Consider the following 144,179-nt stretch of genomic DNA (forward strand, 5'->3'; position numbering starts at 1 on the left):
CCATGATCCACAGGCTAGTTAGCGTGCCCATGGAAAATTAGATTTTGAGGATGAACTACATACCATTAAACAAATTTCCTTAAGTAATGGATATGCAACATCAATGGCAGATAAAATATTATATAAAAAACAACTTAAAGTAGCTAGATCAACAATATACATACCCTAACGTTAAAGATTCAAATCGTTATTACAAGTCCATTGCTTATCACGGCATTATTTCAGACAAAATTTATCAAGAAATTAAACATAGCGTTAACGTAGCATTCAAAGCTAATAATAATCTAGGATTAAACTTAAAAAATAGTAAAGATAAAATCAACAAACTGGAGAAAAGCGGAGTTTATAAAATAACATGTGGCACATGTAGTCTATGCTACATTGGTCAATCTGGCAGGTCAATAAAAACTCGTTTCGAAGAGCACCTCCGGTCTTTCAGGAACGGTAAAACAGATTCTCAGTTTGCTAAACATTTGATATCAAATTCGCATAGCATCAGTAATAATATGGCGCCGGAATGCTTGCATATATGTAATAAAGTTCTAAAATTGAATTTACTCGAACAGTTGGAAATTAATCGCGAATTATCCAAAAGTAATCACATAATTAATGAAAATTTGGTAATGCATTCGTCGCCACTATTAAATATAATTTAAACTCACGAATAATACAATTATAGTAATAATATTTTAATTGATTAATAATGTCAATCTCGAACACTGTAATTTTGATAAATTTTGATATCCCATTAAAAAACCCACTTAGGGTTTTCAAAGTATTAATAATATTACAATTTTTTAATAATAAGTGTACAAATTCATAATATTGCTGGAACGAGTAAGAGAATGTATTCTGTATCTATCTATACACGTGTAGTATTTAAGCAAGGGTAAGCAGCATATCTGAATAGTCTTGATAATGGTGTTACAACCAAAATAGCTATCGACAAACCTTTTTAAACCTGTAGAATTTAATATTAATTATATTTTCATTTCTTGTAAGTATATTAATTTTATTATTTATTTAAGCTCCTGTAATTTTACTATTTCTGCAAATTATTATCTTTCTAATATTAGCAGCGCCATCTTTAGATAGTAGGCTTTTTTAAAATGACAGTTTGCCAAACAGTGAATCGAATCTAGGCTGCAATGGTTTAAGTTCAACATTAAAAACTTAGATGTCGCATGCAATATTCTGACACCTGCACTATTTTTTTACCTCAAAATTTATTTTGAAGACTATGCCAAAAATGACATAACCTCAATCACAAATAAAAACATGACAGGACTGTAATAGTTGAGAGGTGCAACGACAATGTCCCGTTCAAGATCTTCATTGCGGCTTTTTCTGCAAATAATTGACCAAATCATGTCTGTCAATGTGTAAATAATTTTAGTGTGCCGTACACTTCGGCTTTGTCACGGATATTGAATCAATATCAATGTACTTTATCAAAATCAGAATTTATCCACAGCTATTATATACCCTAAGCCGTGATTCTAAGATTATGGTTTAAAAGTCACCTCACTCCGAAATGATGTGATTTTAAAGTCCGCACTCAATATTGCACGAGAATACCTATGTAGGTATTCAATATAACTCATGGCCCCCACATCTTGAAGCGGGCCTACAGGCCAGGATCTTTGGCTGCCCCCCCTACCCATCGCTAGGGTTAAAGGCAGTGGAACTTTTTAAAGAATCATTTTCTAAATGTTGTTACTGGTAAAATTACAGTGTATTTTTTGCAAATTTTTTTGTATTGTTGAATAAATCAATTTGAATTATGGAGTTGTCAGATATCGACACACAGTAATCAAATATTACATCACACAGCCTCAGCTTAGTCTGATTAGCTCTGACCCTTTTGATCGTATAGGTCATCTATTTTGAAACTACGCACCTTACACTATCGAGATTTGTTTCTAGTGTTAAGTGTGGTTTTTAGTTGTCAAATGCAATACCTGCCTGAACTGAACTAATTCTTTGGCAAGTAGGTTATTGGGTCGAGCGAGTCTCGTTAATCTATTTTCGTTTAACGTTTGAAGTATTCCCTGTTATTATTGATTAATATCTGCGAACTCTGATTAATACTAAAACCGGAAGTGTTCCTATTTTATAAGTAAACCATCCTATAATAGTCATTTTATTTTTCATCAGTCGTAGCGTTGTGTCTGTGACACTGGTTTTGTACATTTTTTGAAATACATATTGGAATATTTAATAAAAAACTTGATTTGAGGAGTAGGAATCAAAGATAATAAATAAAATAACATACATTTTACGTATCAATTATCTATATATTTTATAATATATCTTTATGTATAACACTGCATTTATGAGATGCACCTCCCTTGAAAAAATTATATGAAAGCATCAAAAACAAATAAACATTTTCATTTTTTCGAGTAATAAGCATAAAAACATTGATATATTGTTCTTAAAAACTATATTTTACATGAAAAAAAAATTGCTAATTATTCTTAAAAAAATACGTATATATCACATTCGATTATCATTATAAAGTTTAATTTATTTCTAAGCAGTAAATTTTATAATATATAAAAAAAATTATAGTAAATGCGCATCATTTTTCAATAACCAAAATTTAGGTATTATTATTAAAAGAAAAAAACCGCAATGTATTGTATATTCATAGTATGAACATACTGTATAATATGTACATACCTCGGTGTTCATAATTTTATTGTAGATGATTTTAAACTGTGTTTAATGTTATTACATTTAGGGCCTGGTCAACAACTTTTTATGTAATCAAGGAAGATAGTGCATTTTATATTGATTAAGAGCATACTTCAGTGAAACGGCAAATAATTTTCAACAGTAGGTGCAACGAAAATTCGCACTCGTCGCCTGGACTCGCCAATCGGAGACCGACAGTCGAGGTATGCGCACGTCGATTTGTTTTGTCATGGCGTCGGATGAATATATTCTCAAATCATGTAAAGATGACTAAAAAACTTTACATATGTACTTGATAAAGAAAACATGGCAATGAATATACTATTATTATTATTAGTAATATAACAATAAACATAACATTAAATGGACGCATGTTGAATTTTTATGACAAATTCAATCATCAATGACAATGACAATCCGCGCATCGCCTAGCCACGATCTTTCCTCAACTGAAGTATAGCCTAAGGGTTTCATAGTTTTATATTTTGTTTTTAGTTTGTCACAATATATTCACTTAACCTCACAATATCTTGAGAAATACCCACTACGACAAGCCCAACAAGCCGAAGAAAGAAATAAACAGTAATAGTTTTAGTTTGATTTGTAATTTGGCTTGTGAAGTTAATTGAGTGGGTCACCTGGAAAACGTTGTAACCAACAAAATGGTCCAATTTGACTTTTCAATGGAAAAATGTTTGGACAGGATGATATATAAAAACTTACTCTAGTATTTTTTTTCATGGCAACAGCCTTGCTGAAGGTTTGACAGTTAGTGGAATAACATTGTAAGATGACGGACTGCGGTGATATTGTAATCAGTCTCAGTGCTTCAAAACTTATAAACAAAGAGAAAAATTGGAAAATATGTATGGAAGAGTGGTGGGATGTGAAAAACAAGATTCTCAAGAATGCCGGAAAAGCATTTATCTACAATGTTTTCCCACAGTGTTGAAATGCAATTTAGGTTTTATTTTTTTAGTTTGAGGTCCAAGATAGTTGAATAAGTTTTTTGTAATATTTTGTATAATTCTTATATGGGGAATATATATTCGCACAATTGAATAGACTGTTTTCACAAAGCGCTGACAACATTTATTAAAAAGATGTTCGTCACATCGGAAATGGATAATATTCACAAATCAAATACAACTGTCAAATGATCGATTTTCACTATGGAAAAAGCAGTCTTCACGTATCAATACTATACTATACTAATCATAAATTAATACGAACACTAAGAAAAATAGGTTTAATGATTTTTAACAATATTTTGGCAAAACATAAGTATGTATTAGGTACCTACTTTCAGATTCAAATAATATTATGTTTAAAAAGTGACGTTCATTAAAATTTAGGTAATTGTGCCGCAGATGTCGTGCTGTCATGAGCTTATATATTTTTTTTTACGAAAACAGTTCATTCCATGTAGATTGTAGACAATTATAATAAATACCATAAATATTTTTCGATCCAATAATTATTAATTTTAAATTTGATATTACTGCGTTTTATTTGTTTTATATTACTGCGTTAAACATTACTACTTATATTGAGACTCAAACATAATTTTTGCGATTGCCTTCTAGTAAATAGTATTGCCGCTACAATTATTACTTTGACATTTGAGATTTTCTACCTTTTCTTTGTGCGATATATTATTTATCAGTGAAAACAACTTTACCAAACCTTTTCCAGATGACCTACTAAATTCATGTTTTGACCAGGCTCAAATTATTTAAGTCACAAAGATCTTTCGAAAAGTTAATATCTTTAAAGAAACTATCATGTTAACATGTCCTATAAATTGTGCTCTGAAGCATAGAATTGTTCATATAAATGATTATTAAATTAATATACCATGTATTCCATAATCCAAATTACGGTCCCTACATGAAATGATGGCTATAATTATTATGGTAAAATTTTACATAAAAACAGTACTGAGATAAAAGGAAGAAGCTCTGGTAAAGTCTTCATCGGACAGTGGATACACAAAAGGTTTTTTTAATTTATCACTACAGCGTAACAATATAATTTATTACATACATTTTAAGTTTCAGCAAAATTATTGTTATTTTATGGAAGCTTGTCTGAGATTGCATAATATGCTTTTCATTTTGGTTTCTGGCTAATTGATATAATGGAGATAGTATTATGTAAGTATATTTAGATCAAATATTTTTTTTTCAACTAACTTACACATTTATTATCAATATAGGCAGACAAAAATCAGTGAATAGTACATACATTAAAGTCACAAACTAAAAAGTGGAGAATAATAATAATTCGTGGGGTTTCTGCCAAAAGTTGGTAAGTATATAATTTAGGTATTTAAAGTTAACAATGGATTATGACAAGTCTATAATATTATATAAATATGTATGCTAGAAAAAAAATCAACCTGCTCCGATATACAGAACATGCACATGAAGCACAAAGAAATTAGTATTATGCCTGATATTAAAGGGCAAAGTCATACTTGCAATTGCTCCAGAACATGATTTCAAGACATATCAACTTTTCCCAGTAACCCCACGACTCGTACGAAGTCTCGAAATAATGTTATGGAGTACCTAATTGCAATTTGAAGTTTTTGACATGCCCTCTAAAATCAGGCATAATGTTAATTTCTTTGTGCTTTATGTGCATGTTCTATATATCAGATGAGCCTAATTTTTTTTTCTAGTATATATATTTTATATATAGACATAAATTATCTGTTGTTAATTGTTGTAAATATTTAAATTATTGACTTACAAACATTTCCTATAATAGATATTCGATTACTTCAATAGCAAAGGAAAAATAATTACATTATTACATTAGTCTGATCGTCTGAAACTTCAAAATACCTTAAAAATATTGGATGGGTTGCCTATGAATCTAGATTCCTGTCATTTAAAAAGATAATAAAGTTCCTACCATATGAATTGTAGAGCATAGTCATATTTGAGTTGTCAACATTGAGTCATAATGGCTTATATTATTAATTATTATGCAAGTACCTATAATATTATAGTCAAGGCAATTTTATAGTACCTATATGCTTGTGAGCATGGTATTTTTTTATGAATATCATAACTTAGAGTATAATTATATTTTTTATGTACAAAAGAAGTGGATATTTTATAAACAAATAGCTGGGTAAAAAATGTACAAAACAGTTGTAAATTTTAAACAATTCTTATTAGTATTAAGCACTTCCCCTACCAATGCATTGCCTCTGCAAACAGAGAATTAGTGAAACGTAATATTAGGATTTACACACATTCTTGGCACAAAAAATGTTAAGACAATTGTGTCGCTAAATTTCAAAACCCGCTATAACACTTTTTTGAAATAATTAAAATATATATATCGTTGGATTCGTTATTAAAATCTCTATATGAAAATTTTATTGCCTCTTTCAAAATCCGGTACGATTAACTGTCATTTATGAAACAAAATCAATGCGTCTATCAATTCCTGCTATAACACTACTAAAACATTCAAAAACCTTTTTAGTTCAAAAAGTTTTTATTGATTTTCTCAACATAATGAAAAAGTGTTATAGCGGGTTTTGAAACTTAGCGACTCAATTAGTAATATTCAACAATAATATTGCTAATTGATTTATACTATTTCCATTTGAGGCACTTTTGTTACCCGGGTTACACCTTTTCGTATCTTCAGGGACAGCGCGCTAGCCAATGGCAAATACACACCAACACAGAATACAAATATGTAGTTGTCATTTTTGTATAAAATAATTAATACAATAAAGTTGTGATTATATTGAGATGCACATCTCTTACTATCACGTGACGTCACAATAAGCTGCCGCTACGGGAAAACAGTGTCATTTTTTTTGGTATTAAAAATGTTATCAGGGTGTACATAATATGCTGATTCCTTTTTTTTTTATTGTAGGTTAAACTTTATTACTAAGTAAACCTTATTATTAAGTAAATGTTTGAAAATATCGTCGGTACATTAGACACTCACTATTATAATAAAAATGGAACTATGTAAAGTGTTGGGAATTTAATAAAATTAAATAAACAGGTAATGAGAAATGTCACTAAATATATATAAAAAAAAAAAAACAATGTTAAGTTATAATTCCATAATCTGTTAACCGAATGCATCAACGCTAAACATACGGATTTACTGAGCAGGTTTATATATGGTTAGGATAGGTCCTTACCATACATAATAATATATATATCGATACCTCCTACGTATAAGGTCGGAACAACAAAATAGTAACTTTTTCAGTACGTAAAGTGACATTAATAATTTTAATGACACCACAACATTAATTTAAATGCAGGAATCGTATTTTTTTAGTTATGCCTATAAAATAAGATAGCATCATTTTATTATCAAGTCAGCCGAAGAGGCAGTTCTAACCTTATACGTAGGAGGTGTCAATATTATAGTTTCCTAATTAAAATCTCAAATTGCACTATTACGGAAGGTTAGCTGGTTGTTAAAGATAGCTACGCTAACTGTTCACTATTTATTTCCAATATTAACTGATAAAATAATTAATGATCACCCGTATTATTATTTAAACAATTCTGCACCTTTTTCACCTAATCTTTGGGCTGCAAAGTGCTCTGAAATTCTAATATTGTAATTGGTTCACCTTTATTTATAAATACCGGATTTATTTCCTGATTTAGTGCCTGACGATACCGAAAGGCAAAACACAGGTTGCAAAAATGACTCAAATGTGATAATACAAAACTTAAATGAATTAGAATTTAAATTCAAATTCTATTAAGTACCATCAGTCAATAGTATTAATTAATAATACTACTGTTTACACAAACTATGATATAAAAGTGTTTTTATTACATATTTATTATATAATATATTTCAATGAAACTTTGGCAATCTAAATGATAGTCAGTAGTGCCCCGTGGGCCACTTATGGCACTTGGAACTATTCTTTTGGTGACCCCAAACATTAACTTCTTTGAAGCATCATAAAATATGTAAACATTTTTTAAATAAGTATAATTTGATAAATGTTAAGTAAAAATCGGTTATTCAGAAACGAAATATCATGTACTGCTTAATAATATGTAGTTTTGCCTCATAGTTACGTAGTATTTATCATTGATCCTAGCCCGAGCCTATCAGTGCCACATTTTGCATCATGAACTTTCTGTTACTTAATAGTCACTTGCTTCAGGGCGTTCATTGAGGGCATCAATAAATATTTATTTCATTATTTATCATTATTATCAAAATGAGTAGTAGACTATAGTCACTTTAAACATTTTACATTGGAAATGTAATTCATCAGGCCTATTCTAACTTAACATCTAAAAAGAGCTAATTGTGATAAATATATCACATTTATCACTTTACATATTCTGGCGGCTAATTATGTAAAAAAGTTAACCGCTTGAACTGTCAAAAGGTGATATCTTTTAACAGCCCCTCTCATGGCCGTGCTAACTTTGAGAACGAGACAGAGTATGTCAATTTTACATATTGAGAATTGAGACGCAAGTCCGACTGTTTTGATACAATCGCAATGACATGAGTAATAAAATTGTAGGTTATGTTGATATGTTTGATGTATCAATACAAATTTATTGTGTTCGGCTCATTCCCGACTAGATGGCGCTGGTTTGGCTTTATCCGCTTGGGTTCAACAGCACGAACATATCCGAATTTGACCGACATGTCTTCTAATCAAAATTTTCACCGTATTCCAATTAAAGATAGCCGCCGATAATCGTTTAGTGTATAGAATACCTTACGTGCTAATTTGGAACATTGAAAATAACGAAAACATGCTAAAGTGATACCCGTTAAGGCGATACATCAGTGAAACGGCAAATAATTTTCAACTATAGGCGCGACGAAATTTTGGACTCGCTGCCATTCGGATAGAGAATGTCGAGCTGAGAACACGTCAATTTGTTTCGTGATGACAACGGGGGTATTAATTCTTAAATCGTGTAAAGATGACTAAAAACGTTACCCATTTACTTTAAAAAGAAAACATGTCAATGAATATATTATTATTGTTACTGATAGAACATTAAATGGACGCATGTTGGATTTATATGACAAATTATATTTCGTTTGGCATGCGCCATTTGCACCCGCGACCCGCAATCCGCGCATTGCCTAGCTATGATCTTTTTAGACCGTGCCTCAACTGAGGTATAGCCTTAACAATATACCTGCATGATTTTAAAATGATGCACACGACTGATCTACATCATACACGTGAAATTTGAACTTAACTGGCAACATGTTTGCATTGGCATGGGGATGCTTTAGTATTTAACTTTTGAAACTTAATAGACAATTAATTATAAAAACTATAAAACATTTATGAGATATTGGTATATAAAAATATGAAAGTATAAAATTTATTAATATATTAAATAAGTATAAATAATGTTCAAAAGTGGTTGTTAATATAACACATAACTTTTGATTTATATTTTTTTGGTATAAATAGCATACTCCTTTGTATGCTGGTAAAAAGGTATAATAATCGTTTAGCAAAAATAAGAAAATATTGAACATCATTTTGTTATTCATAATGCAAACACCACGAAAAGGGGTGAAATGCTTGTCACCTTAATTTTCATTATAAAATGGTGATAATAAGTACAAATAAATCAGTTTTCCACAGTACATACTTGTAATATTAATGAATTTATGGACAAATAAATAAATTACAATTAGACATGAAATCACCGACAAAATATGTATGGCTTCAATTAGTGAATGCCTAAGAGAAAAAAAGCATTTTGAAATGATTACAGAAAACAAAAAATTTAAATCAAAACTGGCCAATTTTTTTTTTTTTTGGAAGACACCCAATTAAATAACTATTTTCTTTAAATGAAAATTTATATATATTAATATAATTATAATATATCGTCAGAGAAGTATATTTTATTCTAGAAAAAACGATTTAGCAATATTTTAATTCTTCAACATTTATCACTCATTTTCGCAGACTGAAATTGATCTAGTTACCGATTTCCTGGCAACCTATAATATAGGCTTAGTTAAACACATTAACATGAACGAGTCCAATACATTTTGTTAGAGGTGTAAAACCAATATTGAATTATATTTAAATTAAGTCTCATAAGATGGCAGGCGATAAGCTTTAGCTTATGCACTATTTCCAATACAGAAAACTATTTGGTCAATATCAAAGTTAACAATATAAAAGACCTCCGTTACTGATCAGTTTTACACACATAGGTATATAATACAAACAATTAATGCCACAACACTTACAAAAAGTTGATACAGCTGCAAGAAAAAAAACTACTACAAATCATTTTATAATCTTATTTTTTTTCCAATGTATAACAGTGCTCCATTGGCAATGATGGAAGCCTTAATTCATTAAAGGGTGACCATCATCATCAAAGCTCTGTACATCGTAATACATAGTTTTCCAAAGTGAAAAATATAAGGAGTAAACAATGAAGTAAATGAACTCACCGGTTTCAATAATATGTTCCATGAATTGTTGTTCTAGCAAAGTGTTCTAGCAAATATAATTGTCATGATTGCTTTGCCAAAAGAAAGTGATATTTTATTTGAGGCGTCTAATTCCAAAAAGCGATAAGTCCACATTTGAGTACCTTGGTATCAAAGTGGGACATACGCCACCTCCCACTAAATTCATGTTTTAATTGATTATGGTGGTGAAAGTGATGCTCTTTTCAAAAAATCCACTAAAAGTATCAAAAACGGTGGTTTTCATAGAGATTTTTGAGTTTAAAGTTGGTATGTTATATGAAAAACGGTCACTTTTCACACATGTTTGTCAGTCTCCTGTAAAATTTTGTAAATGGCTTATGTCCCACTTTGATACCAAGGTACTCATTTAGTCAAATCGAGAAAAAAATACGCACGTATTCTTTATATAATTTTGCACAATATGTATTGATCTATAAATTCCAAAAACACGACATAACCCTACGAAAAAAAATATTTTAAGTATCGATTTATTACAAAAAGCGCCAAGTCCGTGTTTCATATTATTTAAAGCTTGGTTGATTTCGCGCGTGTTTAAGTCAACCAATAAGGGAACGTTCAATATTAAAAAGGGCGTCTCCCATGCTGTAAGCATCTGGTAAACTCATGACAGTGCCTACGTCCAATTTTATTTTGCCTATATTTATTACATTTAAGAGTTTATCGGCTGAAACAAATTGCCATTTGGTTCTAATTTCGACATAGAATACAACGGAAAAAAATAATCTCACGTTAAAACAAATAATTGAAGCTTGAAACATAAAAACGTTGTTTCCCGAAAATATTGAATTGTGGACTTGTCGCTTTCTGTAATTAGACGCCACATTTAAAACTTTACAGGAGAGCAATTTGTAACATAAATTGTATGAATTGGTTTCGTCATATACTTTTCAACTACCCAACTACCAAAAACATATTTATAACTTCATCATGGAATTACTACTGTTGACGTACTTTTAGGATGTCAAAGATGATATATTATTTTATAACTGTGTAAATAGCTCATTTTCATTAAAAACCTTTTGGCATAGCAACCTCGGCATGAATAATATCATTAAATTACAATCCAATGGATTTACTTCTACATCAAATTTAGATAGAATTCTTGACATCGGGTAGATGTTTTTACCTCAATTTTTGGTTTGGCAATGTAGTTAATTGTGTGCTCTCGCTTCTTTTTGGTGGGGGTGGCGGAGGCCTCTTCTTTATTATCGGTGCTCGGCCCTCGGCGCCTTTCTGCACATCAGCAACGTTTTGCAAATCGTCACTATTGTTCCCTACTGATTTGGGAGTTTTATCGCTTTTATTTATATTTTCATACAGGTTATCGGGTGCCGGTAAAATGGTGCCAGAACGACCGTAATGCTCCTGTACCCAGTTTGAAACATTAGCTTCTTTATAGTCTTCTGTTAGAACCGGGAATTCCCTGAAGCCCAGTACTTCATGTGGTGTGGTCGTCGGTTCCAACTTACATTTTTGAGCAACCTGCCATTTCTTCCTCATCACTCTTTGAAGATCTTTCAAGAAATCTTTCGGTGGATTAGATGTTGAGTCCGAAAGTTTTTTAGGCGATGAAAGTTTGGTAGTTTCATTTCTTTTTGGTGGTGGTGGTTTGTTTGGTAAATTAGGTGGAGATTCTGAACTTTCACTATCAACAGATAGTGAAAATGTGAGTTTTTTGTGTTTCTTGTTGGGTGAACAGGGACCACTTTTGGTGTCTGTTAGACTTTGTTTCCTTAACAATATGGGAGATTCATTTTCAAGATGGCTATTGGTTGTATCTGCAAAGCTTACTGATTTAACATAGCTATTCAATGTTCCATCACTATGCTGAGAATTACTTTGGTATAATTTTTTAAGTGTAGGTGGAGCGGGGTCTTGCGTTTTAGACTGCAATTCAGCCAAACAAGATGCATACATTCCAGAATTAATTACATTAGGTAAATTAGTTTGATTTTCCTTTGAGTGAATATTGGGTAGCACACTGCATGTATATATACTATTTTTGTCATCATTTACTCTAGTACCACTTAGACTGTTACTTTGACTATTCTGGCTATTGTTAGAACTAGTAGACGAAAGACTATTAACGGATGATTGCCTGGGAAACATGTTCAATGAGAAATTTTGGCAAGGATTGGTGGAACCGTAAACGATTGGCTGGCTATTTGACGGTGGTTTTCCACAAACTTCCTTATTTCCAAATGGTTTGGTTGTATTTTTAATCGGCTCGTGAGCACCATAAGGTGGTGGAGACACGTATGCAGGTGGTGGAACATATATCTTCTCCTTGGCACCCTTGTTGCAAATTTGCTGTGAAGCCAATGTCGATGTCAACTGGTTTACCTGTAAAAATGTGATAATCATTAAAAAATGATGTACATATTATTATAAGTTATGTATGCGGTTAGAACTGTCACATTTAGAGACCATCCATAGACAAAACCGTATGCGGTTTAAAACCGTGTACCATACTTAACTTTTGATTTATGTTTATGAAAAAATATTTTTACTAAGTTTGTAAGTGTATGGTATAAACGGATATGATAAAATGCTTATAACATACTTAGTGAAAATATATTTCAATGAACATAAGTCATAAGTTAAGTATGGTACACGGTTTTAAACCGCATACGGTTTTGTCTATGGATGGCCTCTTAGACTGAGCAAAAATGTACAAACACAGATTATTTTTGAAGTTATACTTCTTTTGGCGCATTTGGGAAAACAGAGCAGTGATGCCAACCGTACTATAATTATAGTACAATACTATAATTTTGATTTCGCGAAAAATGTAAAATACTATAATTTTACGCCAAATATACCAAAATACTATTATTTTAAAGGATTCAAGACAAAAAATATTCCTGTACTATAGATTTTTCAGAAATACTATAATTTTTACGCCTTTGTACTATAATCAGCTTAGAAAAATATGGCAACACTGAAACAGAGTGTATTTTTGGCGTGGGATGGAAGTTGCGCGCGCCGATGCAACTCAATTTATTATTATGATTATTTAGTAAAATCAGCTATGAAACGAATTAGTAAATATTAGTTATGTATCTATGTACCAATCTACCTAAATGGTTAATACATAATTTAACAGCCATGTGCTAATAGAATATAGAACAATAGATCATAGGGCGATGGCCCGAACCTGTGATAAATTATTATTAAGTAGATATACCTCGGTACCCACCTATTATGTAATTGCGCATAATGTGACACTCTCCCAAAGTAACATCAATCAATACCTACGCATTTAGGTAGGTACATATTAGAGGTGGGAAAACTGGTCGATTTTGAAGTTACTACCAGTATAAAAAAATACTTAGTATCGAAACTTGTTCCAAAATACTAACTAGTATTTGGAATACTATATAAAGCATTTGGCGTGTGTATATAACATAAGTTTCATACTCAACTGGAACTAAAACTAACTCCATATTAGTATTTGAAATATTATCGGCTTCAATAAAATTGCTAAAAATATACTGAGCTGGGTTTTTTGAAATGTCCATTTATTATAAAATTTTAAATTTATGAGTTGTTTTTATTTTCTTTTATTTTATGTTAGGTTATAAAATACAATATTCTTGAATGAATGAATATACAATGATATTTTATTTCTAACATGTTTTAAGCTGTCATCCTAATAAGCCTGTGCCGTCACCATATTCCCTAGGTATATTTGGTCCAATAATTACACAAAATTTATCAACTATTGTTTAAACATTAGCGAGTCGCGGCGTCAGCGGCGATGATGTCATACGTACCAACAGTACCAACTACCTAGCGGACGGCGAGATCTCATAGCATGAATTATAACAAGTATATTGGGCCACACGTACTGAGGTGGCAATGGTGATTTCCAAAGTTCAGTCCAATTCTCGTCTGGCAAATTGTCTCAATTCCTTTTATTAGTGTTAAGAGTCTATGGCCGAATGTCTTCCACTGAGTAACCACCAATCAACGTATTTTGATAGGATCGAAAAGTGTCAAAGGTGGTCCGACGAGTTTGATGAACAAAAGTACCGAAACTGTTTTGGTCTTCCACGAAGCTCTTAATGGGGTAATAATTAGATTCATTTGCGAAAATTCGCGTTCACATTCACTTGAAGAAATGGTAATAGAATTCAATGCATATATCAAACGAGATAGTTTTTCAGGATATGCTTCTTCATATGAGATGATTCAGGAAAATCAACTTGTACTATGTAAGCCCGAACATTGTTACGTCTAATTGCTTTTGAAACATTAAAAATACCGTGAAAAAAGGTGCCGGAACGCCGAAAAACAATCCATTATTATGAGACAATATTTATGGATCAGAATTCTGAGCCTTATGAGAGTAACCTGAATATCTTAAGGTAAGGAACTTTACAGCCATATGTAACAAAGATGGCACGTGATGAAGAAGATACAACAATGATACAAAATACACTTGGATTTTTTTTTTTACAAATAAGCTGTACTATGAATTAATACACTGTTATTTTAGCTTCCCTTTTATATAAGAGCGGAGTTCTTCCATTTACGATATTGGAAATTAGGCACCTGCAGATGGCTGTTTTGTGTGCAGCACGATAATCCATTTATCTGTAGGTTTAGGAGTTTGAAATTTTTTGTGAGCATAGAAAACATACTTTATAACAAAATACCAATGACATTAATATGAACGAAGCATCTAGAAAATAAAATGACACTCACTTTGTGTCGGGTCTGCCGGATGGCGAAATTCATATTTTAATATCGGTATCCTACGCTCAAATGAACATTCTGCTTGCAAGCGGTCTGGCGACACCGCTGGGTCTGCCCATACAAAATTTCTGACTGTCAGGTTTCGACTCCACCGTTATTATTGTGTTACAAAATGCCAATGTGCCTAGTTAAAAATTGTAAAAAAATATACTAAACACTCCAAGAAAGATGGGATATCACTTTTCATGTGTTAGTATTATTTATTATTTATAAAATGCCATTTTAAGATATTGATGAATGTTTATTCACTGCAATTGAATGACAGGAACCATTGGACAGTCAGTCGCCTGTGATTCGCTGGGCTCACTTGCGTCTAATCTCCGAGAAGTCGTAAGTAACCGAGAATCTGTTTCTAACGCAATGAGTCATGACACTAATACGCCATTACAATAAAGGTATATTACTATAAATTCTCGAAGCTTGTATCGCATAATGGAAACGGATACGTCAATGGTCACGTGACATCTACCTATACATCTGTGAATGACTTTCATGCACAATTTCTCGTGCGCGCCGGGTATGAAGTGAGTCGTCCATTTAATATGTCATTGCAAAATACCATAAAAATCTAATTTTTGTTTGGAAGTGCAGTTGGCTGGTTTGCAGATTAGGCATGTGTAGTCGCATCGATAGCATCGATATGTAGATTTTATATTACTTGAAAAACAATGTATCGAGACTAAAAAGAAAAATGTTTATTGAAAAACATAATATTTAAATTTCAAATGGACTAGTCTTTTCTTAATCTTGCTATTTTACATAAACATTAGACAGTAATAAAGGTGAATTACTATAATGAATGAACTATAAAAGTGAATTTCTTACAATTTCTGAAACAGTCCTGGATGGAGGATTTTTGGTTTCGCCATTTCTATCGCTCTGCATAGTCGCTGGGTGATCAGATGGTGAAGTGTACTCATCGGTAATTGGTAACGGGGGAGGTGGTAAACTAATGAGACTCAGCTGGGATCCGCTCAGATTGTATCCTACAATAAAAGATGCAAATTAGACAAAGTACATATATTAATTATTCCGATCTACATGGAGTACGGATTGCAATCCAGGGATAAGTATTTTCGATCCAAAGATTTATGATTCAGTTTTTGCAATATGAATATAAGATTTTTTATTAATAATAAAAATATCCATATAGGTAATCACAGTGTGAGTGTGGTACACGAATTCTTCTCTGCACAAGAAGTAGACGTAATTGATTTGAAAAATATTTTTGGTTACTGTTAGTGACAGTGTATACATCACTTCCTTCGTACCGATTTGTTTCCCTCGGCTCCGGATCTTTCCTGACAACACCCAAACTATAGAACCTTAGTTACAATGTGCTAAATTTTTGCTGACATGTTTTATTATGATTAAGCATTTTAATTAACCTGATCACTGCCAGAGCCGAGTTAACTGGTCAAACCATGTATGTCACGTCAGGTCATGGGCGAGTTAACTCGTGTGTTCATGTAAACGTCATAACATCTGAATAAACTGTTTGTGTATATTTTCTAAATAATATTTATCATTTAAGTGTGAAAATATTAGCGATAAACTCGAGAAATATCTTGATTTGGTAAGTTTTCACAAATATTTATCATTCTATTTCTATTTCGTATTTTCAAGGGATCTATTTTATTCCAAAAATAGCTGGCCTACAAGTGTCCACCTAATAAAAATTGATTGGCAGTGAAAATGTTAACAGAAACGGGAATGGTTTCAATAATAATTATAAAAAAACAATATCTAGGGTGCTAAGGACATTTCACGATAATGAGAAATTGACAAGGTCCCAAAAATGCCTCAGCATAAAATTTAACATTGTGAAATTACAGCCAATTTATAATAGAATATAATATCGTTGTATCGATATTAATTATAGCAATTTGGTTACTAAAATCAATTTACATACCTTCTAATGTTGCATGATCATCAAGGTTAGGCGGAGGTGGCGGCAACGAATCTAAGCTTAGCGTCGACCAATAAAGCGGATCTGAATTTTGATTTTTTAATTCGTCATAACCAGATGTCCCATTGCGTAGCAATGAAATCTGCGGCGGTGGAGGCAGGGGCATATCTTGAATATCGACAGAAGTAGGAGAGAACACCGCACCTTCCATTCTAGCCATGGAGTTCTGCGGGTAAAACATGAAATCTTTTGGTCGAGACTGATCAGTTTCTATGTTTGTGCACATGAGATTATTTTCATTCTGCATATAAATTTCATCTGACTGTTGCGGATAGTTCTGTTGAGAACTTCCTGCTCTGCCTGACTCCACATTGTTTTCCATTAGGGAGTTATCAGAACCTGGTGACTTATCGTACCAGGAATTATTCTCTTTGAAGTACTGCGGATGGGCATTGTTTATTATTGTTTGATGGGTAATATAGCCCAAAAGAATTCCAGTTGATGGTAATGCATCACTGGTGTGTGACTTATAGATATTTGCCGGGCTCGTTGAATAAATGTTATGAGAGTTTTCTGAGTCTATAGACATTGGCTTTCCTCCGTTGGTAGGTGTACTGTTGTAGATAAAATCTCGTAAAGGTGCGGCCATTGTTGGTGTACTGCAACCACTGCTTGAACTCCGTAATGAATTAGCAGATTCTAAAAATAAATGAAAATCATGAATGAGTATTGAAATATGATTAACATTTTCAATGGTTTCCATAGTATACAATAAAATATGATCTTAGAACATGTATGATATAAATTTTCGAAATGCTTATTTATCGGTGAAAAAAATCACTTGGGGGTAAAAAATTACATTAATTTATGTTTTTTTATTTTATAAATAATTAAATATTCATAACACACATACGAGAACTAAATGTACATAATTCCATGTATTTATATTATAAATATACTAACTAATTAATGTGATACCTGAGCATGTTTCAATGAACGTAAAAGTTTTATATATTTTGACTTGATATTTGAAAGAGCAACCCGAAGTTCTTGATCAAGACACTTCAAGCAAGACTAATTATTATTATTTTTAATTATAAATTGAGTTGAAAAATTTTGCTCACCTGGGAGGTGAACTGCGATAGCCTTGTCGGAAATCCGAGTGTATTCTTTATTAACCGAAAATAGCCAATGGAACATTGTCGAATTTTAGGGTCCCGCCGTTTCTCAATTCAACAAATTCCTCTCGAATTTATATGGAAAACGCTTTTCCAGAATTTTCGGCATTGGTTGCAAAAGGGTTTCGAATCCAGCCGTATTGATTATATGTATGAAAGTAACGATGGAATTTCTTTTGCAGCAAAGTTAAATGATTTTGAGACCGATCCAAAATTAATTGCTTGTTTTCAATGGTGGTCTGGTAGGTTCTTTGGTACATTTGTAGAGATCCTTGTCCTAACTCATAATTTATCAGAGCACGTCAATATATTATTTAATATATTACCAGCCATGTTCGCAAATTTGACTATTAAGTGAGTACTTACCTACCTATTGTATAATATACAAAATTATTTGTGTTTTAAGCAATGCACCGCGGCACACCGGTTGCGGAGCACTGCTCTAGTTGTACAACAAAACTCAGCAACCTTATCACAATGACCGGAATTATACAAATTTTGAAAAATGCTCGAATGTATTTGTTGACATATATATATCTGTACCTCAGAGGCAGACGGATGCAACTCCGTTTTTGGGGAAAATGAGTTTTTTTAAGAATCGTCATGCTAAAGGCTTTATCTATTAGTGGCAGAGAGATGAAAGTCCTAGTCCAAGATATGCATAGCATAAAGATGCAAATGCCATACCTACCTTAGAAGCAGAAGGATGCAAATCCAATAATCCACTAAGATAAAATTCTCTCAAACCGTCTGCAATATGTACTAGACGAGAACCAGCCAAGAGAATGAGCTTTAGAGGGGGATACAGCACTATGGACCATATTATCCAAGTCATCAGAGAAATCAGAGCGGTAACAGGAATACAAGCTGCCGCTATCCATGGGTTTTATAGACTATGAGGAAGCATTCGATTCCATAAGGAAATTTTCAATACTCGATGCACTCAGAAATCAAGGAATCCCCGGGCACTATATAAATATTTTCAATAATATATACAGTAGCGCAACAACATTTCCATAAACCATCGCGCATTTCCTATCAGCAAAGGAGTCCGACAAGGTGATACAATCTCACCTAAACTATTTACAGCTACATTTGAAGACTTATTTAGACAACTTGACTGGGATGACACGGGTCCCCATAAATGGAGAATACGTGAGTCATCTACGCTTTGCCGATAACAATAAATAGTAGTTTGCAAGACTCAGAAGGCCTCCAAAGCAGAATGCATAACTCGCTGGAGTAACAAAGTAGGCTTGAAAATAAATGTATCAAGAAGAAAGTCATGTTCAACTGCTTTGCGGGCCAAAAAGAGATTCTCATCAATGGCATTGAGCTCGAACAGGTGAAAAACTACATCTATCTGGCACAATAAGTGTCTATAGATGGATGTATATTTGATGAAATTGTTCGCAAAGTAAAGCTAGGCTGGAGTGCTTTTGGCCGCCTGAATAATTTCTTCGAAAATGACCCCCCACTGTGCCTAAAGTGCAAAGTGTTCAACCAGTGCGTACTTCCCGTAACCACATGCGTGTGAAACATTGACCCTAAGTAAAAGACAGATCCAGAAACTTAGAGTAGCACAACGTGGTATGGAAAGGTGCATGCTGGGCATAATGCAAAAGGACAAAAAAAGGAATGAGTGGATAAGGGAACAGACAAGGATTAATGATGTGATAGAGTTTGCTAAAAACCTCAAATGGGAATGGGCTGGAACATGGCTCGAAGAAAGGACAATCGTTGGACAAATTTAGTCATCCAGTGGTATCCAAGAGGTAAAAAACATCCGCAAGGTAGACCTAGAGGCCGCTGGATCGATGAAATGATAAAGTTCTGCGGAAAATCTTGGCAACGCAACGCACAGGAACGAGAGAAGTGGAATCAGCTTAGAGATTAGCGAGGCTTTCATCCAGCAGTGAATAGATTCAGGCTGGTGATGATGACGATGACATAATGAAAATTTAAAAAAAATGTGTTTTGCTTTGTTATATTTATACCTATACATTTTTTTAACTTATAAATTGTTTTATTTTGGCTAGGTAAATAAGATACAAATTCACATTAAGAAAATATCTTTAGAGGCAGAAGGATGCAAATCCACACTAGGTTTTTTATTTTATTTTTTTTTAGATATAAAATTGTATTATATTTATTCCTTTCTTACATATTCCAGAAGTAGTTTAATTGAATTAGAATAAAAAAAATAATGACCATTATATGTATATTTTCTTAGAAGTTATGAGTATTCCTTTAAAATAAAAAATGTTTTTTGGCTCTCCTGAACAATTGGGTATTTAGCATTTGCATCCGTCTGCCTCTGAGGTACAGATATTTTTTACCCCCTATTTAATATTATATTATTAACCCTATTAACCCCCATCCATATAGGTCTGGTTGGGAAAAGCGGTTGTCTACAAAGCCGTGGGTTCAATTCCAAGTCAGGCAAAAAATGCATGGGTTTTTAATGCGTGTTTGATTCAGTGTAGGAATCCAATAAAACAGTATAATTTTTTATAAGAATTTAGCTGAGTAATAACATGAAATCTAGTTCAGTGAAGGCAAAGTAAATATCCGCCACATTGTCTACTTTCGTTATATGAGACGCCTATTTATAATCGGCAGTAGAAAGTTTTGAGCATAAAAAAAATAAATGCGTAATTTTTACAACCTAATGACGCCCGACTGGTTTTGTGAGTGAGTCTTTTCAGTGTGCCGGAATTGGAGCTGTCGTCGGTATTGCTGGACTGGTTTGATTTTCTCCGTGAATGACGACGGGTTAAAGTTCCTGAAATAAAAAAACAAGAACATTGTCAATATATACATATAGAATTTTCAGATTTAGGGATTTTTAAGAGTTTTCCAAAGCATGAATAAAAAGCAATACATGGTTAAATTAGGCCCAAAAATAATGAAATTAGAAAAATATAAATATCGTCATTGAAACTAGAAAAATGTAACTCCGTTTTAATCGAAAATTGACTTTGAATGCCATCTAGTGGCCATATCTTGCAAATGATGTAATTCCAAAAAAGTTGTAACATTGTTAAATCTATAATAAAAAAAAATTTTGTCTCTCCTGTAAAGTAGGTAGTGTTTTTGGAGTTACACTATTTCTAGTTTCAACGAGGATATGTACGAGGGTGGGTCAATAATTCCTTAGAAAAAAGCATTAAAACAGTTTTTATTTTTGTATTTTTTTTTTATTTCTCAACATAATCTCCTTGGAGCTCAATACACTTGGTTAGACGTTTCTCAATTTTTTTTAAACCGTCAGAAAAATAAGTTTTCGGAAAATCCTCAAAATAAGCATTTGCCCGATCGATGACTTCTTCATTTGAAAAAAAACGTTGTCCACTTAGCCATTTTTTTAAGTTTGGGAAAAGGAAAAAGTCACTGGGGGCTAAATCTGGCGAATACGGTGGGTGGTCGACCAATTCGAACTTCAATTCTTCAATTTTAGACATTGATCGTAAACATGTGTGAACACAGGCATTGTCCTGATGAAAGAGGATTTTTTTCCTGTTTAAATGAGGCCGTTTTTCTTCAATTTCGTTTTTTAGCTGGTCCAATAAAGATGCATAATAATCCCCTGTTATTGTTTTTCCTTTTTCCAAATAGTCAACGAAAATAATTCCACGTGCATCCCAAAATACAGTAGCCATAACCTTACCAGCTGATTTTACGGTTTTCGCCTTCTTTGGACATGGTTCGCCTTTCGCAATCCACTGCTTTGACTGTTCTTTCGTCTCGGGAGTATAGTGGTGTATCCATGTTTCATCTACAGTCACAAAGCGACGAAAAAATTCATCCGGATTGCGTTGCATGAGCGACAACAGGGCTTTAGAGGCCACCACCCTTGCGTTTATTGTCGACTGTGAGCAAACGCGGCACCCATCTTGCAGAAACTTTTTTCATGCCCAATTTGTCATGTAAAATAGAAATGACGCTACCTTTTGAGATCCCTGTAACCTCAATTATCTCACTCAACTTTAATCTTCGGTCACTTAACACCATATCGTGGATTTTATTGATCATTTCTGGTGTAGTCACCTCTACAGGACGTCCTGAGCGTGGTTCATCCTTTGTTGATGTACGACCACGTTTAAATTCATTTAACCAGTTATAAATAGTTGCAAGTGAAGGAGCAGATATGCCGTGAACTAAATCCAACTCATTTTTTATTTCCTTTGCTGTTAACCCTTTTATATTAAAATGTTTAATAACAGCTCTAAACTCAATTTTCTCCATTTTTGTAAACAAGCAAATTTTTTTTTTAAATGTACGAAAATAAAAAACAACAACCCGACCAATCTGATTGAAACTTCGCAGCATACTGAATCGGTAGTGCCGCTGCATGAAAACAAACCGCTTACAGTACTAGTCGCGCCACCTGTCGGCTTTTCTAAGGACTTATTGACCCACCCTCGTATAATAATAGAAATATGTGTCCATCAATATTATTGGTAAAAAGACAATAAAATATTTTCAATTTATATAATTTGATTATTTTTTGTTAACAATTTTGGAGTATTCAGATGGATGGGCATCCGGCATGAACATTTTCCAATTGACTTACAATTTTTTTTATATTAGCGTCTTTTTGATTCATTTATCAATGAGCAGGAACGGCAGAAAAGGCTAATTTAAAGGCAACATTAAAGTCTTGGTAATGAACTGACCCACTCCACACAATACATCTAAAAAATGGTTTAATTAAGCTCACAAATAATGTTCTGTTATTTTTTTGTACTATTTATTTTAACGGCCCACGTGCTCGTCGAAGGTCAAAATTGAGTTTTTATTGTATTTTCAAACCATGATCTTGGACACTCCTTAAACGTTGTAGATGATCTATTTATATAAGTTTGAAGCCTTATTATCCTTTATAGTTATTTTAAACATTTGATGACTGCATGAAGTATTTTTGTTACATAAAATAGTATTCTTTTAAACCTCTCGGTCTAATGTTTTAGAATATAGTCATATTTCGGTACATAACTGTGCAGTGGTGTTAAGATTTTTTACATTTATTAATTTTTAAACGCATTTATAAAACCATTAGCATAATTTATTACGAGATAATTTTTGTAAAATATTCACGATAAAAAATTATATTGATAATGTCTGTGATCCCAAATTTGACAAGAATTAGGCATTTTATTATTCAAAAAATCGGCAAGATTAACACATTTGAAGATGATTCTAAAGATATTTATTATAAGCTATGTCTTTGACCATTCAAGTGTGATAAACATCTTATGAATAATGATTGCTTTATAATAATTATTGACCTAAGAATAAGGTAGTGTTTTTTTGAAATACGCCATTTCTTTTGTCATTCCCCAGTGGTTAAGCTACAACATACGGCCGTAGCCATAAATTGATAAACTATAATTAAAGTAGGGAGTAAAATTATGTTAACGCGCGTGTTTGAACATGTACCTAACCGATTTTTTTTTCATTTTTTTTTAAACGGTACATGTTCAAACACGCGCGTTAACATAATTTAACTCCCTACTTTAATTATAGTTCATCAATTTATGGCTACGGCCGTATGTTGTAGCTTAACTACTGGGGAATGACAAAAGAAATGGCGTATTTCAAAAAAACACTACCTTATTCTTAGGTCAATAATTATTATAAAGCAATCATTATTCATAAGATGTTTATCACACTTGAATGGTCAAAGACATAGCTTATAATAAGTATCTTTAGAATCATCTTCAAATGTGTTAATCTTGCCAATTTTTTGAATAATAAAATGCCTAATTCTTGTCAAATTTGGGATCACAGAGATTATCAATATAATTTTTTATCGTGAATATTTTACAAAAATTATCTCGTAATAAATTATACTAATGGTTTTATAAATGCGTTTAAAAATTAATAAATGTAAAAAATCTTAACACCACTGCACAGTTATGTACCGAAATATGACTATATTCTAAAACATTAGAGCGAGAGGTTTAAAAGAATACTATTTTATGTAACAAAAATACTTCATGCAGTCATCAAATGTTTAAAATAACTATAAAGGATAATAAGGCTTCAAACTTATATAAATAGATCATCTACAACGTTTAAGGAGTGTCCAAGATCATGGTTTGAAAATACAATAAAAACTCAATTTTGACCTTCGACGAGCATGTCCCCCCTTAAGTTATTGTATGTAATTTTCTAATGACCGTATCTTTGAAATTTACGAATGTGGAATGTGTTCACCGTCAAAGCGATCATATTTGTTAAGAAGTTTACCTGTATTTGTATATCCAGAGGTGTTTAAAGAACCATTGGATGAATGATCGCTGCCTGAGTTGATGCTGTTCTGGGATGAGCTCAAAGCCGCCATATCTACCATCTCCTTTAACTGTCTTGTCATCGATGTAAGCGGAATATTGGGCTTCATGGATGGCTTACGTTTAATTGTACCTGGAATTAAATTGGAATGGATTAAAAATTTTGTCATACAATTGACAAAAGCGACAAGCAAGCGTTGAATTTTGTCAGGTGATTAGGTAATACTTGAGGTGATCCATCCCGTTAATAATTGTTCACTGTCTTGACTAAAGTGTGTTTCTTATAAGCACGATTAAAACTTACTGATATCGAAATAGGTAGAGACAATTGTTGAAAGAAGCCACGAACATCATGCTTGGAAGATATATTTTTTCAACGACACAACAAATGGGATGAATCATATTTATACTAAAGCTGCTCAATTTACAATACTTGCATATCAAAGCCGAGTCGCACTTTGAAAATCATCTCGACTGGGATAGTCATAAATTGTGCGCAATGTTGCAACTTCCTTCCGTGCACATTGATAATCCATGCCGGAACAGAGAAGTCACGCGGCTAACCGAAATGAATGAGAAACAAATTACCGCACATGTGCTGATGCGATATTTTGGTATTATACCTGGCATGTTAGGTGAAATTTTTTGCTTGCAACACTAACTGTATTTTTCAAATTAAAATGTCACATTCGAGCTGTGTACGGAGGTACATTTAAATTATATGTGTTTTGTGAATTCCAACAAAATGACATCAACATATTAAAGTTGAGACGAGTTTAGCCAGCTAAAGTGTCAAGTGACGATATAGCTGGAAAAGGTCATCAGAGACTCGAATTTCAAATAACGGGGATTATATATCATATAAAGCAGTGCAACTCCTCGGATACGCTGATGATGTAGTTATAGTTCATAATATTTGTGAATACTCATTACCCCTCAAAACGACACCAGCCAAGAATTTAGTAGGAGAATAACTCTGGTAAACAAATTTTACTAAAATTTACAAGGACACTTAATTTCAGGGAAAATCAAAAAAAAACTATATGTAACTTTCAAGACCCATACTGCCGTCCTAAGCGAAAGAGCAGTATCTCATTTTTTTTGCGTTTTCTGGTTTTTGTTGCCTTAGGTACATTCAGGGGGCTCCCAATCTATTTTCCTAAGCGATATAGCCGCATCTCATTTTTAAATAGGTATTATAAGCTAATTAAATATGGCGTATCTCAAAATCACAATGAAATCCTAAGCGAAATAGCAGTATCTCAATTTCCTAAGCTGTTTAGTAGTATCTCTGAGATACGCACTTTTCGCTTACCATTATGACCGGCAAAGCTCACAATATTTTGCTAGCGGCATTGCCATTATTGTCGGCTTGACGTTTCGGCGTGTATTATTGTGGGTTTGACAAGCGTGTTTTTATCAAAAATATATCAAGAATGTATTCAAGAGCGATGAAAATGATGATTATGTGTCAAAAAATGTACCTATGTGAGGTTATGTCTGATTATTCTGGTTATGTCATGTAGTGATTCCGTTGGGCATGACATGTATCAAGGATGGAAGACACCCTTCACCAAAAGGGCTCCAGTAGACCAGTAGGGAAAAGAAGGCTCGGAAGACCTAGACTGAGTAGGTCCCTAAGACCAAGGAGGTAGGGGAAGCTTGCGGAAAACAGAGAGAAGTGGAGATGGACAAGATCTACATTGGGTTGTAGTATGATGATGTACAGAATTAACTGAAGAATATGTAAATTACCCATTGGAAATTCGGAGTCAAAAGCATTTCCTTCACTTCCTGATGGTCCATCCGACATACACCCACTGGAACTACTCGATGATACACACGAATGCCTGAAAAAAATAAATACTCGATTCAAAGCCTTCTTTTTGGAAAATTTTAAAACAATTCACATAGGTACTTATTATTATGATAAAAACTAATATCTACTAAATTTTTCTTAAAGAATAAAAAATATTATAATAACCAACTCATTAAATATAATGAAGTCAACGTTTTTGGTGAAAAAACCTGAAAATTTATCATGGAATTCAAATATTTTCAATCCCATTTCTGTATCATTCAGGGTATGTAAACCATTATCAGATTATAAAAACAGAATAGAACAGAAGTTCATTGTATGCATATGAGAAGCTTGGTATTAAAGTGGGACAAAAATTTACAGGAGACTCACAAACATGGGTGTAAAGCGTCCGTTGTTCATATAAAATATCAACTTGAAACTCAATAATCTATATGAAACCTACCGTTTTTGATACTTTTGATGGATTTTTGGAAAGGAGCACCACTTGCACTACCATAATCAATCAAAACATGAATTTAGTGGGAGGTGGTGTTTGTCCCACTTTGTTACCAAGCTACTCATATGTTCAAATCATAGAACAGATTAATAAATAGAATTCAGATAGGCTATAACCCCCCAATACACTACATTTTTAAGGAAGGTTGTGAATGTGTGTGTGTCACATTATAGACGTGCAATAGTGTGTGTTGCAACCTTCAAATGCACCAATATTGAATGAGTGTCACTACATAAACCAAGAGCAGTAGTCAGAACGAAGGACAAGCTTAGAATGACGTATTCTTGACACGTGTTTAAGTTTATCCTATATTCTTCCACACTCGAGATTGGTTGCCTGTTACTCCACACCAGTTAGGTATTTCAGTTCCCAACCAACTCCAACATTACTTCTTCATCTTAAATGTGATGAGATGCAACATGGAGCACTCTCTTGGCATCATGTTACCTTGCATATGGCTCCTCTAAGTCATACAATTTTTCAGCAAGAGATAAATGAATTCTTATCATTGTATTTGTTTATTTTGCGACGTTAACTAACTTTGCTACATGAGCTAAAATATAACAAAGTATAGATTTTTAAAAAATTATTTTGTTGACGTGATGGAAAAGGCAAGTTTTTCATGACACTTTACCCTCGACACAGACACAAAACATTCTCAGGAATGAAATTATGATTTATTAATACTAACCTGCCACTGCTTGTATCAGAAGAACCTGTAATACTCTCTTCGTACAAAGGCTGCGCTTGAATTCCATTATCAGGACTGTTGGAGGTTTGCTGTGGAGTTATATTTCCACTGTTTTGCGATATAGAAGCAACCTGTGACAATAAAATATATAATATAAATAAATCAGTTTTTCAAATGAAACTTCTATGCGGCTGTTTTTTACGAGTAACTTGGAAAGGTGCAAGTGAAATGTTTTTTGGTGCATTTGCGGCAGATGCGACAAAAATATATTGGTGTTAAGTGATGTTAAGATGTATATCTGTGAAAAGAACATTTTCACCAAACATTTGCAACTGTTCGGAAATGCATCCACAGAACAAAATATTAGGTTTGCGGATATGTTCACAACAAATTCAAAAATTTCAAGTCAAGTACTGACTTTGGTCAGAATGCTAGCAAATGTTTGTTTGAGTTTACTAACGTTTTCAAACGTTGCAAACATTTTGCGCGGTTGGTGGAACTCGACAACTGTTAACTATAAATCATCCCAATTTTTTTACATTTGACCTTACAATCAACAAACCACAAATCCTATCAGTTGTTCATCAACTGCCTGAGTCCACTGCTAGATGAAGGCCTCTTCAAGCTGATTCCACTTCTCTCGGTCCTGTTGTTATTCAAGTTCTATTGTTAACAAGTCGTGATACTTCAATAAGTGCTTTTCTTTTAATATCAATGCTTTAAAAGGTGATTATTAAGGTGAAATAAATATATCGATGGCTCAGTTCCATAGTGCTACAACTAGGAATTAGTAGTTTTGAGTAATGGCTGATCAAAGTTTTGACTTACCTATACTGACTCGTAGAAAAGTGACAAAAACATCGGCGCTACGAGGACAACCAGTAATTTTTTGAAACCGAAGAGGAGCGATATATAAATATAATGGCTAACATAACGTCGCTATAGGATTGGTTTGTCGAAATCGACCTTACAATGCAAAATGATTTTTTGTATCTAAATGGATTAGAACCATTCTTTTCTTTAAATTGCTTTGTAATGAAAACAGCATTCATATGCTGTAAAACTAACAATTTAAATACCTCCATGTATTTAAATATAGGATAATGATATTTGTTTTTCGTCTCCTGAACATTTGACATTTGGTCTATTTGACCAACCAATCCTACAGCGATGATAACTCAAAACCTGAAATTTTTAACTTATCATACTATGGAACTGAGTCATCGATATATATATTATAATATATTTAGGAGTGGATGAACAAGTGATTATTATCAACCAGCCATGACATTTCAAAAAGTGAATTACTAAGTACACAATGTATAAAAATGGCGTGATCGGATAAAGTTTCAGTGTGGTAAACTATGTACAAACTGAGATGTACATTCTTTAATAAAAAGTAAGAACCGACGTTAGATAATAAGTAATGAATGTTATCGCAAAACCTCACCGAACAAGATCGTGCATGCGCTAGTTGATCTAAGTCTTCTTGCGCGAGATCATCAACAAGACAGCGATAGTTTTCCAGTAATTGACGTCCATGCTAAAAAAAATATATATGTATTAAAAATTGAAATGCACATATTTCATGCTATTAAATTTATTAAAAAATAGTTTTAAAGAGAATTTTCTCAAAATTTTGTTTCTGATAAAATGACAAAGTGCAAATAGTTTTGTTAACAATTATGTAAATTGTAAACCTTCATTCATTATTAAATGTACTGTGACAATTGTCAAAATTTTCAGAATATACAAACTCAATGCAGATAATGTAAAGCAAGCAGTTTAGTCCTCAACGTAGTGAGTTTCTTTACCTATTCAACGATTTTATTTTTATGTATACAAACCTTGGCAATCCTCATAGCAACGATCCATTTTTCTAATGTTTCATGATCCTCGGCACAAAGAAACTTGATGAATTTAACACTTTTGGGCTGTTGTAGTTTCGGATGTTTTATCGCAAAACAAAAATCCGTTGGTGCTTTATATTTTTTCTTCCAATTCAATCCGAGGTATATTTCATTCACATCAAAGTTTGCAAGACACACCAGGTCTTTCGGCGATTTAATTTTCTCTTTGGGATAATAGTGGATTCCTGTTCAAGAAAAATGAAAAAGCAAATGTAGACATTAGCAAACACAAATATTTATTTCTCAATTCAATTTATTTTACTGCGAGGAAAAGCCAACAACACATTTTCGCTAACATATTTTAACAACACTGTAAAATTACCAATCGCATCGGGGGCAATATTTTCACATAAGATTAAACGAATGCTGATTATTTTATCACACAATATATCATCATATTTATAATATATCGTCTCTGTTCTGGCAAAACACACTAACTGGAAGAATACTAGTTTTGAGTAATTTGACTTTGAAGTTGTTAAAATGTTTGAAATGGTCTATCATGTGAGTTTATTAAGTAATCGTAAAAAGGATGACTTTAAAATAAAGACTGTTTATTTATTAAGAAGGTTTCCAGACGGTAAATTTTGAAATAAGGAACATTTTGGTACTTATAACTAACTCAATGACATTTTTTCGAATTAGTGGCTTCTGCCAGAACAGTGACGATATAAAGGTAGGTAGAACACATTAAGTACCTACAATAGTTTATTATATGATGATATTTACAATGAAAATGTCAAAAGCTTCAATATATTATATTTCTAAAATATATAAATAAGGCATATATTTCAGATAAAAAGAGACATTAACGCCAGCGCGATAGCATTAAGATTGAACATTGTGTTACATTTGGATGGGTAAATAAAGCATCGCCTTAATCATTTAAAGATATATTATATACAAAGCAGATGCAAAAGAAAAACTTAATAATAATCGACAGGCTGCAGTAAAAAAGGATAAGAGTTTGCAATCTAGATATAAATGATTGGAACAACATTAAACTCTTCTATGTGGACTGTTTGTGATTCTTAGGTCAGTCTGATTTTTTAACCAACTTAGAGTGTGATCCTGGCAGACTGAAATAAAATTGATATTGTTTATTTGGCAGAGCTAAAGGATACTGGCATGACCAGGAAAGACACAAAAGTCTCTTAGAAAAACCATGTGGTGACACGGAGAGTCCACCCATAGAGCAAATGTGGACTAAGAAAAATACATTTTTTTAATGATCAACATTCCTTCCTGTCGTGAACTTGATACATAGTATAACAATGTTATAAAATTGGTTACCTACATTCAACAGTAACATAACACCAGACAGGAATTTTCTTATTTTTATCTGTCATATGTATTATGATAAGTTCAAATTGTTTGCAACAAAATTATAATTATTACAAACCAGAATTCAATAACAAGAAACAAATGTCTTTATAAATGACAAAACACCATCAACAGCCGATAACTTCCGTCGACTGCATTGATATAATACCAGGCACACAGAATTGCAATACTAAAATGGACACGTTAGCAAAATAGGCAAAATAAATTAATAAAAAATCTGCAATAATCACCAACATCACAATGTGGGGGAGTTCACTTTTAACTACATACCAAATGTATTTTTATGATAACCATATACATGTTAGCAGAATGTGACAATAATGTTGTAAAAACACAAACGCAGATTTGCGATAAAAATTCTTATTGCGATGTAGTAAGATTAATTTTTTAAAAGAATGACATTGACATGGGTAAATCCATATTAACATATAAGTCGATGGAATATAAGTTAGGAGATATTGACAACGATTAACGAAATCCTCTTCTTAGACACTTATGTAATATGCCAATAAATAAAAATACAACCGCTGGTTGACAGAAAAACAAAAAATATATCCTCGTCATTGTAAATTTTCATTTTCAGAGAGAACGCCCAGCAACAAGCCAATAAAATTTGTTTGATTCTCATCACTGACCTCATCTCATTGAATAATCTTTAGAGCTACTAACCGGATGGCCTCATAACGAAGTGGTACCTCTTCCAGCCTTTTTTCGAGTCACTTTTTAGGTACAGGGGTCCCTCCAATGGTGGTACCGGGTTGCCAGACAAATTAGGTACAGTAGGAATAGATCCCACCGATACTTCAGAAACCATTTCTGAGGTTAAGGTCTGACTAAAAAACTCATCCATGATAACAGTGCGTGAGTGTTCGTCATAGTCGGTTTGAAGACCTGAAAATTAAGACATTGGATTAAAATATGTATAAATCAGTACATTAGTATCAAAGTGGGACATACGCCATTTAAAGGAAATTCACGAACAGGGGTGTAAAATGTCTGTTTTTCATATACCTAACATACAAAATAACATAATATATATTTATGCAGGTACTTACTAAATAAAAATATTGTTTGTAAAATAAATAGTGGAAATTGCCCTTAAAATATAAAATATCAAACGAAATTAACATTGGTGTCGCTAAATTTCAAAACACGCAATAACACTTTTTATTTTGAGAAAATCAATAAAAACTTTTTGAACTAAAAAGGTTTTTGAATATTACAGTAGTGTTATAGCGGGGATTGATAGACACATTGATTTTGTTTTATAAATGACAGTCAATCGTAGAGGATTTTGAAAGAGGCGATAAAATTATCATGTAGAGATTTTAATAATGAATCCAACAATATATATATCTTAATTATTTAAAAAAAAGTGTTATAGCTGGTTTTGAAATTTAGTGACACATTTGTTATTTCTTTTGAATAAGAATATGTTAAAATTGTGTTCCTAAATAAAACCACTGTTTTATGGTGGCGATGGTAATAACATTATACTCCACCTCGTCAGCTGAAACCAGAACTATTCTAACTTACATTTGAACTTTTTGAGGAGAGTTTTTTTGAAACAACTTACTGAAATTATTTATCATCTTTGTGGATAAATGGATGCATCATATTATTCTAGGATTATTGATGAAAAAAATGGTGCATACACTTGTCCATATAAATAATAAATAACTGAAGTAGACTGTTTCAAAAAACTCTTCCGCAAAATATTTGAAATGTGAGTTAGAATAGTAATTCTGCATTCAACTTCAGGTCCTGTATGAGGGTTGTTTTAAAAGTACTTCCATGTACATTATGATTTTTATTTTTTTTTTATTTATCCTTCTTATTAGACTGTTTAAATTCTCGTTTGAACTTTACGATGTTATGTTAAAAAAAATCAATTGGAATATAGTTTTGTTTACCTTTTTCGCTTCCGCTTATCAGAAACTTTTCGGGTGTTTGAAAGAGGGAGATTTTGTCCAATCGCTCGGAAAATATTATTTTATTTTTTGACTCCCTTGTCCAAAGCATCAAGTTATCTACTAATAGTTCATGATCTTCGTAAATCCTTTCTGTAAAATAAAAGAAATAATACTTATATTTAATACAGTAATACATAACTAAGTTTTCAATGATTCATTCATTCACTCGTATGATGGCAGAGTATTGATGACAATATAGAAATACAACTACAATCACTAATATAAAATCATATGGCCAGGAAGTTCTCACTAGAGACCCAATCCATGTTTTCATTAGATTGGTAGATGGTAATAAAAAAGATAAATAATTATAATATGTTGGTCTCAACAACATGCTAATAATGTGAGCATACAATCTTATTGTTATGGCATTGTGTCAAAACAATCATCCTATTATGAAAGATCTAAATAATTGATAATCGTTTTCTTACCCATATGTAGATCAGGGAGATATTCTACAATTGCCCATTTAGGCTCCATTCCCAAGTGATTTTTATCAGCCAATAATCTGGCTACATATCCACAAGTCATCTTTTCATCCACCAGAAGACTTTTGGAAGATCCGTCGATAGAAAATGCTTTTATGAAAAGTTTCTTAACTGACGCCTCCTTCATTTTTTCAAGGGCTAATCGTATTTTTTCGGTTTTCAGTTGAGACGCCATGTCCTGAAAACATTTATATTGACATGACGTATATTATCAATATTACAATATTTAATAATTCTTTACCTACAGGTACGTCATTGCTCTGTACAAAATAAATGTTAATATAACATTAAAAAAAATATAATTAATTAGTGTAGGTATGTGGAAATACATAGCGATGCAATCAACGCACAGGACAGAGGGATGGAATCAGCTTGGAAAGAAAACAACTTTTGAGAAGGTCACTATGAAGTGCACTCGCTGCGACCAACCATGGAGGGCAGAGACAGACAGGGTCTGAGGCAAAACTTTAGCTGTGGGAGGCAAATTATTAAAAAAAAACGCAAAGTTTAATGTCCCAAAACGAATTTCAGTGTGAATCGCTGGTTCCAGCTAATTAGCATTCATGAAATAAGCACTAATCCATATTGATAACTACATGTTTTCTCTGTCTTCAGGTTGTTATGTATGGCTCAGAAACCTGGAGTGGAAAGGGTGCTGAATTAATTTGAGCAAAGCGTTTTGTGTGGTATCTTTGGACCCATCAATAGCACACAGTCAGGGCCACTAGGAAACCAGAACTTGTATAGTCCACCAAATTTAGACAGTCTTAGATGACTGGGCTATCTACACAGGACGGACAAGAATAACATGACAACGAAATTGATTCAGGAAGCCGAAAGGCAAATGAAGACCTGGTCGACCTCGTATAAGACAAATGAATAGTGTCCGGTTGGATTTAAGTCTTTCACTGCTAAAGACGCGCCAGGCACTTATACTTTCATTGCTGACTAGTTAATTACTACATTTAATTATCATGTTAATTGCTATACGCCAAGCGGGTCTTTAGCAGTGACCGAGTTGTGGTAATTAACTGGCCAGCAATGAATGTGTTAAGGCTATACTTCAGCTGAGGCATGGTCTAAAAAGATTGTGACTATGCGACGCGCGGATTGTGCAAATGACGTGTGCCGAACGAAATATAATTTGTCATAAAAATTCAACATGCGTGCATTTAATGTTATATAAATTTTTATTTTTTTCGACCATGTCCGATCCTGATAGGATCATATGGGCCTCCACAGAGTGGAGGTTTGTATATTAATAATAATGTTATATTAGTAATAATAATATATTCATTGGTATGTTTTCTTTTTCGAGTACATGTGTAACGTTATAAGAATATATTCCTCCGACGCCATCACAAAACAAATTGACGTGCTCACATCTCGACTGCCGCTCTCCGATTGGCGATGAGTGCGGAATTTCGTCCCATCTATTGTTGAGAATTATTTGCTGTTTCACTTGTGTATGCTCTTAAAGAATTTGAGTATTCAAAACTGGAGGGAAGCGTCTTTGGATAGAGAAAAATACTACACAAGGCCAAGACCCATATACGATTATAGCGTCAAGAAGATATATACAGACAGCTGAAATATGTATCTGACATCAACTATTTAAATTTACATGTCATTTTAAGTTGCAGAAAAATATTTTAAGACTTAAATTATATCATGGACTAATAATTATTTAATTCACTCGCCAAGAGTTTTGGTTTCTGGTGGTAAGTTGTGAAGATCTGATAAAAAAATTGACATTAAACTAAATATTTTTTAATCATTTTTATTAGGTGTAGTTTAGACATTGAGGTGAAAACTAACCAACACCATTTGCAATTTGTATTCTTATTTCAATGAAAACAAATACTTAGGCTATATGATAAGATTGATAACTGATATTATTATGATATTGATAGTCTGGTAAACTCTAACAATGTCACAATCACAAATCTCATATAGCAATATAAAATATCATCAGTTATTTTATTAGATTGCATGAACAATTTCAGGCATATTTGTCTTTTAGTTTACAAAGATTGAAAAATAATAAGGGGACTCTCGCCGTCGATTAAAAGGATTCACAAGTGGTTTACCAATTTTCGTTATGCGCATTCACCAATGACATTGTTAATCGACCACGCACTCAATACAGTAGCTGGCAAGTAAATTCGCGCATAGCGACATTCGCACATGTACAGGTAGATGTCACACAATTTCCATTATGTGATATCACACATCGGGAATTTATAGCAATATCACCGTTATTGTAATGGCGTTAGAACAGTGTTTCTGGTGTCAATGTTCATTTGAGCAAACCCGTTCGAACCGAACCATTCGGCAGACCTGTCAAAATCATCGGGAATTTATAGCAATATCACCTTTATTCAGTGTTGCCATCTTTTTCTATGCTGATTATAGGACAAAGGCATAAAAATTATAGTATTTCAGAAAAATATATAGTACAGGAACATTTTTCGTCTTGAATCCTTTAAAATTATAGTATTTTGGTATATTTGGCGTAAAATTAAAGTATTTTACATTTTTCACGGTATTAAAATTATAGTATTGTACTATAATTATAGTACGGTTGGCATCACTGCCTTTATTGTAATCGCGTTAGAAAAAATTATGCCATTCGGCAGACCCGACAAAAAAGTGAGTGTCATTTTTTTTCTAGATGCTTCATCCATATTAATGTCATTGGCATTCAAGCACAAAAGTGATGCGGAACGTTCAGTACGCTCAATTGAGGTCACCACTCACCACACCAGAAACGATTGAGAAAAACCATGATATTGTAATGGTGATTGGTGAAGCTATAGGCATTTTAATTGAACGGGTTCAAAATATTTTTCATAATCATTTGGATATGAGAAAACTCTCCACGATTGCTAACAATCGACAATAAATGCACTCATGTGACAAATTCAAATGCATATTTTAAGAGTAATCTAAATGAATTTCTGCGTCGATTTATAGCTGTGGACAAAACATGGATCCATCACTATCGAAGATCAGGGAACAATGGAAACAGTGGGTTTCTCCTGGTGAACCGGCACCTAAGAAGGCAAAGGTCGTTAAATTGGCTGAAAAGGTTATGGCGACAGTTTTTTGGGATGTACATGACATAATCCACATCGACAAGGTACGTTGTAAGGGGATAAGATTACTGGTCAACTGGTGGTACTGCTATTTATTGGACAGTTTCAACGACACTTTGATGGGAAAACATTCACATTTTGCGAGGAAATTCCACCAAGACAATAAATGGATGTAAACGAGTGTCGTTTCAATTGCAACATTGGATGAATTATTTCCTCATCCATCATACTTTCCAGATTTAGCCCCTGCGATTATTTCCAGATTCAGAGAAGATTTGGCACTAACGACAAGGTCATTAATAAAAACACGCCTAATTTATTTTGAAGAGTTGGAGAAATCATATTATTTGGAAGTAACCACAAAATTGTAAAAACGCTGGATTAAGTGTATCGTGCTAAAACAGGACAATGTTGAAAAATAAAATGATTTTTTGCTGAAGAAAACAATCCTTGTTTCATTTACTAGACTTATCATACTGCCCTCGTATTATTCGACAAAGTTCAATGTGCACTATTTCTTTCGGATCTCCACAGCCTACCTCCATCCTTCGCCTTTGAGTAATGATGATGATGTTGGTAAATAAATTAAATGTAAAAAGCACAAAACAACCATTAATTAATTACCTTCAAAGGTTGTAAATTCAGTTGGAGACCTTGATTTTTATTGCCAGCACTGGCACCGCTGGAAGCTGATGATTCACTTGATAACAGAGAAACCTGCAAACAATGACATTCCTACATTTTTAATGCATAATAGACAAAAATACTATAAGGCTACCACATGAATATTCTATTCTATACCTACACTTTTTTTATTCAGAGATAATTACAAAAATCTGTCATACCAAGGATTTCAAGTTATACACATTTATATTTTTTATAAAAATCGATGTCGATCGAATCGATGAAAAATCTCTACGACAAAACATAGAAAACTTAATAACCTAAATTTTAATAAAAAATATGACCGTAAAATATATGTAATAATAAGATGGGGTCCTTTGACAAATTCACATTTTATAACATTTTTTGGTACAGTTCGGTTATGAGGAATACAGCGGCAAATACATTTTCAAAATAGCCGATATACTCGATTATTGTTAGATTAACCTAACCAAACCTAACCTAAACTAACCCAAACTAACAAATAATCCAGTATATCGGGTATTTTCAAAATGTGTTTTCCGCTGTATTCCTCATAACCGAACTGTACCCATTGTTTTACAATTATTGTAAGCTTATATTTGACTCAAAATAAAAAATATTTTTCCTTTTAATGCATTACATATTTAATAATTAATACAGTTTAAATTGTAAGTTATCGTAAAAATGTCTCAAATTGAAAGCTTCGTATTTTTCCGCTAGATGCCTCTGGTATGTAAAGGTATCGCCTTAAGGGTGGCACCTAGGGACGTCACTGCGTAGATCGTCTCGGGTTCGAATAGGTTGATCAAATTTTGGGCTCATTTGTTAGTAATGATGGGCCAACCCCCAACATAAGTAAATAACTTCTAAAAGTATGTGACGGCATGAGTAAGTGAGTCAAACTTACGGTATCACTGAACGCAGAGTCATTATCAGGCGAGTCAGTCCGGTGAGGGGCCGGTGGAAGAACTGAAGGTACTCCGTCAGTGCAGCTGATAGTCTGTGCTCGGCCATGATGGATTCCACCGCTATTATTTGTAGTTTGTCTATCTGCTATAAATTAAAAAGAAAAACATTGTTATTTTTCACACATGAGGAAATTATTATTACGTATTATTTATATAGACGAGTGGACAACCGCTGGATAAATGCATTTATACAGTGGTACCCAAGGGACACGAAACGACTACAGGGACGCCCAGAAACCCACTGGATTAACAAAGTCATAAATCGAAGAACTAGGGACCGAGAAGAGTGGAAGGAGGGAAGGGAATCCATCATCCAGCAATGAATTGACCTCGGCTGATAATGATGATGACTATAATTTATTATAGATACCTATATATTATCAATTATCACCCTCCAGTAACGGTGATTGGTACAAGGATGAGTCGCGTCATTTTCCCTCGGTCATTTATTATCACAACGTTTTTCTTAGCTCGTATTCTTATTTGTCCGGTGGTTCTTTGTCCGGTACAAATCTTGCAATCGATTTTTAACTAACTTCCCGACTAGCTAGACATTTGAAACTTTTGGAATATATCAGAACACAATGCCAATGCATAGTTTCCGTTATCAGTCATTATACGTGATTCCACAGGCACCGCAAAATATTTTTTTAACATGGTAACACTAGCGTCAAGTGTCATTCTATCATCTGGCATCTTGTATTTCTGTGGGCTGGCGTATAAAAGTAAAATAATATTCTGCAAGTACATGCCAAACGAATTAACACTATCAATATCCATATTGAGATATATTGTTAAATGAATTTGAGTGTATGGACTGTTTTATAGACATGCGAATTTATTTTGACAGCAGCTGTCAGTGGTAAATGGTAATACGGAAGGGGGCGTGTTCATAACAAAAGTAGTCTATGGTTAAGGATTCCTTAACTCTATACTCAGGATTGTCTATAGTTAAGTCATGCTTTTCGGCGACTTATTCTTAGGATCGAAATCTTAGATTGTGCATGCCGCTCCTAGCAACTAAATTATTAATATATACGTGCGTTACTAAAACTAACTAACTAACTAAAAAGTTCTTTTTATCTTGTAATTATTATCTAGTAAGTCTCCATTCGAAAAGTTATATGAGTCCTATAGTTTTAAAAGTTTTCGTAAAATAATGGGAACTGAAATACCTAACAAAGAAGAGAAGGAGAAGCAGGCAACCAATCTCGGAACCTATTACAATAACAATTAATGTATTTATTATGTGATCTAAAATTCCTTAGTATCTTTTTTATCTTTTATTGTATGAAGTATTAATTCTTTGTGGAAATGTATTGTATTAATTAAAATAAAATACAATAATATGTAGTACCCACAGAACAGATTAATAAATAGAATTCCGATAGACTATTTTCCAATACACTACATTTTGACGCAATGTTTTGAATGTGTCAGTATCCAATGAAAATGGACCACGCATTATGGACGTGCAATAGTGTGTGTTGCAACCTTCAATACACCAATATTAAATGAGCGTCAATGCATATTAAGCCGAGAGCAGTTGTCAGTATTCGACGTATGACGTACTCTTGGCTTGACTTGACCTTCTGCTTTAAACAACACAATTAATATCAAAGTGGAGTAAAAACTTTTGATACTATTCGACGAATATTTAATATTTATTTGGTTATTTGTGTCGCTACATTTCAAAATCAGTCAACTCCACCTTTAGGTATTTTTGACTTTTTTGTGAACTGTCGAAGAACTACTGCTTTCTCACATTTCTGCATTATGAAAATGTGGAATTTATTAATTTTAAATATTCGAAATACTCGAAATAATATAAACATTCACCCTTGTGACTGTGTATTTGAGAAAACAAAAAGCTGTTTTCCTCCTATTTATCTATTATGGACTTGGCTGATTTTGAAATCTAGCGACACATTTTATCATCTATTCATAAAAATTTGTACGAAGCCAAGTGGAAAATAGTTCAATGTGTCACTTACATCGTTGATAGGGTCTTTGGTTGTTATTGGTGCTGTACATGGAAGAAGCCCTCCCAATCTCTTCCTGGTATCTGGTCTCAAGGGCACACAATTCTACGAGTATGGCATCCAAGTCTACGTCTTGTGAGTCTTCAAGATTTGCCATCGAGAAGCGGTACGAGTCGATTCGGGGAGCAGCTATCTCGTTGGAAAGAGGTCTCAGTAGATGCGAAGGCGTGTCTCCTGAACCAGTTACCGTGTCCAGACCCTGAAACAATAAAAAATACGATAACATTTAAAACAAATCAATTACCGATAAAGGAATTCTACACCCCACCCCGTTCTCAAAATGTCACACATTTTGTAACAAATTAATGTTGTCACGTCAATATTTAAATTTATTTATTTTAGCACCTATACCAGGGGTAGCGAACCTATGGCACGCGAGATGATTTTGCATGGCACGCGTTTGAAAAGAAAATTGCAAGATAAAAAGAACTTTTGATATACAACGTTTTTAAATTTTCTGTTGAATTATTATACTCAATATGCTCAAACTTGTACTTGATATGAAGTAAATAAAAACAAACAAATATAGAATACTGAAATGTTATTTTGACATTTCATTTTGATTTCCATAGTAACGCACGTACATTATTAATAATTTAGTTGCTAGGACTACTTCCTTAGCAACCAATAATAGTATTTTACTTTTTACGGATTTTTATGAAATAACTTTCCATACAAAACAGAATTAACTGAAAATGAATTCATTTCTGCTTAAAGATGGCTAAAAGAATTAAAAGAATGCATTGGCATCGTGTTCTGATATATTCTAAAAGTTTCAAATGTCTAGCTAATCGGGAAGTTAGTTAAAATCGATTGCAAGATTTGTACTGGACAAACAACCACCGGACAAACAAGAATACGAGCTAATAAAAACGTTGTAAAATACCTATAATAATAATAAATGACCGCATTGTAAATGTAATTGCATAAGTCGGTCCTTAGGCGTCACATATTTATGATATTATCGTACTAACCTCTAATCTTGATCGATTTACAATGCTGGAGACGATTGTAGCGAGAGAATGCATCATCTGATCGGAGCTGATGTCAATTTGCGCGCAAAGAACCAAAATAATTAAAACATTAACAAATAATGTCATGTCTATCCACAAAAAATGGCTGCACCAAATAAGAAACAAATAGTTGGTGGATCTAATAGTAGTAATTCTGGCAGACAGTTTCAAAATTGATGGACCGAAATGTATGGTATAATTGAAAAAAAGTGACAAAGTTATATATGTCCCACTCCTATGTTCTGTGAGTTGTATCTAGAACATCATCATTTAAAAAAAAAAAACTATTTTTCTCCGTGTAAAACTTCTCGGCACGTCAGACAGTCGAAAAATAATATTTGGGAAATTTTGGCACGCGCACGAAAAAAGGTTCGCTAATCCTGACCTATACATTGAAAATGTCATTAGCTCAACACGATCATAATAGAACGTATGGTTTAATTAACTTTTTCAAGCGTAGATCGTCCCACAGAGAACTTCCGAAGACCCTTGTTGTGGATGGTGTGAACGATTCCTACTTTAAATTATTGTCACTACTTAGGTCGAGCCTTGATCTGAACAATTAATAAATTATTCTTCCTCGACTTGACAATAGTTTTATAGTGAATGTATATTCGTACGATTATCGCATATATTTTCAAATGATTCGGCGTTTAGTCGATGGCAATTCATGATAAATACATTTCTGTACCTCAGAACTAGGGAATCCAATCCCGAGCCAAAATTCTGATCCCGGGATTTCGGGATTACAATTTGACAATCCCGGTATCCCGGGACTGGTCCCGGGATTGGGATTTTTTTCCATTGTTAATATAAAATTTTTATATTTACAAATAACATTGATAAAATCGGTCAAAAATAAATCTAGTATAATTTATACTATTTAAGACATTTATTGTTAATATTGTATACGTTAAATCTTGGAAATACACAAGTTTAATGGAGTAAATAATATTATAATATAAATAATAATGTGAATTTAATATGAGATTGCTATTTCTGATAGTAAAGACATAATGAATAGATCAGCGAGATTTAAAATAGTAAAGCAAATAATCATGACGTACTTATGGCCTTTCCGCTTCATAAATCTAATTAGTCAGCCAAATATGAAACTGCCGTAAAACGTATGATATCATGGTGGAATAATTTTGTTAAAAGTGCGAAGCATTGTTTTTTTACCAATCTTTCTCATTTTTAATAATCTATGTGAAAAAATAAAATGAATCGGCAACCTACACATCAAACTTCATTCAAACTCAGTTTATTTCTAATGTAGTTATTTTGTATTAAAAGTATTTTTTCTGTTATATTTTCCATAAAAATTGATAAAAAAAAACAATCCCGAAATCCCGGGATTATGTTTATCAATCCCGGGATTCATTGGTATCGAAAATAGCTCGGGATCCCGGGATTGGATTCCCTACTCAGAACCAGTGTCCAGTGATTTTGAGATTTTGTACATGAAGCACCACCATAATATAATTCAGAGCCTACTCAACATTTGAATCGATTCATACTTGCAGAAACTTAAATTCTTAAAACCAAAAATCCGAAACTCCATAGACATCAAGTGGCTGAAACGTCTTAATTGTTTACCTGAATACACCGGTTCTCAAGTACACAATTATTCATAAATCATAAATACCTATTCGTCACCTTGTTATTCAAGCATGCTATCTTTATTATGTTATAGGTATTTCACTACGGTCTCATCGTCTACGATCCATATATTATATAAAAGTCAAAATACGTTTGTTTGATATATTTTTCCTACTTGACCCAAACGTCCCAAACGCCCCCAACTGACATAATACATAAAAATACAAAGTTTTTTTATTCAAAATATTACCTTTACTGCCAATTCCAATTTAGAATTTTGCCGAATTTTCACGACAGATAAAATGTTTGGATTCGATATTTTATTTAACAACGTTTTTCTTAGCTCGTATTCTTATTTGTCCGGTAAAAATCTTGCAATCGATTTTTAACTAACTTCCCGACTAGCTAGACATTTGAAACTTTTATAATATATCAGAACATGATGCCAATGCATTTTTTTAATACTTTTAGCCATCTTTAAGTAGAATTGAATTCATTTTCAGTTAATTCTGTTTTGTATGAAAAGTTATTTCGACACCATTATCGGTTGCAAGGGGTCTGGGGTCCTAGCAACTAAATTATTAATATATACGTGCGTTACTATGGAAATCAATGTGATATGTCAAGTACAAATTTTTTTGATCGTTTATGCTAGTCAAGTCAAGTTTATATGATTCAATAGAAAATTTAAAAACGTTGTAAGTACTTTTTATCTTGTAATTATTTTCATTTTGACATGTTGTATACCTATAGAAAAATGTTTCGTAACCTTTTTACATGCGCGGACCACAAAATAATCAAAAAATATTTTGCGGACCATCAACATTGGAATATAATAATAAATATTAATATTTACACTATTTTTGAAACAATTGTCGAAATGTAATACTCGTACAACCCCACTTCAAATGTTGGTTTTCTAGGTAACTATTTTTGAACTGCAGAATTTTTTATGGCCCACCCAAAAATCATCGCGGACCACCGGTTAAGAAACTATGCTGTAGAACAGGGGGGGGCAAACTGCGGCCCGCGGGCCGCATGTGGCCCGCCGGGTATTTTTTTGCGGCCCACCATCATTAATTGTACTTCTGATTACGAATAACTTTTTTATATATATTTTTTTTTAAATATTGACAATAGATTAAAATTTTAAGAATTTGTTGTTTCGTAAATGTATTATCTCAGTAGGTACGTCTTCCTTGCGTCTCGTCTCACACTATGTAACCTCTATTTTCTACGTTGAACATCGTGATACATTTAAATACTTTTAACTTCGCGTTGCAAGGAAAAAAAAATTATGCCCATGGTATGGTAAAAAGTTTGAATGGATTACAATTAAAACTCAAATTATTCCTTCGACAAATATCAAATAACAACGTGGACCACTTTCCAACGTTGAAGTTGCTGAATATACCAGAATATAAATTTGAAGAATACGGTAAAATTATTAAAGCTCTGAATGACGATTTTTCACAAAGATTTGGTGACTTCCGAAAAATTGAGACAAGTTTAGCAATAGTACGCGATCCATTTTCAATAGATATTGATAGTATACCGACAGAGCTACAACTTGAGATTATTGATCTGCAGTGTGACACTGATTTAAGAGAATTGCATCGTCGTGAAGAAATCTCCAAATTTTACAATGTCCTTAATTCAGACAAATTCGACCAACTTAAAGATTATGAAAGAAAAATGTTCATTATTTTTGGATCAATCTATATAATATGTGAACAAACATTTTCGATCATGAACCTCAATAAAAATTCTTTACGATCAAATATCTCCGATGCCCATTTAGAAGTAGTTTTGAGAATATCAACTACAAAATTAACACCTGGATTTAAAAAAAATGTACAACAGTTTCTTTCTTCTCATTAATTTTTTTGTAATGTTTAGTTTTCGTGATAATAAATAGTGTATATCTAAAAATGGTATTTGACTTGCGGCCCGCCGCTCATTTTGAATTTTTGAATTTGGCCCTCCTTCCAAAAAGTTTGCATTGGCATTTATTGCTGCCCAAAACATCAAGTAGCTATGTAGTGCATCACCAAATTTTTCATTGAATACAGCAGTGCTCCGCAACCTTTTCCAACCCACGGTACACCAAAGGTTTTCCCAGAATTCCGCGGCACACCACACATAAAACAATTTATACACCAAAACATGGACCCCGCATCCTGAGGGGGACCCCAGGCCAAGATCTTTAGCGGCCCCCCTACCTATCGCTAAGGTTAAAGACACGTCACTTTGATGCGTGATGGCGACGGGTCAATTAATTCTAAAATCGTGTAAAGATGACTAAAAACGTTACCCATTTACTTTAAAAAGAAAACATGTCAATGAAATATTATTATTGTTACTAATAGAACAATAAACAGAACATAAAATGGACGTATGTTGGATTTATATGACAAATAATATTTCGTTTGACAGGCGTCATTTGCACCCGCGACCCGCAATCCGCGCATCGCCTAGCAACGATCTTTTTAGACCGTGCCTCAACTAATGCATGGCCTTAAGCTAGTCAAGTCAAGTTTATATGATTCAACAGAAAATTTAAAAACGTTCTTTTTTATCTTGTAATTATTTTATAAAAACTTACCTGAAAATTAGATACATTTAATATCATTTGGGTAAGTATACATAAATCCTCGTTTTGGAAATCACATGGCCGTGAAACACAATAGTCTTTTGTAATATTTATATTGATTGATACACGATTTTAATGAAATGTCTAGATCTAAAACTATGAGAACTTCTTATGGAATTGACATCTGAGTAAGCAAAGATCACATACATTTTACGAGCCCGGAGACGGAAGCAGTTTTGATACCAAATATTGTCCTGTCAGTACGCGGCAGTCTAGTTACATGCTCGGGAGAGACGAACAGGGCAGTATTTTACAAGAAATTAAATAGGCAACATAACACCACAACGAAGTCGACAATATTGACTAGGCTGCATATTAAATTTGATATTGTGATATCACTGATATTATATCTACCATAAACGATACGATTTTGTGTACCGAGCAAAACAAAACTAATCGCAATTTCTTATCGCTGGTTTCTATTTCACAATAATATAATACTTACTTTTAACTGCAGAACAGTTTGAAAACATATTTCAAGGAACCGACCTACAATTTTATTTCTTCCAGAACAGACAGTTAACTTAAGGCTGTACCTCAGTTGAGGCACGGTCTAAAAAGATCGTGGCTAGGCGATGCGCGGATCGCGGGTCGCGGGTGCAAATGACGCATGCCAAACGAAATATAATTTGTCATATAAATCCATTTTATGTTCTGTTTATTGTTCTATTAGTAACAATAATAATATCTTCATTGACATGTTTTCTTTTTAAAGTAAACGGGTAACGTTTTTAGTCATCTTTACACGATTTAAGAATTAATACGCCCGTCGCCATCACGAAACAAAGTGACGTGTTCCCAGCTCGACGTTTTCTCTCAGAATGCGAGCCGGCGAGCGAGTGCAAAATTTCGTCGCGCCTATAGTTGAAAATTATTTACCGTTTCACTGATGTATCACCTTAAAAGTTATTGTTATAATATCTTATAGTCTTTTAACAAACTCATTGTGTTGGGATTAGACAAATGTCTGCGATCCGAACTGTTAAAGATTGAAGTATTTCTATATTTGATGATTTTATGATAATTTTGATGAATAACGTAAATATATATATATATTGACATTTCGTTGTTTTAAAGTATAAATTAAATATATATACTCGTAGTGTTCCTAAAGATTGAAAGCACGTTACATTAACGATTAACGTGACAAACTAAAATGCATATTACTATTGAGAATACATATTATTCTTTTTCCACACTCGAGATAGCCTGTTATACCACATCCAGTAGGAGTAGGGTGTCAGATCCCATTAATTGTGTGCTCCCTGGTATGTACATCCACCTAAATTTATCAGTTTGTTTATCCAACCAGTCTTATGCCGTCCTTGTGGTCCTTTAGTGTTTCTTGAGAATGGGGGGGTGGAGGCTGATGGGCGTGGCGGGTTACCTAGATAAGTGAGATAAACACGCATAACAAATTAGCTCTAATAGTAAAAATTCAAGTGGATGTATTAAAAATACAAAAAAACGATAGAAAATACATTGAATACTCTTAATTTTACCTCTAATACCATTTGTAAAACGCTACAGTAGACAGTTACACTGCCTTTAACTTTAGCGATGGGTAGGGGGGCCGATATAAGATGTGAGCCATGCATATGGGTACTACTGTATGACGGCATTTGTCCAGCGGTTGTCCACTTGACGAGCGACATAATATATAGCCCACTACTATTTTCTGTAGATATATTATAGGCGTGGTGCAGTGCGTAAGACGCTGGTCTGTCATCCGAGAGCTCAGGGTTCGATTTCCGGTCAGGACACGATATATATTTATGTGATCTTCTCTAAGCCTGGGTATTTGTGATTGTTTCACTTCTATTACTAATACGTAACAGTCGTTTTCGTCTCGACAGGGTTTTATTGCGGTCAGGCCATAAACTACCCTGCTTCAGAACTTTGGTCAATCTCGATAGTTTTTAAGCGGTTTTGTGGTAGGTACCGAATATGTGTTCAATATGGGCAATGCGTACACATTTTCTTTTAATTAATATTTCTAACAAATCAAAGTACGGACCTGTTCAAGGCAGTAATGCTAAATCGAGACGAGAAAAGGACGGCAGATGACGAAAATTGGTAATCCCTGTTACTCCCATTCGGTATTAATAATATAAGTGAGAGGGGTACAGTTGCGGGGGTGCGAAAGAGACAATATAGTAAAATTAGACTTCCGCTCGTGGACCGAGGCTCGTTCGTACAGAATACCGTGGTTTGTACACGTGCTAGTATTTCGCATCTGTACATATTACTCGTAACATATTCGTGAATCAGGGGTACGCCAATCTAGATTTAGAACTCTGGTCTAGTTCAGGCATTTACTAACATAATTAACTAAAAATAAAAAGGTCTTACTTTTTTCTTTCTTTTAACACTACAACAGACCACGAGCCAGAATAAATTCAACAAAGCCCTAAGTAAAAGTATAGTATCTGTTAACAATGCAACAATCACAGAAATACTCAGGGTCATATTGAGTTAAATAAACAGGTAAGAGTTTAAACTAACTACTGATGACATTATACTACCTACTATTTGTTTTCAAAAACGATATAATGATCCTTCGACTGTGCAGTGAACTTGAGAAAATCACATTGATGCATTACGACTTCTGACCTCACCTGGAATCGAACCCGAAATCCCCGGCATGACTAAAGCGCATTGCCCATTGGACTATGAGGATCACTTATTGTACCACCGCACAACAATAATAAATATAGATGAAAGAGGATGAAAAAATAATTCTACCTAAATAGCAATAAGGATCATTATGCCAAATCTGTATTCATGTTAAGAGCATACTTCAGTGAAACGGCAAAATAATTGTCAACAGTAGGTGCGACGAAATTTCTCACTAGTCGCCAATCGGAGACTGATCGTTGATCGTTGTTTTGTCATGGCGTCGGATGAAAATATTCTTAAATCGTGTAAAGACGACTAAAAAACTTTACGTATGCACTTAAAAATGAAAACAATGAATATACTATTATTATTAGTAATATAACATTAAATGGACGCATGTTGGATTTTTATGACAAATTATATTTCGTTCGACACGCGTCATTTGCACAATCCGCGCATCGCCTAGCCACGATCTTTTTAGACCATACCTCAACTGAAGTATAGCCTTAAGGTTATACCTCAGTTGAGGCACGGTCTAAAAAGATCGTGGCTAGGCGATGCGCGGAATGCGGTCCGCGGGTGCAAATGACGCATGTCAAAACGAAATATAATTTGTCATATAAATCCAACATGTGTCCATTTAATGTTCTGTTTATTGTTCTATCCACAGAACAGATAATAAATAGAATACCGATAGGCTATATTCAATACACCGCATCTTGATGCAGGGTTTTGAATGCGTGAGTGTTCTACGAAAATGAAGCACGCATTATGCACGTGCAATAGTGTGTGTAATACACCAACATTAAATGAGCGTAAATGCATAAACCGAGAGCAGTTTTCAGTATTCGTCGTAAAACGTATTCTTGACACGTGTGTAAGTTTAACCCGGATTCTTCCTTACTCGAGTCGGTTACCTGCTATCGCCTTACCCGTTATGTATTTCAGTTCCCATTATTTCTGAGTTCCCTGGTTCTATCAGTAACAATAATAATATATTCATTGACATGTTTTCTTTTTAAAGTAAATGGGTAACGTTTTTAGTCATCTTTACACGATTTAAGAATTAATACGCACGTCGCCATCACGAAACAAATTGACGTGCTTCCAGCTCGACGTTCTCTCTCCGAATGGCAGCGAGTCCAAAATTTCGTCGCGCCTATAGTTGAAAATTATTTGCCATTTCACTGATGTATCGCCTTAAGTATAATATGATTAATGTCCTATTTATTGATGCCTGGCTACGACTGACCACCAAATGTTTTTTTAATCATGTGGTACCTCCTATGTAGTTAAAATTGACGCGATTTTCGAAAGAATGATTTTTGGAGACGTTAACTGTATCGCTCTTTAATTGAGCAAGCCTATCTTTAAAATTGTATAAACTGTTGTTGAGGTTGTTGATTGGTTATGTAATGAATATTTGATTTCCAGCAGATTAATTCTATGACAATTATTCAAATCGAGAACAGCCCGAGTTAATCCTGGACGGATACATTGGCAAGCCTTACATAGCACGGATGGGTCAATTGCCAGATGGCAAGCTATTTTTACCTTCAGGAAAGGAAGTCTCGAACTCACTGGGCCATTTTATCATCGGAATACTATATTGCCAAACAAGATCTAGGTGTAGTTTTAGTAACGCATTGCCAACCCTGTTATACTCATGTGTGTACGCAGGTGCACATTTCACCCCTACATACATGTTGACTTAACTGGGGGGACGCCGATGTCTGTTTTCTGCAGTGGTTTTAAATTACTTCGCAGTTGAGGTCCACAATTCCACATCGATTGAAGTATTTTTTTTAAAATCCGGTATGTGTCTATCGTGTATAACGTACGTGAGTAAAACTATATTGTCTAAATTTGATCAATTCATCTTCCACTTCTCTTTAACTTTTTAATTCTAGTTTTAACTAGTAAGTAGTTTTGTGCACTTGTACGTCAAATAGATTTTTTTATATACTAATATAACAAAAACTGATACCCAACCAATGCCTGAACAAAAGCGATGCATAAGTGCGAGTGAGAAAGTATTCGGCACCCTTATAATCTCTGCGACACGCGCTAGAGTAAGATAAAAGGTTTACAGATGTGTGAGATGATTTGCTATGGTGTCGCCACCAAATCTTAGTTTGTTGCTTAATCAAGCGTCGATAACCTGCGAGCGCGTGTTCCTAAAATTTGTATTTTTTGTGTTAAACATGTCAGGGGTGAATATTTTTAGTTAATTAAGTGGAAAAGATGGTTCTGTGTGTTGTATTAAAATGTGGTAGCCGTACTGATAAGCAAGAAGATGGTATTACGTTTCATAGGTAAGTTGATACATGTTCGTGATAATTTATTTGTATATTATTATATATTTTAATATCAAGTGACCTAGTGTTTCTTTAAAATAACTTAAATTATGGATATTTTCACCTAATGGTTGCATTTTGACCGCTTAAAAATACTGACCTACTGACGACTGAATAAAATACCACTGACGTTATGTTTAACACAAAAAATAGCAATTTTAGCAACACGGTTATCGAAGCATAGTTAAGCAATAAGGTAAGATTTGGCGGCTACACCGTAGCAAACCATATCCCACATCTGTAAACCTTTTATCTTACTCTAGCGCGTGTCGCAGAGATTATAAGGGTGCCGAATACTTTCTCACTCGCACTTATGCATCGTTCTTGTTCAGACCTTAACAATCTTATCTCTAGTACCCATTCTACGAAGAAAACAGTCTGAAAATATACCTATAAATTTGTGCCCGCATAGTTTTTCAATTGAAACTACTTAAAGATTTTCTTCGGCCGTGGACCGCAAACGGACCCCAAACCAAATTGGCACGTTGCCCATGTAATGTAAAGTTGGAAACAAATTCCATACTGAATAAAATGAAGGTACTTACTTACTGCACTCTTATAACCACTTCTCTACCCAGTTTTCAACGTGACACTTAAAATTTGTAACATTTTAATAATACCTACCATGCATTGCTTCATTTACCTACAATAATAATGATATGACGCGCCAACCAGTCGCTAAGCATGATTTTGAACAATGCAGACGAAAAGATTTTATTAAATTTTATAATAAGAATTTAATCTGGTGTTGTATTTACTTTATTTTGCTTCTATTCAGTAATCGATACAATAATGAAAAGCCAATGGTGCAAAGCCGTAAATTCGAGTAGGTAATTCAAAATAATTATAACACGTCTACCCGTATTTCCAAAAAGTTTTTCTGGTGAAACAAAACGATTATACACTGTTTTATTGATTCTTTCGTGATTATTCTATTCAAAGTGTGTATAATAGACTGCAGTAGCGAAGGGTGGAGGTAGGCTGTTAAGATTCGCCATAAATAGTGCACATTAATTTTTAGCCATTATTAGTTTTTATTGAACTAAGACTGCAATTTCCAGATGGTGTTGCTTGGTTTTAAAAATCATTATTTAAGCCCTGCCTAAACTGAAAAATAATAGTTTTGGTAGGTATATTTTGGGCGAAACGACAAAATTCTGCACACTTTTTTGTTGTTTTCGTTGGATTAAGAATACATATTATACATATTGTTAGTTAATTTTTTAAAATTCACTATTAAGCCCTTCCTAAAGTAAACTATAATAGATAAAAAATATTATTGTATCTATAAAATACTCAAAATTATGTATGATTTAATTGCATAATTTTAGATATTTAGATACCTAGATGAGTATTTTTTGACTTTTGTCTATTATGGTTTGGTTTTCGCAAGGTTTAATTAAATTTAAAAAACTAACCAACACCATAGTATGTAAATATTGTAGTCTTATTTCAATGAAAACAAATACGTATGACAGACAAAGTTTATTGTGCACTATTCATGGCGAATCTTAACAGCCTACCTCCACCCTTCGCTACTGATAGATTGTAGATAATAGTTATTCTAATAAGCATATGAATCTGTTCGTGTGGTTTTTTCTCAATAATCATCCCGGTACGGTGAGCTATTATTCACTTGTTCATCAAGCAAATAAAAGATATTGATGAAAATCTTGAGATAGAGATGGAGCAAAAATAGATAACTCCTGTGGGTACTAATTTTCATAAAAACTATGAACTGAAAAAGTCCTCCTTTATTTTTTGCTTAAAAAAACCTTACATTGAACATAACGCGCTTTAATAATACGATTTAATTTTTAATTGTGTATCGATACTTGACAACTCCAAAATTCAAATGGACATATTAAAATATACAGAAAAACAGTAAATATACACATTAGTTTTATCGCGTACACCATTCGGTACACCTACTGTAGAGCATCACACTGCCTTGTCTTTAGCGATAGGTATGGAGGCCCGCCAAAGATCCTAGCCTGGGGACCCGCTTCAGGATGTAGGGGTCATGATTGTCAGTATTATACTACCCGAAGAGGTTGGACCGTCTTTAATATAAGGCCATATATTTCCGATACAACGTTTCACGGTGAAGTGTGATACGGTGAACTGCATACGTACAAGTAGATAGGTAGTTATTCATAATTCGAGATTGGTTCTTTTGGTTTCTCGAGTATATATATTTTTACATCATACGAGCATCCACGGTATTAATATTGCTCACATTCAGTATTATTAAAAGTAAGAGCTTTTGTGGCACTACATAATAATTATATTTGCTATAGTACATACTACATATCGTCTCTGTTCTGGCAGAACACACTAACTGGAGATTACTAGTTTTGAGTAATTTGACTTTAAAGTTGTTAAAATGTTTGAAATGGTCTATCATGTGAGTTCATCAAGTAATCGTAAAAAGGATGACTTTAAAATAAAGACTGTTTATTTATTAAGAAGGTTTCCAGACGGTAGAGTTTGAAATAACGAACATTTTGGTATAACTAACTCATTATGTCATTTTTTAGAATTAGTGTCTTCTGCCAGAACAATGACGATATACAGTGCATACGCACACCAAATTATAGTATCTAGTTGTAAGAACTATAATAATAATTATTGATGTCAAATCACTGATTCGTGTCTATGCTCATACTCGTGCTAAAATGTATTATCTGTGGTATTCAGGGTTACCTCCTGACTTGACCGAGTTAGTTAGGTTATGACATGACGAAACGTAGGTCCTGACACAATTATTAGAAAACAAAGGTAAATCTGATGAAGAGTAAAATAATTTATACGGATCGGAAAAAACGTCCCGCGCAGTATTTTAAATGAAATTTCGAAAAGGCCGAAGGCGAGTTGAAAAAGTAGTAAAATAGTAGAAGGCGGAAAATAAAAAAATCAGTATTTAGTACTAGATGAAATTTTGGACAGCTTTGACGGTATTTTATTTTTTTAAAAGCTTTAGCTTTTCCCAAAAGCTTTTACCAAAAAGCATATTTGGGAGGTGAGGGGTCTATGAAAAGCTATCGGTAGAGGTAGGTAAGGTGAAATCGCACCCTCGCAACTAAACCGCCACATGTCCAAATTTACGTGTTTTGAGTTAATTACTACGTTTCATCGTCGTTCATAGTATATGTACCGAAAATTTCATATCTTTAAGTCATCAAATTCAAGTCAAAACTTCATTCAATATCTAAACATATTTCAAAAAACACAGTACAAAATGCGAAAGGTAAAAATTTCAAAGCTGATTATCTCTGTTTGACGTTTTTTGGATTGTGGCAGTTTAGTTGCGAGGTGCGAAATTATCTGAAATTTCAATAATTTGTCTCAAAAATCGCTGATGGAACTGAAAAAAGCTGCCAACTTGTCGAAGTCTGGAACGGTTTTAATTTTGACCGGAAAAATTGTACCTAAATATTTTTTGAAAGACAAGCAAAAAAGCTCTCGGTTTTGATTCTTGACAAAAATCTTCTATATTAAAGAAAAATAGGAAATGGAAGAAAATGCTGAGAAAGCTAAAAAAAGCTGACATCTTGGATGCTAGGCTTTTGGGAGTCGTTCTAGTCGCTAGAGAAAAATCAGGAAAAAATCCAATATGTACTAATCAATAATCATATACAATTCTGCTAATGAAGTACGGTCACTGTAATCAAATATTAGCTCTTGTTAGCTATTATAACTGGAAGTTAAAGAGGAGAAATAACCATGTGAGTTTTTCATAATTTCGATACCTAATAATTCTCATTTCTCGACCAATAAATAAAATAACAAAAAGAAAACTGCCGGCGGTAACTGGATTTTCTTAAAATCAACAGTGAAAATAAAATTACAACGAAAGCTTAAAAAAGCTCTCGATTTACATCTCACACAAATTCAAATTTGGACCGGATGAGTTTAAAAAATAAATAAAAGATACTTCTCGAGATTCTCGAGAAAACTATAAATCAATTTTGAACCCTCGGGAAAAAAATATTCTTGAATCCCAAAAAAAAAAAAAATGTCCTAATTATATATAGGTAACTGTAACTTCCTATTATGCATTCAAATAATTTGTACTAAATTTATACAACGTATTCTCAGACAATGAGGATCAAAATTTTAAATAATTTACCGATTTAAAAAAAAATTCTTACCTTTTCCCATTGAAACGGCAATGACAATCACACCAAATTAAGAGAAAAAAATCGTAAACGTTTAAAAAAAAATCTAATTAATCAAAAGCTTCAACTGAAAGCTTCGCATAGTTATCATTTTTTAATATACTTAATACAAATATTATTAAATAAATAGATCAACAAACACACACATTTCACTGTTACCATATATCACTAAACGTTCAATAAATAGTAATAACTAGAACATCCAAAGTAAATAAGTACATATTTTAATAAAATAACAAAAACGCACTAACATTTTTTCATGTTCTTTGATAAATTACTAGGCATGGTAATTTTTTTACAGTAAATTTCAACATTCTTATTTATATGGTATTGTTAACACAAAATGTTGGTCGATTTAGTTAATATAGTTATTTATCATGTTCATGACAAATAAAACTTATGTATTTTGTTGTATAAGAATTTCACTTGACGATTAAACAAATTATTCTATGCGACACGCGAACACTCCCGATGCCTCTCGAATGAAGACTGCGCGTAAACTGTTATTTATTTTATTATTGTTTCATGATTATGTTATATATGAGAATATGAGTTATGTTATGATGAGTCAATCAGCTACATACCGCTTGCGATAATAATTAATTATGGTAGTTGCAGTGTTGCCACGTCCTGCCATAGTAAAAATATGTCAGTAATAAAATTTATTTGGCAGAAAAAAGCTATACTTATTTAAGAAACTAAGGTAAAGTCAGACACCATCAAGAAGATCTTTGCTACATCACGGAAGTTCACGGAACATAAAAATAATGAAAAAAAAAACATTACCTTCTGGCGTCTGAATGTAGTTGTAAAAAGATATAATTCTGGAGTGTGGAGAAATATGGGATAAACTTAAACACTTAAACACAAACTATTGAAAGAATATGTATTCTTTTAATAGTTATGAACGTTTCGTAAATATGCATTAAAAGATTAAAGTTTGCCAAGTAAACGAAGCGCGCATTCAATCTTGGTTTTACCTAATTACGTAAAACAATGCAAATAAAAAACAGTTAAAATGTATGGTTTTTATTTTATTTGTTATCGAGGGGACCTCAAAATCAGTCGGTGCGTTGGGCATCCACCACCTTAAACGCGCCACTGACAACATTTATGTAATTAGCTTACCCTATCGGGTGTGGTATAAAATGGTAGGTACTGATCTCGGGTGTGGAAAAATATGCGTTTAACACGTGTTAAAGAATATCTTATTTTCAATAGTCACGTATGCATTAAATTTTGTTACGTGTACATAACGTCCATTCAATATTTGCGGATAGTCGGTTAGCTTGGTTTTATGGCCACGCTACCACATCCCGTAGAGTTAGTTAGTTCCCATTAATTTTGTGTGCCCTGGGTTAACTCAATGTCTGCCATTCTTGGTAGTATTGACTTGCATGTCCCTGATAACTATCTTAGAAATCAGAAGCATCAGTTGTTTGTTCTCCCGAGGAGCAGAACTAACCATTGGTGATGCCAATTGGGAGGGCAATGACTCTGTTCAACCAAATCGCTTCGGATGTTGATATATTCCACCTACGTGAGATGAGAATAGGTGGACGTTGTTTTATAATTTTTTTTAATTAGTGTCAACTTAACTCATTCGATGTGCTTCCTTGCTTTATAATTTATATTTTTCATATAAATTTTTTTTTAATTTTTGTATGTTTTACTTTAATTTTTATACTGTATTTGTGATACTGCATAATATATTTATTTTTTCATGTTGTAAACGTCTTAAATTTATAATTTAATGCAATGTTCACGGTATGTAAAAAAAATTAAGTTTAAATTGCAAGCTAGGTTATTCAAAAATGGTAGATCTGGAAAAAAACATTAAGTTGGCAACACTGAGTAATGAGTATATAGATACCTACTATACCTACTCGCTGTACGTAGGTACATTCCGAACAACTGTTGACCAAGAGAAAGGATGACAATGTTATTTATCAAAACAATTATTATCTAATAATGAAACAAAACCACCACGTTGGGGTCATGTGCCAATCACTGTAGTTTAATCAGTGTATCCCAAACTGAGCAATTGCCTCCCTACAACACGCAAGTGATGAGTTTGTAATGCTAATAGGGCAGTAAGGGTCACTGGCCTGCTCAAAATTGGCAAAAAATACAAATCGATATCCGGGTTCCATGACAAAACAGAACAGTGACAAAACAGAACAACGATAAATATAACTATGACCTTACAGGAAAAATATAAATTTAATATTGAAATTGACCTATCTCTATTATGCTGATAGATTTTTAATAGCACAGATTTTCAATACGCCATAATGAATCAAATTATATACCTAATTTCTGCATTCCTAATCGCTAGAAAGCCTCAAATAAACGGGACTTTGCCGGCAAGCTTAGGATATCTCATCTTAATCAATATAATATGTTCAAAATGATTGGGTGACTAGGTACAACGAAATAATGACCTAACTTAACCTAACCTAAATAGATTCCACAAAAATTAATGTTTCATTTTTCCCCTGGCTGTTCTGTTTTGTCATTTTCTGTATTGTCAATGTTGTAGTTACTAAATTGTACGTAAAACATTTCACCGTGGCACAGTTCGGCGTGAGCTTTCTATCGGAAAGAGATGACCGTATACTATACGGTCTCCAATTTTATTAGATTCAATATAAACATTAATTCAATTTTCATAGCTGATTTTGGAAAAATTCATAAATTCAAGAATGAAAACCTAACCTTACAAATAATACAGTATATCGGCTATTTTCAAAATTTGATTGCTGCCGGCTTCCTGTAAGTAAAGTGTAAACCGACAAGAACCGTGTTTTATTTAGACATGCATTTTATGGCAGTACTATACGACCCAAAGAGATTGGACAGTCTTTAATATATGGGCATATACCTATTTCAGATACAACATTTCACGGAGATGCGTGCTATGGCGAACTGCATACGTACAAGTTTTCGGCCACGTAAAGTTGTAGGTATGTCATAAAATCTTATTTTACAAAAGAGCAGTTTGAAAAATAAATACCTACCTATTTCTTATCCATTTTTCTGATTGAATAATAATGTTTGTTGTGTATGGCTGAGCCTTAAGTACCTAGATGCTTTTAATATACTAAGTTAAAACCAGATCTCCTCCCTTGTTTCCAAGCGTAATGCATAATACCAGATAATTATTGCAATAGATTTTTTTTCACAAATATTTGGTTGTTTTGTCGCTTTGTGCATCACAACAACAATAGGATTAAAACTCGATTTTTATTAAATGTGTCAGATATGATTTTGTATCTAATGCAGTGTCCATTGAAAAGTCAACGGTACGCTCTTAATGATGATGTCAGCATCTGTCAGATGCGTAGCTCAGATCAAAACACGCTAGCGTCCTTATGGCACATAAAGTCGCCTTCGCATATACATTAAACAATCCAGGATGATCAGCGCTTCGGCCAATTGCTGGAGTATTGCCGACTTCCTGCACCAATTGTCCTCGGACAACGTAATGGGCACAAAAGAAGCAATTTTTAACCCTTGATAACGACGAATAATATCCCAAAACCAACACTTCGTCATTTTAGTTTTTAGATCTCACATATTATGATGTTTACTGTCATTGATAGGATAAACAAAGTTTTCTGTGGTAGCTCCTGATTCTCGTATTGTTGATATTTTTATGGTAACACAGTAAGGAAGTTATAATTTAAATAATATTTATTGAATCGGTAATTAACATAAATAAATAATCTTTGGTACCTACAACCTCTAAGCTTGACTTACGTCATGCGATAATTGACATGTTTAAGAATATTTCTTCTACGGGTCGACATTAAATTTAGTCTTGTGTTTATTTACTGGTATTTTAATTATTTTTCGTCAGAGTGCGATAAAATATAATATAATCAAAACAAAATTTGTATAGTATAGTGGTAGCGAGCCTATGGCACGCGTGTAACGTTTGGCGCGTATGGAAATTCCGCTGGCACGCGATAGAACTAGAGGTCGCTTGGGCTATACTTCAGTTGAGGCATGGTCTAAAAAGATCGTGGCTAGGCGATGCGCGGATTGTGCAAATGACGCGTGCCGAACGAAATATAATTTGTCATAAAAATTCAACTTGCGTCCTTTTAATGTTATGTTTATTATTATAGTCGTAATAATAATAGTATATTCATTGAGATATTTTCTTTTTCAAGTACATGCGGAACGTTTTTTAGTCATCTTTACATGATTTAAGAATATATTCCTCCGACGCCATCACAAAACAAATTGATGTCCTCACACCTCGACTGTCAGTCTCCAATTGGCGACGACCGCAAAAAACGACTCAAATGGAAAAGTACAAAACGTAAATTCAATAGAATTAAAATTAGTTATTTTGTATTCAAGACTTCTATTATAATGCATCGTTCGAAATATTATGTACCTAACCTAACATGAAAAGATTTCCGAAACACACAAATCAAAAAAATATAATATAGATATACCTACCTATGTATTTAGAAAAACATCTCGAGACATCTGAGATTTGAACGCTTGCTATGCGCGAGTGATTCAACTTACGATACATCAGTGAAACGGCAAATAATTTTTAACTATATGCGCGACGAAATTTTGGACTCGCTGGCATTCGGAGAGAGAACGTCGAGCTGGGAACACGTCAATTTGTTTCGTGATGGCGACGGGGGTATTAATTCTTAAATCGTGTAAAGATGACTAAAAACGTTACCCATTAACTTTAAAAAGAAAACATGTCAATAAATATATTATTATTGTTACTAATATAACAATAAAAAGAACATTAAATGGACGCATGTTGGATTTATATGACAAAATATATTTCGTTCGGCATAATCATTTGCACCCGCGACCTGCAATCCGTGCATCGCCTAGCCACGATCTTTTTAGACCGTGCCTCAACTGAGGTATAGCCTTATGTGTGTCATCCTTGCAGATATTTCCCAATATCTCAAAATTAGTTTATAAATGATTAACTTTTTTTGAAGCCGTATCATTAGTACCTTCAAATATCAATAATTTAATATTATATAATAATATAATTACAACAAATCATTAAATTTTATTTTTATTTATCTTTACGTTTATATTATGAAATATACAAAAAATCTGACAATATTGACATTTTAACCTGTGTAGAAACACGATGTCCGTCTTACTATGTAACTTGATCTAGTTGGCGATATTAAATAATTATTGGCAGTAAATAATATACTTATATTACTTAATTTGACTGTAATAAAACTAATTAAAAATCATTCCATAAATAAATCAAGTCACGGGCGGGTGCTTCAATATTTACGGTTATTTTATTCGCTATTTTTATTAGTTTATTATACAGACTTGTTATAGCGATTAATTACGTTTATATAAACTATTTAACAATTTATTCATAATAAATTAATAAAATATAAAATAGTAAAGTTTTGTTGATTATTTACCGCCAACTCTCGTATGTAGATGGGTAATGTTATCCTTAGGCATAAAGCCAATTGACGCAGCGAGTGCGGCGCTCGCGCAAAATTTCTACAAGTGGCGCGTAAATCATCAAAAATACAACGTAATCAAATACGCCAGCGCCCACTGGACTTAACGATGCCTTGCGCCCCGCCTGCCGCATGAGTCACCGTTTTTCGCTTCTCGGCGATACGATTTAATGAAAATACAAAGAAGTCCATTCATTGAACACGGCTACCAAAATTACGCTGCTCGAGGCGTCTTCGATCGACGGGCGAAAAGCAATTATTTAATTACAGAGAAGTCATTGTTCCATGTCCTATATTTCGCTGGTTGAATAATGTCGTCGTAAATATTAATGACAAGCCCCGAAATAATATAATATTTTTATTGCTTTGTTATGAGAGACACTGTAAAAATAATTATTTTGTGCTGCTTGGGCCGCTTATTACATAGGTGAAGGGTAATGCGCGGGAAGAGACGTGTGATTATGGTTATGAATAAACACTGCATTCGCCGACTTCGCCCGCTAGACGCGTTCTATGAGCACTATCGCTTAAGGCTATACTTCTGTTCTGTTTATTGTTCTATTAGTAACAATAATAATATATTCATACACATGTTATCTTTTTAAAGTAAATGGGTAACGTTTTTAGTCATCTTTACACGATTTAGGAATTAATACCCCATCCCATCACGAAACGAATTGACGTGTTCCCAGCTCAACGTTCTCTCTCCGAATGGCAGCGAGTCCAAAATTTCGTCGCGCCTATAGTTGAAAATTATTTGCCGTTTCACTGATGTATCGCCTTAAGGCTATACTTTAGTTGAGGTATGGTCTAAAAATATCGTGACTAGGCGATGCGCGGATTGTGCAAATGACGCGAGCCGAACGAAATATAATTTGTCATAAAAATTCAATATTCGTCCTTTTAATGTTATGTTTATTATTGTAATCGTAATAATAGTATATTCATTGACATGTTTTCTTTTTCAAGTACATGCGGAACGTTCTTTAGTCATCTTTACACGATTTAAGAATATATTTCTCCGACGCCATCACAAAACGAAGTGACTTGCTCACACCTCGACTGTTAGTCTCCGATTGGCAACGACTGCGAAATTTCGTTCCACATACTGTTGAAAATTATTTGCCGTTTCACTTATGTACGCTCTTAAATTATGAGTACAAACTGGACAGAATTTTCAATACCAAGATTAAACAAAAATAAGTGAATTTTTTGAAGACATTTTAAAATAATTTAGTAGGTACCTACCTACTTAATTACCTACCTATTTTTTATTCAACGAAAAAATAGAGAATTTAACATTATTAATTATTGAACAGTATAACACATTTTGATAAACGATTGTACTAGTTAATTTCGTCGTAATTAGTGTTGTATTTTTTTAAACATTTTTTCTGGTACCTAAGTAGATGTTTCTAGGGTGTTTTCAAATTATGTATGTTATAATAATTTATTTATATGAACGAATATTATTTATAATTGCTTAATAAATTCAAGATGTTTACAATATGAAAGGCAAATTAAAAAATAATTACAAGATAAAAAGAACTTTTTATATACCTACCACGTTTTTAAATTTTCGGTTGAATCATATAAACTTGACAATTCTATGTTTTAATAATTTAGGACAAATAAGGCAATTGTCAACAAATCATTTTTTTGCTATTTTGCAACAAACAAAAAAATATAGAATAGCTACTGAAATGTCATATTGATTTCCATAGTAACGCACGTATATATTAATAATTTAGTTGCTAGCAACCAATAATAGTGGATTGGATTACGGATTTCTTCCGAAATAACTGTTCATACAAAACAGAATTAACTGAAAACGAATTCAATTCTACTTAAAGATGGCTAAAAGTATTAAAAGAATGCATTGGCATCGTGTTTTGTTATATTCTAAAAGTTTCAAATGTCTAGCTAGTCGGGAAGATTTGTACTGGATAAACAACCACCGGACAAACAAGAATACGAGCTAAGAAAAATGTGGTGAAATTGGAAAATAGGCACTTATAAACAAAACAAGGGAACAATACTCTTTTAGTAGGTAGCAGTTTCTTGATTGATGATTTAGTAATAAATTCGTGAACGTGTCATTTTTTTGAAATAACCACTTTCCTCATTTAACTAATAATCACCATGTCTTTTAAAAACCTTATTAGAACCCTTATTCGAGATTCCAACATATTCAATTGAAATTGAGCGGAATTCCGGGATTGTATGCCCTGATTCAGTTCCCAATTTACAGACCTACATCCAATGGTAGACGAATCTGACAAAAACAGACAGAAAAGAGAAAAACTGAAAATAAAAAACCGAAACGTTTTGAAATTAACTGTATCGAACTGAAATGCGAGCGAGAAATTAATGTAAGCACTGCAGAATCGATTAACTTATGTATTTAACATTTTTATTTATTGTTAATAACTTGTGTCCCGGATATTGGCCGAAGTATGGCAGGAAATTTCGAATGATTTTGTCATTTTGACATGCCAATTTTAACGCGATAAATAATACTCACATTAAATATTTTGCTAATGCGAAATTGTGTTTAAATCATTATTGATTCGAGATCATGAGACTCATTTTAAAACCGCAGTCCCACGTTGGAGGTTCAATAGTCGTAGGTAATAATAACATATTTACCTACCTGCCAATACGTCGAATTGTTTTTGGTACGGTCAGCACACTCTTCTATACCTCTATGACCAGCACAGCAATACGCTTCGATTTAGAAGTGTAATAATGGTCAGTGAGATTTTATATTATAGTCCGACAATTTAAACGTTAAGAGCGTACTTCATGTGTGCTACGTGCGACGAAATTTCTAACTCGTCGCCTGGACTCTCCAATCGGAGACCGACAGACGAGATGTGCGCGTTTGTTTTGTCATGGCGTCGGATGAAAATATTCTTAAATCGTGTAAAGATGACTAAAAAACTTTACGTATGTACTTACAAAAACAAAACATGTCAATGAATATACTATTATTATTAGTAATATAACAATAAACATAACGTTGGATTTTTATGACAGATTATATTTCGTTCGGCACGCGTCATTTGCACATTGAAGTTATAAGCCCTCCACCAAAACCCGCCCCGTACCACCCTCGGTCTTAATCGAGAGTATCACGGGACCCTTCAATTGGTGATGTGAAGCATCTAAAAATTGGCCTGGGAGTGTCCTGGGAGAAAATGCCCAAGACTTAGGTTGCTACGCTCAGAGTGAGCTCTGACTGAGTTTACTCTAATGCAAAGTGCCGGGGAGAGAAAAAGTACATGGAAATTACTAAAAAGAAAATGAAGTTACGTTGATTATTAAATCCGCGCATCGCCTAGCCACGATCTTTTTAGACCATGCCTCAACTGAAGTATAGCCTTAACTATGTGATGTTCGGTTGTTTTCAGCCAGTACAGGAGCGACTAAGAAAGGAATACCCCGTATTACACGTAGCAAAAGTTACTTTCAATATGAATAATTAATTAACTACTGTAAACAACAACAAGATCTCGGCGATAACAGAAGTCGCTGTAGTCGCGTGTAGAAGATTTCCCGATTCGGGACTGGTGAAAATAATTGAAATTCTCTATATTTTCATGTAGTCTTTTACTTATGACCAAAATCACCAAATATTTTACAATTGTAATAAGTAATTATAGTGGATATGAAATTAAAAATAAATTATAATATTTTTTATGTATGTTCCTATCCCATAATCCCGATTTTTTTTATTTCCATATTTTTTTTAAATCCAGGAGTTTCAAACTTTATAGCCAAGTAATTTGCGATCCCCGACGTATTAGCACAAATGAAACACGTTAAAAATAATCATGAATCAATGAAATTGTTTGTGGAACTCTTAATAAAATTATTCACTTCACTAGTCTCTTAAAACTGATAAAAATACGATATTAAAAAATGCATCAGTCAATATTTTATTTTCAGTTTACTAGTTTTTGGGAGCCCTTTACAAAACAAATTGCGATCCCCCAGGGGTTGTGACTCGTAGACCATGGGCCTCTTACATAACGTAATTTGATGAAAAAAAATATAATGTCTATAATAGGTACCTACTTAAAATAAAATATAACAATTTAAAATGTATTTAATTTTGAAAAACACATATTATAACCAATAGAAAAAAGTCTTTTTGAAAAAAGTAAGCCACCCGGCTGGAATTAAATCAGCATCTCTTGGGTTTACGCCCCGCCCCGTCCGCGCATTATCCTCTATGCTACGAGGCGACATACTAATTGCGACAAATTTAACTATTGGCCTTTTTAATACCTGCTCATCGGCGCTCTTCTAAATCAAGCTTCTTTGGCAATCGGTTTTTGTTTATTAAATCAAAGTAGGTATCTACTACTTCAATTACTAACCGACGTCACGGATTTCTACAATATATTTGTGATGTAACTTACTTGAACTTAATTAATTAAAACTTGAATAATTTTTAATTAACTATTTCTTTTATTCAACGAATAATTCACAAGATTTTTTAGAAGAGCGCTATATATCATTTACATGTATATCAATGTAAAATTTATTAAACAATACGTTTTGCGAATAAAATAACAATTTATGAAACTATTTTATGACATCCTATAGGTTAGTTATTGTACCTCTATCATAAATGTTGACGAAACATTATTATTATAAATCCTACAACGGTTTTGAAATAAAGTTCTTGGTAATTTTACTAATTCCGTGTTGTCGTTGACATCAGCTGTTTAAGCATAAAATAAAACCATATTCGGAATGATGTAAAGATAACTAAGGTTAAAGGTAACTGTATAAATAAACTATATAATTAATTGAATAAGTATATTATACAATATTTAATAAACTGTATTAAGTAATCAGTAATCACATTATTGATTGAATAATAATATCTACATAAGCAAGGTTTTTTTATAGCCTTGCCTTGCTTTTCGTACAAGGTGGTTGTTAGTAATTTTGAACAATCACAAACACCTAGGCTTTAAGAATTTAAGAAAGCTTTATATAAATATATTAAGTCCTCACTAGGTTGAACCCAGAGCTCCCGGATGGAAGGCCAACGCCTTACGCACTACACCACGAGAACCGCATACGTAAGCAAGGTTGTAGATGTAGATGTGCTTAAATACAGTTAATTGATTGAGCCGATGTATAATATGAATATGTTTCGTTAACTAGTAAGTCTAATCAAATCACTCTAAGCACAATCGCACATTGAAAATTGGCTCGACTGGAACATAGTCATAAATCAAAACTGGACGCAACATGCAACTTCATTCTGTGCGCATATGCGAGGCCATGCCGGGACAGTGACTTCACACGGCAAGCCAAAATGAATGACGAAGTGTGACATTTTGGGATTATGAAATGTGTTGTATGCGACACTAGCTGTTTTTTTCAAACCAGATGATTTTCAATGTGCGACTGGGCTATGATTTTTAAACTTAAACATTGACATCATTAGGCCCTTGCTCTGGGTCCGAATACTCGTTGAAAAACTACACATGAATTTTCCATATTTGCAATTCGATTCCGAGACCCAATACTTTATAAAAATGCACTTTACAAATTGTCCATCGCGGGTGCTTAAACGAAGTAATTAAATAACATCAGGGAAACAATAATTTATTCATTTAGTTTTGGAAGAAATAGAATAGGTAGATGTGTGAAAAAAATCAACTCACATTGCTCCTGACTTTCCTCAGTAAACCAGTTCCGAGTGGGATATCTGGACTTTTGAGACTGGTCCTCCTGTTGAGATTAACGCTGTTGTACCTCCTGAAGTAGCTGTCCCGCGACGGAAGTCCAAGATTCTGGACTCCCGTATAACCCAAACTATGAAACCTTTGCGGCCTTACATCGTCACTTGCGTTTTCTCGAATAGTCTTTTGTCTGTACACTAAGTTAATTTCAGGATCCGCTTCGAACGATGTATTCTGCCTCTCGTCGATTTTGTCGCAGACTCTTTCCGTTTGCTTGTTCGCCGGAGTGTCGATACGTCCAGCAGACGAAGATCTGACGGTCAGTCTAAAGCTCCTGTTGATGCTGGCGAAGAATCCCGCCTTTTGCTTGAATTCCACATTGTCAATTCCTCGATCCATTCTTGATCTCTCGTAAGTCTACGAGAACAATTATTTTCGTGATATTATTATCAGTCCCACATTTGTGGCCGCGGTTTCGCGAATCAAGATTGAAAACTCTTTTTTTTTTATCTGCCGCAATTATATCGATATAATGAGCTGAAAATTGAGCGTTTTTTACACTGTTCTGATTCGCGGTTGTTATATTTTCAAACGTCAAATTACTGTAGTTCACCAAATTGCCACACACAACTAGACGTTGTTAAACACATTCACAATACACGTTAATTGCAAATCTAAACAAATATATTCCGTACATTTTGCTATGAGTATCTACGCAGTGTTGCCATCTACTGATATTATGGCCAAAAACAGAAATAAAAATGTTTTTATTATTACCCAATGATTATTTTACAAAAAAACAATTTTTTAATTAACCACTAATTTATTGCTGATACTGTATCTGGTTACATATAAATTGTACGTAAAACATTTCACCGTGGCACAGTTCGCCGTCAGTTTTCTTATCGGAAAGAGATGACCGTATACTACATGGTCTCCAATTTTATTAGATTCAATATGAACATTAATTTAATTTTCATAGCTGATTTTGGCAAAATTTATGAATTCATGAATGAAAACCTAACCTAATTTGACAAATAATCAGTGGCAAAGGCTCCATAGTAGAAGAGTAGTAAGAAAAATAGGTAGAAAGTATTTAAATTTCAATACTTAAATAAAAAAATGTGCAGGAACCAATTGCATATAATATCGTCAGAATAATAATTAATATTTAAAAAAAAAAAAAAATGAGAACCATCTATCGTCAGAATAATGTAGAATAAAGAAATAATAAGTGACAAACCACTATGTTTATATCAATTTTCCGAGCTTATCGTATGAACTGCGTTCCAAGGGCATCGGAGCAGTCTGCTTTTATTCATACAAATCTATAGGCTTATAAGGCAAAGCTTATATATTTAGTGTCGAGGACTGTCGGATTGGCGCTTTATTCAAATAATACTTAATAATGCCATAATTTAAAAAAAATCTATTTGTTCAATCACGTCATATATAAAGATAGAATATTTTTAAAAATAATTAATAATTTTTTCTCGTGATTATTATTTATCATTTATTTTAATTCAGTCATAGAACATTTATAAGTATATTATTTTTTTGTTTAATTGTTTGTCATATTGGGCTGTTGATAATATTTAACGATGATATATTTTTAGGCGTATGTTACGTGTAGGTATAGGAAAATACATAATTTATATTCATTGCTCAATTCTATATCGTCAATAAGCTATTGAAATTTAATCGATTTAGTGTGTACCTATTCATCCGTAGTAATATCGTATTATCGTCTTATTTCCCGTGAGTATACCTGACAAGTGTGCTCTTATTCTTTGATCTTCACAGCCTAACTCTCTCCAAAAGTCACCCTTCGCCACTGCAAATAAACCAGTGTATCGGCTATTTTCAAAATCTGTTTGCTACTGGCTTCCTGTAAAGTGTAAACACTGTAAACCGACAACAACCGTGTTTTATTTAAACATGAATTTTATGTCAGTAGGTACTATAACGACCCAAAGAAGTTGGACGGTTTTTAATTTGGTAATAATGGTCATATATTTCCGAACAAGATTTCACGGTGAAATGTGATACGGCGAACTGCGTACGTACCGTTTCCGGAAACGATTTTAACTAAGAACATAGAGTTCGAAGAACATGGGTAAACTTGAGGGCAACAAAATTTCACATTGTGGAAGTGACAAGATGCTGCTACCTTAAAGAACGGAACACAAAATTGGTTTACCACACCGGGTGTGGTAGTAGTTTTGAAGCAGGGCTCACTTAATAAATTACTTTTGGCCATAAAACCAAGGGGCAAAAAAACGCGTCGACTATCCTCAAATATTGAATACGCGTTATGACTAGATGAATTTTAATGCATATTACGTATAAGACAGATGCAGATATTGAAAAAAACATAGTATACAATATTATTCTTTAACACGTGTTTAAGTTTATCCCATATTTTTTCATATTTGAAATCTGTACCCTGTCCATACCAGGTACCACAAAAATACCTTAACCACTGCTATTAAAAATGATGGTTCTTGTCGGTTTATAGGAAGCCGATATACGTATAACTGGATTATTTGTTAGGTTAGGTTAGGTTAGGTTAGGTTTTCATTCTAGAATAATTCATGTTTACAAAAATCGGCTACGAAAATTAGAGCGCTTCCCGCCTGGCTTCCTGTAAACAGATTTTGTTCCAAAATTATTTTGTAAAATAGTTTATTTAATATTTATTGGAAAATAAAAAAAACATTTCAGTCATCTGACAACATTGTCCACGCATATCCATACTAGTGTAGGTACACATCCGCTCAAACGTGGTTTGTTTTGTTGAATTTTGATAGCGTATCTATGAATACATTTATGGCGAGTAGTAAGTAGCTAACTAATTATTTCAAAAGATTACATTATTGTTTTTAAAGGTCAAAGTCATGACATGATAGTAGCCAACTTCCAGGATGAAATAGGTACTTATGTATATTTTATTATAAAATTGGTCTGGCATCGACTTTTACATAACATAACACACTGTAGGTATTTAATGATAATGCAAAGGTGCACGGTGTGTACATTTATATTATATCCCCAAGTAGAGTATCCTCCACGTCACCTTGCCACTGTACACAGTGACAAGGATTTGTGTGTATACGCAACCGTATAATTGTATTAGTAAAAACCAGGCACTTGATTGCTTTACTAACATTTTAATTCGAAAAAATCTATTCTAAATGGCAAGGTTAGGTGGAGGATACTCTAATTGTCCGGAAGTCAAAGCTGGGATTTAACGAATTGAACGTCTGACTAAAATAATATTCTAGTGACATCCTACATTCTACAATCATAAGCCGGCTCGGATATTAAAACTCGTCTCGTCCGCAACGTGTCGAATACGTCGATGTGACATCATCGTTATTCACAAAACATACGTTGCCAAATGGAGCTCTGCAGATTGGTCGAATGCGACTTTTTAGTTTTTTTTATAAAATCTAGTGCTACTATCAACAAATCGCATGTGAGTCGAAGACGCCAGAACGCATACGCACACCTACAAATTGGTCATTCCTATACCGGCTCGCCGGTAACCCCATCCAAAATATATATGCGTTTCGACAGGTTACGCACGACTGTCGCTAGGTAGATAGATGTACGCGGTCTTCATATGCAACATTGGAGCGACGTTCCTAGAAGGTTTGATTTATGGCAGACGTTATGTTGTTGTTGCTGATGGCTTGTACGTTTATATGTTGCCAGTATTTTACTTATATTTTTTTTAATATGGGTGGCGAGGTTTATATAGCATTTTATATTATTCGTAATCAGCAAATAATAATTAAGTTGGTCAATTTCTTACCGTCTTCCATTTTGAAAAGAGCTGTCAAAATAGTGACCACATGTTGCCATATTTACCGAAATTTCAGTAGATGTAACTACTGATTTCTTTTATATAGGATTAAAGATCACATTTAGATGAAAAATAAAATACTTAAGCAATTAACCAAATTGTCATCAAGTAAAACCGTTTACTTTTATACGCTCTTCACTCTAGTCATATAGTATAGATATATACAATTATTAACAAGTAAGTAGGTGTGGATATAGGATGGGGAAACGTTGCTGGCATTCGATAGTTCAAAGAGTCCGTGATCTCCAACAGATGTAATTACAATATTCCAACTTTTTCAAAGTGATTTTGAAACTCACATTTCAAAAGCACAAACTAGAAACTAGGGGTCAAGACGACCTATAGGTACCATGGATGGATAACCGTTTATTTAAATGTCGGTCATACTGTATATATAATAAAAAACAAAGGTTTATTGAAGATTTACCAAAAAAAATTAAGGTTAGGATGCACTACTACGTTTAATAGTTTAACAAGATATTTGCTGTTGTCCGACTGATGCCAATTTATTTTTTCGTGGTTTATAATTGCAAGCTTTTTTATCTATATACCTTACCTACGCCGATGACGCTTGTCTTATACGACAACTCATTCAAGTGCATTCAAGAGACAATGGACAGGTTGCATGACAACTCATCTCGCGTTGATTTGAAAATCAACGCGAAGAAAACCAACGTTGTGTAATAGCACCAGTCCTGATCCAGATTTCCCACTGATTAGCGACGGACAAAACATCGAGAGCATCGACAGCTTCAAGTACCTGGGGGTACACATTTTGTATAAAAAGCTCGCTATCCGAACGGGAATGGCTGGAGCAACATTCAGCTCGATGCGGAGTGCCTGGGACTCACGATTGTACTCGGTCAAAACCAAATTCCGCCTATTCGACGCTTGCATTCTGATGGTGCTGCTTTACGGTAGCGAATCATGGCACCTTACGAAGGCTCAGAGCAACCGTATACTGAGCTCCGAAAACAGATGTTTGCGACGGATACTGGGTGTGCGGTGGTATGACTTTTAGTGCAACGAGGAGATAAGGGAACGCACCAAGCAGCCTCTCATTACGCTGAGAGTGAAGAGGCGACGTTGTACCTGGCTCAGCCACGTGCTGCGGATGCAAGAAGAGAACCTCAACCTGGCTTGTCTGTATGCATATTGCATTTGGATAGGACACACATAACTTAGTGGTTAGAGCACATGGGCGCGAATCTAGAGACGTGGGGTTGAATTCCGCAGGGTGTCAAATTTTTATTATTATTAGAGGAAAAGGTGGTATCATGGCCCTTCTGCTACTAAATTGGCCCCCCTAAGATTTTCGTATTTCTGATAATGCCATAGCATGACTGCGGTGTATCATGACATATCGTTCTCCTATGTACCACGAGTCTAGGAAATCACGATTACTCAGCGTGAAGCGTACGCGTCGTCAGTGTCGGGCATTCTTGTCACAACGTGTGAAGTGAAAGTTTATCGTCCTGCAAAAAAAAATATTTTCTCAGAACTTTTTTGGATTCAGAGACTTTTGAAGTGATTTTGTTTACATCGAAGGAACGTGAAATCAATATTTTCAAGTAAGTTCGCTCAGTCTTCAATATTTTAAATTATAATTCAAAAAATACCGTGATAGTGTTTGTTGATATATTGCCCCCCCCCCCCCCCACGGTGGTATGTAATTTGGCACCGGGGGCCATATTACAACCATTTTACCTCGAGTAAAAACTATTATTTTTATAATTTTACAGGCATTCCGCGAATGAATCTTTCTGCGAGAAACAAGCATAATCTAAAATTATGGAGCGAGGAGAATGTGATGAGTGCAATAGTTGCAGTGCGGGAGAGATGGGCTACAACAAAAGCGGTGAAGGAGTTTGGAGTACCAAGAACGACATTGCCGAGCTATTTGGTAAGGCATATATTCAATGTGAAACAGCAAGCATAGCTGTTAATGGATTCAAGTTATCTGGTACAGGTATATCCATTCGACAGAAATATATTTAATAATGCTGATTTGATCGTAGCAGAGGATGAAGCTACTGAACCTACAGTATCTGAATCCATCTTAACTCCAAATGTTCTTGATCAGCAAAATTCCGTCAATGACTGCAGAAACCCTTCGCTCTCCACAGTCATCTGAGAGCCCTCTTGTACTGCCTGAAAATATTGTGCCAGTTCCACAGCCTAAAAAGAAGAATTCAAACAGGGGACGTAAGGCATCGTCGGCTGCTTTCATGACCGGGTCGCTGTACAAAGCTGGCTTAGAAGATTCTATGAAAAAAGCTGAACTTAAGCAATCAGTAATGGAAGAAGCTGGGCCTAGCCATGGGAGGGTTAGCCGAGGCCGTGGTGGTGGTGGTCGTGGTTATGCTAGAGGCAGGGGAGCTAACAATATAGCAAAACGACGTCGCATGAGTTCTGACTCAGAAACAACGGAAGAACCAGGGCCTCTGAGCTCTGCCTCGGATATATCCGATATGGAAACTCCTGGTGTCCCTCTTGAAGATGCAGATGCGATATGCATGTTTTGCAGGGAACCTTATTCCATGGACCGACATGGTGAAATTTGGATTCAATGTCTTATTTGTCACTTATAGGCACACAGAGAATGCACATCGTGCGAAAAAAATGAATATGTGTGATTTTTGTTTAAAAACCTAATTAAAAATGAGAAGATTACAAATTGTTTGTGTGATTCTGTAATATTTAATGCTTAGTTACTAGTCTATACTGTCATCGACAAAAATATTTTGTAAATTTCGATGGGGGCCATATTACCCTCACATTTTTCAAAAATAGGAAAACTTAGTTTTTTAGAAATACGTGTTTATTATAATTCAATTGTTTTATTTTTGGTTCCACTTTTTAGCAGACACAAACTTAATATTTTATCTTCACTTTAAGCAAAAATTTAGAGCAGTTAGAATAAAAACTCGTATTTTATGAAGAAAAAACAAACTGGGGGGCCACAATACCACCTCTTCATCTATTTAATTTTCGTCCTAAAATACAATGAAAATATCATATTTGACACGTTTTTGCAACACTGCCGTGTGATAAATAACCTAACTTTTTTAAATAATGAAAATTACGAATAAACCCTGTTTTAAAACTTTTAATTTTTTTAACATTTGTATACTTACATATTATAATACCTACCTATTTTTAACCGGAGCGGAGAACTCAAAAAAGGTCCGCTTCAACCCTCTGGGGTAATGAGGTCCATTGATAAATAAAGTAAATTCTCCAATAATGTCACAATGTTGTAATGTTTTACTAACCATATTAAATAAATATTTTTTATTAAAAAAATGTGATCATCTTTTGACTACAAAGTTCGAACATTTCCTCATAATATCAAAGGTTCGCCACTCCAGCTGATACACTATCGAAAGGAAAATAATGGAACACGGTTAACAATGTACAGTTTGCTAGCCATACCTACTAAGATTGTATTGACCTGGGCGAGCACTTAGGCCCGTTTCAGACGGGACACCGGTGTCGCGCTCGATATAATATAGGAGGCCTTTGTATTCGAATAAACGGGCCTTTGTATTATCCCAAAGCTAATGAGTCAACCCCTAATTTCGCGTAATAAATTAGCACATAAAACTGGCTGCGGTAATAAAAACAAGTGTATCGGCGGCTTGAGAATGTAACGGCCGACGGAAAAGTGTACCGGACACGCGTTGACTCATTAGCTCTGGGGCGTTCATAAACATAATACAAAGTCTTCTTTATTCGAATACAAATGCCTCCTTATTATATACGAGCGCGACACCGGTGTCCCGTCTGAATCGGGCCTAATATTACAAAGGTGATTATGATTATTTATAAGGTCCGTCTAAAGTCGAATTGTTGCAAGTCCATAATAAAATAGGCGACACTATGAAGTCATATTGAGAGTAATTATTACAGTCATTAGAACACGATAACCAAGGATGTTCAGGGTTTATGTTATGTTATCAACGGTGGCCGCGCGGCATAAGCGTTGGACTATAAAGCCGTAGGTCCCAGGTTCGAATCCTGGGTCTGGCAAGTACACATATTGTTTTTCAATTTGTGTGTGTCAGGGTATGGACCTAATAGGTTGAGCAAGTGGCTGACATCCATTTCTCGTAAAAAACAAAATCTGTCAATACAAACCTCCACTCTGTGGAGGCCCATATGATCCTATTAGGATCGGACATGGTCAAAAGAAGAAAGAAAAGAATTACATTGTATTATGTATGACTCATCAAGTCTTAAAACCCGCTCTGGAAATTTTGCAAATCCACTTTGGATATTTTTAAAACCCCCTTTTTGATAGTTTCTTACGCCAATTAGGAAAATATCTACATGTAACTAACTAGCTTGACACAATCCGAATTAATCCGTGTAAATGAATGTCTTTAGAAGTGTTGCCAACTATACTATAATTAATATAGTATTGCATATCGCTCATGAGAAAACAATACCTCGTATGCCACATAACAAAACACGAGATGAAGAAAACTCTCTATAGTCACTATGAATGCATAAAAATTCTTCATTTTTTGTATTACAATAATAATTACACTATTAAGATTAATAATAGAATACGAAAAATATGTGATAAATTTGATGGAATCATAGAGATTATATAAATTTTTTTCATCTCATGTACAAATAGTGTCATGTCCACAGAACAGATAATAAATAGAATACCGATAGGCTATATTCAATACGCCGCATCTTGATGCAGGGTTTTGAATGTGTGAGTGTCCTACGAAAATGAAGCACGCATTATGCACGTGCATAATAATATGTGTAATACACAAACATTAAATGAGCGTAAATGCATAACCCGAGAGCAGTTTTCAGTATTCGACGTAAAACGTATTCTTAACACGTGTGTAAGTTTAACCCGGATTCTTCCTTACTCGAGTCGGTTACCTGCTATCGCCGTACCCGTTATGTATTTCAGTTCCCATTATTTCTGAGTTCCCTGGTCATGTAGCATAAGAGGTATTGTTTTCTCATGAGCGATATGACTCATGAGTCATGACATACATTATTTACGTGTACCTACTGTAGTTTTAATGTATATGTAAAATAAATAGTAAGTTTTCATTTCATTTTAAGGTTTTGAACATAACACACCACGCTGTCTAGACGGGTAGATACAAAACGTCCCCAAGGTAGACCTAGAGGCCACTGGATCGATGTAATGATAAAGTTCTGCGGAAGTACGTGGCAACGCAATGCACAGGCCCGAGAGAAGTGGAATCAGCTTGGAGAAGCTTTCATCCAGCAGTGGATAGATTCAGTCTGATGGAATCAGCTCGGAGAGGCCTTCATCCAGCAGTGGATAGATTCAGGCTGATAATGAAATGATAAGTACTTAAGTAATAATTAATATACCCATTTATCATAAAATGTACTAATTTTGTGCAAACATAAATGAGTCGAATAGTCATAACTCACATTTTGCAATTATGTCATTTTTGAGTTAAATAAACCATGTGATTCTAAAGACATTAATATATATAAAGAAACTATGTAGTTGGGTATCTAAAGTCACTTAAAACATAAACCATATGAAAAGCGTTGACAAGTTGACTGTTGGCGTCATAACTCACATTAATTTTTCAATGAATAATGTGAGTTCTGTCATCACGGCCTTTCTAACCAATCATGGAGCTCTATTTCTCATAGTGTGTTGAGTGTCTGCAACATAAGAGTAATAAAGTAATAAAATTTAATTATTATTAATTATTATTAATTTATTAATAAATTAATTAATTAATAATATTATTAATTTTAAAAAGATAATGTAAATCGACTCATTAACTCATTAATATTCAAGGGAGTTCAATACTTTTCTTCTAATTACTAAAACAGTGCTCTGGTGGTTTTTTGCGATTATTTGAAATAACTTGATTTTTTTAAATTTGTGAGTTATGACACTAAGTAACTCAAATATATACAAATATTGCCCTCCGTTGTAAGCAGGTAGTCAGTAATTATTTTAATATACGATGATACATAATATATTAATACAAAAACTTGCTGGATAAACGAACTCATCGAGTTCGGTGGATGTACGTGGCAGCAAATAACTTGGGGCCGAGAAGAGTGGAGGGAGCTAGTGGAGGCCTTAATCCAATAGTAGATCGACTCCGGGTATTTATGATATTACATATTATATAGATAGATGTTGCTAAGTTAAAACAGCGTGTTGAGTGAAAATGAGTTATTTCTGAGGCTTGATCGGTAGTTTAGAAGTTCATGTTCAACTTCCCAAAAGTGTAAGTAATAATTAATAATATAGTAATAAGTAATAATTTTATAGTAAGTAGTCTAAACCAGTAGTTTTCATGTGCGGCAACCAGCGCTTTACAGAAAAATATTTCAAAATTTTATTTATAAAATTATGAAATTTGTTGAATGTACATGACTTGTCTTAAATTTCTTTCCTTTCTGAGAATAAAGTCAATTGAAAGAATTGGCAACAATTGCTTTATTAATATTGTCGATTTTTCCTACTAATGTATACTGTGAAAGATCATTCAGTGTAATGCACTTCATAAAAAACAAATATCGAAGCCAGTTGACAGATGTAAACTTAGAAGCAGCCATGTGGCTCGCTTTGGAGAATAGGAGTACCTGTTGAGGAATTTCCATTGGCATTATTTTTAAATAATTAGATATGTACTAAATAAAATGTTAAAATATCTTTCATTAAATGGACTTGTCTATAAATAAATTGATCACAACAAAAGTGAAATTTGGTGCGGCCACCAGACGTCTCCATAGAACTGTCAATGTCAATTGTGCGGCCACAGTTAAATTTCACGTGATAACCACTGGTCTAGACAGTGAACAATATTTATGACGAAACCTATTATTTTTTGAGACTTAGGTACGCCTTATTTATTACTGTAGTATAAATAACCTTAAAAAATGTTACATTGTACCAATTTTAGTTGCGCAATGTATCACTTGAAACTTTTTTTATATAAACCAAGAGATAAATTAATACATTTATAAATTAATAACAATTTACAATAAACTGGCGATGTTTCATAATAATTTTATTGGACTTTATCGCGTGATTAAATTTAATCAAAGCATCTAGGTAACTAAATGTGGCGTGGAAAGTTTTATATAGTCCAGTGGTTTCCAAACTTTATGTTACTACACCTCCCTTTAAAAAAAATCTAATCTGTGCGCCTCCCCCCCCCTTTATTTCATTAATAATAATAGACATCTTTTTAAATAGTTAAAAATATACAAATACAAAAAAGGAAATAAGCAAGGTTGTTATAATTTAAATTAATTTGGTTTTCATGCGATGAATGTGCTTGTTAGGACAAAGTGCTCTTTTTCTACTAAACGGGATCGATATTTGGATTTCATTGCAGCTAATGCAGAAAATCTCGTTTCGCATAAATATGATGTTACGAATGTTAGCAGTACCTACTTTACATACAACTTGCATTGCTTTTCTTGACAAAGTATTATATTATTCTTCAATTAGATTCAACCAAAATTATTGATCTAGGGTTTTTGTTTCAATGAATTATAGCATGATAATTCTACCAATTTTCCTTTTCAATCCAAATTCATCATCGTTCATTGACAAATGGAATCTATCATGGTCCAGACACCCCGAAGCGGGCCCCCAGGCCAGGATCTTTGGCGGGCCCACCTACCTATCGCTGAGGTTAAGGGCAGTGTGGTGCTCTAACGTAGTGTTTCCTAAATTATACACGGGAGTAATCATTTAAGTACATATAGCAATCATCATAGGTATCACATCAAATTGCAATTCACAACTACTTATTTAAAATATTTAATAACCCTGAAACAAAGTAGCGCCGCCGGCGACTTTTATTAAACTATTAGATTAAATTTGTGATGTCTGTTATGCCCCAGGCTCTTTATAAACTATGTATTTGCAAACTGCAAACACGTGGCTACATTTGTGTTAAACTTTTCGCGCCTCCCTTCGCAACACTCGCGCCTCCCAGTTTCGAAATCGCTGCGATAGTCTATGCGTAGACTACATTATATCAAAGGTCACCTAATTAATTAATATTTATTATTTTTTTGGATAAATAAATGTAATTTGCATACATACGGTTCGATAAACAAAATAATGATATCACTACTAACTGATGAGAGGAATATAAATCTACGGAAACGTACCGTGCGTACTAAAAGGAAGTTACACAGAGTTGTATAGCTTCGAGACACATTTACGCATAATTAATTCCAACGAATAAGAGCGGAATGCACAATCTAAGATTTCGTTCCTAAGGATAAGTCGCCGAAAAGGATGACTTAACTATAGACAATCCTGAGTATAGAGTTAAGGAATCCTTAACCATCGACTACTTTTGTTATGAACACGCCCCCTTCTGTATTACCATTTACCACTGACAGCTGCTGTCAAAATAAATTCGCATGTCTATAACACAGTCCATACACTCAAATTCATTTGACAATGTATCTCAATATGGATATTGATAGTGTTAATTCGTTTGGCATGTACTTGCAGAATATTATTTTATTTTTATACGCCAGCCCGCAGAAATACAAAATACCAGATGAAGAATGACACTTGATGCTAGTGTTACCATGTTAAAAAAAAACTTGTGGTGCCTGTGGAATCACGTATAATGACTTATAACGGAAACATAAGAGTATTATAATTAAATATTAATATATATTTATAGTTATTGCATTTATAAAATGCAGTTCTCATATTTTTGTCATCGTTTAACGATTATAAAATAATTTACCTAATTTACCTAACGAGAATTTTTAAATATGGTATTATTTTCAATAAAAATGATCTTCACTAAGGACAGTGTTTCTGCATTCCGCTCTATGACAAGACACGATTCTTTCGAAACATATTGTACTTATTTAAATTTTCGTATCGTTATCAAATGTTAAGGATATACTTCAGCTGGGGCACGGTCTACAACGATCGTGACTACGCGACGCGAAGATTGTGCAAATGACGCGTTTCTGCGTGTCAGATCTGCGCGTTTCTGGATGCTGGTGGAGGGCGGTTTAAACGAGATTAGATTATTGAATTGAATTATTGCTTGGGTGACGGCCACACTGTATCAAATTGACACGGTCGTGGTCTACGAATAACTGCTTATGTATAAATCACGAGTCACTGATGACTTGTTAAATAGTTAAGGCTATACTTCAGCTGGGGCACGGTCTTAAACGATCGTGACTACGCGACGCGAAGATTGTGCAAATGACGCGTGCAGAACAAAACATAATTTGTCATAAAAAGTCAACATGCGTCTATTTAATAGTATGTTTATTGTTCTATTACCAATAATAATAATATATTCATTGACATGTTTTCTTTTTCAAGTAAATGGGTAACGTTTTTTAGTTTAGATTTACACGATTTAATAATTAATTCCCCTGTCGCCATCACAAAACAAATTGACGTGTGTGTTTACAGCTCGACTTTCGATCTCCATTTGCTAGCCAGTAAGAAATTTCGTCGCACCTATAGTTGAAAATTATTTGCAGTTTCACTGAGACTGTACATGTACCATTTTAAAAAAATCGGTTAGGTACATGTTCAAACACGCGCGTTAACATCACTTTACTCCCTACTTCAATTATAGTTTGTCAATTCATGGCTACGGCCGTATGTTGTAGCTTAACCACTGGGGAATGCCAAAAGAGATGGCGTATTTCAAAAAAAACACTATCTTCTTCTTAGGTCAATAATTATTATAAAGCAATCATTATTTGTAGGATATTTATCCCACTTGAATGGTCAAAGACATAGCTTATAATCAGTATCTTTAGAATTATCTTCAAATGTGTCAATCTTGCCCATTTTTGAATAATAAAATGCCTAATTCTTGTCAAATTTGGGATCACAGAGAATATCAATATAATTTTTTATCGTAAATATTTCACTATAATAATGTCGATATAAATTATACTGATGGTTTTTAAAGTCGTTTAAAAATTAATAAACGAAAAAAATCTTAACACCACTGCACAGTTATGTACTGAAATATGACTATATTCTAAAACATTAGAGCGATAGGTTTAAAACAGGGAACTCAGAAATAATGGGAACTGAAATACACAACGGGTAAGGCGATAGCAGGTAACCGACTCGAGTAAAGAAGAACCGGGTTAAACTTACACACGTGTTAAGAATACGTTTTACGTCGAATACTAAAAACTGCTCTCGGTTTATGCATTTACGCTCATTTAATGTTGGTGTATTACACACACTATTGCACGTGCATAATGCGTGCTTCATTTTCGTAGGACACTCACACATTCAAAAGCCTGCTTCAACATGCGGCGGGTTGAATTATGCCTATCGGTATTATATTTATTATCTGTTCTGTGGTTTAAAAGAATACTATTTTATGTAATAAAATTACTTTATGCAGTCATCAAATGTTTAAAATAAATATAAAGGATAATAAGGCTTAAAAATTATATAAATAGATTATATCAACGTTTAAGGTATGTCCAGGATCATGCTTTGAAAATAGATAAAAAGCTCCATTTTCACCCACGCTGAGCACGTCCGCCCTTAACGCTACATTCCAGGTGCGATTTGTACAAGCTTGATCTAACTATTGAAAAATGCTAGATTGTGAAAGAAGAACAGGATCAAAAGTCGGGATCGCTGCGATAGTACATATTATATATAGTACATATTATATTGAAGCGATGCAGTTAAACATCTGATAAAAATATAAGTAATAGAATAACGTAATAGAATAAAGTAATATAAAACATATTAAATGTATCACAAAGTATACCTGTTCAATTCAATGGTCTGATAACTGTAAACAAAGACACAAAACACAACTGAATAGGTGATATAAACCTTGTCCAAATCCGAAAATCTACCATTTCAACGCCCTTGTACGATCAATCGCCGACCGGCCTTCTTGGCATATACCTACTACCTAATTTTGTTATCTTGGCTATTAAAGGGATGAATTAAAAAGGTTTAATTAATATAATAGGCAGTGGCAGGTGGTAAGCACTGTTGGCAAGAACAGATGTTTTTAGTACAAGAGTACTTATTGGATATCGAGAGACTATAATAATGCAACAGTGAATAATAGTGGCTGGAAAATTATACCTATGCAGTTGGCTGTATCACAGTTCACAGTAAGAAGTTGTATCGGAAATAGATGGCCCTCTTAAATTCTAATAATCTTAATACCTAATAAACAGTTGATGATTGCATTTAAAAATATTAAATAATTATAGGTATATATTTCGTTTATAAACTTAAGCTATATAAGTATTTAATTAATAAATAGATTCCACAAAAATGAATGTTTTATTTTTCCCCTGGCTGTTCTATTTTGTCACTGTTCTGTTTTGTCCGGTTAACGGAATGGTGTATTCTGTACCAATGATCTTAACATTTTGTGCATTAGGGTATTGGAGTGAGACATTCGGTAATTGTTATTCGTCAGGGCTAGAAATTGACCGGCACGTCGTTCCGGTTCATAAAATCTTTAAAAAATCACTCCGTCTCGTGAAAAAATTATTTAACCGTCTGAGCTAGATAGACAATTTATAACAAAAATCTATAAAATTAGATACCTATGTATGTACCATGTTGATATTTTTGTAAAATTATCAAGCGCTCCGGTTCGTAAAATTTTCTATTTCGAGCGCTTAAATTCGTAGGTAATTTAAAAAATATAAATTTGATAAACATGCAAAATTGAGAAACATCTTCATAAACAAAAAATAAGAAAAACAATTGCACCGAATGGGACTTGAACCCAGGTCCATCATAATCCACACACGAGCTTTAATAACTATTATGTTACGGTTATAATTGTTATCCATAAACAAATTTACTTTATTTGTTTTATAAAATAATGTAATCTGTATGTATGCACAGATGCAAGTGTCTATGAACAGGATGGTTAACTACGGCCATAAAAATGTGTCCAGTCTTAAAAATACATCAAGGATATTGCAATCAATCTAAATAAATCTCTAAACACGTCCATTAGTCAATATTATTCCTTCACAAATGTATCCTGCCATTTGAAACCTACACAACACTATGGCGAATTTACTAGCAAAAATACACATAAGACAGTATGTAGATATGTCATTTTGATTTCCATAGTAACACACGTACCTATAATAAATATATTAATAATTTAGATGCTAGGACCACCCCCTTAGCAACCAATAATAGTGGATTGGATTACGGATTTCTTCCGAAATAACTTTTCGTAGAAAACAGGATTAACTGAAAATGAATTCAATTCTACTTAAAGATGGCTAAAAGTATTAAAAATGCATTGGCATCGTGTTCTGATATATTCTAAAAGTTTCAAATGTCTAGCTAGTCGGGAAGTTAGTTAAAAATCGATTGCAAGATTTGTACTGGATAAACAACCACCGGACAAACAAGAATACGAGCTAAGAAAAACGTGGTAAAAATGGGTCGTAGATTTTAAAAAATTGAGTAATTTACCAATAATTGGTATTCGCCATATTTATGATGATTGTTTTATGAAACATTGTAATAATTAGTAAAGCATATCCATACCCATTTTGGTATATTATGTGTTAAATTACCTCAATTTCACTAACCGAAGGAGCTGAACCATTGCCGACTGAAGACGAAAACTGATAAATTTCACTACTGGTCCTACCTTTCCGCCATCCCGTTCTCTAAGGATGACCTGTCATTGTCTATAGCAGGGGTTCCCAACCCCGCGGAACGATTCGTATGTGCCCGCCACTATTCGACAGAGACAGAATTTTCACGCTAGCCTGACACACGCAGAAAACCCGAAGTGAACGAACGCCACGAACTGAGCCTAGGGAAAATTATGATGAACTAGCTGACTCTCGCTGGCTGGTTGATTTGGGATTTCTCACAGACATCACGGAAAAATTGAATTCTTTAAATTTGGAGTTGCAGAGGAAAGACAAAAACATAGCTGAAATGATAAGCTCTGTAAAGTCATTTAAAGCTAAATTGGATTTGTTGATATCACATCTGCAGATCAATTCTCTCGTGCATTTCCCACATATGAATAAAATGCTAGGTGACAATGAATTAAACGGGTCGTTATTTATTAAGCATCTTCAAGTGTTAAAAAAACAATTTGAAGAGAGATTTTTGCAGTTTACAGATATCGAGCCAATTGTTTCCTTCTGTATCAATCCTTTTACTTGCCAAATAAATGTAATGGAAATGGCCGCATGTATTGCAGATTTTGTTTACTTTGTAAATACATGTCTCTGTGTGCATGCAATTTGAATAATAGTTTTAATATTTTGAAACATTTTTGTTTATTATTTATTAATAAATTATGAATATAAGAAAATAAATTATGGTAAAATGAGTTATGGAAGGAGTTTGTCTATTAAAAATAAGTGGTGCCCGCCACCCTACCGATATTTTAGAATGTGCTCTAGAGTACAAAAAGTTTCGGAACCCCTGGTCTATAGAGTGCTCAAACTGACGCGTCTGTCGTGTTCACTTGTTGGAGTATTCTTAGTTTCAGATTTCTTTCAGATTATTTTAACGTATCTTGGAGACCTTGGAGTTCATCTGATTTAGTGGTTATGTGTTATTAATATTATAAGTGACGATCAACGTACTAAGTAAACTTCTTCTGTGTAAAATAATATCATAATACACTACGACGTTTGTCAATGTGACAGTCGATTATAAACGACAATAACTAATAACCTATTTATACTCTTCAGTCGTTATAGAATACCAAACTCTGCTTGCAAGTTTTTTTTAATCAATAAAATAGTATGACAGTGGACCACTCGTTGCTTGTGCAAAAAGTTATGCTCAGGTTTTATTAATCTAAAGATGGCGGTGGCTGAACAAACAAAAATGAAACAAATTCTTCTTAGAAATACCTACTAAGAATCTGGTCGGTTAACCGTGTAAAATTACCCGGTTTTCAGTTAGTTTAAAAATTCGCGGTTACCCGGTTAACCGGTTTAGATGCTCTACTTACATCCAGAGATTATAACTCAATTTATGGATGTTGGTATTATCTCCATTTGATACTTCCAACAACCAATCCTCCCAATAACTCTCAAATTTTGAACGGAAATGGAGAATCCCTCCTTCCCTTTATATTCGGAAATGGGACAACTGGACGCCAGGACAATTGGACGCCGCACTGTTGTAGACACGTATACAGAACGTAGACGAGGAATTTTCTACAGTTTCTATCTACTACTTAGTAGTTTTAATTCATATTACTCTTAACATAATGTTTTTTTTGCGGAATTACCATGCCTAAGGCTTTATATAAAATGAAAAACTCTTTTTTCGTTGGAACTTAAACATATGCACGATTAAATCATTATTTACGTGTGCATACTTAAATTCTCACCAACTATTATCAACTATTAAAATCATAATAATATAATAATTTAAATAAGTATAAATAATAATATTTTTTTTAAAAGTACCTAACGTCTATTTAATTTCGAATTGCGTGGCGTCCAGTTGTCCCGGCGACAAATCATCCTAGACCCTTATATTCGATGTAAATAAGATAAAAATTACGAATCGATTTTAGTACCCAAACAAGGGCATGTTTCCTAATAGTTTTAAAATTCCTTTGGAACGCGTAGTCTATAGATAACCAAGTGTTTTATCAAAGCTGTAGTAAACACAGTAAAACCCTCGAGTCCTGACATGACAACTCAAAAATTGTGCAAAGAAATTTTCGATCGATTTTCGCTTATTGTAATCGTTTGTTTACGTTTACAGGTACAGGTAGTCTTCGCCGTTGTTAAATTTCGAATATTCGCGTGTTTACACTATGCCAATTTTCTCATAAATGCATGCCCAGTAGGTAGATATATATTATGTGCAACATGCAGTATATAGGTATCTACTTACTTTTGCAACTTAATATGCATCCCATCCCCTGCCTGCATGCGGAATTTAATGCGCCAGCAAAGGCTTCGATTAAACGAGAAAAAAATTAAAACCAGTTTTCGGTTATGTTAAGGTGGAGTGTAATGTTTACTGAAGACATCTGGTATCGAAGTTACGAGGCATAGGATATAATATCGTCTCTGTTCTGGCAGAACACACTAACTGGAGAATACTAGTTTTGAGTAATTTGACTTTGAAGTTGTTAAATGTTTGAAATGGTCTATCATGTGAGTTTATTAAGTAATCGTAAAAAGGATGACTTTAAAATAAAAATTGTTTATTTATTAAGAAGGTTTCCAGACGGTAAAGTTTGAAATAAGGAACATTTTGGTATAACTAACTCAATATGTCATTTTTTCGAATTTGTGTCTTCTGCCAGAACAGTGACGAATAAAGCAATTATTTAATTAGTGAAAACATAGTTTTAGCACATAATATAAATAGCTTTACGAAATAAAGATTATCCATTTTCTAACTAGCGCCAGCTATCTATAATTATTTTACAACGATTGAGTAGAAAGACGTCTTTAATTATAAAGAAACTAAACTATACATTTAATACTCAATAATTACTTATTATTATAGTTTAGTTGACTAGGAATATGCAAAATACTATCGTAAATATACATATTATTTACGTTTGGTTTAATCAGTTTAATGCAAAGATATTGTATGTCCAGTTTTTGTATGTTTTGAGAAAATCGAATTTAATGGTTTTAGATGCGTGAGAAATGGACATAATAAGTATTAAATGATACATTATCTTCTCAAATATCCTATTTGGGCGTACAATATTTTTACAGTATAAAGATACGATGCAGATGAACGTTTTGTGTATATTAACTTAATTTCAATAGAAACTGGACATAATTATAATATCTTTGCACTAAAGCGTTAATTTCATTGAGCTACTTTACGAGCTGTTTGTTGGCGAATTTAAAAGCGGGCGATTCAGCTACTGCGATTGTGATGGTGACACACACAACTTTCCATTCGCTGAGAAGCCACAAGCCAGCGACTATTTTGACAGAACGTAGTTCGTTTTTTTACCGAGAGGTTGCTACTACGCTCTACTGCGCAGACGCAGTGGGCCCACACGCCGGCGTGTAGCGTGTAAAGTTGACCGGCGTTCATATTTTCTCTGTAGACTGTTTACAATCTGCTTGTTAGCTTGTTCAATGATGACACTGGGCGACTTTACAGGCAGATTGTAAATTCGCCCACAAACAGCTCGTAAAGTAGCGAGAGTAAAACGCATTTTAATTTTCGACAATTAATCCTATCGCTTTTTAATAAATTTGAAAAAAAAATAAAGCTATAAATTAAGAATTACAAATTTTCTCATAAACTACATTTCATTGATGAAAAAATATATAGTAGTAAACAAATGGTGTCCAAAAACCAGTATTTTTTAAATCGTAAATTCAAAAAATTTACTTGGAATAAAAAAAACTATTTCTGGGTTGTTGATGCATATAATAGAGTATATTACTATTGATTTTTATTACAACGTTTTTATTAGCTCGTATTCTTGTTTGTCCGGTGGTTGTTTGTCCAGTACAAATCTTGCAATCGATTTTTAACTAACTTCCCGACTAGCTAGACATTTTAAACTTTTAGAATACATCAGAACACGATGCCAATGCATTTTTTTAATACTTTTAGCCATCTTTAAGCAGAATTGAATTCATTTTCAGTTAATTCTGTTTTGTATGGAAAGTTATTTCAGAAAAATCCGTAAAAAGTAAGACTATTATTGATTGCTAAGGGGGTGGTCCTAGCAACTAAATTATTAATATATACGTGCGTTACTATGGAAATCAAAATGACATTTCAGTGTTCTATATTAAATTTGTTTGTTTTTATTTACTTCATATCAAGTAGAAGTTTGAGCATATTGAGCATAATAATTCAACAGAAAATTTCAAAACGTTGTATATAAAAAGTTCTTATTATCTTGTAATTATTTTGTATTTAATTGTATTTACCTAATTATTGCATGTTTTCTAATTGCGTACTCAAATATCTATAGTATCTATTAGACTCTCCCTTAACGATAACACCTTAACTTAACCGGTAACCATCAACGTAAGGTGTAAGTCTGCACGTAACTATTACAGAATTCCATTGTTGAGTTATATAAAAGTAAGAACTAACTAAAACCACGTTCTTAATTAACAATGTATTCCAATCTGAAAAAAAATCCACACGACACGAGCGAACAGCATAATATTATATTGATGACACTATAATGTACTTTGGCACCCAGTAAACCGCCAAAGTACCTACTCTATCAGCGTATTGCGATTCGACAATATAGTAAACTATCCTAACCATGACCCCCACATCATGAAACGGGCCCCCAGGCCAGGATCTTTGTCGGGCCCCCCTACCTATCGATAGGGTTAAAAGCAGTGTGACCGCTCAACAAAAGCTTTTTCTAAATGGTGTTCCAGGTTTAGGTACCTATTTATATCAGTGTATTTCTAGCGATTTTTTTGTATTTTTTAATAAATCCACTTGAGTTGTGAAGTTTTCGAATATCGACATACAATAATCAAAATTTGCATCCAACAATCACATTTTAAAATGTTATTATTGTTAAAGTAAAATAGCGCCGCAAACGACTTTTTACCATTATAGCAAATTTGTGATGTGTGTTTATCTCATTTATAAGGTAGTCACGCCACGCGGGGCCCCCAGACTAGAGTCGTGTCAGCCCCCCTCCTTTGTGGGGGCCATGATCCTAACCATTGAATATTGAAACATGGTGCAGTCTATCCCTCACATAACTTACTGTTCTGGAAGATGTATTTGCGCTATGCCTTTAGACTACCACAGATCATATTATTGAATCTTTGAAACCACCTTGTACGGAAAAGCAAGGGCATAGTTCGTTATAAATTCAAATTTTAAAAATCAATTCACTTTTTCTTTATCCTATTTTGTCCTATCAATTATTATGGCTCTGATCTTGTCGAACCACTAACGCAGATACTTCAGCCAAAAATGCGCTATTAATTGCCCTGGGTACATACTTTCATCCATGGAAACACGACATGATATTATGATGAAATGGGGTAGGTACAATCCTAAAATTTCGCAACTGACAAAACAGAAATCTTGGGGTGTGTTTTTATTTTGATTTTTGACCAAAAAAATATATTTTGGTTAACTAAACTTTTTAACAATTACGTCTATGAAAGTGTTGGAACTAAATGTGAAATTTCACGATTTTTTGTTGATATAAAGATAAACAGCTGTAGATATTCATGTCAGATAAGTACCCACGGTGGCCGCGCGGCATAAGCATTGGACTATCACGCCGTGGGTCCCAGGTTCGTATCCTGTGTCTGGCAAGTACAAATATTGTTTTTCAATTTGTGTGTGAGTCAGGGTATGGACCTAATAGGTTGAGCAAGTGGCTGAAATCCATTTCTCGTAAAAACAAAATCTGTTAATACAAACCTCTACCCTGTGGAGGCCCATATGATCCTATTAGGATCGGACATAGTCGGATAAGGAGACAGTAAATTAGGTGAGAGAAGGGAATTGTCTCTGAGAATTATAAACATACTTACAGATTTATTTAAATTACACTTTGTATTGACAAAAACATACATATTATCTTTTTCTAAAAATAATTCTGAAATCGGGACTCCGAAGTACAAATCTGTCAATTCAATGGTAAAGCTTGTGCGTAGGTTTACCGTTGGGAATATAATAATATATTAGAATATATTATTAAGAAGGGCATCTGTCAATAATCGTGAGCTGGAGTATAAATGAATAGGTAGGTACCTATTGATTTACATACCGGTCGCGCATCTCGGCGGAAGGCGCCAAATTCCAACCCGAGGAACTCGTCCTTGGATTGGATGGGGCACAGAACCACGCTCTGAGATGTGCTGACACATATGGGTAGAATTTATCGATATATTAAATCATTTCATTGCAATGACATAGCACATTCTTCAACTTAGATTCGTCTAATCTAAAAGACGAGTTTGTCAACTTGAAATGTGCGTCAGACAAAACCGGAAATTCATTCAGGAAATAATACAAAGTGTGGAAATAGTGGGTAGGTGTGTACTTAAAACAAAAAAGTAATACAAATACATTTTTCGCAATTAACAAAGAAGAAATTATAATTATTTATGGAAATAATTGAGTGAATTTAAAATTACATTGAAGCGTTTGCGGTTTTTACAGATGTGAGCAACAGTAGTGTGTAGTTCGCTATTAGTGAATCTGCAATGCGAGATGACTTGCAGCTAATTTGAATTTCAATCTGGGTAACCCTTGTTGTTTTTATTTAATAAAACGCATTTTTTTTGTAGTACTTATTCCACTTTTAATCAATAGATTAGGACCGGTTTCGTCCGCCTCAGAGGGACATTTTCAACTAATATTACAACTAATTTAATATTAAAAAATAAAAAAATGGGTAACCTTTTTTCAGCTTCATTTTAATAATAATAACATATTGATGTGCTGTTAACGCGAAAACCTGGAATGGTTTTATTCTTATATATTAATAGTATTAATATGTATATGGTCATCGTCGTCGATCTCAGACTATTGTGATAAAACGTTTAATGTTACGGTTATATGTAAATTGTACGTAAAACATTTCACCGTGAGATTTCTTATCGGAAAGAGATGACCGTATAGGTACCTACTACACGGTCTCCAATTTTGTTAGATTCAATATGAACATCAATTTAATTTTAATGCTGACTTTGGCAAAATTCATGAATTCAAGAATGAAAACCTAACCTAACAAATAATCCAGCATATCAGCTTTTTTCAAAGTTTATTTGTTGCTGGCTTCCTGTAAAGTGTAAACTGACAAGAACTATGTGAATTAGACATGAATTTTATGTCAGTACTATACGACCCAACGAGGTTGGGCGGTCTTTAATATACTGCCATATATTTCCGATGCAGCATTTCATGGTGAAGTCAGTGTGATACGGCGAACTGCATACGTACAAGTTTCCGGACACGGAGTGTTACAGACAAAACTACCTACATATGAATACGGATGACATTCCATCTATTCCTCCTCTCAGTTTTACAAGCCCAGGAAGTTTTCTCTACAAATGCTCTCCTATATTAGGTACCAACCATCGCTCGAAATAGACCAGAACGACCGGAGCGCAGGTCCTGTTTGTGAAATCTCCGAGAATATCGCTCCGTCTCGTATAAAAATTAATATAATAATTCAGTATAAATATATATTTTCGATTTTATATGAAACTTATCGGCATCGTAGTACCCACGTAAAATTGTCCATTTCGAGCGCTGCGCTGTCACAAGTAAAGCAACTAATAAAAAATGATGTTGAATAAAAATTTCTTCTACAGATATGGAACCCAACTGTACCGTAAATGAAGTAAAAGGAGACTATGTAAGACTCATACAAACAATGTTTGATGTATACATACAAAACGGCAAACACGGCGACAAACTATAATATGCGTCAGCGATTATGATAAGGAAACCACAGAAAAGTCCATCTCCTACATTATGCAACATCTTAACCTGGTCTCACGTAGAAATACTCGATCATAAATTCAATCTACCAACAATGGTGCAACTGTCTTCCGCGCCCACATGCAAGACCACACGTGGCCAGCCGAAACTAATGAAAAAACAGCTATTTTACCTGCGCCCCTTGTATGTATATTATATGTAGAGTGAAATGTGTTAAATGCAATAAGCAGATGTTGTTTTCTGCCAAAAATGTTGCACCGACGCTTTGTGTTTTGTGAATGATGATTTGCTGTCAAAATTAGGAAGGTACCCATATCAATAAAAATAAATAATGACATTCTATTCATATCATCACAGAAAACCTATACCTACTTTATTTATGATTTCCTTGCATTTGAATGTATTGGCCACCAGGGGCGCCGGTAAAAAAAGATTATTTGATTCCGCAACATCAGTTGGCTCAATCAAGGTTTAAAGCGCTAGTAAATCTGTACAGAACGGTTTTTGTTGCCTGGTGATAATGATGGTCCAGGATAGGGAATCTAGGCACGGCAATTTGGTGTACAATCTTTGGTCGAAGACGGCATCACACGAAGTCATTCTTATTTTTTTTTAAATATGCTAGTCTTGAAAATCAATATTTTAAATTATGACAGCTATAATTTATTACAATTATACAAATAATGTAAATCATAATACCTACATTGATTAAAATTACAAAGTGGTTGCCAAATGTTGCCACATATCTAATCCAGGTGTCCCGCGATTACAAGACAGTTTGAAAAAAATGGCGGTAAAATAATATCGACGTCACATTGACACCTCGTATCTGAAATTGAACATTTTTGACAGGGGGGGGGGGTTAAAATGTTATTTATAACAAACTAGCAAATGGAATTAAATAAAAACAAAGGTATGTTTGGTGCAAAAATAATTGTTTGTTTTTTAATATACCTACTTATGTTTTGATTTAATTTAATTAAGTACTTGATTTTTTATAATATTTCTCCCCCTTGAGAATTTTTTTAAATGTTAACGAGGTGTCAATGTTAGATCTAATCCATATTATGGTGAAATGAGATTCTTCTAAGTGATTCATAGAAAAATAATATGTTTCTCTATAGGTAGGTACTTTAAATGGGCAATATAATATTATGTATAAATAGGTGGTAGTTCCTTATTTAATGGCAGCTGAAGTTTATTTAGCTAGAAGACGGACGCAGGTGTTGACTTGAGTAAATAATAGTAATGTTAAATGTGTACAAACAGTAACCTATGATTATTCAGTTTATTCTGGTGCAATCAGGGAACACAACAATTATTCTGTTCCGTGTGTGCAGTACTAAAAATACAGATGGAATGCTGAGGACCTTTCAATTGGTCTGTGGTGGCGAACCTATGGCACGCGAATGTTTTATTTTTAAGAGAAAAAATATACGTACCTAAAATAATAATAAACGACAGATCGCATTGTATAAATAATAGCAGGTAAATACTCTTCAAGAACAAGCATTACTTTTAATGTAACTATAATATAATTGCATAGGTTCTTACGGTTTATGCGTCACATAATATAATATATTAGATATATTATATTATATTATCGCAGTAACTTCATCAGGCGGGGAAGAACCCGTGCTGGGAACCTCTGATTTTGATCGATTTACAATGCGACCACTGTAGCGAGAGAATGCCTCTTCTAATCAGAGCAATTAATTATTCTGGTGTCAATTTGTACGTAAAGAACCAAACTAAGTTATACAGTAACAAATAATTTTATTTTTACCCACAAAGATAGCTGTACCAAATAATAAGGAACAAGATTTGGTGGAGCTTTTAGTAGTAAATCTGGCGAACAGTTTCAAAATTGGTGGAACGACTTATATGGCGTAATTTAAAAAAAAAGTAATATGCTATGTTCTGTGAGTGATATCTAGAATATCATCATTTGTAATGGACTTATTAAAAACGATTTTTTCTCAATGAAAGACTGCTCGGCACGTCAGACAGTCGAAAAAGAATATTTGGGAAATTTTGACATGCGCACGTACAAAGGTTCGCCAACCTTGCAATAGGTTATGCCTGCTATGGCTTAGTCAAGTACCTACTCATTCAAGTTCATTAGTAGCTTCGAGCCCAAAAAAGTGCTGCTCTTTTGTGGGTGACGCTGGAATCACGAGAAAACAGCTGAAGATAACAACGCGAGTGTCTATAAATTTGACATTTGCAAATATAATACGAGTATGTCACAGGTTGTCATACTATCTGACTTATCCGCGTAACTTAGAAGGTCTAACATAGCCAGACGGTGGCGCTGGACCAAGAAAAACGTCGCGAATTTGTACTTGCCCTATGACGGAGTGTAATTTAGGATGAAGTAAGTAGGTACATATTCATATAGGTATTCACAAGTTATCCAAACAACTAATAAGTTGAGCAAGTGGCCAACATCCACTTTTCGCGAAATAAATATTTTACGAAACCTCTTCGTGAGGGTTACATGTAAATTGTACGTAAAAAATTTCACCGTGAGCTGTCTTATCGGAAAGATGACCGTATACTATACGGTCTCCAATTATTTTATTAGATTAGTTGATTTTGGCAAAATTCATGAATTATTTTCAAAATTTGTTTGCTGCTGGCTTCCTGTCAACCGACAAGAACTGTTTTTTTAATTATACACGAATTTTATGTCAGTACTATACGACCCAAAGAGGTTGGACGGTTTTTAATATACGGCCATATATTTCCGATACTTACAACATTTCACGATGAAGTGTGATACGGCGAACTGCATACGTTCAAGTTTCCGGACACGCTTCGTGAGGCGTCCCAGATGTAACCATCCCTTTATATCGTTATCTATTACTATTACATAATTATTATCAACGTAGGTACCTAATGTATAATAAAAATTAAGTTATTTACATAATAGCAATAGCATTGACAATCAAACTTGAAAAATAATATTAGTACATAGGTACGTTGTTTTTTTTGAGCTTTCAAATTTAATTTCATAGTAAGCTTAAAATAATATGCATTGCAAAATAAGGGGTGGAATTTGATACTATCTCAGTTCCCTACCATATATGCCAGAATTACATTATTCTCCCTTACTGACATCTCATGCAATATGATAAAAAAAAACTAAGGTACAAGTCGGTTTACTCATTACTGGAACCCAGGCGGGAACAGCGACAATTTTCATAGCCAATTTCGGCAAGATTTCAATAATTTTAACTCAACCTAACCTAACAAATAATCCGGCTATTTTCAAAAATTGCTAGTAATGACGAAACAGACAAGAACCAAAACTAATATTTTTTATGAAGACTAATAAACTATTATAGCATTTAAATCGGACGCATTATAAATAATATTGACTTTATACATTATCAACATCGTTATTCTAACAATTAAAAAAAATATATATCAAAAGGCTATATTACAAAAATGCAATATAAGTATGAAAATTATTCCTTTAATAACTAAGTAGGTACCTAACACACTGCACGCATAACTTGTCTTGGAAACAGTGTAGATGTTATTAACTTTAAATTAATAATTGTGTATATAAATAATTTGAATTTAGAATGCTTACTCGCCATAAACAACAAGATACAATAAACAATGAATCGTACGGTATCAAAATTACCTTGACATAAAAATTAAAGTCCAAAACACGGATGTATTTATAATAGAACTGTCAGAAAAAAATGACACAGTTGTATATAATATAGAAATTAACCAACACTATTTTCACGAATAAGTACCGTTATCAATTATTTAAAGACCACTGTCGACCGAACTGCCCGAAAATGAAATGCACTGAAGCGAAATGCATTGAATACTAGCACTCACTAGCACAACCGCGTGCTTCTAATAAAAATAAACACAATGTGAGTCACTGTTGTGATTTGATTAATTTAAATGATAGGGTGGCGCCCAGGCTGAAAGCAATGAACTTGTGCAACGAAACAAAGAAATACTGCCGAAGCGTGAGTTATTTTTACGGAAAATCTCACAGATGCACCGCGTTCGAGATTTTGATGGATTGTTTATTTGAGCACGGTGCGGTTCCAAAATTCGAGGATAGCTCACGCGGCCGCATCGCTTTCCGCTCCGAGCCGAACTGAACAAACTTCGGAGTTTTGGACTTTCAAACCCGCCGCCCGCGTTATACAAAAAAAAAACTCAGGAGTAGAAAACATTTTACTAATTCGTGACATGAGTACATTACTGAATCCGGACCGGACAGATATGATACCAAGGGTTCCATGATAAAACAGAACATCCAGGGGAAAAATAAAACATTGATTTTTGTGGAAATTTATTACTTAAACACTTATAAAACCTAAGTTTATAAACGAAATAATTACAAGATAAAAAGAACTTTTTATAAATATAAGGTTTTTAAATTTTATGTTGAATCATATAAACTTGACTTGACTAGCTTAAACGATCAAAAAAATTTGTACTTGATAGAAATAATACTGAAATGTCATTTTGACATGTCATATTGATTTCCATAGTAACGCACGTAATATATTAATAATTTATTTGCTAGGACCCCAGCTAGCAACCAATAATAGTGGATTGGATTACGGATTTCTTCCGAAATTACTTTTCATACAAAACAGAATTCATTCAAAATCAATTCAATTCTACCTAAAAGTATTTTAAAAATGCATTGGCATCGTGTTCTGGTATGTTCTAAACGTTTCAAATGTCTAGCGAATCGGGAAATTAGTTAAAAATCGATTGCAAGATTTGTACCGGATAAACAACCACCGGACAAATAAGAATATGACCTAATAATAAAAACATTGTAATATATAAATAAGGAATATTTAAAAAAAATGGATTTTAAGTGAAATCATCAACTGTTTATTAGGTATATAAACATTTTTTTACAAAACCGTTATTTTGGAAATATTGCATTTTTTTTAAATATAGTATATAAATTTTTATGATGTAATCACTGCATGTTGGCCATTCCGTACAAACTTCAATTTATCTGATTTTGATAATCATGCACGACTATTCCCACTCTACAATATACAGCTGATAAAACATGCTGGGTGCTTATGTTCCATCTCCATAAATAAATGACTTCTTTGTTTAATTCTGAGAGCAGATCACCGTTCCCAATTGCCAATATTCTTTCTGGCTCATCAGCTCCGTATCATGCAAAATTTGCATGCATCAAAAAATGCATTATTTTCAAAATTACGGTTTTGTAAAAAATGTTTATAATATACCTCATAAAAAGTTGATTATTTCACTTCAAAATTGAAAATTTTAAAATTATTAAATATTTATATACATATATATAAGCGTAGGGTGTTCAACCAATGTGTGCTACCCGTGCTCACATACGGCTGCGAGACGTGGACCCTCAACACGAGAGATGTCCAAAGGCTAAGAGTCACACAGCGAGGCATGGAGAGGTGCATGTTGGGCATCACGCGAAAGGACCGCAAGAGAAACGAATGGGTTAGGAAGCAGACAAGAGTACGCGATGTAATAGACGTTGCCAAACAGCTGAAATGGAGATGGGCGGGGCACATTGCTCGCCGAAAGGACGGCCGCTGGACAAATGCCGTCATCCAATGGTACCCAAGGGGTACAAAACGGCCAAAGGGTCGCCCTAAAAGCCGCTGGGTTGATGAACTGGTAAAGTTCGGCGGAAATACGTGGCAGCGAACGACACAGGACCGAGAGAGTTGGAGAAAGCTTGGGGAGGCCTTCATCCAGCAGTGGATTGACCTCGGCTGATGATGATGATATACATATATATATATACCTATTTCGTTTATAAACTTAAGTTTTGTTAGTATTTCATTACTAAATAAATTCCACAAAAATGAATGTTTTATTTTTCCCCTGACTGTTCTGGTTTGTGTTCTGTTTTGTCATGTTTTGTTTTGTCTGGTTACCTGGTAATTACATGGTAATATTATAAAACTCGCTACTTTGGAAGATCTATTCAGGCGACTTGACTCGGAGAACAAAGGATTTGCCATTAGAGGCAGACACCTAAACCATGTGCGTTTAGAGCTTTATTATCAAGAAATTTTATCTCTATAAATAATCCCACGATTGAGCGTCGGCCTATAACATCTTTGGTCCCAGGTTCAAATCCTGGGTCTGGCAAGTACACATATTGATTTTTTTAAATTTGTGTAGAGTCAGAGTATGTACCTAATAGGTTGAGCAAGTGGCTAACATACATTTCTCGAAAAAACAAAATATGTTAATACAAACCTTCAATCTGTAGAAGCCCAGGATATGATCTTATTAGAATCGGAAATGGTTAAAAAAAATCGAGAAATTCTTACCAGTGCCTAGTTTTAAAAAAATGGCATTTGATTGAAAAAAACAGCCTACACACTAAACAGGACCAAAATTGTTTATTTCCGGAAGACAGTTTTTTTCTGATAAAACACATTTTTTTACAACATTTGGTTACGTAATACTTCAACTTATTATTTACATCTATTTCGGATTACAAATCGACGTATGTAAGACAAGTTTTCTCGTAGACACAATTTGGGATGGATCGTATTACGAATTAATTAGCTGATAAGAACACAATTAATTATTTGTTTTTGAAATATGTTAAACACGGGACAATACTCACTTAATGGTTTTGAATCAGAGTTATTGTTGTATTAATGTTGACAGCTGTTTCATCAACTAAAACTTTCCGAAGAATGGTTTATAGTACAGAACAGCTGTCAACATAAATAACTCAATTAAAGAAGAATTAACAAAAATAACCCCGTTTCTAAACCATTATAATGAAGTTCTACTACGTAAACATCAAATTATTTAATTAATATTCACTTGACTAAAACATCACAAAAAATGTTTCTTATCTATGAAAAATATGCAACCATAATAGCCGTATCGTGCACTGCAATAGCGATCGAGGAGTGGCGCTTGAGTTGCATATTCGACAACTCGAAGCGGTATTTTGTACTCTGTCCGTACCCCATACGTTTTATCACTACAAAGGAAGGTTCTCTGGGCTCTCAGCAGTCAGCACAGCCTGAGTCTAGATTCTAGAAAAAAAATAGATAAGCTAATAGGTAGAAATTGTGAAAAATTGTAAATTTGTGGTAAAAATTGACAATCTTTCGTTATTCGTTAGATCTGGTTCAACATTTGCGTAGAATCAATTTTTAAATTAATATATCCGCGAAGATATCACTATTTATGCAATATCATAATAATATTTATTCACTACGTCTTCTACTTATATATTTAACAATGCCTATTGGCCCCCTATGATATGGGAGCTGGGAGATGATTTTATGGGGATCTCTCCCTGGGGATTGTGCTCCCTGGGTTAGTATTATGAATCATTATAATCTCTGTTGAAGTGGATGTGAATCGCGAGACGAAAGGGAGTAGGTAGGTATTTAACAAATAGTTAGGCACTGAAACACTTCATATTTTAATTACACAGTTTGTCAATCCTATTATAGTTATAGTGTTTTAAGTAGGTACGTGTATCTACTATGTGTCTGTGTCATGGCCCCCACATCCTGAAGCGGGCCCCCTACCTATCGCTAAGGGTAAATGCAGTGTGACGCGCTGAAGTAACGTTTTCCAAAATGGTGTACGCGATAAAATTAAGTTGTATTTTTAGCGATTTTTAATATGTACTTACATTCATTTGAATTGTGGAGTTGTCGAATTTCGGCACACAATTTAAAATTGCATCGTACAACCAAATATTATTATGACAACGAAGCTAAATAACTTTTTTTAAGTTATGATCCATGTTTATCTCATTTATCTGGTCGACTCGCCACACCGGGCCCTTTCTGTGCCCGGGTCCCCAGGCTAGAACCCTGTCAGCCCCCCCCCTTGTGGGGGCCATGGTCTGTGTACGATATAAAACATAATAATAAATGTAGGTTGACTGTGTAGATCGAAAAAAAATAATGCACACTTCGACAATACTTACTTATTTTCGGTGAAATAAAAATACAAATAATAATTGCAGTTGGTTCCTAATTCGATTAAGCCCTGCCAACCAAATCATAATAGATATAAACTATTCTTCTATCTATAAACTATCTAAAATTATGTACGACTTAATGGTATAATTTAGATATTTTGTAGATAGAATATTATTTTGTATCTTTCTTATATTATGATTTGGTCTGTAATTTGTATTCTTAGTTGAAACGTGTATTCTTAATGAAAACAAATAAGTATGCCTGTGTGCAATATTTATGTCGGATCTACACGGACTACCTCCACCCAGCGCTCGAAATGGAAAAGATTACGAACCGGAGCGCTCGACAAATTTTCTGAAGATATTTACATAGTCATCAAATCGTATGTGTATTTTATGAAAATAAGTGTGTCAGATTTTCTATTATATGGCCTATCTAACTCAGACGCTCAACATATTTTTTCCACGAGACGGAGCGATAATTTTACAAATTTCAGGAGCTGGAGCGGCGCTCCGGTGCGTTCCGTTCCATTTCGAGCCCTGCCTCCACCCTTCTCTTTTTTTTTTTTTTGTGATTTTACCGAGGCTTTGACTGCGACTCGCTGTCATATCGCCTCTTCTCTTCTAGAAGGGGATCCTTCGATCAGGTCCTCACTCCTATTCTGTTAAATGGCTTTATAATTATTTTGTCTAGCTCTTCCGTCTTTCTTTCTTTCTTCTTTAGACGCCAGTGTTTTATGCACCAGAATCGCTCTCCTCCGTATCCATCCCTTCTGTATTTTCGATACATCGTGTAATCATTGACCTCAGCCAAGTCTCTGAGATTAATGCTATTGAAATTTTTGTCTTATTAAGTAGAGTTCTATATCATCCTTTTTTTGCTTCATACTTCTGGCATTCCATTGTAAAATCCTAATTTGTTTTTTATTATCCATTTTGCTCCAGAACCTCCCCTAGAATTTCCTTTAAGTGTCCTTCTTTGAATTGTTTGCATACCCAGTCCACTGCTTTAATTATTAGTTGTTTAATGATCTGCTGCCAGTCTCCCCCTTTCAGCAAGACTTTCATAATTTCTCCCATCGCGTTAACCTCTGTCTTCCCCTTTGAATTTTTCTTATTTTTTGTAGGCTTTACGCTACTACCTGTAGATATTATTGTTGAGCCTGAAGCTTCTACCACCGCTTCTTCTTTCTTTTTGTTTTCCTTAGTTTTTTGAATTGTTTCGCTTTCATCTCTTCCTACGATTTTTTTTTGTTTTAATATGTCAGCATAGCTATTATTTAACATATTTTTTTTTGCTTCCTTGAAAGGTATGTTCATTTTTTTCATTGCTTCTTTGCAATTCTTTTCCTCTTGCCACTTTGGGCATTTTTGGCTGTTTGCCGCGTGGTTACCTTTGCAATTGATGCACGTAATTTCCTCATTTTTTTCGCAGGTTTTGTGGTTTTCACCACACTTAGGGCACGTTTCTACTGTACGTCCGCAATTGTTCGCGATATGCCCATATCGCCAGCATTTGTAGCATTGCATAACCCTGAATACATACGGTTCTACAGCAAAAGAGACTCCATATATGTAAATTGTTCTCGGCAATATTTTCTCCCCAAATTTAATACTGACTGACGAGGTCTTTGTCAGCTCTCCTGTATCACCTTTTCTTGTCAACCTCTTAAGGTTGATTACTTTTGCATCACTTTTGATTTCCATTTGCAGTTCTTGGAGGTCCATATCAATATCGACTTTTCTTATTACTCCATAAGAGCAGGAGTCATTCTCTTTGGTCACAAAACCGAGATCTTTGAGTTCTCCAGCTTGTTTCACTTTATCTGCTTCTTTTTCGTCTTCTACTTGGATGTACGTCTTTAAATTTTTATTGTAAATTTTCTGTACTTTTACTCCTGCCTTATGCAGCATCTGCGCTATTTTCAATTTTAATGGAATTTTACTTCCCGTCGCTATCATGACGATGTTTTGGTTTCCCTTTGGGGTGACCCCAGAGTCTCTTCTGGGTTTTTTTCCAGAGGTCACCGTCTGCCATTCTTCTTCTTTTTCTCCAACCACTTCCTCTTCATCATCGTTTCTTTTCTTCTTCGTTTTTTTGGTTTCATTCACTTCCATCGTGGTGTTTTCCATTTTATTGCTTTTGCCGTTCACGCGGTCTTGGAATTCGCGCAACAGTGTGAACAAAAAACAGTGTGGACAACCCCTCGCTTCACAGCGTTTGACGCACTCCCCGCACAAAGTGCACTATCCGTGCAACAATAAATATTTTTCACTTTTTCTCAAGCACTGGCACTGATTGTCAAAATCACATGGGACCACACATGTTGAGTTTATTGTCAAATTCATTTACAAACAATATTATTTTTGTTGTATCCCGTATTTATAACCGTTCGCGAGTAACCAGGCGAATAGCGTCCCGAATACGCAAGCGAAGTTGTACAACCTCACTCCACCGCTGTTGGCTTCCGACTGACCCTTCTCTTACTATTATATGGTTTGCTTTATGCCAGGTTTAATTAAATTTAAAATACTAACTAACACCATCTGCAATTTATATTATTAGTTCAATGAAAACAACTAAGTATGACTGACAAAGGTTAATGTGCACTATTTATATCGGATGTTAACACTGTTAACAGCCTACCTTTACCATTCGATACTGGAAACACCCCTACCTTCGAACCAGATTGATGTAAATTATGTATTGATTAGTTTTTATAAACCTGAATCTTTATGAATAATATATTACTTAGGTCCGCCTTATGTAATATATCCGTCCCTGTTCATAAATACATGATTTTTTTTTTAATTTAGGTTTCGTCAATTTTTGGAAAAGAGGAATATCCTTATAGTGACGGACATTATCCATTGGAATATTTAATACTTAACAACTGTCCCATTATTCAACAAACTAAAAATGCACTTAACATTCTTATCAATTCGGAAACGTCCCACATCAATATGTTTTTCAAGATTTCTTCAAGGTGTTTTCGTATTAATATGTACCTACCATGACCCCTACATCCTGAAGCGGGCCCCCAGGCTAGGATATTTGGCGGGCCTACCTATGGTTAAAAATAAAGCCAGTGTGACGCTCTGCAGAGGCCTTTTCCAAATGGTATAGTTACGCGGTAAAATTAATGTGTATATTTAGTGTTTATTTGTAGATATATTACATCCATTTGAATTATGGAGTTACGTTAAAGTGCCCACCACCACCCGTCATAAATGCACAACCGTGGATATGCACGGCCGCTTTCTATGACGCTTTAAACGTGTCTGAAAGAAGTGATTTTAAGTGCTCATTCCGTCCCGAGACGGAGCCGCACGGGACTGATGCTGCAACCATGCACCGTAGTGCTTAAAGAAGAAAGTTAAGAATGAAAATGTTTGTTTTTGGACTGGCTCTGCTGTCCGCTGACGTTAAGCGCTTTGTGTACCCGCATACTGAGTGTCACGAATTGAAATGGATGAGTCTACAGAAGAGTCGGGACTATCCCGCTCCCCATACGACGCTGCAAATTTCTCAAATGCCGCAAAGTTGGACTCGGTTGCTACCAGATCTCCATGACCAATTGGGCCCGTGTGAGGACGGACCCTGGCAAACAGCTCCGAAATTCATAAGCTGGCAATCCCAGAGGATGTGTTCAACATCTTGGTGGTCATGACGGTAGGTACAACCCGGCCCATCTACTATCAAGCCAAACTCGTGGAGTCTGGCGGCGAAGTTGCTATGGCCGGTGAGGAACTGGCTAATCCAGTGCGAAGGTTGGAGTCTTCTAGTTTAGTGCCTGCAGAATACGTCTGGAAAAAAACGGTAAGTGTGCCGCCCCTTGGGGGTGGCGGTCCACCTCGCCTGCCATGCCGCAAATGCGGTATTGTACACAATGTCACTTACAGTCTTCCTGTAAGGAACGTCCTCGGATCTCTGCGGCGGTGTCAGATGGACACCGGCGAGTATTGTGCTGATCCCCCTCAAGAGGAGGGTGATCGATCCTCTGACTTGGACGTGCAGATCGAGGGGTAGCACCCCCGCGAGTACGGCAAGCGCGTCAGTAGAAGTTGTGCGGTAGGCTTTGGTAAGCGAGATCAGCGCAAGTCGCTGCCCGCTTAGTAGTGCGCGTCTCACGAGATTTAAGGAGTTTACTCGGGAATGCCAAATGCTGGAGGCGTAACCGGCAATTCCCATGAAAATTGCGCCGTATGCAACCTTAAGGGCTCTAGGCTTAAGTCCCCAATTGCTGCCCGCCATTCGGGCCATTCTCTGTCGAGTATCGATACAAAATTTAAAAAAATGTATCAAACAATCACATAATTTTAAATTTTAACGTTATTGAAGAGATGTAGCGCCGCAGGCATTGATATACTACTGGATGAATCATATTATGCTTCTTAAAATGACGCCCGATTTTCAGCGAGTCGGCCTTTGTTAAAACTTACTGGGTAAGCCCGATCTAGCTTGCATCTTATTCTAACTAATAGTCAGCGCATGACGACTTGCTCTGTCTGCTTTGCGTTGCACCCACCCTTACGTTCACTATTCCAAGAACGCAAATTTAGTTTTACAGCCAGGGCAATACGGGTGAAATTCGGGAATCCATGTTATCGGTCTTAACGCATTATACCTACAAGGAAATATTATAAGACGATATTCATAATATCTTTTGTGGTACCCTTTTAAAATGACACTTGTATGGGAACTGCTCATCTAGTAGTATATCAAGCCTCCGCAGGCAACTTTTTTAACTATTAGAGAGAATTTTTGATGTTTGTTTATATCACTTAACTAGTCGACTCGCCACGCCGGGCCCTTCCTGAGCCCGGGCCCCCAGGCTAGAGACCTGTCAGCCCCCCCTTTGTGGGGGCCATGGTACCTACACTATGTACCAGTGGCAAAGGGTGGAGGTAGGCTGTTAAGTCATAAATAGTGCACATTAAACTTCGTCAGTCATTCGTATTTGTTTTTATTGAACTACGACTACAATAATAATTTACAGATGGCATTGGTTAGTTTTTAAAAATCAATTAAAGTAATCAAACCTTGCCTCAACCAAACCATAATAGTTTTAATATACTTTGGGCGATACGACAGCATTGTGCACACTATTTCATTCGGTGACTGGACAAAACAGAACATGACAAAACAGAACATGGCAAAACAGAACAGCTAGGGGAAAAACAAAACATTAATTTTTGTGGAATCTATTTATTAATTAAATTTTAAACGAAATACATATACTTATTTATAAATATTAAATATTAAATAAAAAAAAATTTAAGTGAAATCATCAAGGTATAATATATACTTTCATTTTTTTTACAATACCGTTATTTTAAAGATAATGCATTTTTTTTATATATAGAGTATATAAAATTTTATAATGTAATCACTGCATGTTGGCCATTTGGCGTAAATGCCTCAATTTATCTGTTTGATTTTGATAATCATGCACTACTATTGCCACTCGATTACTAAGTGTCTCATACTTTTTCTTTATAACTTCAAGGCGACAACAAACAAATAATCCAGTTTATCGGCTATTTTCAAAATGTGTTTTCCGCTGTATTCCGTATAACCGAACAGTACCAATAAATCTTATATAAATTATTGTCCGAGGTGTTTTCACATTATATATTATTATGTACAATAAAAAATATTACATTCTCAAATCTTGTGAATTATTCGTTTAATTAGCAAAAAGTTTATTTAATAATATAATAGGTAGCTATGATGCTTATCCATTGTCAAAAACCATCCGAATTCATAGGCCCGGCGCGACTATTCTCGGCCTATTAAAAAGGCTGGTCACATCACAGCTATTGCATGGGCCGATATTGGTTGCTAACGAGTTATACAATGCCATATAAAATTTGTCCACGTAGATTTCGTTGGCACGTGTCTTTGGACTGGGTTTTGTACGTTCGTTTCTCCTGTCACGATCTTTCCGCTGAGGAAACAATATACTATTGCCCTAATGCTATCCGAATTAATAAAAAAAATAAACAATAATAGATTTAATCAATATAACAATACTACAATTCAACTCAGCGAATCGATCGGTAATGGTAAACCCATGGAATATAAAACCTATGTTCTGGGGGTAAATCATACTATACCGTTCCCCAGTGACCTAATATATAATCTGTTCTAACCATTGATATACTACTAGATGAGGAGTTCCCATACAAGTGTCATTTTAAAAATGTACCACAAAAGAAAAAAGAAGATATTACGAATATCGTCTTTAACATTTCCTTGTAGGTATAATGCGTTAAGACCGTTAACGTGGATTCCCGAATTTCACCCGTATTGCCCTGGCTGTAAAACTATAATATTTGCGTTTTTGGAATGGTGACCCTAAGGGTGTCTGCAACCCAAAGCTTGCAAGCTACCAAAAATTCATGTCTGAGCGGACAGAGCAAGTCGTCATGCGCTGACTATTAGTTAGAGTAAGATGCAAGCTAGATCGGGCTTACCCATAATTATTGCCAGGTCGTTTTCGAGACAAATATTAAGTGAGCTTATATCGAGTTAAGTCCGCTGATATTAAAACAGTATGTTTTAACACTGGCCGAGTCGCTGAAAATCGGGCGTCATTTTAAGAAGCATATGATTTATCCAGTAGTATATCAATGGTTCTAACACCATTACAATAAAGGTGATATTGCTATAAATTCCCGATGCTTTTTGTCGGGTCTGCCGAATGGTTCGGTTCGAACGGGTTCGCTCAAATGAACATTGACACTAGAAACACTGTTCTAACGTCATTGTCATTATAATAAAGGTGATATTGATATAAATTCCCGATGCGTGATATCGCATAATGGAAATTGCGTGATATCTACCTATAGGTACATGTGCGAATGTTGCTATGCGCGAATTTACTTGCTAGCTATATTTATTAATAATGTCATTGCCTACTACTCACAAACAGTGGTGATTTTAAGTGCTTGGAGGCTTTGTGATGCTGACAGATTTGGAGGCAACCTTCTGAAAATTTTGCCTGTGTGATAAACCGACATGAAAATATATATTACAGTGAGTATTGCAATACAATATTAGTTATGTTGTCAGGATTTTTTATGTTAGTTTATAATGTGTCAACATAATTTATAATGTGTCAACAAATATCAACAACCATTTATAATGTGTCGCTCCTAGGCAACGCATGACCTGTCTACCTCTACGTGACTTCACTGCCGTTCATTCTTATTATGTGGTTACCAGGTACAAGCATATCGTGTCCAGTAAATTGTACGAAAACATTATGGCCGAGAACGTTTGTACCCATTATGTTTGCGTTTCCGGAAATTTGTACGTATGCAGTTCGCCGTATCACACATCACCGTGAAATGTGTATCGGAAATATGTGGCCGTATATTAAAGATCGTCCAACCTCTTTTGGTCGTATAGTACTGAGATAAAATTCTTGTCTTATAATATTGAATCTAATAAAATTGGAGGCCGTATAGTATACGGTCATCTCTTTCCGATAAGAAAGCTCACGCCGAAATGTGCTACGGTGAAATGTTTAACGTACAATTTACACGTAACCTTATCGGTTAACGATGGGTTGGCGATGTGAAAAATGGACATTTTTTAAAGGGTACCTATAACAGTTTCTAGCACTTCTTCTATTATGTATAAAAAGCCAATTTGCAATACGTTTTAGGCAAATTAAAATATTATATTCAAAATTGACCTACCACTTTTTCGGGCCTGAGACCGCCAATGCTGGTTAACTATAACTTATGGCCAGTCTAGAATCTAGCTTCGCGCTAGTCTCGTATGTGAAAATTGTCGTATATTTCAAGCTATTAAATTGCCAAATCACCGAACGTCAACTTATAGTAAATTTTCGGTATATTATGTATCTATATTTATTTTTTTCAAAAGAGATGAAACGTCCTTCGACTATGCCGACGGCATAGTAAAAGTTACCACGTAGTTACGAAGTAGTTAAATATTGAAAAGATTCCGATGAACTTAATTAAGAAGGTACCTGCTTATTTTAAAAAAAAACTACTCTTGCACCCAAGGCCTGAACAAAAACGATGCATAAGTGCGAGTGAGAAAGTATTCGGCACCCTTATAATCTCTGCGATACGCTAGGTTTACAGATGTGGGAGATGGTTTGCTACGGTGTAGCAGCCAAATCTTACCTTATTGCTTAACTAAGCGTCGATAACCGTGTTGCTAAAATTGCTATTTTTTGTGTTAAACATAAAGTCAGTGGTAAATATTTTTAGTTAATTAAGTAGAAAAGATGGTTCTGTGTGTTGTATTAAAATGTGGTAGACGTACTGATAAGCAAGAAGATGGTATTACGTTTCATAGGTAAGTTGATACGTCATTTTCGTGATAATTTATTTGCATATTATTATATATTTTAATATCAAGTGACCGTGTTTCTTTAAAAAAACTTAAATTATGGATATTTTTACCTAATGGTTGCATTTTGACCGCATAAAAATACTATATAACGTAAAAAAATAGAAAAATATATAATAATTCTGAGCGTCTAGTGCGAGCACTTTGGGCGAGCACTAGCTAAATGGTCTCGAATATTTGAATACGAATGCGTTCGCTCACCCACAAACCAAACGCACGGCACGCAGCTTCATTTAGCAATGTAATGGGTGGCGTGCAATGACATTATTAATGGACAACGCGCTCAATACAGTAGCTAGCAAGTAAATTCGTGCATATCGATATTCGCACTGTATAAGTAGACGTCACGCAATTTCCATTATGCGATATCACGCATCGGGAATTTATAGCAATATCACCTTTATTGTAATGACAATGACGTTAGAACAGTGTTTCTAGTGTCAATGTTGATTTGAGCGAACCCGTTCGAACCGAACCATTCGGCAGACCCGACAACAAGTATTGGGAATTTATAGCAATATCACCTTTATTGTAACGGCGTTAGAACACATTATGCCATTCGGCAGACCCGACAAAAAAGTGAGTGTCATTATTTTTTCCAGATGCTTCGTCCATATTAATGTCATTGGTGGCGTGGCGTCTAGATGTATCTATAGAGTATAGTCTAAGCTTGCACCGAATGTATTTAATTCAAAAACGGAAGACAGCAGAAATCGATTAAGGTTTTGTAAGTCAGTAGTGCAAGGCCTTTTTTTTTTTTTAATATTAACGTTATTGTTAAACAAATTCACAAAAAATACGGAAGGGTCAGCGGAGCGTAAAATTAGTGCAATAACATAATGAATGTTATAAAAAAATGCATTTGATTCATGATCCATAGTTAATTACTTGTTTGTTGGTACACTTTAAAACATATAGTTAATATATACACATTTTTATTTGTTAGCGCAGCATCCATCTATTGAGTAGAGACAAATGTGTGATTCATTTGTCTCTACTCATATACATTAAATTATTTTGTTATTAATATTGCATTGTTATTATTATGAAACAACGAGCATACATAAAGGGTAGTTTTGGGTCCGGATAAAAGGAACGAAAAAAAATACAAAATATTTAAGGTGAACACAATATTACTTTTTTATAATCAGGATCTCATGCCTGATGATCGTCATCCAGGTGATTTAGCAATCGAACAGCCTCCTAAACAGGTTGACCCCAATCCTATCACCACTTTATGAAATGCAAGGCCCGTTGGTAGAACCATGTCGGGATCCAACATTTACTTTTAACTTGAAAACACCTCAGATATCCCTTGAAAAAAATACGAAAATCGACGGGATTTAAACCCGTATAACCATTGGTGTCGCGCCAATCTGTGCATTAACCAAATATGCTACGAGCCTCCTATCTAATTACGAGAATTTATACTAGTAGGTCATACATGAAATGCCTATCAAATTGCGTTATTATTATTGACTATCGGTGTTTGTGTATTAAATCAAACAATATTAATCACTTACCTTAATTACTAACCAACGTTCTCGCTAAATATTTTAGTTATAACATCTACTTGAACTTGATAACAATTTTTAATAAACCACATCTTTTATTCAATGAATAATATTCTCAAGATTTCTTACGTACGTTTTTGTTATTGTTTTCGGTCAAAGTTAAAATACAAAATAGAAATCACCTTAAAATGCACGATAATTAATAAAATGTTGGTTTAGTCGTTTTTTTCATATCAATTCCTTCTTTTTTAATTGTTAGCTAAATTTAGATAATAAATCGGTATTTGCAGCTTACCTACATCCTTTGGACATAACGTGTATTTAGTCGTATACAATGTTATTATGCAATAAAACCTACATATTTAAAAAAAACTGAGGGTTACTCCCTTTTTCCTTTCTAAAGTCGAATAAAATCTTATCATACACAAAACGAAAAGTAAAATTCTTTACATTTCATACACTGTTATTTAAAAACTCAAAAGTAGACAGAAAAAATCTTACTCCGGAACCACAAATTTAACGGTAGGTAAGTAAGACACTGCCAAAATGATATTAGTCTTGATAATGGTGTTACAACCGAAATAGCTATCGACAAAACCTTTTTTCATTTCTTATACTATATTGCACGCGAAAGGACAAAAAGAGGAATGAGTAGATAAGGAAGCAGACAAGGGTTTGCGATGTAATAGAGTTTATTAAAAGCCTTAAATGGAGATGGGCTGGACACATAGTTCGAAGAAGAGACAATCGTTGGACAAATCTAGTCATCCAGTGGTATCCAAGAAGTACAAAACGTCCACAAGGTAGACCTAGAGGCCGCTGGATCGATGAAATGATAAAGTTCTGCGGAAATACGTGGCAACGCAATGCACAGGACCGAGAGAAGTGGAAGCAACTTGAAGAGGCCTTCATCCAGCAGTGGATAGATTCAGGCTGATGATGATGATGATTGCACTAAACCATCTATATTCTTAAAATCATCAGTAAATATACATAAGTAATATTGGAATACATAGTTAAATAATATACCTGCTGCAAAGTGAAGTATTAATTGTCTAAAATTTGTTTTCCTACCTACATTCTAAAATATAAAATTCTAAATGAACCAACGTCGAAGGTTCTTAATGATTTATGAATGACATAATGTTTTACAAAAATACAACTTTCATGAAGTTGTTTACACCAGAAATAAAATATTTATATTCAATAATAATAAAACGTTGAGTTGAATACAAAATACTACGAAGATGAAATGAGTTTTAAAATGGTTGAAAAAATCCTTCTTCATTTTGAGACAAAGCATACAAAAGTAGACAAGTGTCCTTGGAATGGTTCAATTAAACAATGGAATCTCAAACAGAAATGGTACCTAGGTAAAGTATATATGAAGCGGCACATTTTTAGGTGTATTTGAGTAAGTATTTATATGGAAATGTAGTAGTCATATTATATATTTACGTTCACGTTATATCTAACCTTGTGTAATATTTCATTGTCAAATAATATGTATTCAAGGAAACTTGCAAAGCCTAAAATTATGTATTGTGTCTAGCGTGTATATACTATTACCTAACTGTCCAAAAACGTATATGTATATAATGATCATTTAAAATTGATGAACTCACTTCAATACGAATTTCAAGTAGTGAATACATTATATTCTTAGATTATAGAATTATATTATAATATATTTTGTACGCAGTGTATAATAAAAATATCATTTTGTAAAAAATATAGTATTTTCTGGGAGTATTTTATTATCCGGACATGGCGTGTTTAAAGCATTAAAAGTCTGTTGTTCAGAACTATTTTTGTACCTATTTCAAAATATACAAAATTACAACTCCACTATTAATATTATACAGTCACAGAGAAATTTTAGAGATAAGTACAACAATATTATAATATCGTCAGTGAATTACACAAAGGTGTTTTCCTGAAAGGTAATATCGTTTGCATTGACCCTTCTAGTCCTAACCCAAAAACTTATAATATTATGATGACTTTTCAGTGCCTACTCGTGGACCAAAGAGCTTTTTATTGTCATCATTAAGTTTATAAATAAATTTTCGTCGATAATTTGTCTTTTGGCGGATATTTCGGTGTGTGTGGTTTTTGGAGCGTAAGCCCCTTTGAAGAAGGGAATTATCGACACGCGAGCAGCTTTTCAAAAAATACCGTAACACAAAAATAAACCCAACGAAATTCTTCGTTGGTAATCAAAACTTGCGCGCAGTGACTGCCAACCGGCAGCCAGAGAGCTCGCCTCGTGCAGCTCGGACACTCTCGTGTTTTCGAAAACAAACGAGCGTTCGGCAAACTTCGGCATGCTCCCGTTTCTAGAGTGTGTACGTACAAAGTAAGTTCACAACGAATATCAAGGCCGAATTTACACTTAAAGGAGCCTTCAGGTAATACGTATTTCTTCTCTAACTGTTTTGCTCTCTGCGGGTGGGGTCTTATTTATTTGTGTATGGTAAATATGTTTTCCGGTGTGGTATGTTTTCACGCGATTGACTTTAATTATTTGATTAAAATTATATCCACCAACCTTTGTCGTCTTGATCTAAAAGCGGCTACTTTCTCTGCATCAATGTTTTTTTATGAATGTTTTCAATTTATTTTACTACCTCCGAAGACACTACAAATTCTTGGCTATATCCCTGTGACAAATCTTATTAAGGTGATAACAAATAAAATTGATCCTCTTAATGTTGCACAATATGCGTTTGCAATTTGCAATACTCAGCCACTTACTGTATATATATATTATATATAAGACAAGTGCTTTCGGCTTTTTTGTTTTAGCCTGTTTTAGGAATTTTAGGTTTCCATCTTGAAGCAAAATTGGTGATTTATCTTTTTTGTATCTTTATACATGTTCTGTTAATTCCCATTATTTTCTACACAACAGGGCAGTATCAGCAATATTTGTGAAACCATATCGTCACTGGTAGACTTGTTGATAAAATTTGTAGATGCAATGATATGTGGAACCATAAATGCTTAGATTATAGAAAAATAAATAAATGATTCAAAGTTCTGTTTGAATGTATTTAATTTTCTCTCTAAACAATGTGATACCTACTGAAACGGTTAGGCATAACTGATTAGATGCGTATTTTTATAAATCAGTGGCGTACGCAAGATTCACTCGTGCGTGAATCATTGTCAACACCAGGACTGAACTAGTACGAAATATTTTTTTTAGAACTATGCAGCCATTTAAATCGTAATGTGAAAAACTAGGGCAATTCATAATAATATAATTAAGTCTAATTAGTATGTACCAGTGGCGAAGGGCGACTTTTGAAAAGAGATAATACGATATTACTACTGATGCATTGGTACACACTAGGGATTCCAATCCCGGGATCGCGAGCTATTTTCGATACCTATGAATCCCGGGATTGATAAACATGATCCCGAAACTTTCGGGATTGATTTTTTTATCAATTTTCATGGAAAATAAAATAAAAACGAAAATACAGCAGAAAAAATACTTTTAATAACAAATAACTACATTAGAAATAAACTGGGTTTGAATGAAGTTCACGTTCAAGTATGTGTAAGTTGTCAATTGATTTTATTTTTTCACATGAATTAATAAAAATGAGAAAGATTGGAAAAAAACAATGCTTCGCACTATTAACAAAGTAATTCCACCATGATCTCATACGTTTTACGGCAGTTTCATATTTGGCTGACTAATTAGATTTATGAAGCGGAAAGGCAGTAAGTACAGCTAGTACACCATGATTTGCTTTACTATTTTAAATCTCCCTAACCCATTCATTAAGTCTTTACTATCAGAAATAGCAATCTCATATTAAATTCACACTATTATTTATATTAAAATATTATTTACTTCATTAAACCTATGTATTTCCAAGATTGAACGTATAAAATATTAACAATAATAATGTCTTAAATAGTATAAATTATATCTATTAGATTTATTTTTGACCGATTTTATCAATGTTATTTGTAAACAGGGCTTTTTTTTCCATTTAACGCGGTGGAACGGCGTTCCGGCACCTTTTTTCACGGTTTTATTTCAAAATCAATTAAACGAAAAAATATTTGCGCTTAACGGCCCACGTGCTCGTCGTAGGTCAAAATTGAGTTTTTATCGTATTTTCAAACCATGCTCCTGGACACTCCTTAAACGTTGTAGATAATCTATTTATATAATTTTGAAGCCTTATTATCCTTTATAGTTATTTTAAACATTTGACGACTGCATAAAGTATTTTTGTTACATAAAATAGTATTCTTTTAAACCTCTCGTTCTAATGTTTTAGAATATAGTCATATTTCGGTACATAACTGTGCAGTGGTGTTAAGATTTTTTACGTTTATTAATTTTAAAACGCATTTATGAAACCATTAGTATAATTTATTATGAGATAATTTTTGTAAAATATTCACGATAAAAAATTATATTGATAATCTCTGTGATCCCAAATTTGACAAGAATTAGGCATTTTATTATTCAAAAAATTGGCAAGATTAATATATTTGAAGATGATACTAAAGATACTTATTATAAGCTATGTTTTAGACCATTCAAGTGTGATAAACATCTTATGAATAATGATTGCTTTATAATAATTATTGACCTAAGAATAAGGTAGTGTTTTTTTGAAATACGCCATTTCTTTTGTCATTCCCCAGTGGTTAAGCTACAACATACGGCCGTAGCCATAAATTGACAAACTATAATTGAAGTGGGGAGTAAAATGATATTGACGCGCGTGTTTGAACATGTACCGTTTAAAAAAAAATAAAAAAAAAATCGGTTAGGTACATGTTCAAACACGCGCGTTAACATAATTTTACTCCCTACTTTAATTATAGTTTGTCAATTTATGGCTACGGCCGTATGTTGTAGCTTAACCACTGGGGAATGACAAAAGAAATGGCGTATTTCAAAAAAACACTACCTTATTCTTAGGTCAATAATTATTATAAAGCAATCATTATTCATAAGATGTTTATCACACTTGAATGGTCAAAAACATAGCTTATAATAAATATCTTTAGAATCATCTTCAAATATGTTAATCTTGCCGATTTTTTGAATAATAAAATGCTTAATTCTTGTCAAATTTGGGATCACAGAGATTATCAATATAATTTTTTATCGTGAATATTTTACAAAAATTATCTCGTAATAAATTATACTAATGGTTTCATAAATGCGTTTAAAAATTAATAAACGTAAAAAATCTTAACACCACTGCACAGTTATGTACCGAAATATGACTATATTCTAAAACATTAGAGCGAGAGGTTTAAAAGAATACTATTTTATGTAACAAAAATACTTTATGCAATCATCAAATGTTTTAAATAACTATGAAGGATAATAAGGCTTCAAAATTATATAAATAGATTATCTACAACGTTTAAGGAGTGTCCAGGATCGTGGTTTGAAAATACAATAAAAACTCAATTTTGACCTTCGACGAGCATGTCCCCCCTTTAATTCGTTAAAATGATAAAATAAGGTACAGGTGGAAGCCATTTCGAATGTTGGCGTGTTAGTGTTAGTGAAGTAACCGTATAGTTTAAATAGCAAACATGCGTATGTAACTAGCTTCATACGTATGCTGCGTATTATGATTTTGACAGTTTGACGTTTATCGCATGGCAGCATCTGCGTATATTGTTATTTACGTTTGTTTAGTCAGTTTGTGTTACGATTACGTGTTGTGCAACTATTTTATATATTATTTAGTGCAACCCCAAGTTTAAATATGAAAAAAATTTCCTGTTACTTCTCAACCACCGGCAGCGGCGCCGATTCCGCAAATAAAAAGCTCAAAACAGAAACGATTACAGAAGATATGGAAATATCGGTACATGTAGATGTTCCTGAATCATCTCTAGCTGATCTCGGGGATCAAGGTCGAACTCAAAACGATTGGCCAGACTGCTGGTCATTAGATCAAAAAAACGATTTTTGATCAAAAAACGAATGGTTGAACGTACACAAAATGAAACTTGGCTGCACAATTTGCAGAAACGTTGGAACTCTTGGAACTGAAACGACAATGGGAATGAAAATATCCAAAGAATGGGCCAATAATGAAATCACGTATTCTGGGAAAGAGAGGAAGCTACAATTGGGGTCACTTCGAAAAAAATTTTTCGATCACAGAGGATCTATTGCACACAAAGCAGCGTTAAAAATCATTTCTGAAGCCAAAAAAAAGCAGATTGAAAATACTTTTTTAAAATCGTTATCTCGCGAAAAAGTAATAACAGCAAACATTTTTCGAACTGCATATAAAGTAGCTAAGGAAAATCAATCATTCAATATGTTTGAAAGTGAAATTAATCTCCAAGAACTAAATGGGATCGAAATGGGTCATATTCTCCATTCCACTAACGCATGTGTTAACATTGTAAATCATATATGTGATGAAATGAGAAAAAATGTTTTCAAAGAAATTGTTCAATCGAAAAATATAATTTCTTTGATAATTGATGAGTCTACCACCATAAGCCAAAAAACCACCCTCATTGTGTTCGATGCTGTGTCGAAAGTGTTGGAATGAATTCACCAATTAATTTGTTTTTGGATTTGATTGAACTTATAGACGTAACGGCAAAAGGAATATTTGAATCATTACTCCAATCTCTTGATTTATATGGGATGACAGAAGAATATTTAGTTTCGGTTGCATGCGACGGCGCTGCTGTGATGTTAGGTTCTAAAAATGGAGTGAAAAAATTGCTGACAGAAAAATTTCCTTCAATTATAGTTTGGCATTGTACTAATCACAGATTAGAATTATCAGTAAGTGATGTTGTAAAAAAAAATTCAGGGATCAATAGATTCAAATCATTTATTGATAAACTTTATGTTTTATACCACGCGTCGCCGAAAAATAATAGAGAGTTGCATTTATGTGCAGAATCACTAGGCGTTGAGGTACTGAAAATCGGAAGAGTTTTAAGTACCCGATGGGTGGCATCTAGTTTTCGTTCAGTTTCGGCTGTGTGGAATAATTATGAATCCCTTGTGCGTCATTTTGAAGAAGCGATGAATGACCCTACAAGAGATAAAAATGACAAGTGTACTTACAGTGGCTTAAAGAACAAAATAACATCAACAGCATTTTTATTGGATCTAGCATTGATGTGCGACGCTCTCCAAGAATTGTCGGAACTTAGTTTGGACCTACAAAATCGCAATGTGAACCTTTACATTGCAAATCGAAAAATAAATGAACTCGTTCAAGTTTTTGAAGAAAGAAAACAGAATTTTGGACCCTATTATAAATGTGCTGCAGCTGCTATAAGCAATCTGCATTTTCGTGGAGTTTTACTTCACGAAAAAGTTTCTAAAAATGATGCTCCTATTGATCCGAAAATATTTTATTCCACGTTGAAAACGTCAATTGAAAAAAGGCTGCTAGATAATAAAGATGTTGAGTTTGCACTTTGGGCTCGCGTACTTGACCAAAAATATTGGCCTGAAGACATTGATAATCGGTTGACATTTGGAGAGATGGAAATTAGAAACATTTCGATCAGGCTACGAATACATTCTCGAAAAGACATATTCTGAAAAACTCTTGCGTTTGGTATATGCTCTGAATTCTATTCCCATTTCTTCAAGTGAATGTGAACGGGGGTTTTCGCAAATGAATCTTATTATTACCCCAACAAGAGCTTCGTTAAACACTAAAACAGTTTCGGCACTCTTGTTCATCAAACTCGTGGGACCACCCTTGACACTTTTCGATCCTTCAAAATATGTTGATAGGTGGTTACTTAAAGGAAGACATTCGGCCTTAGACTCTAACACTAAGAAAAGGAATCGAGATGATGTATCAGACGAGAATTGGAAAAAACTTTGGAAATCACTCTAAACTTTTATTCAAGTTCATAAATAAATACATTACATATGTATTTACAATTATATTTTAAAGTTAGTCTTATTTAGTCTTATTTGTACAATATATTTCAAATATAATGTATGTATTTTATTGTTTCTGTAGCTTTGTTTTGACTAAAATAAAAAATTATCGTAAAAATCAACCTTTTTTTGTTCGCTTCGTGGCATAGCTCCTTTAAATTTCATTTAAGTGACATTTGAATATAATTTTATTTAGTAAAAAGCTTGACATGAAGTGAGTTCCGGCACCTTTTTTTTTTAAAAAAAAGCCCTGTTTGTAAATATAAAAAAATTATATTAACAATGGAAAAAATTGCCAATCCCAGGACCAGGTCAAATTGTAATCCCGATATCCCGGGATCAGAATTGTGTCTTGGCATTGGATTCCCTAGTACAGACTAATGACAACGACACACTAATTTGATGAAATTTCAATAGCTTCCAAGATGATATAAAATTGAGCGATGGGCTTAACTTTAAATGATATGCATTTTCCTAATTACAAATTAAAAATCGTTAGATAAAATTTATTTTTATTTTTAAAAACAATCTATATGTACCTATTATTAAATATGTGATTGAATGCCATACAAATTATTTTTTTATATTACCTTATTATTAATTATGTTGGACAAAGCTGCAATAATATTATGCGTACATGTTTTAGGATTCGCTTATCGAGTCTACCGTATCGCATACATTACGGTAGACGGGGCTGAGGTCCATGAGGTAAAGTATAGTGAAAGAGAGATGGTGATGTGGCAAATTAAATTATTTTTGTAGAATATAATTAAAATAATCAAATTATTATTTAAATACGTTAATATGCAATCAATTTTTTTTATTAAGAAGGTAGGCTTTAAATAATCGCTTAGTGTGGACTGTGGAGTCTTCGCCACTGATATGTACTAAGTAGATACTAATCATGCCCCCACAAAGGGGGGCTGACAGAGCTGTAGCCTAGGGGCCCGGGCTCCGGAAGGGCCCGGCGTGGCGAGTCGACCAGATGAGTGATATAAACACACATCACAAATTCTCTCTAATAGTAAAAGAAAGTCAACTGCGGCGCTATTTTTCTTCAATAATATTATTATAATTATGTGGTTATACGATAATTTTTTTTATTGTGAATCGTTACTCGACAACTCCATAATTCAAGTAGATTTAATACAAAAAAACACTAACTATATACATTAATTTTACCGCGTACACCATTATTTGGAAAACGCTACTGTACAGCGTCACACTGGTTTTATCTTTAGCAATGGGTATGGGGGGGGGCGCCAAAGATCCAAGCCTGGGGGCCCGCTTCAGGATGTGGGAGCTATGGTACTAATTGTCCAATAATGTGAGGTGGCATTTGAAGTAACATCATCTTCGTGTCTGGAGATCCATGTGGGATGTTGCTCCATATCTCCTAGCAAAGAGAACAGCACTTCGTCTACATAATTGGCAATATTCTACATGATTTCAGCGACCTTCGGTGGCTGAAACCATTCCATTAATAACTCACATTTTGTATCAGAGTTTGGAAACGCAACTGGCAGCTGTCAAAACAATGAAGTACCTATACTTACCGTAAACACAATTCAAGTAAGTACTTAAATATATAATTATTATTGTGGATAATAAATCCACCATTATCGTGGTGTATCTTTTCTGAATTATGATTGAATTGCATGCACTACACTAGATTTATTTGAATTTTGTGTTCGATATACTTGATTAATGATTATATTGACAAATGTCACTTCCGCTTCTCAATTTTACCATTAAATAGGTAGGTACTAGTCACATAACAATAAATGGCCACCTAACGTTAAGATGTATTTAAAGTATCTTATACATAATCATGACTAAGTGCTCGGCCGTAGTGGTTTGGCAAACGCGGCGCGGCGGCGTCTTGTGAAACTCAAACGTATAACCGTGTGCGTTATGCCCCAAAAAAGACACTGTCTACGAACATTTCACACACGGTTATACGTTTGAGTTTCGCAAGACGCCGCCGCGCCGCGCCCGCCAAACCACTACGGCTGACCAATAAGCATCTAGCCTTTTCACAGGTTAATTTAACGGCGACGTCTCTGCACCTGATCATAAGAACATACGAGCGAAAACTGTTAAATGCCACCACGTCTTTTTACGAATGGCATTAACAATAATATATTTGACGACGTATTATAAGATATCGTTATCACTGTTATCAGTATCACGTCAATATCAGGCTTGTATGGACAATCATTAACATTGTTAAAAACAAATTTATTAAGCCAACAGAACAGGCACTGTGTTACTATCAAAAAGGACACAATGATAGATTGTATCCTATACGTTTGCATCTTGAATTAAAATGATATAAAATGTTAACACATCTCGATTATTCAGTTCAGAATGGCTTGATGACCTACCTATGCAAGAGTGACGACCCGCGCTTTTCTGTATAAAAAAAAACCATCTGGATCCGGCAATGTCATCGTGTCATCGCACTATCATATAAATTATGTATAGCTGAAGAATATATTGTTGTCTATGACCCTTTTTATGCAGTTTCATAAAGATATAGGTACAGTGGAAATGTGAAACTTAGTCACTGTCCGAAAAAGATATTTTTGTTGTTAGGTACCTAGCAAAGATTCAATAATGAACCATAAAATGTTTACCTTTACTTAAGGGCCCACATGCGCCACGTAGGTCCAAATGGAGATTTTATGGTATTTTCAGAGCATAAGCCTGGATATTCCTCAAACGTCGTAGATAATCTATTTATATAATTTTGAAGCCTTATTATCCCTTATTCTTAGGTCAATAATCAGCATATAACAATCATTATTGGTAGAAAGTTTTATCACATTTGAATGCTCAAAGACATAGCTTATAATCAGTATCTTTAGAATTATCTTCAAATGTGTTAATCGTGCCCATTTTTTGAATAATAAAATGTCTAATTCTTGTAAAATTTGGGATCACAGAGACTATAAAATATATTGTTGTATCGTAAATATTTCACTATAATATAGTGTTAACATTAATTTTAGCAATGGTTTTATAAATGCGTTTAAAAATTAATAAACCTAAAAAATCTTAACACCACTGCACATGGATGTACTGAAATATGACTATATTCTAAAACATTAGACCGATAGGTTTAAAAGAATACTATTGTATGTAATAAAAATACTTTATACAGTCATGAAATGTTTAAAATAAATATAAAGGATAATAAGGCTTCAGAATTATATAAATAGATTATTTCCAACGTTTAAGGATTGTTCAGGCTAATGCTTTGAAAATACCATAAAATCTCCATTTTGACCAACGTTGGGCATGTGGGCCGTTAAACGTTATGTTTTATTTTAATTGACATTATTAGTTTGAATTTAATTATTTATTATCTCACCGGTCACGGTGGACTGAGATACGGCAAACTGCATACGTACAATTTTCGCATACGGAAATTTTCTGGAGACTTAGAGCGGCATGCACAATCTAAGATTTCGATCCTAAGGATAAGTCGCCGAAAAGCATGACGTAAATATCGACAATCCTGAGTATAGAGTTAAGGAATCCTTAACCATAGACTACTTGAACTTGAAAACGCCCCGTATTACCATTTACCACTGACAGCTGCTGTCAAAATAAATTCGCATGTCTATAAAACAATCCATACACTCAAATTCATTTAACAATGTATCTCAATATGGATATTGATAGTGTTAATTCATTTGGCATGTACTTGCAGAATATTATTTTACTTTTATACGCCAGCCCGCCGAAATACAAGATGCCAGATGATAGAATGACACTTGACGCTAGTGTTACCATGTGAAAAAAATATCTTGCGGTGCCTGTGGAATCACGTATAATGACTTATATTGGAAACATAAGAGTATTATAATTAAATATTAATATGTATTTATAGTTATTTCATTTATAAAATGCAGTTGTCATATTTTTGTCATCGTTTAACAATTATAAAATAATTTACCTAAACTAAGCCTAAACTATAGGAAATAGAGTTTTTTGATATGGTATTATTTTCAATAGAAATGATCTTATCTAAGGTCAATGTTTCTGCATAGTGTTTTCTAGGAAATTTTAGTTATGACAAATGTTTCGGCATTCCCCTCGTAGTCCTCCGTTCAACTGTGTTGAAACTGTTGCCATCTCCGCCTGTCGGATAAATAACCATAGTAAGTATGCCTTGTTTATCGAAATACCTGTGACAATGTTGTACAGTAGAATGACATTGTATTCTGTAATATAAGACATGGAGGAATTAGAATTCACAGAATTGAAGACCGGCAAAATAAATGTTTAAAATATATTATTACTTATCGCATATTGCAGTTGCGAGAAAAGAGATAACATTCAACGTCTTGTTTTAAAAATACATCATTGATTAAATACTTATTATATATTTATACTTATTAAATACTTATCGTATATTTGTCTTCCTGTCAATTTAATAAAGTTGTATTTTGTTGTTCTGCATAACTGACCATGACTGTCAGATTTTATTACAACGTTTTTCTTAGCTCGTATTCTTATTTTTCCGGTGGTTCTTTGTCCGGTACAAATCTTGCAATCGATTTTAGCTAACTTCCCGACTAGCTAGACATTTGAAACTTTTAGAATATATCAGAACACGATGCCAATACATTTTTTTAATACTTTTAGCCATCTTTAGGTAGAATTGAATTCATTTTCAGTTAATTCTGTTTTATATGAAAATTTATTTCGACACCATTAATGGTTGCTAAGGGTCTGGGGTCCTAGCAACTAAATTATTATTATGTCAAAATGACATTTCAGTATTATTTATATTAAGTACATTTTTTTGATCGTTTATGCTAGTCAAGTCAAGTTTATAATATGATTCAACAGAAAATTTTTAAATGTTGTAAGTACTCGTATATAAAAAGTTCTTTTTATCCTGTAAATATTTTATTATTATTGTGATTATGTTATATTTTATATGATATTTTTCTTTATATATTATAATATACTAAAAATAAAAATAGATAACATAGAAAGCACAATAATTCTACAAAATTCTGATTATAAAAATGTGCCTGTCTTATTGGCAAGATCCTGCACATTATGTTTTATTAAATTTGTTTGAAGGTCACATTTAACTTTCCAGCCAGACGTCGGAACAAGGAAGATAGATTGTAGAATGTAGATAGAGTTCAGACCATTATTATGTAAACGTAAAGCCTCGATGACATTGGGCTACTTTACAAGCTGCTTGTAAACTCACCCAGTGTCATCATCGAAAAGCTAACAAGCAGATTGTAAATAATCTACCGAGAAAAGTTGAAAGCCGGTCAACTTTATACGCCACACGCTGGCGTGTGGGCCTACTGCGTATGCGCAGTAAAGCGATAGTAGCGACCTCCCGTTAAAAAAACGATCTAGTACTCATTAAGTCCTGTCAAAATAGTACCAAAAATGACGGTTTCAACTAGATAGCTTGTTGGCTTCTGAGCGAGTGGAAAGTTTTGTGTGTCATCATCGCCCGCTTTTAAATTCGCCAACAAGCAGCTTGTAAAGTAGCTCGATCTCATTGGGGCTTTATAATTTGTTGGATGCATTTTATTTTTTACAACCACAACCCCCCTTCGTCCCTTTCGCCAAAAAATCACTTTGTATCTAACCCCTCCCACCCGTGACCCGTTACGCCCGCTGGGCCATAAATTAATATATGAACGACCACTCTGAGATATAATATGAGGCTGACAAGGCTCTATCCTAGAGTCCCGGGCTCAGGATGGGCCCGGCATGGTTGGCCAACCAGATAAGTGAGATAAACACACATCACAAAACACACGGCGCTAATTTACTTCCAATTTTAATGTTATTTATGATTTTAAAACATGTGGTTATGCGATGCAATTTTTGATGTGTGTCGATACTCGACAATTCAATAATTCATGTGGATACTGGATGTATTAAAAAATACTAAAAACTGTTAAAAGATATACCATATACTCTTAATTTTACCTCGAACACCGTTTGGAAAAGGTTACTGTAAAACGCCATACTGCCTGTAATCTTAGTGATAGGTAGGGGGGCCTAACAAATATCCTGGCCTGGGGGCCCGCTTCAGGGTGTGGGGGCCATGCATGAGCCTCAAAACGCGGTTGACAAAGTCGAAATAAACACGACCACTGTTTAACGATCATAATTTATGTTTGTAAAGGAAGAATTAGGTACCTAGGTACTGATGTAAATGAAAATGAAACTCATTTATAAGTTTATGTAATGTATTAACTTCAAAATTGCTAAGGCAATATGGCTTAACAAAAAATGCATCTACAATTCGACTATTCTAATAGAAGCAGTCAATGGTGTTGGATTTAAAAATTTGCATAATAATGAAGATTGAGATGTGAGAGCCAGCTAAAAAGGTTACATCGACATTTTGTGCATCTCGACCAGAGAACACATAATTAATGGGAACTGAAATACCTAACGGGTGTGGAGTAAGGCCTTTCGCTCATGGAGAAACTAAAATCCGACGAAATGGTTGCTGATGGAACTCATAAACTGGCCTTTGACTGATGCTTTGTACACGGCGCTACTGAAACTCACTTGCAATAATAATCTCATAACATCAAACTGTCAAACCAATTATCTTTCATACGTCATTCTAAACCTTTTTCGTAATATCTTTACGGGAATATTCTGGCAGCCTGTAATTATATAGGCAGGTATATTTCTCAACTTCTGCCACAATTTTTAAATTAACAATCTTTAACTTTTGACGTCTTGATTTGTTACTGCTTGTTCATTTCAGTTCAGTGCTACCAATGTTGGTAAGAAAATGTGATTTTTCATCGAATCTACTGATATTGGCACCAATGGCACCACTGTTGTATGGGAGACTGGAAACGGAACTGGGAGACTAGCATGTCTCGTCTCTTCATTTAAGTAGCGAACGTTTTGAAACATAGATTCCAGTTTTGCCGTGAGCGAGCCGCCATTGAAATACATTAGCTAGATACTGGCTAGAATTTTAGTTTCAGTCTCGTCTTTTTTTTGGGTATTCTCATGAACGCCTTACAGGCAACCGATCTCGAGTGTGTAAGAAATGGGATAAACTTAAACACGTGTTAAGAATACATCATTCTAAGCTTGTCCTTCGTTCTGGCAACTGCTCACAGTTTCAATATTAGTGTATTTGAAGGTTGCAACATACACTATTGCACGTCTATAATGTGTGTTTCATTTTCGTAGGACACTCACACATTCAAAACCCTGCTTGAAAATGCAGTGTATTGGAGTATAGCTAGGCTTACCATACGTCCCGGTTCCACACATTGGTCCCAGCCGGTTTGGCATTTTGTCCCGGCTGTTCCGCGTATGAATGATTGTCAATAATAAATTGTCATGGTTTACCGTAGTAGCGTATATTATGTGATATTAAATAAAAAAAAATAATCTGCTGCAGAAGGTCTACATTCTTATTTTGTACATACCTACTTTAAAACAATTTTTGGTGGTTAAATTTGTTTCTTTGCCATCCTATACCGTTCCTGTCCCGGTTTAGAGTTTCATAATTATTGTAAGCCTAAGTATAGCCTATCATTATATCGGGTATAGTTTTTTTTCTATACAGTATTTATTAATTTTATTTAGTATAATTTATGTGTTTCAAAGAGTGCTGTATTCAAAAAATATATAACAATCATAATAAAATAGTATAATAGTCACTAAGTATGTAATTCAAATAAAAATCACATAATATGTATGAAGTTCGGCGAATTAGGAGACTATAACCCACTGCCCTCCCCATATTGTACATATATGACAACAACCATTGCTATTTCGAACAATGTACTCAACTATATTCTAATTTATTTAAATATATTATTCAAGGAGACTAGAAAGCAGGGTTACCAAAAATAACTCGGAGTTGGTATATTTTTTTATTGTGGATAGAAATGGTAAATATAAAAGAGGTATTATGTAGCGTGTCCGGAAACTTGTACGTATGCAGTTCGTTGTATTACACTTCACCTTGAAGTGTTGTATCGGAAATATATAGCCGTATATTAAAGACCGTCCGACCTCTTTGGGTACGTATAGTACCTACTGACATAAAATTCATGTCTAAATAAAACACGGTTCTTGTCAGATACACTTTACAGGAAGCCAGCACCAAACAAATTTTTAGCCGATATACTGGATTATTTGTTAGGTTAGGTTAAGTTAGGTTGACATTAATGCACCCAACAAGTTCGAATTTGAGACTTTCGAAATTTTAAACTCAAATTCTCTGTGAGAAGTAGTTTTCTGGTTAGTTTTGAGAGTGACATATCGTTGACTGACTTGACTTGAGCGCTCCCAAATGTCAAATGAATTTGTACCTAAGCACGTAGCGTGCAATTAGGCAGTAGTGTTTTTAGTAGACAGGCATAGCACCTAGCTCAGCACTAGCGAAGAACCTACCTATGTGGCCGAAGCCTAATGCCGGGTCCACACTGGCAATATGTCGCCGGCAACCTCGTTAAATTTTACGATAATTATCATACTTATCGCAAAATTTAACGAGGTTGCTGGCGACATGTTGCCAGTGTGGACCCGGCGTAATGCGTCAATGACATTGAGCTACTTTACAAGCTGCTTGTCGGCGAGTTTAAAAACGGGCGAGTCAGCTAGTGCGATTGTGATAATAACACACAAAACTTTCCACTCGCTCAGAAGCCAACAAGCTAGCAAGTAGAAACCGTCATTTTTGGTACTATTTTGACATGGCGCATTGAGTACATCGTTCGTTTTTTATCGGGAGGTCCCCACTATCACTCTACTGCGCAGACGCAGATCACCCACACACCAGCGTGTAGCGTGTAAAGTAGACCGGCTTTCAACTTTTCTCGGTAGATTTTTTACAATCTGCTTGTTAGCTTGTTTGATGATGACACTAGGCGAGTTTACAAGCAGATTGTAAATTCGCCAACAAGCAGCTTGTAAAGTAGCTCAATGTCATCGACCCATTAGAGATTATTTATGTTGAAACAGATTAGGCAACCCTGTGAAAGAAGCACCATTTTGCTTTTGTGTGTTTATACAATTTAATATTTCCAGCAGTATAAAATCCCTTTGTTCTGATATTATTATGTAGATGTGTACATTATTTATCATAATATGGAGCTGTCCTATAGTATGCTAACATAGTTTGAGAACATTGCTTGACATATTTAGCTACCATCTATCCCTAGACCAATTGTTACTATGTATCAGTTAAGTTAATATAAAAAAATCAGTGTGTGTCTTAGACTATAGATACATCGTGTATATACTTTTGTACGCGCGTTAGAAGTTATACTTCTTTGGCATAACAAAACAAAATAAGGCGTTACCCGAGTCTATTAAGGCTATTATACCTCAGCTGAGGCATGGTCTAAAAAGATCGTGACTAGGCGATGCGCGGATTGTGCAAATGACACGAGCCGAACCAAATATAATTTGTCATAAAAAATCAACATGCGTCCTTTTAATGTTATGTTTATTATTATATTTGTAATATTAATAGTATATTCTTTGACATGTTTTCTTTTTCAAGTACATGCGGAACGTTTTTAGTCATCTTTACATTAGTTTGTTTTATTTAAGAATATATTCCTCCGACGCTATCACAAAAAAAAAATTACGTGCTCACAGGCCGACTATCGCTCTCCGACTGGCAACGCGGCCGGAATTACGTCCCACATACTGTTGAAAATTATTTGCCGTTTCACTTATGTACGCTCTTAATATTACAGTGGATTAGGTTGATGAAAACGTACCTACGCGATACGTACCTACGCGATGCATCTATGTCTCATATAGCACATGATAATTGTAATTTAATTATTGTATTGGACCAAAACTCATCTTTGCCATACAACGGTTATAATTGACTCAGAAGCATGATGAATTAATAAAAAATCATATTTTAATATATTTTTTTAATTATTTAGCAACTCAACATTCACAAAATTTATTTATTTATTGATATATAATTTTACTCATAAATAACACTTACATAAATATAGCCTCAAATCTTGATACACAATCTTCACAATGAAAAATAAATACACACTCCAATATAAATAAAGTTGTATGGATATAAATTAACAGTGTAGAATGTTAGTCTCCAGAAATTTATTTATAAACGTATATATTTATTATAACACAATCTTGGTTATGTTTAAAGCACGTGCTGTTTACTTGGTTGTATTGAACGACTAACTAAATGATACTATGCGCATGCACATGTACTCCTGAGACCGAAATGAATATGTGAATCATAATAAGAAATTATGACGTGTTGCATCGTTGTTTTCCCAAACACGCCAAAAGAAGTATAACTTCAAAAATATCAAATTGAAAATAATACTTAGATATTATAAAATTAAGAAAGTTAATACAGTACTTGATGGAATTTGAATTTTAATTGCAGTTTTATACTATTCCATTTGAGTCGTTTTTTGCGACCCGTGGATCGCCTTTGGCATCTGTGCATCGCTCATCAAATTTTAATGGCAAATTCACACTGACACATAATTAGGTCCGTCAAAAAACGATATTTTTTTCTTTAGATATGATGGCTATACGTATTATGTATGGCTGTAATTTATTAAATACCTATATTGTCGGACACTTTGGATATTTCGTTTCATTTTAATCTTCAGAACATTTTTTGATAACGAAATTTAATAATAGGCTGGGAATAAAATGCCAATAAATTTGTAGTGGTATGTTAGTATGTTAATTCAGTAATAGCCCGAAGTTACGCGATAGGTTAAAACGGAAAATAATTTTCAACATAGGTTCGACGAAATTTCGGACTCGCTGGCAATCGGAGAGCGAAAGTCGAGCTGTGAACACGTCAATTTGTTTTATGATGGCGACGGTGGAATTAATTCTTAAATGGTGTAAAGATGACTGAAAAACGTTACCCATTTCCTTGAAAAAGAAAACATGTCAATAAATATATTATTATTATTATTACTAATAGAACAATAAACATAACATTAAATGGACGCATATTGACTTTTTATGACAAATTATGTTTTGTTCTGCACGCGTCGTTTGCACAATTTTCGCGTCGCGTAGTCACGATCGTTTTAGAACGTGCCCCAGCTGAAGTATATATAGCCTTAAGTCGGGGTACAACTTTATATATAAATAAATACTTACACATAAATTTTGAAAAAGCACTAGTCTACAAGAAACATATTTAATAAAATTGCAGTTCTTTTTAGTTTTTACACCGCGTTCTTCGTTGGAATCTACGTTTTCTAATTTTTAAGCCCTTTTCAATTGAGCTGAGACCCTAGAGCAGTGTTTCCCAACTTTGTTTGTGCCATGCTCCACTTCAACGCTTCAAAAATCTCCATGCCCCCCTATCAAAATTTCATAGTTAACTAACAAATTCTGACAAAATGAATTGCTTCAAATAAAAAAATGCACATAGGCAATACTATTTTTAATTTAACTTTCGTAAGTGTATACCTATGTATAAGTATATTAGATGTACAACTCGGAAGAAAATTAGTGCAATCCTTGTGCTTGATGTGAGCTGCAAAGAGTTTTTATATGAGGTACTAATGTGGTCAATTAAATCTCCATAGTTTGTGATATCACAACGATTTTTTTTTCCAGAAACAAATCATTTACAGCGCTAAAGCGCCACATTCAACTAAATATTATGATGGGAATGGCAACAGTAATTTACTCGGAAAATCATGGTTGCAATATCAAAAACATATTTTCGAAAATGTGTTTTTTAATAAAAAAAAATGTAGGTACCAAATATTAATGATTTGCACATTGCCCCCCCAAAAAATTCAAATTGCCTGCTGGTGGGGCAAAGATTGGATAGTGTTAGTTTACTGTTAGCTAGTTAAAATGAAGTCGTGTTTCTCGCGTATATCGCACAGTAGAACCTCAATTTTCTTATTATTAACTTAACTATGAAACGTTATACCTTATACCATCATGTTGCTTCTCAGTATGGCTACCAAATTTAAACACAACATAGTCAAACATATTTTCTACGAAATTAACTAAAAATAATTACCACTAACTTTATATTTAATACAAAAAAACAATAAATTTCAGCAAGCTCGCAGTTTTAAATGAATGTAATCATTCAAATCAATATTTACCGGTGACGTTTCCAAAAATTATTTAATTCACCCGTAGAAATTCTATTTTACTCTAACGCATCTTGTCAAGATATAAACGTGCCGAATGCTTTCTCATTCGCACTTATGGTTCGTTTTTGTTCAGGCCTTGGCTGAGACCTTCTGCCAAGCTTGCAATTGTCATTTGTGATTTTCAGACGGAACTGGGTCTGAAGTGTTGCCAAACAAAAAATCAAGAACCGTCTAAGTCGGGGTATTATCTACTGCAATGTTCTTCAACCGGTGGTCCGCGGACCGGCGCCGGTCCACGAAAGCTACCACCATGCTATCAATCGACTATATATCGCTACACGATACGGGGAATTCGCACTAGATGAATGCTGCTGATATTAACTAGAAAGTCTTATTCAACATCATAAGCCAAAATTTAAAGCGTTAGCCGAAAACTTTAATAAATATGTATCATAAAATTAAGATCAACGTAAAGGCGGACCAACCTCTAACCTCTGGATTCATAATCCATATTTGGAAGATAACAAATCATGTGCACTTGATCCTCGTGAGAAAGAAAAGCTGATCGAGTTATCTTCTGATATTACCCTGGTGTCAAGACATAAAATGCAATCATTGTCTCAATTTTGGATATCCTTTGATAAAGAATATCCACCACTGAGTTATAAAGATCAGATTATAGGTAATTTTTTCGACTTCTTATTTGTGTGAAAAAACTTTCTCAGCTATGTCAGTAATAAAAACGAAACAGAGAAATCGAATGGAAGTTGATGTAGCGCTTCGTCTCTCAGAAACAATGCTGCAACCACGTATATCAAATTTAGGTACTTACAAAGAAGCAGCAGCAGATGTGGCACTAACCAAAAGTTGTAATTTTAAAACATAAGATTTAATAAATAAAATTTTATATCTATAATGGTTATTATTTCTGGTTAATACCGGTCCGCGAAATATTTCTCCTATGTTCCGCTGGTGTTAAAAGGTTGAAGAACACTGATCTACTGTATTTTAAATTTAAATGCGTTATAATATTTTTATTCAGTATGGATAATAGTTACGGAATAATGAGTCCGTAGTTCTGCGACTTTTGAGGTTAAAATTAGTTAATGTAACATCAATGTTTAAAATTAACATACTTAATTCGAATTTAACTCTTCTATTATTAAATCCTAACGCGCTGCACTGTATATAAATGTACCATATTATTAAACGAAATGTTTTAAAGAATATGTTAATACATCGATTGTCGCTGTGAATATGTTATTATTTGGAAGTAGGTTTTCATTTTACGTTCACATATTATTTATTTATGAGGGAAGTCAGACGCCAGAGAGGAACAAAACGTACATATAAATGCACATAAAAATATAGAGGTACAAGACCTTATGCCCGGAGTGGTGAGCCGGTGCCATCGGTGTATCTCTATTCTAGTACGTACCTCTCTTATTCCCCGACCATATGGTCAGAATTTGTAATATTATTACCTATGTTGCCCGCTGCAAACAACATTTTAACCCAAACGCTCTGGCAATAACAATCGTTTACATCAGTGCCTTTCAAACTGTGCGCCGCATTCAGTTCGACAAATAGAAAAATTCCAAACAATTATAATTCAATGCGTTATTACACCTCGCAAAATGTATTTATTTATTTAAGAAAACAAAACATTGCGGACATAACACATCAAAATTCAGGACGTCCACAACATGAGATTAACATTTTAACAAATATTACTCTCGCAAGAGAGAAGAAAAAAAACATAAACAATTTTCTACAGTAAAATAAAGTTTCAAAAACAAAATGCACAGCACATCATTGAAAATGACCATATTTTTAGGGAACGCATTGACTAGTCTTGCATCCATCGCTAATGGTGCCCGATAGGCTTGAATCCGGGAAACAGTTTTGACCCAAAATAGGTTATGGCTGTGACTACGTAGGTAATTGACAGGCGCATATAAATTTAAATTCTTTAGGAAGACATGATTACAAACCATCCCAGCAGGAAAAAATGTCTCAAGAGAGTGAACAGTGAGCATGCCTTGTAGAATGGAAGTTTGAAAGTAATCGCTCTGAGTCAAATAATTACATATCTTAAAATAAAGACATCGAAGAAATTTGTTCTGGACGCGCTCTAAAGTAAGCTTGTTGGAGATTTCATAAGGACTCCAGATAATAGACCCATAATGATTGTCATAATGAAAATATTCTTAGTTTCGCTGGTTTCAAAAACACTTTCAAGAACACAATTATCAGGCGTGCACAGTAGGGGTGGGGGATTTCCGTATACCTTTTATTGGACGGTAAATCCACAACCTTCGATGTCTTCTCCAGCAGAGCCATGAGTTGAACAGTCCGATGGCTTGCTGCTTTGTGGATTATGAGAAGGCTTTCGACAGTCCGCACCGCCCCTCCCTCTGGATGATACTGGGAGCATACGGGATCCCTCCCAAGATCATTGCCATAATCAAAAGCCTGCACGAGAATAGCGAATGCTGTGTCGGAATTGGAGACACTGTCACGGAATGGTTCGGAGTCACGACCGGAGTCAGACAGGGTTGTGTCCTTGCACCGTTTCTCTTTATCATTCTCTTTGACTTCATACTACGGAAGTCAATACCACCTGACCGAGGCATACCTGTTACCCCCACGGTGAAGCTATGCGACCTGGAATACGCCGATGATGCTGTCCTATTCGACAACTCAATCAAGGGCATTCAAGAGACAATCGACAGGTTGCATAACAACTCCTCTCGCGTTGGTTTGAAAATAAACGCGAAGAAAACCAACGTCTTGTGCAATAGCACCTGTCCTGATACAGATTTCCCTCTGATTAGCGATGGACAAAGCATCGAGAGCGTCGACAGCTTCAAGTATCTGGGGGTACACATCACGGGAGATGGCATTTTGCAGAAAGAGCTCGCTATCCGAATGGGAATGGCTGGAGCAACATTCAACTCGATGCGAAATGTCTGGGACTCACGATTGTACTCGGTCAAAACCAAATGCCGCCTATTCGACGCTTGCATTCTGACGGTGCTGCTTTACGGTAGCGAATCATGGCACCTTACGAAGGCTCAGAGCAACCGTATACTGAGCTTCGAAAACAGATGTTTGCGACGAATACTAGGTGTACGGTGGTATGACTTTAGGAGCAACGAGGAGATAAGAGAACGTAGCAAGCAGCCTCTCATCACACTGAAAGTGAAGAGGCGACGTTGGACCAGGCTCGGCCACGTGGTGCGGATGCCAGAAGAGAACTTTAACCTGGCTTGCCTGTTCTTCAAGCCGACCGGATTCCGGCGTCCTGGAAGGCCGCTAAATACAATCTACAGAGTGTATACGGCGGAGCTACGGGATGCTGGTTTGACCTGGAACGAAGCAAGAAGACTGGCGAGCGACAGGGATTCTTGGAGGCGCCGCGTGGTGTCCATATGCTCCAGCTAAGGGGCGGATATGGGCAAAGAAGAAGAAGAAAATTGTTTGTAACGTGGAAGCCCAACGGTGGTTTTACGAGTTATTCTCATCGTACACGACAACCACTAGATATTACGACAGGTCGCAGGCCAAGTATTATTGCAGAAATGGTTTGCATCTGAGGATTTAAAACGGGGACGTGCGGTGGTGGTGCCACACGCGCATCACTCCGACGAAATAGGTCGTATGGTGGACCTTGTATACTAAGATTACCTCTAATATGCAGTTCTGTATATTTCTGACGCTTTTTAGAGCTATGTATTTAATGGAGAATGTTGGATTCCAAAATAATGTGTATATTTTATCACAAATAAAAAAATAAAAAAAAAACGATTTCTGTGTACCTACTGCACCATAGAAAACGCAAGAGATCAAAATATTATTTTAATAATTTTTATAGGTATATGGCAGTGGCGGAGATTTATTATTATTACTTAACAGTTACTTATCGTTTACTTTGAAAAATGTCTCCATTTCGTCTTGTGGGAACCCTCATCAATCCTTAAGGCTGGTTCGGACTTGTCGAGTAATTTAGTCGAGTGGCGAGTAATTTAGTAACTAAGCGTGTGTGAACAGTCAAATTTAGTCGCGTAATTTATTAAAATCATTTAGTCGAGTCGATCCATTTTATTCCACTTTTTCGGTCGAGTAGCGACCCCCACCACCTCTCGCTAAATACTAAATAAGCAAGAGACAAGTCTGAACACGTTATATTTAGTCAAGTTCATTAGTTGTTGTAGAATTTCTTCCTCCAACTCTTCTAATATAATATGAAGTTATTAACTTTTTTTTTTTTCAAAATTTCAATAAAAATAATGTTATATTCTTAAATCTTGTGAATTATCCGTTGAATAAAAAAATAGTTCATTTTTGCTTTGTTACGTTGTGCTCTGTTTATTTTGACACGTCACTTACTAATGTACCTACTGTGTTCGGACGCTTTTCTGTTACTAAATCACTCGCCACTCGACTAAATCACTCGACCAGTCCGAACCAGCCTTTAGAGACAGTAATGTTATAGATAGACATATTCTGACAACAATCTATAAGGATCATCCTTATTACGAAGGTAAATATAGTTTTAAATACATACAATATTATATATTTATAATATAAACATCTTGCGTTAGAATACGGACGGAAAAAAAAACTATAATGATATACCTACCTAATATGCAAATTAATTGTAATAAATGCAGATAAAATTATCTGTTTATTATGAAAGAATAAAAAAATATGGGTTGATTCTAGCAGACTAACATTAGGATAGATTAAAATTTTGTTGTCATTAGGTGGGTTTTATTGAGTCGTCCATATAATACGTACCTAAATGTCTGCGGCACACTAATTTTGTTTAAGAGCGTACTTCTGTGAAACGGCAAATAATTTTCAACAGTAGGTGCGACGAAATTTCTCACTCGTCGCCAATCTGAGCTCGAAAGTCGAGGTGTGCGCACGTCGAATTGTTTTGTCATGGCGTCGTATGAAAATATTCTTAAATCGTGTAAAGATGACTAAAAAACTTTACGTATGTACTTAAAAAAGAAAACATGTCAATGAATATACTATTATTATTAGTAATATAATAATAAACATAACATTAAATGGACGCATGTTGGATTTTTATGACAAATTATATTTCGTGCGGCACAATCCGCGCAACGCCTAGCCACGATCTTTTTAGACCATGCCTCAACTGAAGTATAGCCTTAAGTACTACGCTGGAAAAAATTAATGGGTTCCATGACATGAGTTAATTGGGAATCACTGCTTTTACCAAAACGTGAAGTTATAACTTGCAACTTCGCTTCATGTAAAAAAAATTGCTCTTCAGAATTCAGTGAAGTGAGACGACCAATGACATCCGAATCTGCCCAACAAGGAAAATAATAGATTCGACATAACGGACGGGAATAAAATAAAATGACGGACGGTGACCGTCGATTCTAACGAATAGAACACTGACGTACTCACTATTAGAGGATGAAATCAGGCACGTTATCAGAATAGGTCAAAGACATGAACGTGAATTTGTAATATGCACCCAGGTGGTAGACCGTCTGACGTACCTAACCTTTTATATAGCGTAATCGTCAATATCATATCAAGTTCAGTATGTCATAAGACTCATAAGGTTAAAAACTATATAGGTACAGTTTCAGTCTATGGATGGCCTGTCGATGGTACATAATCAATTACACTATAACATTTAAAGTTTATAGTGATTCGTGAAAATATTTTAAATACGAGTCTTCTAAACATAATGCTTATATTATATATGTACATATTATTCAATATTATGTAGTAAGTAATGAAGCTGACAACATTTCAGTAGCGAAATGTGGAGGTAGGCTGTTAAGATCCGCCATAAATAGTCCACATTAAACTTTATTAGTCATACCGTCACCTTACTGTTAAAACCTCGTAAGTCTGTTTGAGAAGAATGTTGAGGGGAAGGAAAAACGTAATAAAAACAATATTTTAAACACCTCTCTAATTGATGAATCTGCTAACGCTGGTTGTGAAATACGAGGTTTTAATTTCAAGTTTGAAAACACGAGACCTACGAGTTTTTAAAATTTGTCGATAGATGGACAGCATACTAGTCTAGACTCTAGCTAGAGAACTTAGGTTTTGATATGATTTAAAGGTTTTTTTGTTTAAATTTTGTGGAAAAAACTTTATTTTTCCATAATATCCGACTTACGAGGTTTTAATAGTAAGATGACGATACGTATTTGTTTTTATTGACTATTTAAAGATGCTATTGGTAAGAAAAGAGAGAATAAAATTATCTTATCTCGTAAATCGGGTTAAATTGCTTGCCGAATAAAATAATTAAATAGATTTATTAATGCTGTTGAAAACGTAGGTATATCAGTGATGGCAAAAATGGCTACCTAAAAGATTCAGCGATGTTTGTAGGGAAACCACAGACGCTTACACTTAGAAAGATATTCAATAACATTGAAGTTATAATTATTTTGGAACGTAGTGAAATTGAGAAACCGTTACGGAAGTGGAAATGACGTCGGCCGCGTATGGTTCACCTCGTCATAAATAGTTTCGTTCCGTTTTTCTATTGAAAATAATACCATATTTAAAATGTCTCTTTCCCATTGTTTAGGTAAATTATTTTATAATTGTTAAACGATGACAAAAATATGAAAACTAAACAAAATAAATTCAATAACTATAAAAACACAATTAATATAATTTAAGTTCTCTGCAATTACCGAATAAGTGAATTTTAGAGCCCGTGATTTTTCCCGAAATGGTAACACTGGAGTCTAGTCCGCCATTAAAATTTTCTTACGAAACGTCAGATAATGTTTACAATTTTCAGAGATGAGATGCCATCATGGGAAATAGATTAGAAATAATATTGCATAATATATAGAATGATTAAGACTAATATTACCATTTTCGGGTGTAGGTAACTACTTATATATTTCAACTATCGGTTATATTAGAAATAAACCAGCGGCGCTTCAATAATTTTATTTAACAATACAATAACTGTGTATAAATACATATCATTTTTATTTAATTATTCTTTTTAATCAAAACTTTATTGATTGTATTAAATATCTTTTATCGTATATTCTACTTACGTTCTTTTGTTTTGTTACGCCAAAGAAGTATAACTTCTAACGCGAGTACATAAGTAGGTACACACACCGATTTTTTTGTATTATGTTATGTACGTACATCAAACAATAATTAAGTTTAAAAGACACGTTACTCGTTAAAGGTTTTTGAACCATGATAGTAGAATATTTACGAATATCAAAATGGGGAGAGGTGAGATATTATTAGATGGGTATAATGTTATACCACCAATATTATAATAACTATTATTGCCAAGTCATTCTAATAACGCTTGCTTTAAAAATAACGTTAGGTACCTAACGCAAGGAGACATAAGAAGGGGGGCGGTATGAACTATTTTTGACATTTCGTCCCCACTGTGTATCCGTAACCTTAGTTATAGATCGTATCATACAATGCTCGGTGATTTGTATGATCACACAAATTTAAAAAAAAATAAGAATGCATAGAAATTAATTGCCTACCGTAATGAAATGTTTATTTCGAATTAGTGTTTAAGTAAGTGGGAAATCATTGATACAATACATACTTATAATTTCATACGACAAGAGAGAGGGGATAATTTCTTTCGACTTGAATCATGCTTTTCTGCAATTTGCTCATCGTCCTGATGGTTTCGGACAATTTATTTTCCTTCATACAATTTGCCGGACATGTTGAAGGACGTTACTCGCGCTACGCGCAATTTACACATGGACAAATAAAATTTACTGCCAGAAGTCATTAAGTGACATTTTTGTCGAAACTGAGTTAGATCTAGGTTAGTTACAATCTACCTATTTTGTCATCCAGTAAAAAAGACATTATGTCGAATAACACGTTATTTACATCTAAATTGAATACCTTAATAGTTACTAAGTGCGTATTTTATCAATTAGTTTTACAAATAAATCATCAGGCTGCTCTGATGATTTTTACCCATATAACATTGTATAAATGAATACCAATTATTGTTGATAGAAAATCACTAAAAAAAAATTTATGACTTAAACTGTGCGGAAATGCATATATTGTTACGCCTTAAAGCCACTAAAACAGTTTGATGATTTCTTACGAGACAAAAAATATTACAATCAGGTACTTAGTTGTTTCATGATATTTGCAAAAAGTCACTAAGTGCGTTTACTTATTTATTTTAGATTATGTATTTGTAAAGCTGGGCGGCATTTGCGAAGAAAATGAAAGGTCACTAAAAAAATTGAATGACTTTTTTAATACATTGTTCAATAGAATTCATTATTTAATACTTAAATCTCAATTGAACTATTTTTTTTTATTTGAATGAATTACACACGAGATTTTAAGAATGTTGCATTTTTTATTTAATATACCTACGTATTTTTTTAAATACTTCAGAAAAATATACACATATATTGTAATAGGAAAACAATGAAAATATTAACTATACGTATAACCATCGAATTAAGCACAGTGCTTGAAATGCGATTTTTATAATAACTATGTAATGTTACGAAAATGTATGTACCTGCCTAATTAGTAAATCAATTTTCACCAATTTTCACTGATGGCGGTTAAGTTTATAAAGTATAAAAGTAAACGTTAAATAATCATACAGTTTCACATTTTTTACAAATGAGTAAGTATTTTTTTTTCGACCATGTCCGATCCTAATATGATCATATGGGCCTCCACAGAGTAGAGATTTGTATTAACATATTTTGTTTTTTACGAGAAATGGATGTCAGCCATTTGCTCAACCTATTAGGTCCATACCCTGATTCACACACAAATTAAAAAACAATATGTGTACTTGCCAGACCCAGGGTTCGAACCTGAGACCCACGGCGTGATAGTCCGACGCTTAAGCCGCGCGGCCACCGTGAGTTGGTATAGTTAGGCAAGAATCAATTTACGGTTAGTGTTTTCACTTACTTACCCGATTGTCGTTGCCCATGTGTACAATGTTGACGAAATGTCGTATTGCGTTACTTGTACTTGTAAAAACATAGTAACTTACCTGAAACAAAAGAGAAATGTTCATTAATTCAGTGGAAAATTATCAAAGGTAAATGTAAATACATATTATATCTATATATCTACTGCTGTATAAATCGTCCACTGCAGAACAGAGGTTACCATGCTCACTAAATCAAATCCATTCAGCAAAGTGATAAAATATAATATTATAGGAAATCTGACGTAGGTTCGGAAAATCTGAGAATGTTAGTGTAATCGACAATAAATTTATTGCGAAATATCACTAGGAAGAAATAAGATGTTTTTATGCAATTAAACAATTAAAGGGTCGAATGATGTAAATCGAGATTCTTTTTATTGTATGCGATGTACGGCACGCAAACAAGGTTGGTGTAAGTAAGGCGATCTTATTCAGGTTTTCATTTATATTTTTATAAAAAAAAATGTTTTTTAAAATAAATATTAAAACTATGAATCAGTCAAAAATCTCTTCATTACAATATAGAAAACTTAATAGGTATACTATATTTTAATAAAAAATATGACCATAAAATAATATGTAAAAATAATTACAAGATAAAAAGAACTTTTGATATACCACGTTTTGAAATTTTCCGTTGAATCATATTATAAACTTGACAATTCTATGTATTAATAAATACTTTTCTTTGTACTTGATAGAACTACATGAAAAAAAAATGTACTGGACAGACAAGAAATAATCTGTACTGGACAAACAAGAATACGAGCTAATTAATAAAAACGAGGTAATAAGATAGAAGTGGTAATATAAACAACAAACAAGGTAAAACAGATACAGCTTAAATTGTAAATTATCAAAAAACTCTCAAATTGCAAGCTTCGTATTTTCCGCTAGTTGCCTCTGGTAGGTAGAAGATTCGCCTTAATGGTTAAATTTTTAAGCTTAGCAAATCTCTATGAATAAAAATATAACCCAAAAACTAGACTGAAAATTTTGTTATTTTATATCGTTCTTTTCCTCTCCTGTAATTTTTTTTTTTGCATATATATATATACCCCTTTTATGGGAACGTTGTCAATTAGACAATACTCCCAGATGACGACCATAAATGGACACATTGTTGGACGGATGAGTTCGATTTGAATGAATTATATTACTTTCATGCAGTCAGTTTATTGTAAAATTTGACGGCGATTATATTCAAACAATGCAACAGTGTTTGGTGTACAATCCTTTAATGGGCTCGGTGCCCGCCATGCTTTTCCATTGATACGAGAGATCATTCATTTAACACGCATAATGCAACACTAATGTATGCCACAATGGATGTTTACTATATTATGTGTTCAGAGGCATCAAATAATAAAAGGCGTTGGTTAATTAGATGTTAATTGTGATGCTGATGATGTGGATTCAACATATTATCAATATTATCATCGTTCTACTTATAAACCTCATAAATCCAACATAATCTTTTTTTAGAAGATAGTAAAAACCGATTAATTAGGACACTTTAAAAAAATACACTGATGTCTCAATAATTATGATCAATGTGTAGTTCTTATGCCGGGTCCACACTGGCGACATGTCGCGCGACAACCTCGTTAAATTTTACGATAATTATGATAATTGCTTAAGAAATTTTACGATAATTATCATACTTATCGTAAAATTTAATGAGGTTGTCGCGCGACATGTTGCCAGTGTGGACCCGGCATTACAAATACAAATGTTGCTAAAAAAATGGTTATAACAATAATATGATATGCCATGCCTGTCAAAATTGATATCGGTCAGTCATCCACGCATTCTGCTCCAAACAGTATAATTAGATGTGAAATATATCGAGCATTTGAATGAGGATAGTAATTTTTCCTGTTACAATAGTGAACGAACAAGAACATTAAATTGCACATATCTCCAAACTATGTTTCTGTGGCATATCATTGTCTTGCAATAACTCCTTCAATTATTAATATGCATTGCGATTAGCACAAAGTATATATAGATAGAAATTGAATTTAAATTCTAACTGATGAGTGTTTTAGTCTACACTCTACAGAACCGAATATAAACGTTCTCCTCTCAGTAAAATAATATTGAACGATCAACATCCAATATAGAGTTTTAATTCATCTGGTAAGTGTGTGAATCGATCAGTTTAAAGGTTAACTGCGTTGATTTGATCAGTCGGCGAGGAATTTGAATGTCATTGTAAATTCATAATACTTATCTAGATTTATTTTGATTATTTTGATCGAGTCAAACGTTAGGTATGAATATACCAGTGGCAAATTCTTGTTACTATACTTTCTTTCGTATGGCGGCAGGATGCCGGCGACATGTTCACAATAATAAAACAACACTCCCCGACACAAAATTATACTGCCAAGACCATCAAGACACACGTACCTATCAATATAGAGTAACCGGTAGATCGCCTTTTTTGCCAGCTCGTTTTCATCATCTTGGTAGACGGTAGAAAGTCCTACAAGGAATACAAACTCCGCACTCACAAAAGGAGGGCCATTTAATCGACACTTTATGCATGCTATCACATGGGTATATTCTCAGTATATTATTTAGTTTAAACTTTAAACATACGATGTAGGTATTTGAGGGGTAGGCTCAAACCTGTTATATCGTTTACAGTTTTCATTGACTGGTAAACAAAAATATAAATATGTGAATTTACTAAAGCAATAAAATGCCACAACAGGGGAAAATTGATTTATTATTCATACCATGAAATGCAACGTGAGAAAATAGCGACATTAAAAGTATATTTTTGTTACTAATCCAAATTAAAATAAACTAATTCAGATATAGAAATTGTGATCGAGATTTCTCGTCTCGAGAATTCTCCAAAAATTACGAGATTTTCATTTCTCGAGAAATCATAAATGAGAATCTCGAAAATTCCAGAAATTGTTGAGAAAAAATATCTCGATAAAAAAGCTCAAAAACTGTTTTTTTTAAATTCGTCGGCTAAGTGAGTTTAAAAAAAATGTGGACGGAAAAAATCTGAAGGAAATGAACCGTAAGGAGGTATTTTTCGAAAATTGTAATTACACTAATATCTCATTAATCTGTTTTGTGGTTCGGACAGTTTTGGAGGCCCAATTGCGGACTTTTATGACTAAGCGAGTGCCTGATTTTTCACGTAAACCCGAGCCTAATTATATATGTATCACTAAGGAGTCCAAGGACTGAGGTATGTGTAACACGGTCGCTAATATTCGTCGGATACGTCGATTCTCAATGTGTCCGGAAACTTGTACGTATGCAGTTTGCCGTATCACACTTCACCGTGAAACGTTGTATCGGAAATATATGGCCATATATTAAAGACCCTCCTACCTCTTTGGGTCGTATAGTACTGACATAAAATTCATGTCTAAATAAAACACTGTTCTTGTCGGTTTACATTTTACATTTTACAAGAAGCCAACAGCAAACAAATTTTGAAAATAGCCGATATACTGGAGAATTTGTTAGGTTAGGTTAGGTTTTTATTCTTGAATTCATGATTTTTTTCAAAATCAGCTATGAAAATTGATTTAATGTTAGTATTGAATCAGTTTTCAATAACAAAGCTCGTGGCGAACTGTGCCACGGTGAAATGTTTTACGTACAATCTACATGTAACCGATTCTCAAAGCTCAAAAGTTATATTTGGACAGTAGCGCCACAATAAGAACATTATTGCAACCAATACAATGACAGTTAAATAGAAGATTTGCCTAATGTAGTACTAACATATTTAAAATATAACTACGACAATGATTAAGTATTTTTTTTCCATTAAAATTACAAGCATTGTAAACTTGGTTAATTATCTTCTGGTTGTAGTTACGCAGCAATGAAAAAATATCAGAAGCGCGTGCAACGTTTTGATAAACAAAGAATTTTCATATATCGTTATAAATCCATTAGTATGACGTCTTTTTTACAATGCGTATATAATAAAAGTGGTTATTTTTTGTACCTTTAATGAAAAAAATAACCTTTAAAGTTGAACCTAGATAAGTAGGATGGTACTTACTTCCTATTGCTTCGTTTAAAGGTCGTATTGTTAATTATCAAAATACAAAATAAATAAAAGTCGTAGAGTTTCTTGCCTTAATGCAGAAACATAATGTGGTACGTTTTCTCAAAATTAGGAAAACAATCCAGACTAAAAAATAAGTCATAATAATTATGGGCATTGTTTTCACGAAAACAAAATAAAAAATTACCATTTCGCAACAAATAAATAAGGTATCTACAATTAAAAATAATTAATATAAGCACGAAATATGGTAATCGTTTAAATACGAGTAATATCGTGTGTTAGGTACATTTATTTTATTGTTGTGAAATAAGGTAAAATAGGTATATACTATAGACGACTAGAATGTTGACTTTCAAGAAAATTTGCTGCAATATGAGACATTTTAAAGCTATCTATAGTTTTGAAAAACGATGTATATTATGTCAATTAAAAAATGCTAGATCTGGCAAAAAATCTGAGTTGGTAATGCTGGACAGTAGTTTTTGATTGAAAGCAGAGGTACAGCAAAATCGCTGGTATAGTGAATCCGGCTGATGTGTGAAACCGACCCGAAAAGAGAAAAACGAAAAAAATACCCCCAGGTGTTATCAAACCACCAACGTTTCGATTTGCAGTCGAACGCTCTACCACCCCCAAGTTGAAATTTATGAAAAAATCTGCCCCTTTATTTACTTCATTACAAAACTAAATAACGATCACTTCTTTTAGAGCCAAAACCTACTAGAGCAAAGTAACTTGAACCAAAGCCCACCAGAGGCAGCGCGCGTGATGTGAATGGGTTTCTTGGGAGATGGGAGTTTCAATTATATCTTGTATGCTCGTCACAGTACACTTATTTTCGTTCATAATAATCCGACTATTTATACATCAGGGACCAGCGCGTCTATTCCATACACAAGGCTGCTATCGGCGGCTATCGAGGGCAGTTTATAATATTTAGGTATGTATTGAGGCGGTTAATTGTTACAATGTGTTAACCGTCTGTACTGTCAAAAAGTGTTATGTTTTAACAGCACCTCTCTTGGCTGTGTTAACTTTTAGAGCGAGAAAGTTTTGATAGTTTAGACGGCTAACTGTAACAATTATAATACCTCAATCAGTGTTACCATCTTTTCAAAGTGGAATTATAGTACAGAGCCTCCAAAATTATAGTATTTGGGGGAAAAATATAGTACGCGATGTCATCTGTTGAAAATGTAAAGGTTTTTTGTTTCCCAGGAAAAAATAACGGAGAATTTGAGAAACTCCAAGGCCCTTTTTTTATTTTGGTACCTCTTCCGACCAAAAATGCTTACCGAAGAATTCAAGAAATTTCATTTTTAACCAAAGTCAAAGTTTTTCGAACATTTTTTTGAACAAGTTCTCCAAATCTTCTTATATTGCAAAATTTTAGTACTTTGCACAAACTTATCCAACGGAAATATCGAAATTTTAGTACTTTTTACACATTTTTTCCGATATTCCAAATTATAGTATTTTGGGCGTACTATGGTATGTTTTATAGCGTAAATAGTACACGGACCAAAATTATAGTACAATACTATAATTATAGTACGGTTGGCAACACTGACCTCAATACATAAATATGATAAACTACCCTCGAAAGCCGCCGATGGCAGCCTTGTGTATATAATAGATACGCTGGGATTGGAATCAATTTTAGAATTTTAAAAATCATGACACGTCAATGCAATATTATTGAAGTTATACTTATACTACCTTTTGGGTAGGTTCTAAATATACGTAGGTAATATACTATTCATAGTTCTCGGATCAAGATAGTATAGTAGATATAGTACGGTTGGAAACACTGCGCGAATTACTGATAAATACAATTTTGAATTTCGAGACAGCGTACAATAATAATTGTTTACAATACACCTGTTCCATAAGATTCACATGTCGATAGGCACTTATAAAGCCGCGTGGTGGTGGCATCTTGCGGTCAGATTTAATTCAAAATTATCACCAGCAATAACAAAACTTCGCGTATAGTAGTACTGTCGTATTATAATATAAATGTACAAGTAAAATAATAAATTTAAATATGTAAAATGTTCAATACATTCAGCATTTAAATAATAAGGAATCAATAAAATATACATGAAATAAATAATGTGGTTATGATGGACAGATATGTTATGTAAGTGCACCGGTGATCAACAGTGACGTAGAGACCCGACGCAATGACAGGTTTTCAGGCGCCCTACGATAAAAAACGAACAAGCAAATTTAAACCTAACGATTTTGAAGTTATACTTCTTTTGGCGCGTTTGGGAAATCAGATCAGTGTATTTTTGGCATGTGACATGTAACACAATTTATTTTTTCAAAAACGCACTCGATTGGATTCAAACCACCGATTGTTCGGTTATCAGCCGAACGCACTACCTTTACGCCACAGTATGATACTGCATCGTGACGATTATACAGTATAATATTATAGTTTAGAATTGTTCCGTTCCCTAGGCAGCGAATTTATTATTGTTGGCCATTTGCAATTCATTACGTAAACAAACTATTAGTGCCCATACGCACTTGCGGCAGGCCGCCTCGCGGCTAGCCGCGGCGGCCTGCCGCCTATCGTTTTTTGTATGCAAAGTGCGATATGCGGCAGGCCGCTGCGGTTAGCGGCATACGAAAAACGATAGGCGGCCTGCCGCAAGTGCGTATGGGCACTTAAACGTCAGAGTGACAGTTGGTACTTTAAAAATAAAAACAACTTCTACCATATAATTTAGTAATATAAGTTAAAGTGTATACCTAGAAATACACCAACGGCGTTCCAATAAGCGGTACCTTTTCTTGAGTGTGTAATTTAACAAGATAATTAAGAGCTAGTCGAAGAATCTAGGTTATGACAAGTTTTGTTTTTGTTTTGTTACGCCAAAGAAGTATAACTTCTAACGCGCGTACATAAGTACAAAGCTGATTTTTTATTTACTTTGTACTTATAAATTATGCAAAACATGTTTTAATTGCATATATAGATTTAATCGCTTAAACACTTCACTTGACATGACAGACATACTTGTACGAGTTGACACTGTCACGTGCTCTTTGCGTCAGGGTCGTATCTAGGGGCTGGCGAATAGGGCGATCGCCCTGGGCACCGAGACGCTGCACGAACATAGAGGACGCTTAAAGGATGCTAGGAATTTTAAGAAAACTCGGTCACTGAATTGTTTCAAATGTATTTTAAATTTAATGAATTCTGTTTCATAATATTATCGGGTACGTCCTGCAGTATATATCTACTGACTAATTTCAATTAGTAACGTAGGCAGTGGCGGGTTTAGGGACAAATAGTTATTTTGAGCCCACCGCGATAAAAAATAAAATAAAAACCCTTAAATTCCAACCACCAACGTAGGAACCAACCTAGTAAAAATAGCAATATATAC

General features: G+C 34.0%; 1 protein-coding gene across 1 annotated transcript; it reads right to left on the reverse strand.

Annotated features, from left to right (window-relative positions):
- Positions 1–10,870: 10,870 nt before the first annotated feature.
- On the reverse strand, positions 10,871–93,903 carry pico (ras-associated and pleckstrin homology domains-containing protein pico). The gene is made up of 17 exons (XM_085947979.1): positions 93,425–93,903; positions 65,444–66,192; positions 39,795–40,041; positions 37,740–37,885; positions 36,812–36,904; positions 33,033–33,267; positions 32,542–32,691; positions 31,298–31,519; positions 29,222–29,469; positions 28,825–28,917; positions 27,375–27,505; positions 26,121–26,215; positions 24,325–24,498; positions 20,738–20,854; positions 16,895–17,590; positions 15,808–15,968; positions 10,871–12,564 (listed from the first exon to the last, which is right to left on the reverse strand). Exons 2-17 carry the CDS (start codon positions 65,858–65,860, stop codon positions 11,344–11,346), a joined length of 4,446 nt encoding a protein of 1,481 aa, XP_085804105.1. The 5' UTR covers positions 65,861–66,192; positions 93,425–93,903; the 3' UTR covers positions 10,871–11,343.
- Positions 93,904–144,179: the final 50,276 nt, after the last annotated feature.

Source organism: Rhyacophila brunnea, unplaced genomic scaffold (genome assembly GCF_057557595.1).
Source record: "Rhyacophila brunnea isolate RB1 unplaced genomic scaffold, BYU_Rbru_1.0 scaffold_1, whole genome shotgun sequence".
NCBI classification, from domain to species: domain Eukaryota; kingdom Metazoa; phylum Arthropoda; class Insecta; order Trichoptera; family Rhyacophilidae; genus Rhyacophila; species Rhyacophila brunnea.

Coding starts and splice junctions, on each gene's coding strand:
- pico (XM_085947979.1), bottom strand. CDS start 65,860: ATGGATCGAGGAATTGACAATGTGGAATTCAAGCAAAAGGCGGGATTC. Junction 31,520..32,541: donor GATAAGCGGAAGCGAAAAAG/GTAAACAAAACT, acceptor CTTAATTTTCAG/GTCTTCAAACCGACTATGAC. Junction 24,499..26,120: donor TGACTCCGAATTTCCAATGG/GTAATTTACATA, acceptor ATTTAATTCCAG/GTACAATTAAACGTAAGCCA.